The following is a 144,179-nucleotide window of genomic DNA, read 5'->3' on the forward strand; positions in this document are numbered from 1 at the left end:
CTTGCACACCAGGAAATGCAAGTGCACGCTGGACAGGAGCATCAGATAAGGCTTATCTCCTACTTCACTGCTTCCTAAGAGATGGCCCATGGCTGACCCAGATTTTTTTAGGGGACTGGGGGTGGAGGCACTGACTACACCAGGTCCCTAAGCCTAACCTAACTCCTTTGTCAAACAACCCTAAGTCATGCTTGGTCTGAGAATATCAAAATCCTAAGTGAGCTCTTGGGTCACATTATTGTCTCACAGATCTCACTGAACAATCTATCAAACACTTCACCCAAATCTTCCCAACCTGGTACCTTTATAATAAGGCAGTGTAGACCCTTTCAAAATGTTTACAATTGACTTCGTTAGACAAGGGCAAACTGAACAAAATGGTAGCCAAGAAGGAGGTCACATCCAGCCTGAAGATACACATGAAGAAGAAAGTCTGAAACTTTTCATCTGAGTATAGGGGTGATGGGGGTATACACACAGACTACCTTTAGGTATGCTACTTACACCAAAGTAGTTCACACCAAAAACACTCCTAATGTTGTTTACTAAAGGCTCAGATGACAATTCTAAGCTATCTATCAACTATGCATCTTGAATACAGGTAAGGAGGTGAGGTAGGATGTCCTAAGAAACGGCATTGATCAGTCTGCAGCCCAAAATACTAGATTTCCTTAAATTGGTTGTGTGAAAATAGCCATAAGATGTTCATGTGCGCGCGCTCTCTCTCTCTCTCTCTCTCTCTCTCTCTCTCTCTCTCTCTCTCTCTGTGTGTGTGTGTGTGTACTGACTGTGTGCACATGTGCATGCCCATGGGTATGGGTGCCTAATACCAACACCTGATGTTTTGATCTCTCCCCCCCACCCCCTCCACCTTTATTATTTGAGACAAGGTTTCTCTATGAACCAGAAGCTCTACTCAACCAGGCTGGCCCAGTCACTGAGTTCCAGGGATCCGCCTATCCACATTCTCCCCTAGTGCTGGGGTTAAAGGAATGTGTTGGACTGCACCTCCCCCACCCATGCCTTTTTACACCAGTTCTGGTGATCTGAAGGCAGGTCCTCATGCCTGCTTAGCAGGCACTTTACCAGCTGAGCCATCTCCCCACCCTGCAGTTCTCTGATCTGTCACCTTGATACTATATATACCTTGTGAAATCCATGGGACACGAACACACTAGAAACGAAACACTGAAGAAGGGTGTGACCATTATCTACCTCTAGAACTTCAGCAATATACACACCAATCTATCCCCACTTTTCTCAGGGAGGATTTGGACTATCCTACCCAAGAACGTCTGCTCCTCTCAGGTGGACTGTTCAGCTGCCTGTGGATCTCTAACTGCAGATGGAGGCCCCCAAAGAGCAGTTCTGAATTTGATGGCACATCTCCAGGCACACCTACGGGCAACTATCAAGTTCTCCCCAGGGTATCTCAGTGTGGTAAAAAGGAATGGTGACGTCAGCATCCCCCCGAACTGCCATCAGTCCATTTCTGTGACTTCAGCACCTGCTAATGTTTCTGACACTTCTCAGCCCTCACGTTACAAAGCCCACGTGTCAGTTTCAGGAAACAGAAGAGCATCTCCTTACAAGGATCCCAGGGCTCAGCCAGCCTTGATTACACCAGCTAAAAGAAGGGCCGAGAAATTGGTGGAGGTGGTGGTGGGGTGGGTATTCTCAATTTATAGATGCTTCCTTGTCAGTCAGTCACATGACCTGAGCTGTAAGATGAGCAACCAGAAAATAAACTGTCTAGGGTGGAAACAAGTGTAATACTTTAGCCCTGGTTAAACTAAAAATATTTCCAGGAAATTAATGGTTGATTTCTGGGCAGCGGGACTGCCTAAACCACAGAAACCAAGTTGTGTTTTTTTTAATCTGCAGACCCAAATTTCACTTGGAGTGATATTTTGACCAAACGGTTCACAGACCCTTTGCTATGGATCCAGTCCAAAGCAGAAGCTAAGGAACTAGAAACAGCTCAACCCTAGATCTCTACTCCAACAGTGCACGATGTCATCCCACAACACAATCCACGTCTACAAATCAGCAGGGCTTCAACAGTGTCCAGTATCAATTCACAGATAAACATAAAGTAGTAAAAATCTGGAAAACCAGATTAGTAGGGGGGAGAAATTTTAGTTCATTTGGCTTCCCAAACATTATGTACATGCAAATATTAAGTGTAAGAAAGCTAAATTGTGAAGTTTACACCCTAAGAAAGTAACTTAAGAGACTGGGAACAGACTCACGAAACATCTATTGCTCTGGTGTGATTTCTCAGGTTTTAATACTTAAAAATGTCTGAATTCCAAGGACGACATCAGGGAATTTAAAAGTAACATTTAACATGCTGGCTCCTGGGGTTTTAATAAAATTCCAAATCCTTGAAGGGGGGGGAGGTAACATCAAGAACCGAAGTGGGGGAATCCAAAAGAAGCTAATAGGATCCATATTTAAGAAGGAAGGTTTATATTCTGTTGAATAAAGAGCAGTATCAGCCATTCGAACACGATAGAATTTTCAACATATAAAATATCTGTTACTGTCAGGGATTATTTGGTAGACTGATTCCATTCTGAGGATAAAATAATCTGAATTGAAAAAAAAGTTTTTAACAAAAGTTAACAATAAACTCTACAGATTCGCGTGCCATACAGCGAAAAGGGGTGGTCGTCTAAATGAGTTGGGGGGGGGGGATAAATCTAATATCAAACGATCATTTTAAAGACTTAAGGATAGGAATGACAATCAAAGCGGCCTGTCTCTGAGTAAGATTCTGTACTCATCAGTATGGCTCTCACAAGAGTAACAAATGCACGCGAAAGAATTAAGTGGGTTAAGTGAGGACTGGATGACTGTGTTTTGAGACCTGCTCACAGGAAGCCACTACATCCTGCCCGAAGTCCCCGTCAGTCACGCCGTCTCTCGATTCAAGTCCCCGCCGCAGCAAGGTGGGGCGGGCACAGGTGTCCGGCCCGAGCCTCTCGGGAGCCCCGCTCGCCCGCGCGTCCCGCCGGGCCTCGCCCACCCGAGCTCCCGCCGCCCGCACCCGCATCCCCCTGAGCCAGCCTCAACTTTACACGGGCTGAGGAGCCCCAGGGAGCTCACACCCCCTCCTCAGCCCGCCGCCCGGCCGGGCCCGGCCCCGCCCCGCCCCAGCCGGCCTCCCTCCTCCTGCCGCGCCTCCCTTGTAATTACCACGGGGCTCCCACCTCGGGCCGCTCCCGTCCTCCGCGGCCGCCCGCAGGCCTGCGTCGGAGGGAGGCCGGAAACTCCGCGCGCCCCCGGCCGCGCCCCGGGCTCCCGCGTCCAGGCCGCGCTCCAGGCAGCGCCCCTCACGCCGGTGCGCGCGTGCAGGTCCCCACCCCGCTCGCACCGAGGGGAGCCCCGACCCGCGCCGGGCAGCCGGTCGACGCGGCGCCTCCCCCAACACACCCCCATCCAGTCCCACCAGTCCCGGGCGGCCGCCAGTGCCGCCACCCCCGCGCGTGCCGGCCGCCCACCCTCCGCCGCGCCGCCCCGGGGTCCCCTCAGCCCCGGCCCCGCTTACAGATCCTGCCGCGCAGGCTCTGCAGCACTCGGACCTCACGACTGTCCTCGTCTCCCGTCTCGGGTTCTGCGGTGCCCGGGACGGCCGGCGCCTCGGTTAAAGCCGCCGCAGCAGGCGCTGCCGCCGCCATGGTGCCGCCCGGCCCCTACCGCAGCCCTACCGCCTGCGTAGCCCGTCAAGGCGGAGCCGGAGCGAGGCCCAGGCCGGATCGAGCCTCGCTCTAGCCCCGCCTCGGCCTCGGGCTGGCTCGCCACGCCCCTCGCGCTGTGCCCGCCCTGCATCCGCCTCGCCCAACCTCCCCGCGACCGGTCTCTGGCTCTCCTCCCTGGGCAAGTCGAGAAAGCCACTCTGAAACCCCCACGGGAGGAAAACCTGGCCCTACTGTGATTCCCCAGAACCCTGGGTATTGAACGTTCCCCACAGACGGACCTTCAGGTTCCCTAATGCTCAAGGAAAATAGGAGTCCCCAGTCAGAACGACTCCAGGTTCAAAGGAAAGTTTGGCATTTTGGCAAACACTAAGAGATGTATTAGACTCTTCCAACAGTGTCTAGATGCTCCCTCACGTGGGGACAAACCACTCCCGCAACCTTTGCTCTGGGAACATTGCTTCGCAAAAGTTGGGTCAAGAAAAGGACCACAGACACTGTCCAATCCTGTCTGAGATCCAGAGGAATTCTGAACTTATCACCAGTTGTGTATTTCAGAATTAGAACGGTGCTGACCTGTTTCCCACTCCCAGAAGTAGGCTTTTTAGAAAGTAGATTGGCCCTGGGAAGTTTGTAAATCTTCAACTAGTTGTTGCCACTATCTTAAGGGAACTATTTACAGTGAGTAAACTGTGTGAATAATACCCTGGTATGTGATGAGAGGGCTGATTTCCTGGTCCTGAGGTTAACTGCACTGCCCTAAGAAGGAAGAAACTGATTCAGTAGAGCGGGGTTGTTCTTTGCCAGGTACCTACTGGAGTCGACCTGTCAAGCAATGTTTTTTAAGGGTCAGACATATAGGGATGGCCTTGGGGCAAAAGACAGTGCAAAAGGTGCCCGAATCTTGAACGCCTGGGTCTGGAAGGGCGCACAGATAGAGGCAAGGTGTGAAAACAGGGAGTAAAGAAGAGACTTCCTGGGAAAGAACCCTTCCTGGGACGAGTGAACCAAGACAAGCAAGCCCACGCACCTTTTATGCAAAGGCCAGTCAGACAGTGACCTAAGCTTGCTAGGTGTCCTAGGCTACAGAACAATACTTCTAATCCAGCTTGTGATGTATGATGATGATGATGCCCCTCTTCCTGTACGATGCAGCCTTAGAGAGAGTGAGCATACCTCCTCTTGCAGGCATTTTGTGGTGTTTCAAGCAATAAGTCCAATTTATTTCCCTTTCTTCCCAAATCAAAGCTCACGTCATGGGCGGGAGACTGGCTTTTTCTATTTTAAAACTTTGAATGCTTTATTGGTATGTCTTACTTACACACTGTCATGGTGTGATGCTGTTTTCACACACATGTATAATGTATGTACCGTATTCACCTGGTCAATACCCTCTTCATCACCTCCCACTTCCTCTGCATTCTTCCCTTCTTCCCAGCTTTCTTCCACTGGAAAATCATGGATGATTGTTGGGAGTTGGTTCTCCTCCCACCGTGGGTTTCCTAGGGATTAACTCAGCTGTCTGGTTTGGTATTAAGAACCTTTAATCACTGAGTCATCACACCAGTAAGACTTTTTTTTTTTTAAGTTTAACAAGTTTTTGAGAGTTGTTTCCAGAAGCATAGGCGAGAGATTAATTTCAGGAGCATAGGAAACTTATCAATGACTGCACCACTGAAGAAAATGTCTCTTCCAGCAACCATTAACTGCCCCAAATTCTTGTAAGTCCCTCCCCATCCTACAACGGGATGATGGCCCAGTCTTGCACAGATCTTGTGCAGCACAGACAACCACAGCTGCTATCAGGTAAAGAGTATAACAGCTCAAGAGATGGCTGAGGGGTTTAGAGCACTTACACTTCTTACAGAGGAGGTCCCAGCACCCAAGTAGTGGCTCACAATGATGTGTAACTCTAGTTCCAGGGACACTAAGCACCCAAATGGTATACATACATGCATGTAAACAAACACTCAGACACGTAAGAGTAGAAATATCTTTGTAAAAAGAATGTGACGGCCATGTCATCTCATGTCATACCAAGAAAATTCCACAACACGCCACTTCTTTTTTTTTTGTTGTTCTTTTTTTTTCCGGAGCTGGGACCGAACCCAGGGCCTTGCGCTTCCTAGGTAAGCGCTCTACCACTGAGCTAAATCCCCAGCCCTGTGAATTCCCTCTTAAGGAGCAGGCTTCCATTACAGTCAGGAAGTCGTTGGTAACCCCCATAGCAGACTTCCCACTGGTGCATCAGTAGGTACCCTTTGCCTGCAAGTAGGGACGTCAGCTGAGTAAGACTACTGGTGACAATCCTCTACCAGCAGGCTGCATAGCACCTTCTGGCACTATGAGGGGTGAGCTGGCTGGGGTTTGGGGAGAGCTTCCCTCTGTGTCATCTTGATTTCTGTATGTCCTGTGGCCTCTTCAGCACATGTCTCTTCAGCTTCACAAGTCTAGTTCTGGTGGGCAACCAAACACAGCGGTGGTTGCCTATATCGTTCGGGAACTTGATGGACCTGTCTGAGCAATGACAGCTCCTAGGGAGATGGCCCACTCCCAGCATGGGGTTTGCATTTGATGACCTATGGCTTCTCAGAGCAAGTTTTATCTACTTAGACATTTTTATTTAATTCAATATTTTAATTATCATATCAAGTATCTGGTTTGCTTGTGGCTTTTTCGTAATCCTTACTTTCTGTTGGCTCTTCCCTCCTCCACTCTCCCTCATCTAGAGACTAATTTTCCTATCCCTTCTCTTCACAGTGCCTCCGGTTGTCACATCCCTGTGATGGACAGAACCTCTTTTCCTCTCTCTCCTCCTTTCTATTCCATCATGGCACTTCTTTAAAGACAAAAACAAGGCCTCATCTGAAGAATGTCCATAGTTCAAATTTTTTTCCAAGACATGACGTTTTAGATCATATATGGAACCTGATCCTTTTACAGCTGTGACATTTGAGAGTGACGTTCAAACTTTGTAAAAGGACTTTCTCCCCCTTGGGGTTGGAGAGATGGCTTTGTGGTTAAACTGGCTCTTCCTGAGTTCAATTCCTAGCACCCACATGGCTGCTCTTAGCTATCTATGATAGGATTGATGCCCTCTGCTGATGTACAGACACATACATGCAAAGTACCCACATACATATGATACATAATAAATAAATCTTTAAAAATGTACTCTCTGATAACTTCACGCACACACACATACACACTCACATGCACACACACATACATACATATACACACACATATATACACACACACTCACACATACATTCACACACACACTCGCACACATATACACACATGCACACACACATACACATAAACACACACACTCACACACACATGCACACACACACTCACACACATGCACAGACACATATACACACACTCACTCATACACACATGCACACACACACACTCTCACACACACATATACACACACTCACACACTCACACACTCACACACATGCACACACATATACACACACTCACACACACATGCACACACACACTCATACACACACACACACTCACTCACTCACTGTATTTTGATCCTATTCACCCCCTTATCCCTCTCCCACTCCTACTAAGACTCTTCCTTTTCCCCCCAAAAGTCCTCATCCTTGTGTGTGTGTAGAGGGAGAATTGTCTTCGACTGTGTATGTATTTGTGCACACGCACAAGTGCCCAGGCATACCACAGAGTCTAATTAGGGCTGTGGATCAAGGCTTATTTATTAGAGCAATTTAGCAGTGGCTGCACTCCTGAAGAAAATGATCCCCCTTACCCCAGCAGCCATTCATTAACTGCCTATATAGCTCCTCAGAGAGGGGAGGGTGCTTGTGAGCCCCTCCCCCATCGGTGCTGGAATGTTGACCTGGTTATTCTTGTGTAGGTAAGCACAGCTGCTTGGAGTTCACGAGCACAAAGGCCATGTCACATCCAGAGGCAGCATTTCATAGCTCTCCTTCCCATCCTCGGGCTCTTACGGTCTTCCTGCCCATCCTCCTTGATGTTCTCTGGACCTCAGAGATGGTTGGTATGGATGCCTCATCTGGGGCTGAACATTCCTCAGTCCCAGATAGGGAGGCTTCCGACTAATGTCTAAGAGCAGCACTAACCTATGGGTTTAAACATCTATGTGTGCTTCTCTGATGCAGAATGGAAACATTACACGGATTCTTCCTTCTCGGAAGGATTATCATTAGTACTAAATAATTGTTGAGATCTTGTCTGTGACGTATCTAGCAGGATTAGTTCAGTAAATGCCATGTCCTGCTCTTGATGTGAACGCTTGTAATAAGTCTCCCACCTCTCTTGTTCCCGTTCTGTGCCCATTAGTCTTAATCTAAAGCAAAAACCTAGGAAGCTTGTTTGGTTTATGGAAAACAAAGTTAAACAACAACAACAACAACAACAACAACAACAACAACAACAGTAATAAAAACCCAATGAATGGCTTCATTGTATCAGTCACCAAGCATGCATACAGTGCAAGGTCATGAAGCCTGTTAAAGATGACTAATGAACCAATTACACATTCCTCGGCCACGCATTCAGGGTTTAGATTGGACCCAGCCTACCTCGAACCCTTCTTACCTCAGTTGCTTTGAGCCACTTTCCCCAACAACTTGTGTGCCACCCTGTGGTTGCTGGGAATTAAACTCAGGACCTCTGGAAGAGCACTCAGTGACCTTAACCACTGAGCCATCTCACCAGCCCTCCACAACTTGCTAAGAATGGCTTCCTAAGCCAAGCATGGAGACACATGCTTTTAATCCCAGCACTTAGGAGGTTGTTGCAGGTCAATGTCTGTGAGTTTGAGGCCAGCCTGGTGTATATATCAACTTCATTCCAGCCAGGGCTACCCTGTCTCAATAAAAAGAAAAAGGAAAAAATAAACAAAAGCCTAGCTGAGGGTTGCCTCATCTTCCTCTCCCTTCTCTTCTGGGCAGTAGTTCTCACGTGAGCCATTGTATAGTACTGACTACCTTCTGCTTGATATTATAGGAAACCCTCCCAGCACAAGGAGAGAGTAACGGAGGGGTGGTTGACTAGGGGTTTTATCTCCTGCACTCAATGTTCTTAACCGATCTCAGTGTGTTCACCGCATGAATGAGTGATGCATTAACTCACTTCCTCTGTTCTGCAGACTTAGAGCTTCCCTATTTTGAATTTTCTCACTTGTAATTTGTTATCATAGCTGTCCAAATGGCAGGCGTCTGACTTGAAAACCTTAGTGACATCCTCCAGTTAGACATCCAAAGCTAGCTTTTTTTTTTTTCCTTTGAAAAATACTGGTGCTCATACCAGGTTTCTCTAATCTCCCTTCTTTTTCATGAACCCCATTACTAAATTGTTACTAAAGATATAAAAGAATTTTACTTGAAGCGACATTCGTTTTTCCTCCCAAGACTCTTCCTGTGGTAGAGTTCAAAATTACCATATTGTTCCCCTCCAGCTCCCTTTCTTTGCTATAGGAAGTCACTTCTAATTACTCCACTTTCTGAATGAGTGCTTTAGAATGAATTTTTTTTTCAACTGGTGCTGAAGGAATCTTGACTGGTCATTGTTTCCTTGCTATAAAGCATTCAGGAAACCGAGTTTAAGGTTTGCCTCTGAGCTGCAAGACTACTTTCCCGTCTCACTTTGTCTATGGCTCGTGTGCTGGGTTTTGAATTCGTCTAGAGTTCCTCTCCTCTCCTCACTGTGTTTGGTAACGGGAACAATATTACAGCAGACACGATCTTGCAGTTCACTTCCTTCCCCATATTATTGATGGATGTGTTTAAAAACCTATCTTTCCCCATCTCTTCTCTCTTCTGACAAGCAGTCACACACTGCTTTGTCTTTTCTGATTTCTTTGCTAGTTGTAAGCCCATTCATTTGTTTGAAACCACAAGTCAGCTCATTCATGGTGCGCTGTGTAGGAAAATCACCGTTTCTGTGAATGAGAAGACTACATTCTGGTGCTAGAAGCTATTTCTAAAGCTGGTCGGTCCCATCCGATTTCTGAATCACCAACTAGACTGTAACTGACCTATGAGAACTATCTCTTGGGCCTCAATTTTTAATTTTATTATTTTTTAATATTTATTTTAATTTAAAAATTTTTTATGTGTTTAATGGGTGTTTTGCTATTTTCGCACATCTGTGCGCTAACAAGGCAGAATCGTTTCCCCTAGACTGGCTGGGAGGCAAACTGCTTTCATCAGTGATGATCTGGTCCCCCCTTAATACTTTGGTAAATTAAAGTTATTCACTCGCCCTCTAAGTCCAGACAGCAGTTTTTTTCTTCTTAGCAAAGCTGGACTTGGGGAAGGCGATGAAAGATTCAGAGAACCTTTAAGTTTTTACTTCAGAACCAAACAAGGCCATGACAAAACTTGGTCAAAACTATGGACATTTTTTTTTTTTAATCCGGAAGGCTCCAGCTCATCTATTTAAAATACCTTGCAATAAGTTTAGCTCCTGCAGGAAGCGGTTAAAGGCCCGGCTGTCTGTCGGAGTATAAGGCAGCATATGCCCTTTGGCCAGAGTGACTTCAGGTGTCTCGAGGCTCCCTTCCTTTTCAATTGTGATGGCGCACTCACCCCTCCTCCAGTCCACTCTTCTTGTCACTTTCAGTGATAAAACAGCAGCCATGGAAGGCTAGAACCATTGAGCAACTCTGCACTTGGTTCATCTACTCATTTGTCTGGGCAGATCTATCCATTCACCCAGAATCCCAGAGGCACTCTTCAGTAATTCAGTAGGGAAGAGTCAGGCTACGGTGCCTCAGGTCCGCAGCCCCTGCCAACCCAGCAGCCATGTGATCTTCAGAACTCGATCTAGCTGGGTCCCACACTCATAAGATACAGCTAGGGCTTCCCAATGACCCTGTCACTAATCTGGCTTGTACAAATCTACATGGGTACCTCCAGGAGTCAAGGAAATGTGGACCCACTTGGCTCTGCTCATGGAAAGTTCCGGTTGCCCTTCTCCCCTCCTCAGTGCCTGGAGAAAACATTAGAGCGGTAGTTGGTTAAATGATACCTTCAAAATCTTCTGAAGTCTCAGCAAAGAGAAAGTATAGCTCCATGAAGAGCTGCCTAATGAGGCTAGAGAGTTGGTTCAGTGGTTAAGAGCCACTGGCTGCTCTTTTGGAGGCCTCGGGTTCAATTCCCCGCACCCACACGACAACTCACAACTGTCTGTAACTCCAGTTCTAGGGGATCCAGGGGATCCGGTGCCTTCTTCTGACCTCTTTGGCCTCCAGGCACAAACATGCATGCAAGCGAATAAAACGTAATCGGGATGGGGGGTGTTGCTAAAGAGCTGACCCAAAGTCTCTCTTGCAACCTAGAGCGGAAGATATTTCAATCGGCAATGAGGACTAAGAATCAAGAATTCAGGCACAAGGGGAATTCTTTGCAGAGTCTCTTTTTCTCTCTACAAAGCACAGGAAGTGTGCTGTCTGTTAGATACTGAACCAGGCTCCTCAAATGGGCCTCTTTGCAGGTCGATGTTTACATGCTACACTTTATGGCTAACATCAGCATTTGCTGCTGTTTTTCTCAGGCTGTCTCTGAGCAAAGTTGATCCACAGACTCTCTAGGATTTGAGCCAATGCACCCTGACCACAGAGCACAGTCCCCAGTCAGTCCTCTTTGTTAGCATCTTCAGAAGCCCCGTGGCCCACTGGGAAGTTTTCCAGTGGTGAGGACTGGGGGAGGTCAGCTCTGGGAAACAGTCATGTTGGATGGAGTATGCGACTTCTGAGCCGCTTCCACGGCTTTTTTTTTTTTTTTTTTTGATGTGAAAGGGCTGAATGGGGGTTTAGCCCCAGAGCAGCAGAAAGAGAAGCATTTGAGTAGAGTAGACACGCCGATCCTGAGACTGAACAGGCCTCCAGGAAAGAGGACCTACTGGGAGGGGGGGGGGGTGGGACAGACTCTTGCATGAAGAACCAGCAACTCTGTAGTACCAAGGGCAAGCAGGGCTCCATACAGGCAGAAAAACAATTTTATTTGTCGTCTTCTCCCAACACCACTTCTTTCTAGCTCTAAGTGCATGGTACTCTGGTGCCATTCCCACCACCCTTTCAGCCTCTTTTAATGATTCCCAAAGTTTCATTTCAAGAATTTAAGCCCATCGGATTGGGGATTTAGCTCAGTGGTAGAGCGCTTGCCTAGCAAGCGCAAGGCCCTAGGTTCGGTCCCCAGCTCTGAAAAAAAGAAAAAAGAAAAAGAAAAAGAAAAAGAAAGAATTTAAGCCCATAAGAAAAAAAATGCCAACCAACCAGAGCTCCCAGGGACTAAACCACTACCCAAAGACTATACATGGACAGACCCATGACTGTAACTACATATGTAGCAGAAGATGGCCTTGTTGGGCACCAATGGAAGGAGAAGCCCTTGGTCCTGCCAAGGTTGGACCAGTGTAGGGGAATGTCGGGGGTGTGGGGGGCGGGAGGGGTGGATGGGGAGAGGAACACCCTTATAGAAGAAGGGGAGGGGGATGGGATAGGGAACTTATGTCTGGGAAACTGGGAAAGGGAATAACATTTAAAATGTAAATAAAAAATATCCAATAAAAAGATATGGATATGGATGATAAAAAAAAATAAAGAGGGGCTGGGGATTTAGCTCAGTGGTAGAGCGCTTACCTAGGAAGCGCAAGGCCCTGGGTTCGGTCCCCAGCTCCGAAAAAAAAAGAACCAAAAAAAAAAAAAAGAATTTAAGCATCATGTTGAGGATAACAGCCAAAGCTCTGGCTTCTCCTCTCCTTTGAATCAGACCTGTCACCATCTGGGAGTCTCAAAGCAGAGTTGAAGCAGGATACTGCTGACTTTCTGGCCTCTTTTTGTACTCACTGAGGTTCCATTTTCTCTGGAGGCAGGTCTAGGGGAAGAGAGGAGAATGGCTCAGTCATAGATGGCAGGACATTGCTGCTTAGACTCTACCAGTGCTCAGAGCAGCATCCCCCCCATGTACCAGTGATGCTGGTTGCCACCCTATCCCCCTCCCATGTACCAGTGATGCTGGTTGCCTGGACATTGTTCTGAACTGCAATTCTATCCCTGTCTCCTCCAGTTACCAGCTAACAGTTGCAAACATGCATCTCCCACATTTCCTCAGTTTACCCTTCAGCTCCTGTACATCCTTAGCCCACCATCTCAGTCCTTGGGGGAAGCTCTCCCCAGGGCATCTCCCCTTTCTGCACTCTCGTCTACTTTTTCTGTTACCTGGAGCGGGCACCTCAGCCTGTCACCCCAGGGCTCCTTCAGTCTTTCACACTCCAGAGACATCTCTTATGTTTTCACAAGGGACTAGCAACATGTCTAACACTAGCCCCAGAGCAGGCCTCAGATCCCTACAAATCATGAGCAGGGATCCTCTGTGCACACTGAGAAGTGAGGAGGCAGCTACAGCATGGTTCTGTTGCAGGCAAGTGGAGAGGGGAGGGTCACCTTGCCATTTACCACCCCAGACAACAGAAGAAAGCACAGCACCACCAAAGGGGGTCTTTGAGGACCCTCAGAGCACAGTGGTGGGTAGTTCAGAGACACTATCTGACTTCTTACTAGTTGAGAAATCTAGAAAAGTTGAGACACAAGAAGTCGATTAGGCTGAAACCCAGTGACTCAGGAAGGCACAGTATATACTACAGCAAATCAAGGCCGTTCCTGTAGACCTTTAGATTGCACAGAGGGACACTCCCTCCAGAAGGTGCTAGGTTCAGGGAACTCTCTCATTCCTGGGGACCATTAGAGCCTGGAATCTGAATAACTTACTGTTCCTGGGGAAGACAGACAAAAGGTCAAGCTTTCAGGGGTATTCCAGGAGGCTTGATGTCACTCCGTTGAGAAAAGTAGGTGTTAGATACCCTGAACTCAGGACAGAGGACTTTTGCCCCCAAGTCAGTACAAAATGTTACCGAGTCTTGACAACCACAGATACCTGCATCTCATTTGTTGGGTCCAAAGGTGTATTGTTGTAGCTGTGTGCGTCTGTGTGGAGGTTAGTGGGTTACAGGTGTCTCTGTCTACTGTTCTTCACTTAAGTTACTGAGGCAACTGAGATCTTGCTGAAACTGGAGCTTGCCAATTCAGCTAGTCTAGTTAGCAAGCTTGTCTCTCGGATTCCCCTGTCTCTGTCGTCAAACATCGGGGCCTACAGATGCACTTCTGTAGCTACCTGGCCTTCATATGGGCGCTCAGCATTGCACCTCCAGACCCCATTCCTAGGAAGCCATCTCTGCAGCCCCGGGAAATGCATTGTTTTAAGGCGTTTTCCCTCCAGGTGTAATTCCAGGCCTATATATAATGCCTTTGACTCAGTGATACTAACACTTTCTTCCTGGCTTTGCCACTATCTTTCCTTCTGTGTTCCAGAACCCTTCGGGAATAGTGGCTTTCCACCTCTAAATAGTGTATGTTTCTTAAACCAAAGAGCTCTCTTCCTACACACAGTATACTTACAAAGTATGAAGATCAATATGGCTAAAACACCCTAGCTAATCTACAGGCTTTAATTCACTTTTCTATTAACTCAATAATCTTCATAGAAGCAGAAAGAACATCCTGGATCTGAATGGCATTCACCCGGTGTCTTTGCTTTCCTCTAATCTGGAACAATTCTTCAATTTTTCCATGTCTTTCTCAGCCTTCATATTTTTTAATTGTAAAAAAAAAATGGTTTTCCAGACAATACATTCTGATTACAGTTTCCCCTCCCCCAATCACTTCCAGATCCTCCCCACAAAAAACACACACATACGCACGCACGCACCACAAGAACACAAAAATGAAAATAAAAGTATACAAACAAAAGACCACTAAGACCAAAAATTGTCCAAGAAGCATGGTGCCTACACTGATGTAGTCAATATGCCCAGTGAGACTCCAGTGAGAAAAACTAACTTTTCCTTTGAAGGTAGGTATCAATTACAGACAGTTTCTTGGTTCGGAGTGGGAAGCCGTGCCCACTTCCCCCTCTCAGTGTTGAGACCTCGTCTGGCTTAAACCTATGCACAGCCTATGTCTGCCTCCATAGTTCACAAATGCATCAGTCCTGCTGTGTCCGGAGGACACTGCTTCCTTGGAGCCATCCATCACCTCTAGCTCTTACAATTGTTCTGCCTCCTCTTCAGAGTAGATGTTGAGCCCTGAGGGGAGGGATTGGTTGACATCCCATTTAGGGTCCAAAGTCTCTTACCTTCTGCATAGCGTCCAGTTAGCGGTTTCTATCGTCAGCTCTTCTCTACTGCAAGAAGAAGCCTCTCTGGTGATGGCTGAGTGGGACGCTTATCTATAGTTACAGCAGAATATCATAGACGCCATTTTATTGCCGTGTTCCTTTAATAGAGCAATGGTGTTTGGTTTCCCCTTAGGCATTTCCTCTACCCAGTCTCAGGTTTTTGCCACCCAAGCAGTGGCAGGAAAGGGTCCCATCTCATGAAGTTGGCCTTAAATCCAACCAGGGAGTGATTGGTTACTCCCACCACATTTGAGCCACTATCGTACCAGCATATCTTGGAGCCAGGTACACTGTGGTAGGTCACAGGGTTTGGTGGCTAGGTTGATGGCTACCCTTCTATGTACTATGCAGAGTACCTTCCAGTACCATAAATGCAAGCCAGCAGGAGGGAAACATTTAGTTAGGCAAGGCTTGATATTCTTAATGGATTCATGTCCATTGTTTTGTGGAATATCCCTGAATTTCTGTCCCATTTTTTTTTCTGGCTTGGGAGAGGCTATGTCAAGGTTAAAGTCTTGCTGACAGATGGGAAGCACTGATGCTTCTAGTCACAGAAAGGCAGGGCTGGAGAAGGCTGCACGGAAGCCGATGTTGGTACGGTGTCTCGGGAAGACCTCAGCCAGTAGAAGTGAAGCCCTGAGGCTTCCACACTTCCACAGTGTCTGCACCCTGTTCATGAAAACTGGTTCTTGTTCTTGGCTGGAACATTTGCAGTTTGACTCTTAGATTCTCCAAGGGATTCTTAGTCACCTAACACATTTAAAGAAGTCACTTCTTACTTGAACTAAGCAGAAGTTTCCATTGCTTCAAGCAAAGCGAGATACATCTCTATGCTATCTGTGTTGATGTACTAAGCTGACTGCAAGCCCCTAAATGAGTCCAGTGTCTCTCTTTATACAGGGCACTCCGTGTCTACACCACTCCCTCTATACAACTCTCCCTCCCTCATGGGCACAGTTAGGAGACCTGGGCTGTAACTAACAGAAAAGTGTCCAGAAACATCTTAAACAATTATACTCTTTTTTTTTCCATAGAGAAGAAATGTTTACTGTTATTCTGAAAATTAGAAAAAGAACTATGGTACGTTTCAACACATCTGGGTAAGAGCTTTTTTGAAAAGTCACTTGTTCATTAATTTCCTCAGCAGCATCATTCACTGTGGTCAAAAGTGGAAGCAACCAAGCCCTCACTAAAAGATGAATGGAAAAACAAACTATAGTGTAGACACACAAGGGACTGTTACTCAATTGTTTTAAAAAAGGGAAGTTTTGACACATGCTACCATACAGCTGAACTTCAAAGACAACGTGTCAAGTGAAATAAGCCAGTCGCAAAGCATATTCTACCTATATGTGGTACCTAAGGGGTCCAAGTTCAACAGAGAGTAGCGGAATGGGATTTCTAGGCACTGGGGGAGGGGAGGAACGGGGAGTTGGTGTCTGATGGGTGAAGTTTGGGTTTCGTACATGGAACGAGCGCTGGAGATGGATGGTGGGAAAAGCTATTCAACAATGAACTACGTGCTTAATAATGCTAAGGTGACGATCTTAAAAACAATTCTATTTAATTTTATTTTATACGTGTGAATGTTTTGCCTGTGCATACGTAAGTGCATACGGTGCCCACCAAAGCCAGAGGAGGGCATAGAGTTGGAATTACAGTGGCTGTGAGCTACCATATGGTTTCTGAAAACCAAACCCGGGTCCCACAAGAGCAGAATAAACCATCTCTCTAGTCCCAAGGTGACACATTTTATGTGATATGCATTTATCATAGTGGAAAAAATGAAAAAAAAGTCACTGATGTTAAAGGTGGCCCTGGGGAGTTAGTGCCTCTGTAATATTCTTGGCTTTTGTTTCATAATCATGAGGTGGTTGTTGTAGCTGGGAACAGCAACCTCTGGTGGTGGGGTACGCTGACCAGGATTTTTCCTTAAGACTCACTTACAATCATTCTGAATGTGTAAACTACCTTAATCTAATTATTGTTAATATCCCGAGACCTGAAGACAGGCCCTTCATCACGAGATAACGTGCCTTGCTTGTTAGCAGGTAGTTGGAGCAAATCAATGTTTTATGATGAGAGAGGGGATCAATAGTCACGAAGCCAGAGAGTTCTGTCCTCCCATCATGGCTTCCAGTGATAGTGCCTGTGTTCAACTAAAAATATCTTGACACACTTACTGCCCAAGGCTCCTCCTGAATCTGCCCCATAGACTTGCCTCTTCTTCCTTTGGTCTAGTGTGATGCCCCGTGGATACAGACATTGCCTGTAACGCTCATAGCAAAGGAGTCCTCTCTGTTCAGCTGTGTGTGCAGCTCTTGAAAGCTGGACCATACTGTGCCCTTGACTCGTACGTACATGGAAAATGAAGCAGACACAGGAGGCATCAACCGAATGATTTAAGAATGAACAAAGGCATAAGATGGGATGCTCAGAGAAGTGGCTAACCAGTGTGCCACAACTCTGCACCTTAAGCTGGGAAGAGAAACCAGAGCTCACCACAGAGCCAGAGGGCTTAAGCAAGAGCTTTGGTAAAAGTTTAGGGCCAGAGGCATGCAGGATGTCAGAAGTCAGGTGAGGAAGAAGAAAGGGAAAGAGGCAAGGCATGTGGTTTGAAGTCTTCACCATGGGCTGGGCTGTGTGTCACAAGCAGCTCATATATGGCAGAGAGGGCAGAGGACAGAAGCTCGCTGGTCATACTCTGTTCTTAGTAGTGGCTTAGAGGTAAACGTCTTCCTTTTTTTTTTTTTTCTTTTTTCTTTTTGCGGGTTGTTGCAGAATGTAGGAAAAGTGAATACAATGTTGTAAGCTGTTTTTGGACTTAAGAAATCTCCAGGTATCCTATCACTCTGTGGCTACAAATTGAGTTCAAAGGTTTCCATCTTGAGGCTGCTTGCCACCTGCCTGCCCAAACACTTCAGTCTTTCCCTAGTTGTTGATTTCCAGGAGGACCCATTGGGTTGCCCATTGGCATCTTGGGGGTTGGCTGTATGGTGTGAGGAGGATGGAGTGGTTATGGTTTTTATTCTGTCCTATAATGGGACTCTCACTGCTTTGGGATGCCTGCTAAGAGAAGGTCAAGACCCAAGCCAAGGGCATTATGTTTCAGAACCCATGGGGCAAAGCTGGCAAGAATGGTCACTCTTCTATTTCTAGATCCAAAGTAGCACTGTTTGGGCTGAAAGACTTGAAAAAAATCAGTTCCCAGCTTTGGGGTTTCCCCTCTTTCACTATCAGGACTACACTAGTCTAAGATGCCAGGCTACATGTGTGATGTTTTGTGTCATGCTTAAAGCAACGGACATCCCCAAACGTCTCCCTTACGTGTTCCAGGATCCTTGGTAGCTTGTGCTGGTTCTATGACTGGGTGAGACTTGAGAGGGAGTCCCCTTTGATCTTCCAAAAGACTCTGTGTTCCCCATCAGGAAGGATACTGAAGACTGTCGCCATGTTCTCCCATAGCCCCACCATCTCCTTTTGTTAAACGAGGACAGATGCCTGGAAATTCAGCAGCACCCATTTTGTGATCACAACAAAAAGCTTAAAAGAGCTCTGGTTCTGAAACCTTGAGTTTCTATGCCAGTTGTGAACTGTATTCCTCTAGTCCTTTCTTTTGTAATGAGAGAGAGAGAGAGAGAGAGAGAGAGAGAGAGAGAGAGAGAGAGAGAGGTCTAAGCCACCATATGCCAGTTATTGAAGCCCAAAGCAGCTCCTCTTGCTCGGATCTTTTGCACAGTATGTGCTGATGCTGCACCTCTACCTCATAAGGGCTAAGTTGTTCATTCACAAATCACCTGATGGACAGTGGTCTGGAGTCGTTGAGGGGTAGCCTTGCCTGCTGTCTGTTGTTACTGAAGGGACGAGGTAGGTCTCCCTAAAGGGCAGGAGAGATTTTGGCAGCCTCAGTGCTAGGACCGAGACTTCTGGCAAGTGCTCTGCCTCTGGATACTTGACTTGACATGTGCTTCTGGAGAAATGTAGGGGTTTGGAGCACGCCAGGCCAACATCTTGGACCACATCGATGAGGTGTTGATATTAACTTCCAAAACATAGGAGCACATTTCAGAGAAAAGACAAGGGTATATAGCTAGAAGAGAAATAGAAGTTTGGCTAAATTTGTAGCCTCTTGGAATAAGTAGACCAGCGATCACCCAGAACTTAAGCATTCTAGTTTGTCTTTAAAGCTATATAGCATAGATTCCTAAGACTGAAGCCTGGGGATATCTTCACAGAGACAGAAAGGGCTGATAGGAACCCAGCCAGGGAGATTATAATAAAAATTACAATTAACTATGCAATTGTTCCCTACCACCTTATCCCAGTAGTCCTTCTTGGTGAGTATTTTACCTGCAAAAAGCAAGACAAAGCTCTTCGTCCCCGTGAGAAGGAGCTGGGAAAGATTCAGATTCTGGGACTTCACTTTGGAGAGCAAAGGGTGCAGAGAAGCCATAATTGTCTATCGTGATCATGTCTTACTCATGATAGCTGTTCCATCCAGTGTGTTTGTTTTATACTGTGGACAGCCAGGGAGATGTCTTAGTAGTGTTTGGATCCCCAGAACCCTTGAAAATGCTGGGCAGCCGTGGCAGCCTGCCTATAATTTCAGCTCTGGGAAGGTGGAAGGCTGAGGTAGAATATCCCTGGAGCAAGCTGAATAGCTAGACCCGTGGAAATGGAGTAATGTGAGAGCAGATGAGGGAGACTCCTGAGTTAAACCTTGGGTGTATGTATGTGTATACACACATATACACTCACACTCACACACACTCACACACACTCACACACACTCACACACACACTCACTCATACACACACACACACTCACACACAAGCATATAGACATGCAAAGAGATATTCTATAACTTTCTTTATTCAAATCTCTTTTTGCCCTTAGAGGGTCTTAGATTTTTCTCTTCTTTTGTTTTTCAAAACAGAGTTTCTCTGTGTAGTCCTGGCTGTCATGGAACTTGCTTTGTAGACCAGGCTGGCCTCAAACTCCTGCCTCTGCCTCCTGAGTGCTGGGATTAAAGGCCTGTGCCACCATGCCCAGCTGAGCCTTGAAATTTTTAAACAGGAATTCTTTCACTTTAGTGTTTTTGTTTGTTTGTTTGTTTTTTGTTTTTTTTGTTTTTTTTTTAACAAAATCAGTTTCTATTCAGATTACCAGATAAGAACTGATATGAGGGGTTGGGGATTTAGCTCAGTGGTAGAGGGCTTGCCTAGCAAGCGCAAGACCCTGGGTTCAGTCCCCAGCTCCGAAAAAAAGAAAAGAAAAAAAAAAGAACTGATATGAAGGACTAGTGAGATGGCACAGAAGGTAAAGTCAGCTGCCACCAAGACTGACATGAGTTTGCTCCAGGACCCACTTGGGTAGAAGGAAAGAAACCGCTTCCCAAAGTACTTGACCTCCACAAGTACCACGTACCTGGGACTGTGTGATCTCCCCCCTCTCCAGCCCCATCCCCTGTGCTTTCTCTCATGCATTCACACACCAATAAATAAATAATATAAATAATAAATTTTAAATAATAAAATATAATAAACGGTTTTTAAGAGAATATCATAAATGCGGAGGAATGCTTAAAAGGAGAAAAGCTGTCTTTTACTTTTTACTTTACTTTTGTCATTAGAACGGGATGACGTAAGGAAACAAGCATTTCTTGGTCATGTTTCTACTTGGGACGCCTCGCTGTGAAGGACTGTCCAGCATACTGGAAAGTGCTTAGCGGTGTCCTTGGCCTCTGTCCGCATGCCACTCCAATATCTCAGTCATGACAACTAAAAATGTCTGCAGGGGCTGGAGAGGTGCCCAGTTGTCATACACACTGTAATCTCTGCAGTCCAGAAGCACGGGTAGGAGGTTCAAACTAAATCATGAGTTCGAAGCCAGCCTAGGATACATCTGACCCTATCTTAAATGTCCTCTGGAAGACAAAAAGAAAACCACCCCCAGTTGGGAACCTTTGCTCTATATTAGCCATTTCCTACACAGCATGAGGGTCACTGTGGTCATCCACCTGCCTAGGCTGAGAACTCTGTTCAGGGATGACTGGGTGAGGGTCAAACAATAGTCTTGACAGGAACTCCCTTAGATCTCCAGGAATAGCAAAGATACCAGAATGGAATCCACAGCAGCTCCTATTCAAAGCCATCTTGTATCTCCTCTAATGTACAACAGTATCCGGGCTTCTGGCTGTCTGTCCCCAGAATACCATGCTCTGTCCTCTCTATGTGTCTGTCTTCTTTTCCCCTTTGATACCTTTGGACACATTCAAGTCCTGGGCTCTCTGGAGGATCTTTCAAGACAAACTGGTTATTCGGTTTCTCTTCAGAATCCACCCATTGTCTTATCCATTTCTTGCCTCCTTCTTAGTCCCTTAATTTGGTGCCCTGAAGCCCAGAGATCTGGTCCGGGCCCTCGAAGCTCTTCAGCACAGTTGCGTGTGGGTGGATGGGAGGAACTGAGTAGCCCAAGTAGCACCAGATTTAGCAGTGGGGAGGAGGCTGGCAATGATTCTCTGTGAGGAGGGCTGCAGACTCTCGTCACCCCACTCACAGATGTGCCGGGATGGCAGACTAGCTTTGTTTCTCTAAAACTGCTTTCTCCTTTCCACACAATAGAGGCGGGTATTCAAATGAAATTATTTAAATAAACACAACAAATAAATAGTCCATCTCGTCTGGTCAAAAACATAAAAATACTTAGTCTTTGGTTATCTGCTTTCTCTTTTTAAAAATCTTTTAGAGATGGTGTTTGGATCTGGGACAGAGTCGTGGCTAGCAGATTCTTTGGAGAGAGAGAAGATGGGCTCCCTGGGTCCACTCCCGCTGAATTTCGCTAGGTGCCTGCCTGGTCTGGATGCTGCCCTTGTTTCACCTGTAAGGGAGAAACTGAATCTGCTCCTAGGCTATTTGTGTGCCCTTGCTGCTGTGCAGTGATTCTAGTGCCTGTGGTCTGGTCCTTCCTGGCTTGGAAGGACCTGCGTGTGTTCCCTGATGACTCAGTGCTGCTCTGGCTAGGACTCTGACCCCACATCCTCCATCTGGCTCGGCCCCAGAGTGTCTGCCCCCACCTTACTAGTGACTCACCTTTCTCTCGTGATGCTTGGCACACGGAGGCCTGTTGGCTCTCAGCTCAGTCAGCCTAGCTACTTTTCTACTGTAGTCCTGGGTGCAGCCCAGGACAGTGTATTCAACCCTTCTCCCTAAATAACCTTGCAGCCACTCCTGGGGGCTAGACAACATGGCAGGTGAACCCCTCCTTCCCAGGGTCCCAAAGATGGGATCTCCAGGTGCCCTCCACCTTCCCCCACCAACCCTATGTATGCAGGGTCAGGAGAAGGGAGACAATACTTAAATCAGATGGTGACCTCCCTCATCTTTCTGTCCTTTCCTATGGAGTTTATGGGGCCCAGCAGGATGGGCTTTTTTTCTCTTCCTGCCTGTTCCAGCACTCCTGACCTAAAACTCCATGATTAACTGGCTCTGGTGCCAACAAGCAAGGCAAAGCAATCTGTGACTCTGCGCAGATGTTCTCTCCTACACAGCTTGGCCTAATTGGTTAAAAAAAAAAATCTGAAAATTCTATTTAGTGGCATTTCTTCTGTAAAATTCTAAGCCTAGCCAAGACAACTGGAAACCTCTTGAAGGGTGATAGAGGGTCAGTATATGGTAAATGAGAAAGGGGGCCACATATTTGATTTTTTTTTTTTTTGGTTCTTTTTTTTCGGAGCTGGGGACTGAACCCAGGGCCTTGCGCTTCCTAGGCAAGCGCTCTACCACTGAGCTAAATCCCCAACCCATATTTGATATTTTAAAAGCTGTTTGCCACCATGTGTATGTTTATAATTTACTTACCACATGCCATGCTCTAACGTAGATGGTCCACTGAGGCCTGCCTTCAGGCTCAGACCACAGCCCTGTGAATAGACCGTATCTGCCCAGGCAGTGGCCGGAAGAAGTACAGGACCCCCAGACAGGAAATTAGAGCACTCAGAGCACTGCTGGCAGACAGGAGAAGGGGCGCTTTGCTGTCCCCAGGTCTGGACTATAAGGATGAGGAGTCTCTCTCGTGTGAGCAAATTTCATCACAAGTCCTGATAGGCCAGGTTCTTTGAAGAGAGACTTCTTTAGGTCCAGTTTCAGAAGATTAGTCAACCAAAATCTCCATATGGAAGGAATAAAATAGAGATACCAATCTTTTATTTTGCAGGTATGTTTGTTTAAAAAGAATCACTATTTGTGGTTTTATTTCATCGGCGGTTCTGTTGTTTTAAAAAAAAAGAGCTTTGGGGCTGGAGAGATGGCTCAGGGGTTTTAAGAATACTGGCTGCTCTTCTGAGGACCCAGGCTTGACTCCTAACTCTCCCATGGCAGCTCACAACTGTCTGTGACTCCAGTTCCAGGGAATCCAACATCCCCCACAAACATACCTGCAGGAAAAACACCAATGCACATAAAATAAAAAAATAAAGAAGTCTTTTAGAAAAAATAAAAAGGTGGAAATGGTTTGGCAGTTACAGCTCTTACAAGCAAGAATTTGAATAGTCAGCACCCATGGAAATGTCATGTAAATACCAGGAGGGTGAGGGCACCCACCTGTAACTCCAGCCTGGAAAGGTGAAGACAGGATCCTTGGAGCAAGGCACGACTAGCTCTGGGTTTGACTGAGAGACCCTGCCTCAAAGAATAAGGTGGAAGAATGATGAGAAAGATTCCTGAGATCAACCTTGCACACACACTCACACACACACACACACACACGCAACATGCACATAGGCACAGGCACATATACATGCATTCACACATATTTGAATATGTATGTATAGCGGCATACTACACACGATCACATGTATTTGAATATGTAGGTACACATACATACTACATACACATACACTTGAAAAGAAGAAAAAGAATAATTTTTAAAGGGACTTTTAACATCTAAAAAATAAAAAGGTGATTTTGACAGGACATTGCTAACAGATGGACAAGTGCAGAATCCACTTCAGAAAGCCAGAATGCACGGAGCAAAGGACAGGAGAGGGATGGCTGATGTTTCTCCAGCGGTGGCAGGTGTCGGTCTCTGACCACAGGGCTTGTGAGAGACAGGACTGGAAGGCAGTTGGAACAGGCTCTGGAGATCTGAGTAACAGGATAAGAAAGTAGCAGGTCAGCTTTGAGACGGTTCAAGTTGAAAGGACCCAGCAAGTAGAAGAAAATCAAGTTCAGGAAATTTGTTCAGGTTAACATGTAGCTTCTGGTTGACTTCCTGCATTTTGAGGCAGAAAGGCTAGAGGGGAAGCAAAGCCAGTTAGGAGAGAAATTTGGAAACCAAGCTAGCCTCAGATGAAGTGTAATGCAGTGTCTATAAGAATGGAGAGAGGTGATTTTTTTCAGAGGGTCACAGGCATATCCTAATAAACAAACAAACAGACTTCTGAACATTCTACACAAATTCTCTCTCACCTGCATAGAACTTAGGCTGGATTTGCACAGCTCTTTGTCCTTGATTTACCCCATCTTGATATTTGTAGTGTGTTTTGCCTTGTGCTTTTCATTTGATTCACTCAACCCCATTTGTGATGACTTCATTAACAGGATCCTTCAGTAGCTTGTGTTTTTCCCACTAAAACACGTCACATATAGACGCAGTTATCAACTTCCTCACTGTTGTCACTCCAGTGCCACACCCGGGTCTCTGATGAGTTATGAGTGGTTGAATAAGTGGATGTGGTGTGTGGGGACAGGGAGTGATAAACACAGCTCATGCTTTATAAGTGCCTTCTTGTCAGGGGACTGTGGGTTTTGTGGTTTGATTGTTTGTTTGTTTTTTAAGTAAATAGAACAAGCTTAAAAACTGGTGTTCTATTCTGGACCAGAAGCGCTGGCTTCCCCCAGCCTCCAGCTCTCCTTCCCAGAGAAAAAGCAGAGTGTAGCTTAGTGCCCCCTGTTGGATCAAACAGAAAATCCAGCTTTTTAATACAACCATATTTTCCCGTTATGAAGAAATATGTAATCTCACTTGAAAATTTTATCCAGACTCTTCTTTGGCCCTTACATTTTTTTTACCATCTAAAGATAAGCGTTCTCTGCTTAATTTACTGTTTTGTTTTTGTTTTTTTTTTTTTTCGGAGCTGGGGACCGAACCCAGGACCTTGCGCTTGCTAGGCAAGTGCTCTACCACTGAGTCAAATCCCCAACCCCTTAATTTACTGTTTTAACTACTATCTTTGCTTTACCTCACAGTTCCCTTGTTAGATACATCCTATTAAATTGTGAAATATCTCTTACACAAAAGTAGTCAGGGAGTGAAGTATTGCTAAGATTACTTTATATGCCATGTATTAATTACTCGATATTTGTGGTAGAAACACACACTACAGCAAAGGCATGTCCACACCACCCTTGATCCAAGACTGCTGAGCAGTGACTTCAGAGGCACACAATTGCTACTCTAAACTTTGCCGTACTTGAAAAACTATGACAACAATAGTTGGTAGAACCATGACTAGTGATTATTCTTTATAGTTAATTCATTTCTAAACATTATCTCAGCCATCTGGTCTACCTTAGGAGAAACGCTCATTGACTCAAATGATGTTATCACTGTCTCATGCTGTGACTTATCATGGGACCTAAAAATAGAGCTGCTGGCTTGTTTGTCTTTATTTTGGACTGACTATTAAACATTTTAAAAGTCTATGGCTTGCTATGTGTTTTGTTTTTCTCTTCTTTTTCTGGTTACTGGTTCCATATTGGCAGTGAGATCTCCCTGTGGTCATGTTTTTGGTTATCTCTCTTAGTGGTACTGGGAGAAATTTCTGTATAGTTCTAGAGATTGAACCTTGAACCTATGCACACACTAGGCAAATGCTCTACCACTGAGTTATATCCCCAGCCCTTAGAAAACTCTCTCTCTCTCTCTCTCTCTCTCTCTCTCTCTCTCTCTCTCTCTCTCTCTCTCTCACACACACACACACACACACACACACACACACACACACACACATCTTATTGTGGTATTTTAAAAACAAAGATAGCCAGTGTTTATGTATCCATAATCAAACTTTCCCTTTGTGATAATTTATTTCCTGGCTGTTCAGGAAATAGATCTGTAGACCAGGTTACTCTTGAACTCAGAACACCCCCTGCTACCTCCCAAGAACTAGGATTAAAGGTGTGTGCCACCACATCTGGCTCATTCTTTTTTCTTGTCTTTTCTTTTTTTTAAGATTTATTTACTTATTATATATAAGTACACTGTAGCTGTCTTCAGTCACACCAGAAGAGGTCATCAGATCTCATTACAGATGGTTATGAACTATCATGTGGTTGCTGGGATTTGAACTCAAGACCTTTGGAAGAACAATCTGTGCTTTTAACCACTGAGCCAGCTCTCCAGCTCCACCTGGCTTGGTCTTTGTGGTAATTTCTATCTTTTCCTTTCCCGTCTAGCTATTTGGTACTTATGTGTTTGGTTTTATTTTGCTTTTTATGATTTATTTATTTATTTCCTAGCAATTTAATTCATTTGAAATTTACTTCTGTATATTACTGAAACCAGTGCCAAGGATTCTTCTCCAAGTACAACCTCCCCTTTTGCTTAGTAGACTGCTTTTTCATGGTCTTGTAGATAGTGTCAGCTGTCAATGTGACTCAGCCTGGAGTTATCTGAGAGAGCCCCAATTGGGGGATTGACTGAATCAGATTGGCCTGTAGGTAAGCCTGTGGCATATCTTCTTGACTGCTAATGACTAGGAGGGCTCAGTCCACAGTGGGCGGTGCCATCCCTAGGCTGGGAAGACTGGGCTGTGTAAGAAAGCCAGCTAAGCACAACCAGAGAGCCAGCCAGTTAACAGCTTTGCTTTGGGGTACTTGCCTGTTCTCTTTCTTGAGTTCCTGTCCCGACTTCCTTCATCGCTGGACTGTGATTTTGTGTAAACCCTTTCCTCCTATTTCGGTCACGGTCACAGTGCCAGAAATCAAACTAGAACACATGGTTTGTGCTCTTTCCTTTATTAGAAACAAAGCTGATACACGAATAAGAAATTACTCACGTTATTCCCTGAAGCCCTCTATTAATTATTGCACCAATATCACGCAGTTCTAACCCTGATAATTAGTCCATGCATTTGTTGTTGTCATTGCTGTTTTGGATTTTTCTGAGACAGGGTCTCCCTACAGAACCCTGGCTGTTCTGAAACTCACATGTAGACTAGGCTGGCCTCAAACTAACAGAGATCTGCCTGCCTCTGCCTCCAGAGTGCTGGAATCAAAGGCTTGCACCACCATACCCTGCTTACTTCATATCTTTTAATATACACATCTTCCTCACTATGGTTTCCTTTAGAATCCATTCTTCCAGGCAAACCATTAGAATCACTTTGCATTTTCCTAAAGCACAATTATCAGGATTTTGATTCGCTGCCTTTACACCCATTCAGCAAGGTTTGTGTTTGTGTTTGTTTTAAAGCACACACAGAAGAAGCTGCAGAATGTTGACACAAATGATGGCACTGGATTTATAAACACTTATGTACACTTTACATATGCAAAGCACGAGGAAGGCTCAATGTAAATCATTCCTGCATGCTTGAACACAAGAAAATGAAGACTGATTCACACAGGGGAAATCTCCTCAAAATACACAAGGAAGGGGAGCAGGCTCACTGAGTTCAGATAGAATTCAAAGCCTCGTTAATCTATGCCAGAAAATTAGATGCTATATAAGATAAATGTAAAGGCAGAAATTGGGGATGACAACACATGGTCTAAAAATAGCTGGTTGGGTAGTGGTGGTGCATGCCTTTAGTCCCAGCACCAGGGAGACAGAGGCAGGTGGATCTCTGTGAGTTAGAGACCAACCTTTTGGGAAAACCTTTTGAACAACGTGTAAAGGTTGTTTCTGTCTGTTCAATTGTTGGTTGCCAAACCAGCCAGAGCGCTGAGTACTGACCAGGTCTTGGTATTGTTATTCCTGTGGACCATCACCAGGTACTTTGTAAACCTTTATCCTTCCTTACTTGCTGACTGGCTTAATAAAGAAAGAGCTGATGGCCAGTAGCCAAATAGGAAATGGAAGGTAGGACTTCAATGTAGAGAGAGGGTCTCCGAGAGAAGAGATCAGAAAGGGGATTCAGCCAGTGGACGCAGAGGTGTATGGAGGATTCAGATCGAGCAGAGAGGTAGAACCTGGCAGGTGGCAGGATGTAGGCAAGAATCAGTTAGGTTAGAGTAGCCAGAGGGAGTCTGAGCTAAAAGCCTAAGTTTTTAAAATATATGAGATTCTCCATGTCTTTATTTAAACTGATGGTGGATCTGCGAAAGTCCCCTCATACTAGCGTGGTCTACAGGAGCTAGCTCCAGGACAGCCACAGAAACCAAACAAACAAAAAACAAAACAAAAGCCAACAAACAAATGGCTCCTTAGATAGGCCCATAGTCTGCAATGAATTGCAGCATCTTGACGGTTGTTAGAGAGATGCACATCCTAGTCCTTGTTCCAGGGCTGAGAAAGAGGGTCTAGGTTGGACCAACCGCCTTTACAGCTGTGAGAAAGTCAAGAAAAAAAATGTCTCCCAACACTCAGGAGTCAGAGGCAGTGAATCTGTGGGGACATATTCTTCATTGCCAATTATGTAGAAGAGCCCAGCCCACTGTAGTCTTCAAGTTCCGGGCTAGTCAGAACTACATGATGAAACTCTATCTCAAAACAAAAGAACAAACAAACAAACAAATAAAAAAGGAAGTTCGGGCATGGTAAAATAAACAGACCCTTATTATTAAAAATTAGGGTTCACATGAGTTCTATAATCATCACAATAATCTGTGATTGTTATTTATGTTGTTGGAGAAATTAAAAAAGTTTTAAAAACCCTTTTAATGATTTTTTTTGTGAGTTTCACATCGTGCACCCCAGTTCCACTCATCTCCCTGCCCCTTCATATCTACCCTTGTAACCTAACTCCCAAAAGAAAAAGAAAAATTAAAAACAAACAAAACCACTACCGATGGGAGGAAAAAAATCTCACCATGGAAGCTGCAGTGTGTCACACAGTGCACCCTTTTGTCCAAACAGCTTTACTTGCAAATGTTCATTGCAACGAATCATTGGTCTGGTTCTGCTACTCTTATCAATACTGGATCCTCACTGGGACTCCTCTCCGATAACTGGTTGTTGCCCTGGGTCATGGAGAGCCTGCGGTTTTCTATCTGCAGGACTAGCCCTTCACATGCTCCAGTAGATAGGGTGGGCCAACTCAGAGCCCTGGATCTGGGCCTGGGTGGAGCTGAGCTGGTCAGCCCACCAGCTCTCCTGCACCTATACCACCGGGGTCAGCTCTACTGTGCTGCCCAGGCAAGGTGTGGGGTCTGCTCTCCCAACTGCTGCAGTGGGTGAGGGGCAGGGCCAGTTCTTCCACCTTCATGCCTTCAAGGCCAGCTCACCTACCTGCCACAGGTGGCAGGGGCATCTCTCCAGTGCCACACCACTACACAGCAGATGAAGAGCAGGGTCTGCTCTTCAGTGGCCATGCCACCAGAGACAACTCTTCCAAGCTACCCAGATAAGAGGTGGGGCCAGCTCCCTCCATGCATGGCTAGGGGCGGGGCCAACTCTCCGACTGCAGGTGAGGGGTGGGGTCAGCTCAGCAAAGCTTTCTGGCGTCAGCATGGCCTTAGGCCCATGGCCGAGACCAGGGACATCCTCATGGCTTTTGGGTGGTAACATGGGCCTCGGACATCACGGAACCACACATGGCCCCTGACAACAGCATGGGCCAGATGTCTCCATGGCCTCAGATGGTAGCGCAGGCCACTCAGATTAGCATGTTCCAGTACTACAGCACAGCCCTCAGGCATCCGCACGGATTCAGGTTGCACCCCAGACTGCAGACAGCTGCCTGGCCTCTGGTGGTATCTTAGGCTATGGACATCAACACAGACCACAGTTTCAGCAGGACCATGGACCTAGACATGGCCCTAAGTGGCAGCCTGGGCCAGGATGTCATCCTGGTCTCAGGAGGTAACATAGGCCACTCAAATCAGTTTGTCCCCCACATTAGCATGACTCCCAGACATCACCACGGTCTTAGGCAGCAGCTCCGACTACTGATATCCAGATAGCCTTTGGTGGCAACACGGGCCACAGACATTCTGGTTTCTGTAGGGCCAGGGCCTCAGCTGATAGGTGCAGGCTCCTCATGGCTGTCCGCTCCCCTCTGCTGTTGCGTCTCTGGACCTCTCACAGCGCACGAATTGCTTGGCTCCACTTCCTCTCCCATTTCTCCGCTGCGTACGCCATCTTTCCCAGTTCGGCATTACATAGTCATTCGCTGTAGTGGTGCCTGTGGGAGCCGAGGCAGGGGCTTGAGTATCTTTCTTTCAGTTGCCCCACAAAATTAAGTAATTTTAACGAAAAGCTATGCCGTCAAGTTTGATTCCTTATGTTTCCTTTTTAAAGTATGTGTTTGTGTGTGCAGATTTGTACGTTACATGCATGCCATAGAGCACCTAGTAGAGGTTTGAGGTTGGCTTTCGGGAGTGGATTCTCTCTACCACATGGAAATCAGGTGGGTTACTTTGGTCTTTATAAGATGGGTAGAAATTCAAGTGAGGATGTCTAAGACATGGATCGCTGTCCATTCTTGTAGTTTTTTTTTTTTTTTTTTTTTTTTCGGAGCTGGGGACCGACCCCAGGGCCTTGCGCTTGCTAGGCAAACGCTCTACCACTGAGCTAAATCCCCAATCCCATTCTTGTAGTTTTACTGAATAATTTAAAATATATTCTTGTTGGTATGAGTGCGGTATCTGTGTAGAGATCTGACACTGAGTTACCTGCTTACCACTTGTGTACCGAGGCAGGCTCTTTCTTTTGAGATTAGAATTCCTGGATTCATCTAGCCTAGCTAGTCAGCTTGCTCTTGGGGTCCTGTCTCCCCGATGTTTCTAGGTAGGAAGCCATGGGATTCTGGGTATCTGACCTCTGTTCTTTAGGATCTCACAGCAACTACTTTCTCTGCTGAATCATCTCCCCAGCTCCACACTTCACTATTTATAGCATATAATGATATTTTTAAACCATTTATTTAGAATACAGACATCACCGACATTTTGTATTTTCTTCACCTCCAAAAGAAATCCCATAGTCAGCAGAAATCACATTCCATTTTCTCCATCTCTCTTTCTCTCTCCCTGCACAACTTCAGACCTAAGGGTTGACGATTGACTATAGCTATACATTTGGTTGTTGCTACTGCCCCATGTTTTGGCACCATGTGCACGTCACACATTTGGTTTGCCTTTCCACTGACTGATGAACACTCAGATTATTCACATTCCTGGGCCATTATGAATAATGCTGTCAATTTTCCCTTCCAAGTGTCGACACAGATACACTTCCAGACATAGACCTGGGAGTAGAATTTCGGGGCCATGTGATAACTTTATGCTTTATCTTCTGAGGAACTGCTAGGCTATCTCCAGGGCAGATCTATCCTTTTATATCCTATAAGCAATGCACAGAGGTTTAAACTTCTCTGTACTCTCTCTGGCTCTTGACACTGTTCTTCAAAAATAAAAAAATTCTAAGGTCATAAGGCAGTATCATAGTTTTGATCTGCATTTATATTCAAGGATATTAATCATCACATGCTGATTATCAATGTATAAACCTTTTTGAGAAGGTAAAACTTAATTTCGGTGTTGGAGGCACTCACATGAAAAATCTGGGGCTGGGGATTTAGCTCAGTGGGGCTGGGGATTTAGCTTAGTGGTAGAGCGCTTACCTAGGAAGCGCAAGGCCCTGGGTTCAGTCCCCAGCTCCGAAAAAAAGAACCAAAAAAAGAAAAATCTGAGCATACATTTGCCTCCTAGTGCTGGGATAGCAGAAACAGGAGGGTCTTACCCAGCTAGACTACCTCAATCAGTGAGGAGGATCTTACCCAGCAAGACTACCTCAATCAATGAGGAGGGTCTTACCCAGCAAGACTACCTCAATCAGTGAGGAGGGTCTTACCCAACAAGACTACCTCAATCAGTGAGGAGGATCTTACCCAGCTAGACTACCTCAATCAGTGAGGAGGATCTTACCCAGCAAGACTACCTCAATCAGTGAGGAGGGTCTTACCCAGAGAGACTACCTCAATCAGTTAGGAGGATCTTACCCAGCTAGATTACCTCAATCAGTGAGGAGGATCTTACCCAGCAAGACTACCTCAATCAGTGAGGAGGATCTTACCCAGCTAGATTACCTCAATCAGTGAGGAGGATCTTACCCAGCTAGATTACCTCAATCAGTGAGGAGGGTCTTACCCAGCTAGACTACCTCAATCAGTGAGGAGGATCTTACCCAGCTAGACTACCTCAATCAGTGAGGAGGGTCTTACCCAGCAAGACTACCTCAATCAGTTAGGAGGGTCTTACCCAGCAAGACTACCTCAATCAGTGAGGAGGGTCTTACCCAGCAAGACTACCTCAATCAGTGAGGAGGGTCTTACCCAGCAAGACTACCTTCATCAGTGAGCTCTGGGTTGAACGAGAGAGACTCTATTTCAAAAATATAACACAGAGGACAATAGAAGACACCTGATGTCCATCACATGTCCTGCACATATGGGTTTTTGTGTGTACATATGATCATATACACACACTGTACACACATAACGATACCTCATTTAAATAATGCTTCCATTTTAATTGCGTGGTCTTTTTTGTTATTGACTTGTAACGGATAGGTCTAGATGTCTTTCTCATAGTTAGCAACTGTGTCTTCATTTTCTGTCGTAGGATATTTGATCACGTTGTGAACCCCAAGATTGTGCTATTGACCAGAACAACCTGTTTCTAGTTGTGGTGTGACTCAGCCTTAGCCCACACCTTTAATCCCAGATCTTTCTGCTTGAATATTGTAAACATGATTAAATAAAGTCAACCACGGGTCAAGAGGCAGAACAAGCAGCCAGTTGACAGGAGGTCAACATATGATTATTAAGGAAAAACCGTAGAGAGGGAGTCAGGAGGACAGACAGAGAGACACACAGAAAGTAGAAGAACATTCAGTGTGAAGAGGTTTTTTTTGAGATGGCATAAGGGAGGAGATGCCTTCTGGGGTGTTGGCTGAGGAGGAAGGTCAGCTGGGTGTTTTCTCTGCCGCTGTGAGCTAGCAGGCTTTCACTCCAGCATCTGACTCCCGAGTCTTCACTGGTAAAAAATCAAACAATTAAGATTTCATTAAAAAAAAAAACAACAACAACAACTTTTTTTTTCTTTTTTCTTTTTTTCGGAGCTGGGGACCGAACCCAAGGCCTTGCGCTTGCTAGGCAAGTGCTCTACCACTGAGCTAAATCCCCAACCCCAACAGCAACTTTCCATATGGAAATAAACATGCCTCAGTCTGAAGTGTGGGGGGGGGCGGGGGCAGTTGATTCCGTGGGAGGAAGCAGAAAGAGAGACAGGCTGTGGACACAGAGCGATCCTTAGGGTTGGTTACTTGTAACAGGTACAATTCATCTGGCCCTGTCACTCCCTCCTACTCATACCCAGATACAGACCTCCCCCTCCCATTCAGAGTAAACTCAGTGTTACAGCCCAATCTTTGGTAGAAGAGCCTCTTAGGTGACATTTTTCATACTTCCTGGGAAATCACCCTTTGCCCGTCCCTTGGCCACTTTCATTGCCCATCCCCCTACCCCAACTCTGCTCTTCACAGTAATTTATTGAGCTCATGTGGGTGAGCTTTTGAGGTGGGGGCAGCAAGAGAGGCTGTGGAGGATCCTCAGTTCTGCTTCCAAGCTGTGGCATTTCATTGAGAAGGAACAAACGGCGACTGTTCTGCTAAGCTACACAACGAGCTGCTTTCTCCTGCCCCTGACCTTTACCCAGGAAGAGGCCAAGCACACTTGTCAAGTCTCTTCATTTGCTGCAAAGAATATGAGGTAAACAGAGCAAGAAGGCTCTCATTGTCATCACGTTTATAGAAGCTGCTGGAACTTTTCACACGGGGCTCTTGGTAGCTTAGTCGATGGCTGGGATACAATCTTTTTTTTTCTCCTGTGGAAATGGGTCACTTGAACAATTTATTTGGATGGATTTGGGTTGTCCTGGACGATGGCCAAGACCTTGGTAATGTGGTGATTCCACAGCAAACTTGTTGATTCGTCCACCATCTGTGCCTTTTCCTACAGCACTCGCCCACAGAGCCCTGGTTTCTTACAGTTATTTTCAAGGGTAGCCTTTGAAGGGCTCATCTACTTCTGCCTTTCCAGGACTGGTCTGTGGTGGACTACCGAGAGCTTTTGAAGAAGGCAGAACACACTGGCATGCTGTCTTTTCTTCTCATTGATCTCAGTGAGGTCCTGATGTTTTGAGTGTTTGGTCATTGTCTTGATTAGGGTTTTACTGCTGTGATGAGACACCATGACCAAGGCAACTTTTATAAAAGAGAACATTTGATTTGGGTGGTTTACAGTTTCAGAGGTTCAGTCCATTATCGTCATGGCAGGACGCTCGGTAGCATGCAGGCAGATGTGGTGCTGGAGAAGCTGGGAGTTCTACTTCTTAATCAGAAGGCAGTCAGGAAGAGTCTCTCTTCTGCAGGGAAGTAGGAGGAGCATCTCTTCCACCCTAGGTGGAGGTTAAGCAAAGGACTTCCAAGTACACCCCCAGAGTGACACACTTCCTCCAACAAGGCCACACTTCCTAATAGCATTACTCCCTATGGGCCAAGCATATACAAACCACCACAGCCATCTTCTGTCTGCAAGTACAGACATGAAGGACAGAGTTGAGAGGTGAATAAGTCCTCTCATCATGCCTGAGTCCTTACTGGCATAACTGAGCTCCAGAAAAGCATCCTTCGGGATTCTTTGTGGACTTTTCTCTGCCACTGTCCAGGGCATTTCTTGCTGATATACAAGGGTCAGGAAAAAGACTCTTCAGCAAACACTCAATGAATACACTGGCTTTGTTAGGGTCTCAAGCAAGATGCTGCAGTCCAGAGGACCCCTGGGGCCTTTGTTGTTCCAGCCTCAAGGAACTGGAAATGGATTTGAATGATAGGCATCCAACTAAAGGACCAGAGAATCCCCCTCTCTTCCAAGTCGACAGCTTCTTACCCAGAAACGGCGTCTTGTATTTAATTATTTATTTTCTGGTCCTGAAGGATTTAGAACTGAGCTCATGCTCTTCTGTGGATTGATGTCTATATGCAGGTGAGGGCAGGCACAAGATAAGGCAAGGCCTGTGACTGGGCAGTGAAAAAGTGAGGCGGGCACAGAGTTTTGGAGAGGGGAGAGAGAGGAGAAAAGAAGAACCAGGATGGAGGAGGGGAAGGACAAACCAGATCTGTGTGGCCTTAAAGGGTCACAGGTAGTTATGAGCATTTCATAAGGGATGGATAATTACAGGACAATTTGTCTTGTCCAGGTGGGCAGTTATCTCAATATTAATTGGCTCTGAGTTTATTGTGTGGATGTTTTGTGGGGTGAGAATTTATGGATATAAATCTGATTGATAAATTACAAGCTTACTGAGTTTTGATTTTACTGGGTTGCTGGGAATGTGAGCAGAGTCCCCAACAAGAGAGCCATGAGATAGGCGGTCTCTGTATGGGACTGGTGTGACAGCTACCTGCTAGATGGATGGCCACTGATGTGGCTGGCCATGGCAGCGAGATCGCCTCAGGGCCCAGACAGTAGCCAGTGGCAGTGTGAGAGTTATAGAGTTGGGTTGAGAGGTTTTCACTGACTGAGATGAAAATACCCCACAGATGCCATATGGCCCTACAGGGCCGGTAATAGTGCGGGTTGGCTCATTTTGTTTTAATATTTACCACAACTCTCTTCCTTTTTCCTTTCTCCTTCTCTCCCCTCCTTCCCTCTATCCCTTCCACACACTAAAGTCGATCAACATTCTCCATGTGTCGCTCATGTTTCTCACATTTCTCAGTGATGGGATCTCTGGGTCCCCTCAGCTGGGTATGGGCTGTGGGCTGTGGACTGGGACCTCTTTGGTTCACAACCTCCTCTTTCTCTTCCACCCAAAGCTGGGATCCTTTGGAGATGGGGCCAGAAGACCTTTAGAGTCTAAGAATGATTTATTCAGTGTCAACTCCGCCAGTCCCACTGCTTTAGGCAGGCAGTAAAAGCCATCCTGCAACTGAGATTTAAGAGCATCTATACCAAAATATGGGAAATGGATATCACTGGCTTGGAAGACAGTTTCTGGAAAAAAACCAAAAATATACCTCACTATTATTTACTCAACAATGAGGTCAAATCTTTCATTTTATATGTGTTAAAATTTATCAAGCGATACACAAGATTTTTACTCTACTGTGAACATGTTTTACTTTATTTAAAAAGTAAAAAATAAAATGCCTAAGTGGCTTATTTTTACTATTTTATTTTATGTGTATGAGTGTTTTGCCTGCATACGAACACCATGTATGGTCCTGGTATCTGCAGAGGTCAGAAGAAGATATCAGACCACCTGGAACTCCAGTTAGGGTTCTGGGAGCTAAGTTCAGGTCTTCTGCAAAATCAATAAGTACTTTTAACCACTGTAATGGTTTGAACAAGGATCCCCCTCCCCATAGTAATCTACGAGTGGCTTGGTCCTCAGTTGGTGGAACTGTTTGGGAAGGATTAGGAGGTGTGGCCTTACTGTTGGAGGTGTGTCACTGGGGATGGGCTTTGAGGTTTCACAAGCCCATGTCATTCCCAGTTAGCTCCTTCTGCTCCATGGTTGAGGACTCACCACGTAAATTCTCAGCTATTACTACAGCACTGTGCCTGCCTGTCTGCCGCCGTGCTCCCTGGTGTGATGCTCATGGACTAACCTTCTAAAACTTAAGCAAGGCTACAAATAAGCTACTTAAGTTGCCTTGGTCATAGTATATCCTCACAGCAATAGAAGAGTAACTAAGAACCTTTGAGCCATCTCTCCATCCCCACCCCCTTTTGAGACAGGATCTCACTATATACTCCTGGCTGGCTTGGACTTGCTACGTAGGCTGGCCTTGAACTCACAGAGATCCATCTGCCTCTGACTCCTGATTGCTGGTATTAAAGTTGTATGCTATCAAACCTAGATATAAACAAATCTTTAAAAAAAAGAAAGGAACGAATGAACAGGAATCTTGAAAGTAGTAACATCAAAACATCTATCTTGTCTCTCCTACCCAAAAGGACCTGGAATGAAATTCTAATCAGTAAAGGAAAAATTTACCTGCCCACTGAAAAGTCCAGGTGTAACATAAACATCGTTTATGGCTTGATTTGGTGCTCACAGAATGCTACTGGGACTCAATTTTCAGGTACTTCAGGGCTCTTCCTTGTTAGTTATATCTCAGGACTTGTATTAGTCAGGGTTCTCTACAGTAGTGGTTCTTAACATGTGGGCTGAGACCTCTTTTGGAGTCAAATGACCCTTTCACAGGGGTTATGTATCAGAGTTCCTGCATATCAGATATTTACATTATAATTCACAACAGTAGCAAAATTACATTTATGAAGCAGCAATGAAAATAATTTTATGGCTGGGGGGTCACCCTAACATGAGGAACTGTATTAAAAGGTCATAGCATCAGGAAGGTTGAGGACTACTGCTCTAAAGGAACATACACTGCATAGCCTAAATCACATTTTATTTTCCTCAGCATTCTTTCTAGGCAAGCAGACAATGTCTTTTTCTTCCCAAGAAGTTCCCTGAAACCATCCTGCCCTCACACATCCCTCTGGCACTACAGGGTCATCACCATCTTTTGCCCAGTGCCTGTGAGTTGCATTTACCTGGCTGCCCCATCACCCAGTTGCTTGCACCTCCTCTTGGTGTCTGTACCAGTCCATGTTACATCATGACATTCATTCCTACTCAGTAGTGGCTTTGTATGCAATACTCAAGCCACTCGAATGTGTGTGTGTGTGTGTGTGTGTGTGTGTGTGTGTGTGTGTGTGTTCGAGTATGTATACACACACAGGCATGCATGTGTTGAGGAAGGTAGTGCCTGCCTCCCTTAAGTTCCAGATAAGAAGCACATACAACTACTTTTTGGGCCAGTTAAAGTTGATGATGTACAATCCAAGGCTGCTTTGGTATCCTTTTGAATATTAAAGCAATGCTAAAATAAACAGCCTTAGGTTGATGGTACCAAAGGTGGGCCTCCCTAAGAAATTCTGCCAGCAGCATGCACACACTTCCCACTGATTCCCTTCAAAGTGCTGAGAGAGAGCAGGGCAAGCTCAAGTGTGAGAAGAGCTGCTGTGGCTTCCTGCTGGTACACCAGTGACCTCTGCTGGTAGGCTTTCCCTCTCCCTGTGCACAGAAGTTAAGTGTTCCCTCCTGGACAGTGGTTCTGTGGCCTTCTGATGCAACACTGCAGAACTGGTGACCTTCCCTGCTAACACTTTTATTGGGAGCCAGGACGGCAGCTGCCAGAAGTCTCAGTAAGGCTCCTGCCTTTGCCCCCACTGCCTTCCTCTCAAAGCATGCTCACTTTTAGATACAATTATATTTATTTAAAAATTCTCAAAGAGGGTGCTGGAGAGATGGCTCTTGGAGTTGAGAGATTGGTCCCCAGGGTCCACATCAACCACTACCAAATGCTTGTAACTCCAGCTCCAGAGGAATCCAACACCTCTGACTTCTGCAGGCATCTGCACACATATGAACATGCCTGCACACACATGCACATGCCTGCACACACATGCACATGCCTGCACACACATGCACATGCCTGCACACAGACATGCAGAATTGAAAATTTAAAAAAAAGAATATTAAAACAAAATTCTCCGAAAGGCAACCAGCCAAATGGCTCAGCCTGGATATGGAATTCACTCTCTGAGACCCAAAAGGTTTGAAGGAGAGAACCGACTCCCTCTGACCTCCATGTGTGTGAATGGCATGTATTCTTGAATATGCACACACATACTTGTGCGAACGCACACATATGCACAAATTACATTTTAAGTCTCAAAAAGAACATGTCTAAACCCCAATTCTACCAGCTAAACAAATCTGAATATATGTAGCTCTGGCTGTTCTGGAACTCGGTATATAGGCCAGGCTGGCCTCGAACTCACAGAGGTCTACCTGCCTTGACCTTGCTGAGATTAAAGGCTTGTGTCACCATACCAGCCCAAACTTCCTTAAAACAAAATATTTAACAACACAGCAAAGTAAAATAGATGCTGTCAGAATAAGGTTACTCTTTGAGTCCACGGTGGGCGGCTGCTGAGGCACCCTTTATAGATATACAAATTCACATCTTTTAATGCTGCAGTTCATCTAACTCACAACGCAAAATGCTGTTGTCGCTCACGCATTAGACTACATCTAAGTCAAGCAGATTTTTGATTAACTGTCCAGGCACATCTGTCCTGGGAACTCAAGCCCAGGAAGCTAGGCAGTCAACTGAAGTCGTGGTGACAGATCTTCCAGCTGCCTGCAGGGTTTTGTTTTTAACAGCTTTTTCACAAACCTCTTGTCTTCGTAGGGCCACGGGGTGGCACTAGCGAGTCTTTTCTAGCGTGACGTTCATCTGTGGGTGGGGCCTCTGCAGCCATCTTCCCTGCGGGGCTCTGACTCTACAGTGAAGGCTCATTGGACCAGGGGCAAACTCCTGACCATGGAGGAACCAATCCTCACGTGCTGGGCATGGCGGGTCGGAAACATTCCTATGCCTGGGAAGTGGGGAGACCGCATCTTCCACCCACAGCCTGGAAGAGCAGAGGCGGCTCCTCAGCTTAGAGAGCAGAGGTGACTGGAGAGCGAGATGCAGCCAGATGAGATGTCACTGGCAGAGGTTTCTGCTTCTAGTTCAACTTTGGACCAGCCTCCTTGTATAAGATTCTTTCCTTCCACCGTGGCATTTGTTCAAACAAAGAAAGTTCGCGAAGACATGAGCTTTTGTTTATCCGGCATTCAAAACAAAATGCAGAATTACGAATAGCATTGAGAACTCAGAATTTGAACTCATGCAAACAACCAAGAAACCTCATAATGGGATGGGGTTTTGTCTATCAGTACTTGATGTTTAAAAGAGAGTGAGACGCAGAAAGCCTCCCCCCCCCCGATTTGTTTCTATATTTGCTATAAAAATATATCCAAAATGTGTAAACAAAAGCAAAAGATTGAAAACATTTTCCATTAGGAAAGTTGTTACACGTTCATCATAGAGTTACACATCAGGGAGCCATTGAAAGAACCCGACCGGTAGGCTATTCCCACATTCTATTTTAAAGAAACAGTATAGAGTGGTGTGTGTAGTGTACTTTGTATACGGAGAAAGGACAAGAATGTACACGTTCACACATACACACACACACACACACACACACACACACACACACACACTGTGCAGGGTGGGGAGAGGGGTCTCTGACATCTACGGAATGATTGTACCATGTGAAAAAAAAATGTTCCCATATACATGTATTAGCTCTTTCAATACACGGCGGATACGTATGTACACACAGCTATACTAGGCTGCTTTTCACCTTAATTGAGGTTAGGTTTAACATACTTAATAGGGGATACTTCTCTTAACTTTGAAAGATCCCGGAAATTGGGTAGATCTTCACAACTGTCCGTCCTGCTTGGGTCGTGCATCCCGCCGCCCTCCTACATGCTGATTGTTCAATCAGGAAGAGGCGGGATGCGGAAGTTCACCGATGCTTGCTCTAGTTCCACACACAGTGAGATGTGAAGGGTGTCGTTTGTGGACTGGCAAGTTGATATCTGAAGTTGAGGAATTGCCCAGTAAATAAACAGGCGTCTCATCTCCATTCTAAGACATTCTCAACACCTCGACCAGTGGAGCCAGCCGCTGGCTTGGGCCTGCAGGCTCTGCATCTAGTAATTAGTGAACGTAATACCCTTTCCCCCAGATTCTTTTAAATAAAGATTAAAGCATCTGGCGCAGAGCCTGGCTGGGTCTTGGCTGATGTTGAATGTTTGGTGCCGTTTTAATCAGTCTTTCCTCAACGTATCCTGAAAGGCGGTTGTACCACTTACGTTAGAAGAGACTGAGTATTAGCTGTGAGCCAGCGCTGGGCTGTGTTTGAACTCGGTTTCAGAGGACATTGTCAGAGGTAGCTCTCTGAATTTTGTTGCTGTTGACAGGCTGGCCTCCCAGTTATTGTTATTGTTATAGGTCTGTTTTTGTGTATGTGAGTGAGATTATAATTCAATGACCTCACTTCTCCCTTCCTCTCCTCCCTCTCCTCCCTCTAAACCCTCCGATATACCCCTCCATGCTCCCTTTTAGACTTGTCGCCTCTTTCCCCCACATTGATCATTGTTTCTTTATTTTTTCTTTCTTTTTTTCGGAGCTGGGGACCGAACCCAGGGCCTTGTGCTTGCTAGGCAAGCGCTCTACCACTGAGCTAAATCCCCAACCCCCATTGATTATTGTTATGTGCTGTATATATTTCTAAATGTAAGCTGCTGGGTCTGTATAATGTTGCTCGTATGTATGTTTTCAGGCTGAGCACCTGGTAGTGGTGGACGGTTGGTGTCCTCTTCCCTGGGGAAGGCCACGCCCCCAAGCCCCCACCCTCTGCGCGGACTCTCAGCACTCCTTACTTGTCTGTAGCTCTTTGTGAAGGGTTGAGGCTTTGTGGTGTTTTGCCCTTCAACTTTGGCGTGTCTTTTGGTGTCCATGTCCAGCTCACACACAGACAGTCATGTTGGTGAGACTTCGGGTGTAGCTTCTGACAGTATTCAGAGACACAGTCTCACAGCAAACTCCCGCATCCTCTTGACAGTGACTCTTGATCTCCCTGCCTCAGGCCACTGAGTGGTAGGACGCATATGCTACCACACTAGGCTTTGGTTTTTCTTTTTCTTTTTAAAAAGAAGATTTTTTATTTTTGAGACAGGATCTCAGTATGTACCTCTGGCTAACCTAGAGGTCACTTTGTAGGTCAGGCTGGCCTGTATTCAAAGGGATCCATTTGCTTCTGCCTCCCAAGTGCCACCACATACATCATCGTCATCGTCATCATCACTATTTAACATGTTCGTGTGGGGTGATGGCAGTACATGACCCAAAGCACCTTAGGGAAGGAAAGGGTTTATTTCAGCTGATGTCATTGAGGGAAGTCAGGGGAGGAACTCAAGAGTGGATGCAAGAACTATGGAGGAATGCAGCTACTGTCTTGCTTTCTATCTCAGGCTCACCTGGCTTTCTTTTACAGAACAGAGTCATCTGCCCGGGGATAGTGCCTCTGACAGTGTGCCAGGCCCTCCTGTGTCAATCACCAGCCAGGACAATCTCCCAAAGGCGTGCCCACAGCCCAGTCTGATTCTAGGCAATTCTTTCTTGTGATGGCTCTCTCCATGTGACCTTAGCTAGTATTGACAATAAAAACTCACCAGCACAGAGCACGCACGAGTCATAGCACACATGTGGGGGGCAGAGGACAACGATACAGTCAGGCTCCCTTCTCTGTGGGTCCTGGGGGTGGCGTTCAGGTATTCCAGCTTTCAAGTTCATTATCCACTGTGGCAATTTTCCAGCCCCTACTTTCTCCTTTGAAAGATGTTTTCCTTGGTCTGGAGAGCTTTATTGTGCTAAGAATAAACATCTTTGCCATAAACTGGGATAAGCCAACCCCGAGGGAAGTAAGCAGGAATGGGGGCAGGAGGCAGAGAAGGAGAGAGTATATTAAGGCGTGAGTTCTTGGATCCAGCTTTGCTCAAAGCCTATGATGGTCTGAATCATTTAACCATGGAGTAAGTAAGCTCTGAGCTGTGTCACTAGACAAACTTGTTATTGTGGGAACCTCAGACTTGCACAGACTTAGATAGTACAGGTTAATTGCTGGATGTGGCCTCTTGATGCACTGGGGGAAAATGGTGACCATGAGAAATATGAGGCCGTTGCTGGTCTTACAGCAAACTTTAACAAACACAAACACACTCTAAAAATCACCGCAAAAAGTACAGTATACTAGACACCCAGCAACACAGATGTTACACTTTGAGTCTGAAATGCCCTCCATAAGCTTCCGGTCCCTAGATGGTGGTGCCATTCCAGGAGATTGTAAGCCCTAGAGGTGTGCTCCTGGGCTTGGGCCTTTGAGGACTGCTTTTAGTTGGGACTTTTCTGCTTCCTGATCCACCAGATATGGACAGACCACACCCCTGACTCTGTCAAGTAGTCCCCGTATTTGGCCATGTGATGAGAAAAAGTGACCCAGTCAGTAGTTTATGGTAATCATCAACTATTGTGCATCACAGAGAATTGTGTTACCCTGTTTTTTTATGTAAGTGTGTATACAGCATGTGTGTGTGTGTGTGTGTGTGTGTGTGTGTGTGTATGTAGTATAGTCAGTGATGTAGGAGTGCTCATGCCAGTGTGACCATAAGACCTGAGTGACACTGGTCTTGACATTCTGATGGCAACTGGGTCACTAGATGCTGAGAAATCTTCAGCTCCATTAAGGTCCTCATGGGACCTTCCATCTACATTCAGGGTGTCACTGATCATATCACACAAGGCCAGACATATAATCCTTTCCTTATGCTGAACAACGGCTTCTGTCTCTGGCATCCGAGAAGCTCTCGGTAAGGTCCCACTCAAGCCCCGGTCACCTGACTCTGATTTCAGATCTGCTTGGAAAGCAGGGCTGTTGAAGAAGAGGGTCAGGGTGGCTTGTGAAGGAACTTTAGGGGGCTTTCCTCATAGCAAAATAAGAAAGAGCTCATCAGGAAAACCCACAGAAGAAGACTTGGAAAGGCCAGCACTTTTGCTTAAAGTGGACTCTTAAAAATTCTGGGGGAAATGCCTTATGTGGGCAGCCAGGAGCCACTCAGCTCTTCAGAGAATTGGGAGTGGATGGAGCTATGTGAATTGACTGAAGGATTCCAGTAGGGTCTGCAAGTGGGGCCCGTGGGGATCCCCTCTATTCTCCCAGCTCAGACGTGTACAGACAGGATGCATTCTGTGTGGCCCAGTTGCTTTTCATTCACTTAAGTTCCGGGTGACTTCTCCTTCCTTTAATGACTGCTAGTTCCTCTCCCTGAGCCACACCTTTCTAGAGAAACTTCCCATTACCACAGCCAAACATCCATCCCCATTTGTCAGTTTTCGTGCTGAAAGTTTTGCATGCTGGAAGCAGCCTCAGTCTTGGGCAAACTGGGTTGTTGGTCAGGCTGAATGGCAGATCCGGTGTTCAGTGGGCATCTCATTGTGATGTCACTGAACAGGTACTTGGAGGACGGTACTGGGGAAACTGGGCCTGGGCTTCACTCTTCTTGAGGCTCCTGCGTGTTGGCAGAGGTTGAGTTGAGGATGGATTTCCCCAGAGAGCACACCAAGACCTGAATGGCTGTGGGGTTGACCCAATTGGAGCAACGAGGGAATCTTTGAAGAAAGAGCAGACACACAGACATGCATACAGAAAATCTGAGATCAGGTGGGCTGTATGCTTTCATGGAGCAGCAGCCCAGAAACAGTACATTCATTTTATACATCTGAATTGAGGAAATGGATGTCTATCTATCTATCTATCTATCTATCTATCTATCTATCTATCTATCTATCTATCTATCTATCTACCTACCTACCTATCCATCCATCCATCCATCTATCTATCTATCTATCTATCTATCTATCTATCTATCTATCTATCTATCTATCCATCTATCCATCTATCTATCTTAATGAGGAAGCAGATTTAGCTTATCCTGGTAGGAGCTCGTCTATGGGGGAGCTGTCTCAGGCCATAAACATTGGGGAGGAGGAAACCGTAGTCCATGGTTTACTGCTCATACTATCAATACCTGCACCAGGATAAAGGGAAGGCTTCATCATTTCCGTGCGTGTGAGGCATTGAGGTCCATGACAACAATGACAATTATGGTCATGTCAACAGCACATACTCGACGTCATCCCACAGAGTAGCAGTGAGACCCCACACAAAGAGAAGCAGAGGTCTGAGACTCTGTTTCTCAACAGCACTGGATGCAGAAACCATCGTATTAAGTGTTGAGAAATGACGCTTTGGCCAGAAGAGACCATTTTAATATGGTCAGCAGCTTCTATACAGACATACAGTGGAGAAAGGGCTAGCTCGCTTTTGCGGAAGTGGTGACAGCCTGTTCCTCCCTAAACCCAAATTTACAGGACAAGAATACAGATGGAGTCCTGTATATTATACGTCTGGATATTTGAAAGTTCTAAACAGGGCTAAAAGGTCTTAATTAGATATGTTCTATCCTCCTGTTGTACGTGGTCTCAGGTTGGTTGACTGGCTTCTCTCTGGCAATGTCTGGTTGCTCCTGTGAGGTAATCTTTTCTAGGACATGTCATTTCCTTGTCCTACCACTAGGGGGACCAGGGGCTATAGTTGATTGCTAGACTTCGGGATTTTGCTATATCCTACCGCATAGGGCACGGAGAGAACTCTGCAGATACTGGTTTGTCCTGCAGATTCTGACGCGCTTCTAAGCGCGGGCCTTTCTCATATGCCACTCCGCTGAGTGGGACATTTCTCTGACTCATCTTTCAAATACTGGAGTTCTCTAGAACTCTGGCTTCTTTTTCTTATAAGTTTCATGGGAGACGTCTTTCATTTCCGGTTTGAATCCTTCTAAAACCAAAAGATGATCCCTGATCCCTCCTTAACCCTAGCGTCTCAAATCCAACTCAACACCAAGTCCCGCCGATTCTACCTCCTAAGTATCTCTCAGCTCTTCTCCATTCTTCCCACTGTCTCTGCAGTGACATACAATCTAAGTCACTATCGCCTTTAGCTCAGTCACTTCCTAACGGCTGTTTCTAGCCACCGTCCCCAAGGCAATTTCTACATTCAGCCACTGTGGCTTTTTTTTTTTTTCTTTTTTTTGAGACAGGGTTTCACTATGTAGTCCTGGCTGGCCTAAAACTCAATGTGTAGACCACGCTGGGCTTGAACTCAGGGTCCTACTCTTTCTTCTATTTCTCCACCCTCCCCTCCATCTCTCCCTTCTTTTTTCTTCTTTCCACCCTTTGGATTGAATGCAGGGGCTCACACCTGCCAGGCAAGCACTGAGACACATGTCTAACCTAAGTGCCTCCGTGTTGCTCTTCACAGATCCAGATCCAGAGCTACAGCACAAAGGCCCTGTCATCCCGAGATTGATCTCAGGCCCCGAATTCTCGTCAGGATGACCTCTCATGCACTGTGACCTCTCCAGAGGCGGACCTCAGCACACAACCATTGCCTGGGCCCAGAACTCCTCTCCTTGTTAGCTGTCACTCATCTTTCAAATATCAGCTCAAATGTTACTTCTTCAAGGTCGGTTTTCCTCGAGGTTTAAACTAGGGCTTTCAGCCTTCCTGATTCTGTGACCCTTTAATACAGCCCCTCATGTTGTGGTGATCCCCAACCATAAATTTATTTCCATTGCTACTTTCTAACTATAATGTTGTGACTGTTATGAATTGTAATGCAAATATATAATATGCAGGGTATCTCATGAGCAGCCCCTGTGAAGGGATATTTGACTCCCAAAGGATCACAACCCGTAGGTTGAGAACCACTGAACCAGGGCATACTGCCCCATTAGCTGTCTTCCTAGCACCAAGCACCTCTTCCTCATAGCACTTTACAGTGGTAGCGTCACTCCTATTTTTAGTATGTTTCCCTGTGGATCGTGAAAACTGCTTTCTGCTTCTCCTGGATTTTCAGTACCTAACTCAGCCGTGCTTCAGTAACTTGACGCCAGTCTCATTTGACTCTGACCACGTAACTAGCGTGGTCCGTAAGCGACCCCATTCTTCCAATTGCTGAAGTTGAAAACTGAGAGAGTTAGCCTTGCTCTGTTTTTCTTACCTTCTGGTACCTAAATGCCACCAACTATTAAATTCATCTTCAAAAATATACTCAATGTCTTCACTGTGTGCTTCCTAATGGAAGAATGTGGCTCCAGGGAGGACGTTTTCTTCCTCATTCCTACATTGTGAGCAGCCTCATTTCCTTACGACTAAATTTAAAAGGGGGAGAAATGGTGAGGACAATCTACTGATCAGAAAGTTATGCCGCAGACCTCAATGGAGTCTCATTCAAATTATTAAAAGTGGCAGTTATGAGAATAGGCTATTTTAAGATTTATTTATATTATTTTTAACCGTGTGTGTGTGCGTGTGTGCGTGTGTGCGTGTGTGTTCTGCCACAGCTTCTGTGGAGGTCAGAGGACATCCTCCAGTCCTCTCCTTCTACCATGTGGGTCTCGGGGATCAAATCCAGTGGTCAGAGTTGACTGCAGGTGCTTTTACTAAGCCATCTCCTTGGCACACAAAAACATTTAAAAGAATTGACAGCTTTGCTATTGCTAATGAATACATATAGCAATTCTATTATGACTAGGCTATGACTATTTCGCCCACTGTCTATAATTGGAGAGATTACTGCATGCCACCATACCTGCTCAGTGACCATATTGCAGGGAGCAACTGGGGTCAAAGGGTGTAAACTAGGGAGGGAAAAAGAATTCCTATCAGAAAGTAAAGTCATTAGATGGCCAGAGTTTGATGTGAGAGAAGGTAAAATGTTCTCAGATATAGACAAAAATCAAAGTGGAAACATTCTTGTCACTGTGGAGAGTGAGGATAATGAAGCTACACCAACAAGGTGATGACTAAGACATGTTTAAAAATATGGAGCAATGGTGTTGCCTCACCTGACCTGTTTTAAATGCTTTTAATGTGGATACTTTCTTAATCATTACCAGCTCTAGCTTTTTGGGACAGGGTCTCTCTGAATAGCCTTGGCTGTCCTGAAACTCACTGTGTAGATCAGACTGGTCTCAATCAAAGGTATGAGCCACCACACCCGGCAACAAACTGTTTATTGAAAATGTTTATACAACTAAATAATGCATTTTCTTAAAAGCAGTAATAATAGTGACCAATTTGGGGGTAAATCTGGTTTGTTTGCCCTTCAAATAGAAAAGTGATGATACAAGTAGCCACTAGCAAGTGTAAAAAAGAAAATCTGAATTTGTGTTGGTGGACTGTTATTTGCTGAGTTTGGAACCCTCTTTCCACATTTCCCTTCATGACTGCCTGCGTTTGGCACAGGATAATCAGCTAAGGTTAGTCTGTGGCAATGGGACTCTTCTCATGTGGCATATTGCCAGCTGATAGCGGCATGAAATCATAACGTCACACCATTGTCTTCGAAGCAGGTTTTATGGGGCTACTCAGCACTCAGGACACATGACACCAATCTGGAAACAGCCTCCTTCAAGCCCATTTCACCACCATCTACAAAACAGTGGTTCTCAACTGCCGTGAAACCTTTGAGGGTCGACGGACCCTTTCCGTCTGATGGTCACCCAAGACCATCAGAAAACACATATTTATATTGCAATTCATAGGAGTAGCGAAATTACAGTTATGCAGTAGCAGTGAAAATAATGGTATGGCTGGGGATCACTACGGCATGAGGAACTGTATTAAAGGGTCCCGCATTAGGAAGGTTGAGAACCACTGCTCTAGAACAGCCCAAAGCTGCACGACTTTGTCTTGTCCCCTCCCTCTCTGGTGTATTATTAGCATTTTCCTTGAAACAGCCAAGAAAGTTCAAATCCCCTGCCTAGCTGTGGGAATGTCTCAAAGTCACTACAAGACAGGGAAGGGGGTTCCCTTCAGAGCTGGGGGTTAATAATGAATGCCTAGATCCAAAGACAGTGCTAAGGTCGGGGTTCAGTAAATATGTTCTCTGTAATACTTCCAAGTGAGAATTTTGCTTTGAGGTACCGCAACACCAGGCTCATCCCCAACACTCATTTACTAGAAGCATTTCATGTCTTAGTCAGGGGTGTGTGTGTGTGCGTGTGTGTCTATATGTGTGTCTGTATGTGTATGTGTGTGTGTGTGTCTGTCTGTGTGTATCTGTGAGTGTGTGTGAGTCTGTGTGTGTCTGTGTGTGTGTCTGTATGTGTGTGTGTTGTGTGTGTGTGTCTGTGAGTGTGTGTGAGTCTGTGTGTGTGTCTGTATGTGTGTATGTGTGTGTGTTGTGTGTGTGTGTGTGTGAGTGTGTGTGTGTGTGGTTGACTTGTTTTTGTTTTGGTGGCTCTGGCTGGCCTGGAATTCATTATGTAGACCAGCTGGCTTCATACTCAGTTCTGCCTGCCTCTGCCTTCTGAGTGCTGGGATTAAACAAATCTGCCACCATGTCTGGCCCCTATTTTGATATCAGTTTATGAGTCCTAAGCATGTAAGTCCCATGACACGTAAGCAAGGAAACAATTACACTGACAGAGTACTGTATGTAACAGAGCCATGACTCACAAAGAAGAAATAGCTACACAAAACAATTAACAGCAAGTCATAAAAAAAGAGACTTAATATAGGAATGAGCTATTTTAATCAAGCAAAACAAATTTATATTCATTATTTCTAAAAATAAAATTAGACCTTTCCAACCCTTAACATCTGCATTTAATCATATTTCCTAACCAAAATACAGATGCTAAAAACAGCAAGTTACAATATATCTTTACAGCATACAGTATGTTCACTGTTTACACTTTAATTCTACTTGGTCATTATGTACTTGATGCATACTTAAACACCACTCATAACATTTACACAATCAACAAAAAAATGTAACCAGTTGTCTTAAAATGGCTCTGCTATAAATTGTATAGAATATACAGAATTACAAAGTCAAGTATTTTATCAAAATATACACCCCCTCCCTGAAACTAACACAAGCTATCAACATTTTAAATGAATAATACAATTATAGAAAATATTTGCAAAATTATTTGTATGTATAAATATTCTGCCATATTTACTTTGGTCTAGAATTATCAGCATACAAGTCCACTTAAAAAATATCCACATATTGATGGGAGACATCAATACATATAACTTTATTTGTAGTTAAATCAAAACAACTTAAATCCATAATTGTTTTATAATCATAACTGAGATAAAACATATTAGTGGATCACAGGATTGCTTGTCATCTGGTTATTAATTCAAAAGTGATTTTCATAAGCCCTTTGTGACTACTTCAATAAAACTCAAATGGTGTGGGTGCACATATATACAATGGACAAAACAAAGTTCAATTGCTTGCGTTTCCCCATGTCCTCTATATAATACTGTATGTAGGTAAAGGGAGATGAACAAATGACAAATGCAGATACATATTGGGGGTAACAGCAAAGTGCTACAGTATAAAGGTCACCTTGAATCATGTCCTTTTTTCTGGGTGTTTAAATGTTGCCTACCCCAAACCATGCTAAGCCTTCTTCGTGGAGGCAACACAACACTGGGTGGGAGAAACCAGAGTCCTCTGATAACCTTCCAGCCTTGGCTTTCCACCTACTCAATCCAACGAGCGGGAACGACTACTTAACCTGTTCTGAGTTTTGCCCATTCTGGTGCTGGAAGGGTAGGCTGTGTTCTCCCTCCCTCCTATTCTGCCAGTGTTAACAGTAAGAATCTTTTGAGTTCCAGCTTTCCAGGACCCTAGTTCCCATGAAAAAATACCTGTAGGGCAAGGAGACTTTTGAGGGCAATGTTGACAGTCTGAGTCAATATTTAGAAGGATTTAGAAGTAAAAGTGGGGCTTTAACAGAGAGCTAATGTCTGCGAACACGAAGGAGGGGCATCTGGCTTTGTGGGTGTTTCGAGTCATGTTTGTAAGGGGCAGAACACTGTCATTCCACATTCTATCTCCCCATCCCTCAAAAACAATGCTGCTGTTGGAGGCATCAGGTCCCCCTGTCCTCATGTTATCAGTGGGGGTAAGGAGTCTGTGGCCCTTTTCACTACTATGTACCTGTGTGCTGCATTAGCTCCAAGGAGATGTAAACCTGAGGAATCAGGCTTTCGGCCTTTCCAAGGGACTGAGATTGATTACCACAGAGGTGTGTCTCTCCCTCAGCCTCCAGCTGCTGCTTCAGTGGAATGGGAGGGACCAGGATTATTTGACCACAGAAGTTGGGTGGGATAGCCCCCCAACATCCATGGCCTTGGGATGACTGGAAGACTGCAGAGTTCTGAAGAATGTGATCATTCTTCATTCTGAGGTGAGGCCACTGCAGAGGACTGTGTGGCATAGGTAATCTCAGGTAAGTCTAGGAAGGTTTTCTCATAGATAAGGCATGACCTATGTTCTGTGTGACTTGAGTGGACCAGTTCAACTAACAGCTCAGCCATACTTCAGGAGAACAGCACAGCACTCCATCGAGAAGCACACACATGCTCGTCAGCCAGATTCCAAATGTTCTACTGATTTCTACAGCAGTCCGTGTTATCTGAGGTCTATTGCTCTTGTGGTTCTCTACTAGGGACAGACAGACAGCTAAACGTTATAGTGATTCATATACGTACTTTACAAGGTTTATGCTGCAGAAAAGTGTCTCTAGGTGATATGAGAATGTCCTACTTTAGGTTACCCATTACATATGTTCAGTTATATTGTTAGATATTTTGTAAATACCCATCAGTTTACCAAAGATTAATAGTGCAGAAACTCAATGGCAATAAATACTGTCATAGCTCGTTTAGCATGTCTCAAAGATGCCATCTGCACGATCCTGACCCTTACTCTCTCCAGTGACTAACAACAGTTCAGCAGACCTCATTAGTGCGCGAGAGAAAGGCTTAAATTAGGCTAAAATCCAGCTGCTCTTTCCACTGTTCAAAATCCCACAGCTCAGAACTTCATTAGCCTTCACAAAATACTCGGTCGTTAGAGGATTCAGCTAGTTTGTTTTTATGCATTCTGTGTAGAGTGAATGATAAAACCCAAAATAGTTGTTAGGATCCTTTTTGGGGGGAGTTTACACAAAGGAAAATTAACAACCCCCCATCCTTTGAGAATATTATGTGAACAAAACTAAGCTTAAAAAAACTTAAAAAACTAAAAATAAAAAAAATCACAAACAATTTTGAAGACCTTTCTAACTGTTGTCACTCAAAGGACATTTTCAGCAAAGGTTTTTTTATGTCATCCTTTTGGTCGCTGTCTTCCGAATCAGTGCAAGGTTGACTCTCCAAGAGATCGGAGTTTTCGTGGCAAAGGTCATCTGTTTCCTCTTGCTTAGTCAAGGTCTTGAATAAGTGCTTCTTTTGGTGCATTCTGAGGGCAGCAGCTGTTTTGCATATTTTGGGGCACTGGAAGCAAGCAAAGCCTTTCCCGTCATGCTCCCGGACATGCCTCCGCTCGTGGTTCCTTTTTGTGGAGAGATATAAGAAACCCTGAAAGCAGAACTGACAGTGGTAACGCTTCTCCCCTGTGTGGATTCTTTCGTGGATCTTGAGTGTCTCGTTCAGCGTGAAAGCCTTGTTACAATACTGACAGATGAACTCCTTCACGCCCAGGTGAATGCGCTCGTGCTTCTGTAGGTTGCCCTGCACTGAGAAGCGCCGCCCACAGGTCTTGCACTGGTAGGGCTTCTCGCCAGTGTGGCATCTCATGTGCATCTTGAGCGTGGAGGAGCTCTGGAACTGCTTCGCACAGAGCTCGCAGATGTAAGGCTTCAGAGTGAGATGCTGGTGGGGCTTGCCTTCGGCTCCCGCCCCTGCTGCTTTGTCACCGTCACAGAGCTCGCACTGCAGCTTGGGCATCTCTTTATTCTCCTCTTCTTCAGAGGCCTTATCTGGGGGCAATTTCACCTCTGCGCAGCGATCTAGTTCAGCTGGGTACCTGCGCCGACCCATCTCTGCGCGATCCAGCTCAGCTGGATACCTGCGCCGACCCACGGGGCTTCTGCTCCCTCGTTCCTTCCTCCACTTGACTTTCCTTATTTTTCTTAACTGTTTGGATTTCTTCTTGGGCTTGTAGTTGTAGTATGGGCGCCACGGCTTATCGGTGGAGTCCTGGTCACTCACTTCATCAAATGCTTCACTCATCTCCACACAGTCAGCTTGGCAGAGCCCAAGAGGGCTGTCTCCACGGGTTTCGGGGTCACTCTCCCGAGGCAATGTCTCTTCCTGCATTTGATACTTGGGTTTTCTCCCTCTTTTGTAAAACAGCTTAGACCCAAGGATATGCCTTTTCACGATGGCTTCGTTCCCAATTTTCACTGTTATTTGGCAAAGGGGTGCAACATTGCTATTTGTGGAGGTGCCGGGCAGAGCGGGTTTTGCTATATAAGTTTCAATCTTACTGGTTTCTTCGACGACATTTGTGGTTTTGCCCGAAGATCCTCCGAGATCAGCAACATATTTTGCCTCCTCTGTTATTTCTCCCCTGTTACATGGAACGGTTTTCTTTTTCTCCTTAGAGTTTTTGGGTCTGCTTGCGAGTTTACTGGCTTTATCTGCCTCAGGCTTGCTATCCTTGATCAGGGACGGACTCGCCACAGGCTGTGAAGGGGACTGGTGGTTGCTGTTGGCCAGGCAGGCAATGGCATTGCTGTGCTTGATCACCGACGAGAACTGGCTGCTGTGCACAATGACAGAGGGCACCGAGCCGCTGTAGCTGATCACGGAGGCCGAGTGCTCCCCACTCGAAACACACACGGGCTCTGCCTGCAGGGTGGTGCTGACAGAGTTTCCAATGGAAGAAATCGACACCTCAGCCGAATCGACGAGATCGGTTTTCAGTGCCTGCTTCCTCCATTTGAGGCCTTCTGCATTTTTTACTTTGGCAGAAGTGGGTGTACCCTGCCATGAAGGTGTTTCCACTGGGATGGCAGGGCTGCTGGTCAACGAGTTTCTGCCATCTTGGAAGTTCAGTGTGGGCATTTCAGAGCTTGGCAGATTCGGAATGACGAAGGTGTCAGGTGGGGATTCATTCCTTTGACGGTTTCCTTGAGCACTTTCATAGGAAGAATTCCGGTAGCTCTTATAAGGTGCCCGCTTGCATCTCATAGGCAAGAGCCTGTAAAGTTTGTATGGGTAGACGGTGGGCTTCAAGCCTCCATTTGCTGTTTTTTTACTGATGGAGAGTCTGTGATCTATGGCATGAAAAGACTTCTGATGGTTTTTCAGTATGTAGTAGGTCATAAACGTTTCAAGACAGAAAATGCACTGGTACCGCCTCTCTCCAGTGTGCCAGATCTCATGTCGTGTCCTGTACTCAGCCAGTGCGAAGACCTTGTTGCAGTAATGACAAGGGTACGTTCTTCTCCACGAGTGGACATTTGCGTGCCTCCGGAGGCTGGACAAAGTCACATAGCTACGTTTGCACACAACGCAGCTGTAAAGCATCTGCCCATTCACAAATTTCACCATGTGGTCCGCGTCTGACAAGGCACTCCCAGCGCTGGATAGTTCACCAATCCTACTTTCTGGCACCAATGAATCTGGGCTTGTGAATGAACCTCCATCTTGTCCAATGGTGGGGTAGTTTTCTAAGAAGGGTTGGTTTCCTCCTGGCATGGGCATGTGGCTCGACCTCATGCAGATCTGCTCGTGCCGGTCCAGCCTGTTGAGGGTGGTGAACTGCTTGTTGCAGTACTTGCACACAAAGGGGTCCTGCGTCGGCTTGTGCAGCTGCATGTGGGCCCCGAGCAGTGTGCTGCTGTCGAAGGATTTGGAGCAGCAGCTACAATTATAAACGAGGGGCGGGACCTCTGCTGCTGGGGGACCAGGAGTCTCAGAGGGCTGGTTTTCATCTTCTCTGGGAAAATGGACATCTCCTTCACTGCTGGGAGGTTCTGAGTGTGACAGAATTGGAGCTGGCTGTGGGCTTCTTTCTTGATTCACCTCTGGGCAGGTTACTAGAGGGAGTGGCATGTTCTCTGTGGTTGAGTCAGAATCCTGGGTTTGGGTCTTTGGCTTTCGGCATGGCTTTGCTTTTGTGGTGAGAGCTTCGCCATTTTCTTTTCCCGTTTTACCAGATGAACTGCTGCTGTCATGTTCCCTCAGAGGCTGACTCCTGTAGGCCTCAGTGATGGAAGAAACGGCATATGAGTGTTCGGCAAGCGTGCGGACAGGCTCTGCCTCGGGGCAGACACTGGCTCTCTCCTGGCAAAGGCTAGTGGTTCTCATGGCATCTGACACTTTTTTGAAGCTTGCCCTCAAGTCCAGGGGAGAAAACATGCTATTGCTATTTTCCGTCTCAATGATGGAAAATGCGTTTGTGATCCTGGGCCCATTAGTGACAGCTGGCTCTTCGTGCCTTTTTTCATTTTTTTCTTCTTTAACCACGCCCTTTTCAGTGATGCAAACTACGTAAGGACCTGGGGAATTTGAGAAGTTGCGGTCACTAAGGTCCTCTAAGAATGATATTCCCAGCCTTTTCCCTGCAGCTGCAAGGTCAGTGACGGTTTCCTGTCTCCTGACCACCACGGTGGAGCTGTAGATGTAATTAAGAATCTCTGTAAACACTTCGGCTTTCAGATCATCCAGCTCTAGGACATGACTGGAAATACAGATCGTATGGCTCCAAAAGATGTTTTTGAAATAAAGGCTTGAGGCGGCCAGGACATTGCTGTGGGCTTTAAACTTGGTGTCCTCCACAATGATGGTGACATCACATAAGATGCCCCGAATGCGCTGCTCATTTAGGATGGAGAGCACCGTGTCACTGTGAAAGTCGTCCTTGAGGTCCCTGGAGAGGGACATGACTGTCATCTGAAACAAGAAACAAATGGTCAGGGGCCTCCCATCAGCGACTTAGTCATTTCTAGGCTATGTGCTACTTCTGGAAAACTGTTTTGTTTTTTTTTTTCTTCACTTAAGAACTCAGGCATTTATCTTATCCTGTTGTTATTCCTAAGACTTGGAAGTCAACAGAAGGCCAGCCTTCTTCTTGCCCCAGACTGTTTCTCATGCCATTGCAAATAGCTGTAGTTGGAAATCCTCCCAGGATTCCTTCCCCTGCCTTCTGCAAAGCCTTGGCTATGTGTATGTGTCCAAATATGGGGAGGGCAAGTTTCTGTATGTCCACCCAGAAAGGGTGTCTCCACTTGCAGCTGCTGCACGGAGACTCTAGAGCAGAGCGACATCATGGTCTTTTAGAAGCAGCCACATTTCATCAGACTTTCTCCCCTGAATACAAGGTCTTACTATTTTGCCTCAACTAGCTTGCAACTTGTTATCTAGCCAAAGCTGGCCTTGAACTCAGAGACCCACCTACCTCTGTCTTCTTCCAAGTGTCCTCCCTTGATACTCTATGATGTAAAGATTAAAGCCAGGCTATCACACGTGCGAGGTGAGTCACAGCTCAAGCTCTTCTGGCCTGGAACTAGTTTATGTAGGCTAGGCTGGCATTGAGTTCACAAAGATCAGCCTGCCTCTGCTTCCTGTGTAGTAGGTGTAAAGCCATGTGTCAACACACCTGGCTTCATTTGGTATATGTGCCTGTGTGTGCCTGTGTGTATGTGTGTGCCTGTGTGTATGTGTGTGCCTGTGTGCCTGTGTGTGCCTGTGTGTATGTGTGTGCTGCTGAGGACTGAATCTCTGAGCTCTACATGCTGGTCAAAGAGGGTCCACTATTGAGACATAACCTCAACCTCTTCTATATGTTTTTTTTTTTTTTTTGGTTCTTTTTTTCGGAGCTGGGGACCGAACCCAGGGCCTTGCGCTTCCTAGGTAAGCACTCTACCACTGAGCTAAATCCCCAGCCCCTTCTATATGTTTTGAAAGATAACCCTGATAATCTGATTCAACCATAATTCATAAAGCAGAAACAATTTATTAATTTATTTTTAAAAGTTTCCCATAAGCGAATGGTACCTTTATGTGAGGGTTATTCGCTCAGAGAAGCAGCAAGAATGGAAGAAGCCATTCTAACTGATTTCTCTGAGGTGTTTCTCTTCTGAGTGGCAATGTCTGTAACTGAGTTTGACCACCAGGGACACCCTCCCTCCTTTCCACACACTGCCTGGGGAGAATCAGCCTATTCTTTATTTGATTTCCCTTTTATTATAACCAGACTAGACTAGTGTTTTTAAAAACAAATCCTGTGGAATACTAAAGGCAAACAAAGAGAAGACAAAGCAGTAGGCCAGGGAAGTATGTTTCCATGTCTATGACAATGAGTCCCATCACAGTTTCCAAAGTTAGACAGCTGAAAGGCCCCGGCAGGTCTTGGATGGTTTAAAAATGTTATGCATGTAGCATGCACAAGTTACTCTCTTTAGACTTGTCACTGTTGTGAAATGTGCAAGAAACAATGGTTCCAAGGCTTTAGTTGATTGTAGAAGAGAGGGTGGCAGTTCAGGGCAACTCCCAGATGGTGGTGGGAGGAAGAAGGAAGAGAGGGAGGAGAGGGAAGGGAGAGAGAGAGGGGAGGAGAGGGGAAGGGAGAGAGAGAGGGGAGGAGGAGAGGGGAAGGGAGAGAGGGAGAGGAAGAGGAGAGGGGAAGGGAGAGAGGGAGAGTTAGAGGAGAGAGGAGGGGAGAGAAGGAGAGTTAGAGGAGAGGGGAGGGGAGGGGAGGGGAGGGGAGAGAGAAAGAGAGAGAGAGAGAGAGAGAGAGAGAGAGAGAGAACCTGGGTAGTGGGCTTTCCTCTAGTCGAGCTCCCACACTGGCCTGCCCACATTCAGGTGCGGTCCCCCCCTTCTCCTTTCTCAGGCATCTCCAGCCTTACAAATTTCCTACATACTTCTCAATCCAATCAGGCTGACAATTAAGACTGACCACACTCTTAAACTGCTGTGGGTATGGGTGGTGTGGGCTGAATGATCTTGTCAGTCTAACATAGAGAGAACTGTTTGTCACAAGAGCAGCAAAGGAAGCAGGACATAGGTAAACATCTGTATTCTCTGATATTACAGATGCAAGCACTTCATGGCAAACCCTCCACATTTCTCACAGAGTAGCGGAAATCACAGGGGCCTCTGCTGATAAAAGGCCCACAATAGATTTTAGAACAGTGTAAGTCAGAAAGAAGATTTGATTTATGTGTAATTGCTAAAATGTTTTCTAAAAAGAGCTTCATGCAACGTTTGTCATTCTCAGCAGTGTTACTATGATGGAAACTTGAAGAGCCTGGGGGTGGGGGTGGGGCTGGGGGTGGGGCTGGGGCTGGGGCTGGGGGTGGGGCTGGGGCTGGGGCTGGCTCAGCAGTTAACTTCGCTGGCTGCTCTTCCAGAGAACCCATGTTTGATTCCCAGCACCCACACGGCAGCCCACAACTGTTCTTAACGCCAGTTCTGGGGAATATGATGCCCTCTTCTGGCCTCTGTGGGCACTAGACACACATACAGTAGACAGACATACATGTAGACAAAGCATCCATACACATAAAATAAAAATATTTTAAGAGGCTAATAAAAATATTCTAGATATAAACATTTTAGTGAGCCAATATAAAAACAATCTGTTAACTAGAGAACAGTCACCACTCCTCCTGTGCTGCTGTTCTCCTGAGTCTATTGTTTTTTACTTTACTGTGTGTGTGTGTGTATGTGTGTATGTATGTGTATGTGTGTGTGTATGTGTGTATGTGTCTGTGTGTATGTGTGTATTTGTATGTGTGTGTGCATGTGTGTCTATGTGTGTGTCTATGTGTGTGTCTATGTGTGTGTATGTCTGTGTGTATATGTGTGTATGTGTGTGTATTTGTGTGTGTATGTGTGTGTATATGTGTGTATGTGTATGTATGTGTGTATATGTGTGTGTATGTGTGTGTATATGTGTGTGCGTATGTGTGTGTTTGTGTGTGAGCGTGCGCATGTTCACATGTGCGCATTTGTGGCATTGTTCCTTCTCTTCATTCTTGTGTGGACGCCCAGGGATGGAACTCAGGTTGTCAGCCTTGCCTGACAAGGGCCTTGATATTTGTTCAGCCATTTATCAGCCCCAAGTTTGTATTTTATCCAGAATAACTTTTAAAGGCACCTTTTACTGGGCAGTGGTGGTGCACGCCTTTAATCCCAGTGCTACAGAGATAGAGGCAGGTGAATCTCTCTAAGTTGGAGGCCAGCCTGGTCTACACAGCAAGTTTTAGGACAGCTAGGGCTACACAGAAACCCTGTCTTGGAAAACCATAAATAAATAAAAATAAAGTCACCTGTAAAATATATAAATACATATATATAGAGAGAGAAATGTATGCATATATATGAACACTTAAATGAATATATACATATATCATATATTATACTTCTATTTTATAAGTACAAATATAGAAATAGGGTGAATTATTCAGCACCGAAAACAGGACATGAGAGAAAGAAAGAAGTGTAATTAATGATGTCAGGGAAATAGCACACACTGGGCCTCAATTCCAAAAAGATGAACGGTCACCCTATATTTACATGCCTTAATATGTAAACAGAATATATAGTACTATAAACTTCAATATAAAAATTTTGGGTGTGTTAACATAAAATATCTCTTATTTGAGTATGCAGTTGTCACAGGGAAATTCTGGTTGATCAGCGTATTTGGACTCTTCTGCTGGCTTGCCTCCTGCCACACTGCAGATCTACAGAACCAACACACACAGGCAGTATAAGCATGGCACCTAGGCTCAAGCTTCCCACCACAACAGGACTGTGCAGGACCAGGTGCCTTGCTACACACTTAGCTGGTACTTAGGACGCTGAGGAGCTATGTGGGAGAGAACCTGTCTAAAACAGATAAATCTAACAAATTAACTACCTTGTGTATGTGTGTTCATGTGTGTGTGCACAGATGGACATATTAGGGGTTTCCTGGCATGTGTGTGTATGTCCGTGTGGAGCTCGAGGTCAATCTCCAGTGTTGTCTCTAAGGAGCCATCTACCTTATGTTTTGAGACAAGGTCCCTCATTGTTTTAGGCTACGCAAGTTCCAGGGTACCTGAGTCTGTCCTCAGTCTGGGAATGCAAGCATGCCCAATGTTCTTACATGGGTAATGGGGTCAAACTTGGATCCCACAGACTGACTGACCCACAGTCACAGCTCCAGCATTGTCTATCTTATAAGAAAACTAAACAGATTCCTGTCCGTGGTGGATTCCAATGGACGGGGCAGCAGTCCCTTCTCCACCTTGGCTTTCCTGTCTCACACCCAGATGTCCGATCATCGTATCTCCCCTTTCATGGACTGCCTCGGTCACAAGCTTTGGGAGACCTCTACTTTCTGTGTACATCTTGCTTCCTTTCTCTTCAAGGTCTTCCTTCTCCAGCCTGGAGCTCTCCTTGGCAGTCTTTAGACTCACCCATCTCAAGGAATAGCTCATCTGAGCAGCCTCTGGCCTCTAGGATTTCTGGTTGTGTGTTCATACCCACGTCAGAGCATCTGAGACAGAAGCAGTTATGTTTGTTCACATGTATTTTCCTTGGCAAGTCCCCAAAGTGCAGGAACAATTTTGCCGTCTTCGTACTCTCCGTAGCTATAACATGATGCATGCTGACTATGTTGATGGTGTGGCGAGCAGAGCGCAATTTAAGCAAATGTCTTAATATACATTCTGTGCAAACAGAACCTCCCAGAGTAAAGCCTTGAAAATCAGAGCAAAGTGAGCCCGGTTCTGCTCAACTGGGAGCATAATTCAGAGGAAAATAAAAATTAGTTCTTGCCAACTTTATTCCTCTAACCTGGCCATTTTAAAAGCATGTTTGAAGGGCTTCTGGGTTTCCTAAGACATTTTCCAAGTTTGTGAGACCAAAACTACTCTGTAATGATATGGAAAATTATTTATGCTTTTGAATATGTTGAAAAAGAGTAATCTGGGGCAAGCAATGACAGGTAGGTGCTGGTACCTCAGCAGACACTAAACCAGAGATATTCAAGGGAAGGAATAAAAACTATTTTATTAACTTTTACTCTTGAGATGTGTGTGTGTGTGTGTGTGTGTGTGTGTGTGTGTGTGTGTGTGTGTGTAAGCATCCTGTGTGATAAAACAAAGTGGTATATGTAGAACATTTAAGAGTGCATACTGAGGGCTGGAGAGATGGCTCAGCGGTTAAGAGCACTGACTGTTCCTCCAGAGGTCCTGAGATCAGTTCCCAACAACCACATGGTGGCTCACAACCATCTGTAATGAGATCTGATGCCCTCTCCTGGTGTGTCTGAAGAGAATGACAGTGTGCGCATATACATAAATAAATCTTAAAAACAAAATAATGCACGTGTAAAAGAGGTACACAGGATACTAGGAGACTTAACTGTACCAAAGGCTCAGCATCCCTGTTGTAACTAACTTGTAAGAAATCATGTCATCAAAGAATATCTGCAGGCAACCAAAACACCAATTTTTTTAGAAGTCTTTTCCAGCTTTTTATTTGTGCAAAGATGAATTCCTTTATATACCTCATAGCTGTAATGCTGTATTACAACTGGATATAGGAATAGATGTGAAAATCAAGTTGTCTTTCTATTAAGCCCAAATTAAAGATATTTGACAAAATATAATACCATGCTCCATACTGGTTGGTTTTTTTCCCATACGATTGCCATTTTAAATGAAATGTTACTTTATTGTATAATTAGGGTGACCACAGTCATGTGCATGAATATTTAAATACACATTTGAATTTTTGAATATGGTAAATGACAGACCTTGGATAAACAAACCCTCTTTGACTCTTCAATGATAAATAAGTCCAGGGAGTGGCTTCAGGACAGCTCACAACCATCTGTAACTCTAGGTCCAGGGGACCTGGCACCTTTTTCTGGCCTCTATGGGCACTGGGCATGCAACTGGCACACAGACAAACATGCAGATAAAACACTCACACACATAAATAAAAGGATAAATATACCTTAAAACTTTTAAAATTACTGTGCTAATCTTTAAGGCAACATTCATAATAGTTTGAAATAATTTCTGCCTCCAGGAAATTATTTTACTAAAGAAAAAAATCACGTGTATGCTTAAAAGAACCAAATACAAAATGACTGAAAGTACACTGCAAAGCAGATATGCCAGTCAGACGGGGGCGGGGGGTGGGAGAGACTAAGGGATGCAGACGCGTGTGCAGCTACACGGATGCAGGCTGTTGCCCACCTTGACTGGGGTGGGAGGTGGGGGAGGAGACACCACAGAGCCGTTCCCGACTATTCCCAGTGAAAACTGTTCTTTGATCGGCATGGCTGCCATTCTAGTCTACATAATTTGCTATTTGCTTGCACCTTGTTTTCTAAGTGTCAAGAACTACTTTGGTCACAACAACCTTCCTGTTCAAATGACTCCATCCACTCATTCATTTATGAACCAGGCCTCCCCGTCCTAAGGTGGGGATGGGCAGGGAAGGTGAGCTGCTCTTAGGCCTTTGTTCTCAGAAAACACAACACACTTGTGTTAATGCGACCTCCATTTCCCCACATTTCCAGCTTAATTAACACCTCTTTCCCTCTAACCAGTTAAAACAATTTTACCAAAATACACAGAGGTAAAACGTTAGAACTATAAATCATATAAACTATATGATTTATCATATACCTCTTCATAGGGCTTGCTACTAAAATCTGGCGTTTGGTGTGCACGTGTACATGTATGTGCACATGTGCAAGAACATGGGTGCCTGTGTGTACGTGTGAAGAGACCAGAAGTTGTCAGGTGTCCTCATCTACTGCTTTCCACTTGTTTTGCTTTAAGAGACAGGGCCTCTCACTGAGCATGGAGGTTACCAGTCAGATGACAGTGAGCCCTCCATATTCCCGTTCATCCCCAAGCACTGCAGTCACAGGCTCCGAGTCACCTGAGTGTTGCCCAAACTCAGGTCCTCAAGCTTTTGAAATAAACATTTTATCCCGTGAGCCATCTACCCAACTCCTGAAGACTGTTGCGTTTTATCGGTAAATCTCTAGGACATGACAGAGGAGAGGAAACAGCTCTTTCCAGGGCAAGGCTGCTCTCCAGAGCCAGTCTGGAACTCAGCTTTCTAAATCTTCCGATCAAAGAAGGCCGAGCCTTCCAGCCAGCACTCCGGCAGCTCAGTTCCTAACGTAAATAAAATAATAGAGTTGAACCGACAAACAACTTTCTCCCCTCTCTACTGCAAGTCGAGTTCTATAAAAAGAAACTTAGAAATCAACCCTAACTAAAAAAAGAATGCTCTGTGTGAGGATACTGACCTGGAATCCTGCAAAAGTCAAACTCCCATTCCATATCCGGCTAGCGCAGGCCTATGGAAGGAGGGTCCACTGTGTGGGGCTGCGAGGCCCTGTGGAAATTTTCTGACAAAGGACGGTTTGCTGCAGGGAGCTGGCTCCGCCATCCCACACACATCCTTGCAGTACATTTGCTCATAGTCATGGTGAGGTCTACGTCAGACCACACGTGATGGGGTGTTAGAAACACAAGCAGCAGATCACAAAAACAGATTACAAAACAGAAGCCCTTTATAGCGCAGAGCTGCGTCTAGGAAGAGGAGCACCCCTTTGATTTTGTCTTCAAAATGGGGCCTAGCAGGGGCCTGGATGCTGCGCATGAAAGAAACCAGAATGGAGGTAACATGGTGTGACAAGGGGAGTTCACTTTCTTACCTGAAACTCAAGAGTGACACTGTGAGCTACTGAACGAACGCACTCCACATAGGGGTGGCTGGCTAGGGCAACCTCACCCATTATGGTGTGTGGTAAACAACGGGCCTCCAGACCTGTAGTTGCGTGCACAGACTGTAAGAACGGGTGTTGTCAGATTCGTGAATGATGCAATGGGCTCAGCTAAACACTTTGCATCGCTTGTTTGCAAACATGAAAGGGGAGCAGGTCCATGAGTTCTTTTTCTTCTGTTGAAACGGAGCAGTGTTTCGGATGGCCTGCCTGCCTGCCTGCCTGCGTGCTGTGGGTTCATCTCAGGATCAAGCTTGCCTAAACACCTGCTGGCTTGAGAAACCCAGCAAACAGGCTCAGAGCCTGTCTCCTAAGCCCTCCGAGTGTCGGGTCCAGATTTCAGCAAATTCCACCAGCACTCAAGAGTCCCAAGTGTTGAAAACATTTTCAATCTGAATACTGTTCCTTAGGACAGATTCCTGTTCTCTGAAATTCTCACTGCAGGGATGAGCTGTCTATTAAGATAGTTGGTTTTTAAAGGGCAAATACCGCTTTCCTATGAATTCAAAGGGTGGGTGGGTGGGCTGAGAGGAGGAGGACTCTTCTTCCCTTCTCATGTGACAGCTACCCCTGGAATATTTACAGGGAAGAGCTGTCGCACATTCAACTAGCAGCAAGGACAGGTCATCCTAAAATGGACAGAGTACCAACTGCTGCTTAGCTCTGAATCTACTGCCTTGGTCCCCAACCTTCCTGGTGGACTCAACACAAGACATGAAGTCACAGTTCATGCTGACTCTTCCTGGAGGTTGGTAGATGAAATGAAATCTCTCTCTCTCTCTCTCTCTCTCTCTCTCTCTCTCTCTCTCTCTCTCTCACACACACACACACACACACACACACACACACACACACACACACCATCATCATCATCATCAAGCACGTTACGGAATGCACAGTAGGGGTTCTGGGAATGTGTCACATGTAACCTAGCAAGTATATCACTTAGCACAGAGTAGAGGCTCAACACAATCTAGCAAGTGAAGTACGTAGCACATAGTAGGGGTTCAGCGAATGCTAGCAAACAGCTAGGAACTAAACTGACTGTGACCCACCCATAGACTATGGGTAGAACTGCTCACAAAACCAACCTTCGATTAGAGTATAAATACAGAGAGATCTGGCCAATCCACGCTACAAGCCTTCAGAGGCCTTTCCCCATCCTGGGACAAAAGCCAGGCGTCTCTGCAGCCTGCAGGGCACTGTGTTATCCATGAGGTAACTGGCTGTCCCCTGCCTCACTGTTCCTTCCTGCTCCACACAGAGGCTCCCTTTGCTTCTCTGCCTGACAGCCCTGGAACCTTGAATGTGCTCAGGCATGGCCTAGGGCGGGCTTCCTCTCACTTCAGGCCCAGCCCTGAATCCTGCGGCATGGCTTCTATATGGCCGTATCTTATTTCCCTCTGCTCTGACCTGGACATGAAATGTCTGCCACAGGCCCATCTCTGCCTCAGCTGGCTGTGCCTCCCCGAAGGGAGTAGGCTGCTGGTGGCAAGCCCTGCCTTGTTTCCTGATTCAAGGCAATATGAAAGCAAGCAGCCTCGTGCTCCTGACCACCCCGAGCTATCATTAACTCTTTGTGCCTTCCTTGCACACCCTTTCTCCCTTACATTACGTCTTTTAGACATTTTGTCTAAAGCAACACTAATTTGTACCAGAAAAATAAATGTGTTTGTAAGTCAATACTCCCATCACTACTGCCTTTACACCGCTGTCCTCCACCTACAATGACCACACATGTCCCAGTCCCTAGTTATCTGCAGGGCCCTGAGAGTTCCACCCTCACCACAGACAAACACAGTTTTCCCTGTGCATACATCTATGATAAAGTTTGACTTACAGATTAGGCACAATTAGACATTAGCAGTAATTAAAATTTAACAATTACACAGACTTTAGTAAGAGCTACTTAGTACTCATGAGTTACTTCTAGAATTTTCCATTACATATGATCAGAGTAGACCTGAACTTAGATAACTAAAGTGGAAAGTCAACCTGTAGATAAAGGGGTCTACTGCTTCCTCTTCACTGCCTTCCCAGGAAGTGGAATGAGCCATGGGAGGGACGAGCCTTCTACTCTTGCTGCTCATGATACACAGAAGCCACTGGGTTTTGTGGAGTGAGAAAAGAGGAAGCTCATGAAGCAAAGATGGCTCAGCCTGGTGGGAAATCCAGCCTGCAGTGCCTGGTGTGGGGCTCACGCCTGCAATTTCAACTCTGGAGATGCTGAGAGGAAGGTTGGGAGTCTGAGGCAGCCTGGTTACATAACAAGTAACAGGCAACAGAGGTTTGAGGCCAACCTGGGCTACACAGGAGGCCCAGCAGTCCAGGCTCTGACAGCAGCTGTACCAGGGGCACTTTCCCGGTGTAGCCTGCTATGCAATCAGTGTTCACCCCACAGCCCAGAAAACACCCACATAGCCCAGATTTGCTGGCCTGAAGGAAGGTGAGCTATGGTGCTCTCCCTCACAAGAACGAGAGTACACATTAACCCTTTTGTTACAGGCCAGTGAAGAAGAGGACTCAGGTTCTAGCCAGGCTGCAGCATGAGATCAACTGTGGGAAGCCTCAGAAGATGCTGGAGGGAGAGATTCTGGACAGGGAGAACAGCTTCCAGCGTGAACCTCCTTCATGAGACATGGAAGATTCTCTTGGCCAGTGAGGAGTTAGAATCTTGTATCTGGATGCGAATATCCTTACAAAGGTTTATGAGGTCCCTTCTATCCAATCCCCTTTTCTGCTACTCTAACATGTCTCTTTCATGTGTTGCTTCTAGAGCCTGGAATACCTTCTAGCCCAGACTCCTGGTCTCTGACACTTCCTCCCTCTTCTCACAAACCACTCAACTGCTACACTCTTGGCATGCAGCCCCCCCTCCCCCACCGTGTTCAGTATACTGCTGGTTAAAAGTTACTTAGCAGTGTATGCCTTACTACAGAGTAAAGATTCTAGGAGGGCCAAGACTATTTACCAGTTTCCCAGACTGTTCAGTTCTGTAATTGCCACTATTGTTTTCTTTATTATGGCACCAGCACTACGCAAAGATACCTGGTGCTGTTCCCAGATTTAAGGGCACAGAACTGGCAGCATGGACATCTCTGCTGTCTCCTACTGTGCTTCTGGGGGGGGGGGAAACACGCAAGTTCGAGAAAGGCAAGGCTGCCTGACTTGAAAAGGGAAAAAGAAAACCACTCCGACAAATGACCATTTTGGGGGATCTGCCTGCCAGGGTACACCATGTGAGCTGGCTGCATAGGACAAGCCAGGGCTATCCATCATCCACAAAGATATTCTGCCCACACAGGTCAAAAACACCCATGTTTGTAATGATGAACATGATACTGTGTTAGTTTTTAGAGAGGATTTGTTTTGGCGCACAGTTTCATGTCTGTTCATGTTGGGTGAGGGAGACATCACGGAGGAAGAGCACAGAGGAGAAAGGCTGCTCACCACATGGCAGCCCAGGAGCAGAATGAGTGAACAGTGCTGGGCATGAGCAGGGTGACCTTGAACTTGTCCCATCTCCTTGTTCCCACACACTCCCAGCAATGCCATCAAATTATGGATTCATAATATGAATATGGAGTCATCTGTGGAGTAAGCCACTGGGGAGGTCAGAGCCCACAGGATCCGATTACTTCCCCACAGCCCATTGGCTGGCAACCATGGCTGTTTCTGTCCCCAGCTAACACTACCACTTCTTTGACTCGAAGGAAGGCAAGGAAAAAACAGTCCTTCAAGTCTATGGTAACATTTTGCTTAAAGCCCATGGCCTAGGCCTTTCTCTCACATACCTAGAACGAATTGGCAACAGTTTTAAAATTTCCAGGCTAGGTATGGCACTGCACACCTTTAATTTCAGCACCCAGGAAGCAGAGGCAGGAAGATCTCTATGAGGTCCAGGCCAGACGGAGCCACAAAGTAAGACTCAAATCCCAAAGGTTTCAAGAATTTCCTTAGCACTAAAAATGTAAAGTTGGCCCCGCATATGTGTAAGCTGATGTTAGGGGTATGCAAAGGTATGTAAAGGGCTGTGTGAGTTTCCGAGTGGCCTCCTCCCTCTGGCACTCACACAGCTCCCTGCAATCACTTTTAATGGCTTCTGACCACAGTTCCTGCCTTCCTGACTGAGGAGTAGCTCACCTGGAGCCGGTGCTGGGCCTGTGACCTACTTCTGGGTTATAGGACTATGGATGCCTGTGCATGCCAGTGCCCGGCACACTGGCTTCTGGGCAGTTCTCCTGTCCCCACCCTCACCTCACTGTGACAGATGTGTGCCACTGCATTCAGCTTTTAATGGGGTTTGGGGGCTTGAACTCAGGTATGAGATTTGTGTAGCCAGCACTTTTACCTGCTGTGCCACCTCGCTGGTCCCAATGGTGACCACACTTTACAGCGGTAAGAGTGACTTGGAGAGGCTGTGGAGCTTGGATGACATCATTTAGGCTGATCTGGGATTTAAATCACAGACTGACGCAAAAACTGAGATTTTCACTTCAAGTTCAGGGACATGAAGACAGAATGAGAACTTAGGTTTGAGGCTGGAGAGATGACTCCGCAGTTAGGAGCACTTGCTTCTTCTGTAGAGGACGTACCTTTATTCCCAGCTCACAACCATCTACAGCTTCAGTTCTGGGCATCTGCCCTGCTCTTCTGACCAGTGTAGACACAGGCATGTATGTGGCACATGTGAATGCATGTAGGCAAACATGCATACTCATAAAATAAGTGAATCTCAGAAAAGAAAGAACTTAAACTTCCTTGTCTTGTGCAGTGGGAACTGAGGTCCCCGAGGCTTGTGTGGTATCGGCCTTCTTTCCACTGCATGCTTTACAAACTGTATCCTAGACTGAGGCAGGGTTACCAGGCTACTAGACTGTGCCCTAGGTATAGTTTACAACCAGTGGTAGCTGGGAACCCATGTTCTGCTCGCTCAGCTACGTGCCTCAGGTGACCTGTACCCCATTAGAAAGGGACCGTTTCTCTTATATGCTCAAAGGTACCATATGTTTCACAGGTGCCCCGGGTGGGAACATTCAAGGGAACTCAGTATTTCCTATAACACTTTAATTCGTTTTCTTAAAGTACACAAACCAGAAAGTAATATACAGCAGTTGAATATCACTTTAGCTTTTATTTTTATTTTATCTACTTTTGTTTCAAGGCTGACCACCCATGGCCTATTGCATCTAACACAGGGGCTATCACAAGATGGGGTAATAGAGAAGGAAGCGTTGGGGGTGAAGGTCACTGATCTATAAGATCACAGTGCACCTCAGTGCCTAGAAGTAGTCCACTCATGAGATATGGTTCTACCGAAGGAGAAGTTAGGGTGAGGCCGGCTGACCCTGGGGACTCTGACCTTGGTGTAAGGTCGTCCTGGTTCTGCTATTACTGAAAACTCTTGATGCCCTCTTCAGAGGGCAAACAGCACTGGTAGCAGAACGTGGGCACTGCTCATGCTTCTTCTAGGCCGGTGCAAAAGGGCATTAGCAGTTTAACAGGAGCCTTTTAAGGTAACTACTTATTGGCTGGTAGGAAGCAGGCCAAACGAGACTGCTTATATGGCCAGTGCGTTTCTGTGACCTGCATTTCCCCTCTTCCGTGAGAAAGCTTGCTCATGCAAACCTGCTATAGATTTGGGAATAAACATTCACAAGACCAATAGTACCTGTTTTGGGCTTCTATATTTATTTCCCTTCCCCTGCGCTGTGTCTTATCTTAACTACCTAGCTTTCTACTCTCTGCAGACCATCTCCGCTCCTCCGTCTGCATGCAGGAGGGATTTTTAAGAGTGCGGTCTTGGGACCTCCTAGCTAGTTCTTGCTTAAATACAGGAACCTAAGATCATAGCTGTTTGGCTACAATTTAGTTTACAATATATACAGCATGTATACTGTATTCTATAGATCTACAGTATATGTACTAGTCTGCTAACTTACTTGCTGTCTGACAATGTCACTAACGTAGTTCGGTAGTTCCTTGGGCCTTTCCCTGGTGGAAGCTTTGTCAGGGCTGTGACTTGGGTTGGTTTGCAGATGATAACTAAAGCCCACTTCCGGTTCACAGTGCAATGCCTAGAAGATGATGTAACGTCCCCAAAGAAACCCTCACCAAGCTGGCAAATCCACTCCCACCAAAATGTCTCTCAAAACCAGAAGGATAAATTTGCAAAAAAAAAAAATTTAAAAAAAGCTTCAACAAGACAGAACAGTTTTACTTAGACACTCGAAAGCACAGAGGAGTCCGCTGGGGCTCATTCTTCAGGTGCCACAGATTCCAGAGCTGGTTCTGAGGCTGCCCCATTCTGTGTGAAACCATTATCCAGAGAGGCCTTCACCCCAAGGGACCCCCAAGTGCAACCCCTGTCCCACTACGGCCTTTTGAGGTCTTTCCTTTCCTGACTGGAATCTAATTCCTTCAGCCATCCCCTTGTAAAGAGAATGTTATGGAGAAGCCGAGGGAAACAGGTCTCCAGACTCCTGGTTTCACAGGCCTTCCGGCACCAGGCTCCATAAACCACTGTGCCAGAACTGTACCCTCTGACCTTGGAGACTGCCTGACATCACTAAGCCTGCTTCAGCCTGTGAAAGGGAGCTGGGGCTGCTTCCGGAGTGCTGGGTCAGACAGGAGCTAAGCATGCAGGAGCAGCCAAGAAACACAAGCACAGTTGTCTGCTTTACTTCGATTATGCACTTTTAGAGGAAGGCATGTGGGCTTCTCTTTCCTTGTTTTCTGCCATCTCCGATTTCCAAACATCCAGGACTGAATTTGCAGTCAAAACTCAAAATTCCATGTTTATTTTTACTCTCTTTAAATGTGTTCCTTTGGTCCGATCCCATTCTACCTGCTGATATGTTGAAAGCACTAATGGCATCTGAAAAGACACTGACGTTCCTTAAATGTGCTACGCTGCTTCCTGCTTCCGCTATGGATGGTGCTGACTAAAAGGCGTGAGGGGAAATGTTCTTGCACGTACCTGAATCATTTCAGAATTTTTCCATCTTTCAAAATAGGAATGATAAAGTCTTAGTCTCCTTTTGAAAGAGGATCACCAAAGCTACACCACCAGCATGCGACTCTGGACCCCAGTGCACAGTCAAGGCACTAAGAACATGGGGTAAGTGGGTTCTTAACTTCAGATCCAGAAAGCTTCAGAGCTGCAAGGAACGGCCTCCGAAAGAGAGAACAAGATCTCACAATTCCTGGCGCTAGTGACCTGGCTCCAGGCTTCAGCTGATCTTTATAGGGGACATGGTGCAAAGCCATATCAGGCAACATTCTCTGTGCTCTCTGTTTCAACAAATACTGGACTAAAATTTCCTTTCGCCTCCATTCTCTCAAACCCAATCCCAGCGCCTTGTGATCCCAGCATTCCTGTGCTCTGCCTAGCTATGGAATTCAGACAGCCTGTAATTGTCTCAGCTCCTATATCCGCTTACCAAGCAGAATGCCTCCTTCCCCATCCTGACTCCTTCCAAAGGCCGACTTTGTGGACTCCAACACAGAACAAAGGAAAGAGCACCCGGCTGTAATCCACCCTGCTTGGCCCTATCTCATTCACAAACACTCTCATACACACAAACTCACTCTCCTTCATGGTGCCCATGCAGCTTTGGAGTGATTCCAAAAGACGCTGAGGCTCAGGAGAGTTAGGCTGGAGCCCTAACACCAGATAGCATATAGCAAGGATGGAGTCTAATCTTGGTTGTGTGGCCCTGGGTTTCAAAAACGTGTGTGTGTGTGTGTGTGTGTGTGTGTGTGTGTGTGTGTGTGTGTGATCTCAATGTTAGTAACACTAACCCCCCATCTCCTTTTGTGTTTGACTTCTGGACTTCTGTGTGTTTCCGCTGGCCAGCCTGCATGTAATCACCATGCTACAGAGCATGTGGTGTTTTCCTTATCTGCTTTGCTGTCCTTCATTACCTGATCATTGCGTTTTGTTTAATATGTTCTGTAAAATGACAGCAATGTCCAAGATGATTGTGGTAATTATGTTAAAAAATAGATCTTGGCAAGAAAATGTTCAGTCAGTGGTATGACATATGACTTATGTATTTTAAATACATCCCCTAAAATTACTTAGATTTTTATTTTACTAAAAGTGTCTGAGCCAATACTGACTTAAAGAAACAGAACTATTTTCCTGTTGACCTTTTGGACTCCTTCCCTTCTTCACTCTCACTCCTCCTGGAGGTGCTGTCTCACAGAACAGATAAGGTAGGCTTAGATCTTCCACAGCTACTTATTTACGGTTCTTGACTGCTTTAACGTCTCTTCTAGTCCACGGACCAACAGTAGGGTTCGAGAAAGATGGTTAATAGGACAAGGAGGTTGTGGGCCTGTTTAGATCCAATCTTGTCAGAATACCAGCAGTCTAGCCCGACAGTTAACACCAAACACCAGTCGATGGCAGTGGTACGATCCAGCAAGAACTATGAGGCTCTGCCTGCCTGAGTGGAAGAGACCAGAATCAGCTGGAATACCATGAGCAAGTCTCTGGCATGGTTCTCTCTATGAAGTGAAGCCTAGCAAAGCGTTGCATGGCCAACAAAGACCAGTGAAGTGTCACACAGTGTCACAATGCAAGAGGGACCTTTCGCTGTCTGGAGGGCCCTACCCGCACTCTTCCAAACATCACACTCCCTCTCAAGCGTCTGCTCCGGCAAAACATCACATGTCCTTTCACAAGACAGCTTCCACAGAAATATCATATGACACAACTGAATTTCCAAAGAAACCAGAAATTTCCACTTCATAAATGGGCTAGCAGAAGCTCCTATATCTGGTCCCGGGCCTGAGGAAGAGGGAGCTTTAAGCTTAGTGTGGGGAAAGTTGGGGAAAGGGGAAGGAGCTGAGTCCTGGGGACCCAGGAGGGGACATAGCAGTCAACTCCAGAGCCAGGAAATGGAGTGGCACATCGGGAGAAGGATAGGCAGAGGGATGGCTGCTTCCCAGGGCCTGATGGGAGATGCAAAGGTAGAGAATGGCAGGGCCCCAGACAGGAGTGACACACCATGAGGACCTGGACTTTTCCTCTAGTCCCAATGTCCTTAGCCCTAACTACATGGTGGAAAGAAGAACAAGGCTTCCAAGTCATATGGGTGGGAGAATCTCCCGATGAGACATTAAAGGAGAGAGAAAAGGATGGCTGCCTAGCCATTAACAGGTAGGAATCCAAGATCTAGCGTGGGAAGAGGATAATGAAGCCTGGGTCCCTCTAAGTAGCCTTGGGAAGGCAGGTGGCTCTTGGCCACTGGAGGAAGCTGTACAGGGCACTGACGTGGGGTCGGGGGCTGCAAGTGAGATCATGCATTTTGTCCAACTGAATGAAAACAACAGGCTCAAGGAGCCTGAGAGGAACAGGCAAGCTACCACAACTACCACCAGAACCCTTAATAAAAATGTTTCTAGCTGTCGCCCTGAACTGGAATAGCCCAGAATAAGTCTGAGTTTAACAAGTGCCCAGGTGTTTTTAGATCAAAGGTGGTTTGGGGCACTAAACTAGTTTCCTAAGGGTGCTGTAACAATCAACACACTTGACAGATTTATTCCCTACAACACAGGACAGAAGCCCAGCAGGTGTTTACAGGTCCAGGCTCTCTCTGATCACAGGGCATGTGCAGAGTCCTTCCTTGCTGCTTTAGCTCTGGCTTATGACTACAGGACTCTCACTTTTATCTTTCTCTTCTCATCCTTAAGAAGAATGGGAAGGTGTGGTGGCTGGGTCATCTTGGACAACCTCATTCCACCATGATGATAATCTATGAGATCATTTTTCCAAATGGAGACCCCACTTGCAGGTTCTGAGTCGTAGGCATACCTTTAGGGAGGCCTCATCAGTCAGCCCAGTAAAACCATCATGGCGATAACTCATAGATGAATGGGAGGAGAGCATGGATCCAGACACTGCAAGCAGAGTTCCCTGGCAGCTGACAGAGAAGGAAGAATAGGACCATTGCAAAGACCATTTATATACACAGTGGCACTCCCAAGCACTCCCTGGTACTGGGAGACTCCACGGGGCTAAGAATCAGGGGAAAGGCCACCTGAGAGTACTACATGTTAGGAGACAAACACCCACAAGTTAATAGAGTTAAAATGACTATGCCACCTTCTAAACAGAGGCAAGCACTTTGAAGGGCTGAAAAGACTTAGTCCATTTTCCGAATTGGATTAATTTGCTATGAAGCTCTGATTTCCTCTCTAAAATACAGTGACATGTTCTTACCCCTATCCTTTACTTAAAGTTTGGACAAGCCACCATGGCAGAATTATTTCTAAGTTGTTTCTTTAGGATCAGTCGGCCGTCCTGCTAGTCCCCAACACTGGCGTTAGCTCCAAGTCCCTTCCCACCACCTACTGCCATCCTGGACACCTTCACTGGGAGCAGTTCTCCCATTATTTGTATAGTGACACACTCCCCCTGCTGTAATCCTTCTACTTCCCAGACACACAGTAAGGTTTTCTGTGCCTTCAGACAGAAATTTCTCTTCTTACAAACTATTTTAACAGTCTTCAGAATTTGAGTCTGAAGAGACCTCATTGAGGTCTGTTACTCCAGCATGCGTTTTTTTTTTCTTTTTTTCTTTTTTTTTTTCCGGAGCTGGGGACCGAACCCAGGGCCTTGCGCTTGCTAGGCAAGCGCTCTACCACTGAGCTAAATCCCCAACCCCAAATGCGTTTCTTTCTAAACAGAATCCAGCCCACACCCTCGGAGACCGGCCTTAAAACATGTTCCAGTTAGCAAGCTGGCAAACTCGTCTGCATAAGTTTGTCTCTGTGTTTCGCTACGTGTATAGCAACGTTCCCCAAAGGACAAACTCACACGAGTCAGGGAAATCCTAGGTGCATTCTTCCACATAGCAGGACTGAGGTGGCAGGGGAGGCAAGATCTCAGGTTAGGTCCCCACTGCCAGTCCAAGGATCAAGCAGGACTTCCCCACAGCACTCTGATGGCTTCTCATCTGTCAACACTCCTTGGAGCAAATCCTTGGAACAACTGCATCCTGGCTCCCTCCTAGTGACCCCGCATGACACCAAACCCTACAGCCTTATTTATGTAATGGCAGAAACAGGCCTTAAGTGCTCAAGAGTTTCAAAACAAGACTGACAACTGTAGTGAAAGAGGGTGAGGGAAACTGAATGAATTCTACAGCACTGCCTTACGTGTGTGTTCCGTCTCCATTCAGGTCTAATAGATGCTGGCTGTTCACCTTCACAGGTGGGTTACGTGGCGTCTACGGAAGCTAAGGTGCCCTGCCCCTGCTGAAGGGGTAACAGCTATGAGGAGAGCATGGCGAAGCCAGGAATCTCAAAAGCTAACATCTGTCGAGCATTTCTGCGTGTGAGGCCCTGTGCTGAGTGCTGCACACACAACCAAGAGCGAGGAGTCTCTAAAAGATGCTGAGAAGGGAGAGCATTTCATCCTCCACGGTGACACTCATAGAAGGGGAGAGAGCCATGCCCACAATCCCAGACAACTCAGAAAGCCGCTGCTTGACAGCGCAGTGAGCATCCTTGCTAAGTCAACACCTTAAGTCACACCTGTCGGGGGTAGGGGGCTGCCTGCTGTCCTTCTTTGTTGGTACCTGCCACCTGATGCTTGGCTCCATCCTGCTGCCTTTGGAGTGACAGACCAGATAAGGAAGGACTTCTGCTGATGGCTTCCTCCAGTTTTACCCAGTACTGGGCAGCCTGACACATGTTGCCATGTGTACCTGATACCTCTCCAGAGAGCACAACCATAGGTCGCTTTCTGTTACAGACCTTACGATTTTGCTCACATGAAATGGGCATAGCTATATATATGAAGGGGGTGATCTATGCAGTGACATAGAGAAGGGAAGGTCAGCGGTTATTACCTTTCCTCGGCTTGGGCCCAGGACTCTATAGGAAAAGACTGTACGGGCTGCCACTGTGGTGATCCTGATGGGCGGACTCAGACTGTATATAGCATAATCCACAACTGACAGCGGCCTGTGTACAGTAAGTCTCTAAGCATCCACAGTGGTCTTCGAAAGTCTTGTGGCTGGAGAGCTGGAGAAGGGCCCAAGCTTGGTTGCTAGCACAACCTCTGGTGGCTCACGACCTCCTATAACTGTAGCTCCAGAGGATTAGACTCCTCCAATCCAAGTGGGTACCTGCGCTCACACACACCTCCCGTCCACATTCAGATACTTAAGAAGCAAAATAAATCTTAAATAAAAGGCATGCTGTATTAGAACTACTTCTATCCTCTTGTTATTAGCCTGTGTTTAATGCTCATATTACCTACCTGAACTTGTACAGACTTGAGTTTTAGACCTTAATCTAGAAAATGTAAGTTTAAGGTACTTCAATTTTTGTAGCTGGTCTTGTAGCTTTTTCTTCTTCCCTCCCCTCCCCCTCCCCTGGTCCTGACCCCCAAACACAGATAGGAGAGAAACAAGGACAGAAGGGCAAGAGATCCCCAAATCTAATGTCTTTCTATTTGTTTCTTCTTTGACCATGGCTACTAACAAACCACACACAGGCCCCCTAAGTGACCACCAACCCTGCCTCTTGGGGCCCTCACATTTATATACCCTCTGAAAAGTCCCCAGAATTCCAAACACCACACAGTCACAGAAACTATCTGCAGCTGGCAAAACCATGCCTTTGCTAGAGCATGAGGTAAATCATGGTCAGCTGCCACATCCCCACACCTGGGATTAAAACAAAAGCACATTCTTATAATATTTTTGGTGGTTTTTTTTTTTAAGAAACCAAAATTCTAAAATGTCACTACAAATTTTACTGTTTCTAAAATTTCATCTGTCCAGTGACGTACCGTCCTAAAATTGAAATCATGCCATGTCAGTACCCAAGGTTTCCATGACGCCCTCACGTGCACAGTATCTGGGAGGCACTCGTTCTCCAGCCTATTTGCTCCTATAGGGAAACTCCTAACATGAATCCTGGAGGCAGAGCACAAATTCTTCCCTTCCGTCTGTCTGTGTGTTTTCAGGATGGGGTTTCCCAATGCTTCAGGAGCTGACTGAACCATCAGATCACCACATCCTGCCTTTAAAAGGAAGAGGCCCATCTTCACCTTGAGCAGGTGCTGTGACAGGGGACGGTAATGGCTGGGTAACACCCAGGACTTTATTTAGCTCTAACTGTGTTAGAGGACTCTGAGTTGACATCATCCCACTGCTTCGCTGTGCCCTCCCTAATATGACAAGGACAAAATGACAGCCAGAGAAGCCTGGCAGTCAGAGCTTCAAGACAACGCGACAGCACAAGAAGACACATCTACCAAGACACAAAGCAAACCTGCTCCTTTCTTCTCTAGAGGTGTCATGGAGACACAGAGCTGACCCTCTTGGTCTGGAGAATAGTCCAAGTGGTCACTGTACATCAGGAATTCCTGGGAGACAACTCTGGTGCTTTTGCCTGAGTCTGCTCTCACCTCTCTACCTTCAACTGACAACCTCACATCTGCTATGATTTCCCACAGAGTTCTAGACACAGGATGTCAAGGTGCAGAATCATCGGTTCGGGACCAAGCCTTAGATGTTTGTACTTCCCCTAGTCATCCATTTCCATCTCCTACATTTCCCATAATCCCTCCTCTATGTTTCCAGTGTGAAGCCACCGTTAGCAGCAGTAATCCCTGAAAGAGGCCAGGTAAGGTGGCATAGGCCTCTGAGGCCTCTGGGGCTGGGGAAGCCACTTCCTCCTAGAACTTGGCAACCCTGAGTAATCTGCAGAGTTGTTGAACAAGCACACCAGAAGGCCTGAGGAGACAAGCGCATGGCTTTTTTGACTATGGAAAGGCCACAGAAACTCTGGCCAGCGTACAAATGGATGTGTAATAGTCTAGACTGAGGAAAACAAGAAGGAAAAAAAATGGCTGGTAGTGGGAAAAAAATATAAAGAACTACATTTTGGCATGTTTTTGCCAATTCCGCTCAGGAATTACTTTCATTAAAGCAGAATGTATCAGAAGTGATGTTGGAAGCCTGTAACTCCAGCACTGGGGAGGCTGAGGTGGGAAAATGAGTTGGAGGCTAGCCTGGGCTACACTGAGAGGTAATCTCTGTACAACAACAAAACTCAGAATGTGTTTTTCGGGCACTATTTGGGTATTTAAACGTTCACATGTTCGAGAGAGAGTTTATCTACATGGTAAAAAAGTAAAAAAACAAAACAAAACAAAAAAAAACCCCTCCCCCGACAAAAGCCCACAGTCTGCTGTTTAGAACCACTGTGCTGTAAGTATACTTATTTAAAAATAACCTAAATACAGGTTATGCTACGTGAATGCTCCAGTCTCTGCCTGTGCTTTCGTTTTAGAAAACACGCTCACAGGCTGCACAATGGGCGGGGCTTCACTGTGTACACTCAGTGCAGAAAATGGCTACCGGGTTGGGCCTGCACACTACAAACAAGCAGGGTACCTTCTGGAGACACTCTCCCTCCTGGCCGAGAACCTTCTTTTCCCACCAATACTGGGTTTCTTTGCTGAATACCCTGGTAAGTAACCACCAGAGCGTTTACTATCTCCCGAGCAAGGGAGCCTCGTGGGGAAAAACACATTATTTTTAAAGCAAGACGGCCGTTAGGATCAAAAGGAAGACTCCTATTTATAAAAGAAGACAACCACGTCGACAGGTATTTCTTCAACAGAAGTGGAAAGCATTTTGCCAGAAATTAATAAATGGAAAAAAGTCTTAAAAACAAACAGAAAGCCTTTTAATCAGTTTCCTGGTAAAATGTAAAACCAACGCTTGCCTAGGAAGCGCAAGGCCCTGGGTTCGGTCCCCAGCTCCGAAAAAAAGAAAAAGGAAAAAAAAAAAAAAAAAAAAACCAAAAGGACGAACGCTGACAAATTAAATGGAGGCCAAAGCAGGGTAAGAATTCACTCCGAAGTTATTTCTGTTTAGGAAGGGATGTGTCCTTCCAGGTGACTGACCGCACATCTGTGCAAAAAGTCAACTCATGGTGAAGGGGGCTGAGACACCCTAATCACTGGACCTTGGTAGGAAAAAAGAAATTGAAGGTCAGGGTTGTTTTCTTCACCCCAGTTAGCACAGGCCCCAAGGGTAGCAGGCGCTAAGGCCCAGCCCTGGGACAACTCCGCTCAGTCACCCGCGTTAGCAGATTCTTCTCCTGTCATTTCCCACGAAAGCAAAGGTGAAACCCCATTATGCCAGAGGAAGGGGACACAAACGGGAGGTGTGATTCAGCAAGCACGCAGAGCATGTGACGGTGACACGTCCATCAAACAGATGTGTGATTCAGCGCTGAGGCAGTGGAGAAAATGGCTGAGTCATGTCAGGGACCGCAGGACCAGGGGATATATGTTTCAGCAGAAAGCGAGATCTATTTGTAAGAAAGGAAACCCTCACTTACATTCAGGAACCAATCACGATCCTGACAGAGCTGACGAAAGGCTTGTGGGGTCACACGAACACACAGAGCAGTGAAGGCCGCTGTGGTTACACCGCAGGGAGCAATGGAAGGTGGGGTGATGCCATTCCTGATCACCTGGCATGCGTGTGGAGGCCAGGGAGGGCACCGGAGCCCTGGAAATGGAGGCACAGCCCATTGTGAGGTGCCATATTGGATGCTGGGAAGAAGGCCTCTGTAAGAATGGCAAGTGTTTTTAACTACTACAGCCATCTCCTAAGACCACCCTGGTAAAGCCTTGGCCCATACTAAACTCCTGGTCACTTCAACACACACACACACACACACACACACACACACACACACACACACACGCGCGCGCGCTACAACAGTGTAATGGTTGGAATAAATACATTAAAATGAGGCTGGGAGACCAGGCTTCGGGCAGCAGCATCTTAGCAGAAATGGACAGATTGTGAGAGGAAGGGAAGCATCATTTATCAGTTGCCTGCCACACTGTAGCTACTGATCAAATTATCACTCAAAGTTTCAAAACAGGGGTTGGGGATTTAGCTCAGTGGTAGAGCGCTTGCCTAGCAAGCGCAAGGCCCTGGGTTCAGTCCCCAGCTCCGAAAAAAAGAAAAAAAAAGTTTCAAAACAGACCAATTTGAGCTTAGAAAGGAAAAACTCAGCTTAGCAGGACTTTGTGCACTTCACAAGCCTGGAAAATGGCCCAGCTGGTTTGAGAGACTGGGTTTATCTGCCTCTAGCATCCTCATCCCAGTGTACCAAGCTCATATGCTCAAAAAATAGACCCAGTATTTAATAGATATACACTCAAAGGCAATGGAATTGAGTTACTTTTAGAAACTTTTTGCAACAACAGAAAGGGTTTTTGTTTGTTTGGTTGGTTGTTTTTAATCTATCCTTTGAAGAAAGATTCTCTGGGGCTGGAGAGATGGCTCAGTGGTTAAGAGCACTGACTGTTCTTCCAGAGGTCCTGAGTTCAAATCCTAGCAACCACATGGTGGCTCACAACCATCTGTAATGAGATCGGATGCCTCTTCTGGTGTGTCTGAAGACAGCTACAGTGTACTTACATATAATAAATAAATATTAAAAAGAAATAAAGAAAGAGTCTGATTTATCTGTTGTTGACACTGATACAATGTTAATACCACTATCAAAACCACATTTAGCAGCCTGAATTTTAGTAATGAGACGTGTGTTTGGGAGTATGCTAAGGTCAGGGATTTGTACAAGATTTATTCTCGATTTATGCAAGCTAGAAACTTATGCAAACGAATCCACTTAATATTCATTGTGCATATCACATTACCTTGCAAAGGAAAATGCCCCCCAAACACATAATGCACCCCTTGTCAGTCTCGTGTTCTTGGACCCATCCCTCCTATCAGAGGAAAGCTTTGTTCTAGAGGCTTCTGGAAGCATACTCCTCTGAGGCTTTTTGCTCTCCTTACAGGGTTCTTTCTGTCTCCCTGGTCATTTCTTTTCTTAAAAGGCTCAATACTCAACCACATTCTTCCTATACTCTAATGGGAAACCTCTTCATCTTTTCCGTATACCCATAGCTCCCGATCTGGCCTTCCCCTTCCTAAGGGGTCCAGATGAAAGATGGCGGCTTCAGTGCTTTACCCTCAGTGCCCCAGGGTCCCCAAGGCACCAGGGCTCTGAGAATGCTATGCTAGCAGCATCCCGTACTCTTTCTCCAGCAAGACAGCTGCCTGCCATTTTTCTCATTTCCCCACTTGCTACCCCGTGAGAGCACCATCTCTGGGCCTGCCCCTTTCCTTAGAGGACTGCGCAGCCTTCTTTCTTATTGCCTCTCCTCCTAACCTCCTCTAAGCTATGCACACGGACAGGCTCCTCAGGCAGGGCCATGACATTTCCTTGTTCAGAGAGCCTTAATGACACCATTGATTAACACATTCCAATTTCCTAGTTGGCATTCAAGACCATTATTGTTCAGCAACAAATATTCTCCAGTTCCATTTCACCCTGGACGCCTGTATAGACCAGTTCTAACTCAATTGGACTTGATGCTTTTCATGGATCACACGCTGAGCTTTCTGTCTTTCTCTACTCCTACTGCAAAAGCCTCCTCCAATTACCAAAGACTTCTTTTTACATTTACTGCCTGGACACACACACACACACACACACACACACACACACAGGAGGACAGGAGGGCGGGGTCTCTCTCTCTCTCTCTCTCTCTCTCTCTCTCTTGCTCTCTGTCTCTGTCTGTCTCTGGCTCTCTCTCTCTGCCTCTCTCTCTCTCTCTCTCTCTCTCTGCGTGTGTGTGTGTGTGTGTGTGTGTGTGTGTGTGTGTGTGTGTGTGTTTCTTGTTCGCCTTTTCAAGCTCTATCGACCGTCTGAGGAGGAAGTTCCCGTTGTTTTTCGGTTGAATTCTCTAGCCCCTTTAGTGGGGTCATACTTGTGATGGCCACTTGATAAACATTTGCCGCCTAACATTTACAGAACTTCACAAAGTTCCCAAGCCCGTGTGCAGGTCCGTGTCTCTTTTGTTTTCCTATGAGACTTATGTTGTAACAAGTGGCAGCCAGGTCCCGTAATCTGATTTCTAGCCTTTAACGCAATTCCCAGGTTTACCATTTGGCTTTCCATCCCATAAATCACGAAGAAGTGCTTGTGTTTCTTCAACTGCTCTATTTTAGAAGGCCAAAGTCAGCTGGACTAAAAGCTAAGAAATTGCTTTGAATCAAAAACTTCTCTTGTCAAACTGCTTCCTCTCCCACCCCCAGCTATGGGTTATGTACATACATTTTTTTTTAAAAAGGTCTCAATTGCAAGTGACAGGAATGGAAAAATGGCCAATTTAAAGTTAGATTTCATTTTGAAAACGAAAATGACGTAAGTCGGTCTCCAGCATCCTTCTGTTGATTACCAACAGCAAATCGCTGACAGCTGAACAAATAATTCCCCCCTTAAAGACGCGACATGACTAATACAATTATAAAAGCATAAACATCTTGAATACCCGAGAACCTCAGAGAAGTCCAATAACATGATATATGAATCCAGAGGCCTCGTGATCGTGTATCAACTGAAATTATACGATTAGTAGATGTTAGAAGTGGACAAGAATTAAAGTTCGAATTGCAAAGCAAGAACTTGGAAACGTCGCTGGCTGTGGCCTGACCCCGTGGCAGGCAGCACTGCGGGGCTGCTGGGGTGGCAGTTAGGGAGAGCGGTGACTGTGGGCTTGCCCACCAACTCTGCCTTTTGACTTTAGGTAGAATTTAGACTGCAGGCTTCTGGAGGACATGCATTTAACTGAGAGCGGTGTGGCTCTAGCAAAGCACTCTGAAAGACTGAGCCCATGAAGGAAGAGCTAGCCACAAAGCCTTCTACGACCTGCCACGGTTTGCACATTTCAATCCTCCTCTTTCTTGACTCTTCAGAGTACCGTAGAGGAGGAAACTGACACACCAGAAGAGGGCATCGGATCCCATTACAGATGGCTGTGACTCACCATGTGGTTGTGGGAATTGAACTCAGGACCTCTAGAAGAGCAGTCAGTGCTCCTAACCACTCCCTCCAGCCCTCAGAGGAGTAAATTATTAACACACTGCCCCACACATAGAGACACACAACCGTTTGGCAAACCGTAGCTGTTTCTGTCACTGCCTTGTACTGTGTTACCACCTTAGAGTGCTGGGCTGTCCAGACATCTGCATGAGAACCGAAAATGTCTCTTCATGATTGCACACTCTACAGCAAGTAGAGAGGCTGGCGGCCCGTCTGCCCTGACCTCAACCCACTGCGAGTGACAACAAAACTCAGTGGAATGCTCTGGGGTTCCATCTTGCTTAGGGTCCTTACGACTTGAGGAAGCCACAGAGCTATCAAGACACACACACACACACACAAGTTCTCATCAGCACATCTACCAGCGGAACTAACATGCCAAGCCTGCTGCCTTGAAGCTCTGTTTGCTAGTTCTCCCTCGGCACAGAGGCCTGGCACACCACGTGTCCTTAATAACAGACTGCTTGGGAGTCATGGAAATTTTGTAGTACCCAAACCTGGCCAGGTCGAGCTCAGGATTCAGACACCTTGAGGAGTCTTTCAGAAACTGCCATTTCTTTTCTCACGCAGACTAAGGAAAGACAGACCCCTCAGTTACCTCAGTTAGAACATGCCAGCCTTAACAGAGTTAGCTTCTGTGCTTTGGCAGAAATCACTTGGAAATCCTTGGTTCTGGGCCCTCCATGTCTTCCACAGCAAGATCTAAGAAAAGATGAAAACGCAGTGATTCAGGATTCAGGACTTCAGCCGCAAGAGTCATTGCGGGAAGTAAATGAGAGAGATGCCTTCGGTAAATCGGGGACTGCACCGAGTGCTCTCAGTGGATGGGTAAATCTCTGTAACACCCCTCAGCTGTAGGGAACAGTTCCCCATTTTACAGCTGTGAACCTGTTGCTGGAGGTCACACTGAGTGAGTGCTGGGACTCAAACCCAGGTTAACATCAGCACAAAGATTGATTTGAGCAAAAAATCTGCATCCCAGAACATGAAATTGGAGTCTTAAAGGCTTTTTTTGACAGTGACCCATTTTATTACAAATTATGTTACATAAGCCAAAGGCGCCATTAAACTTCGCAACGATTACTTTTTCTAGTCCTTCCTATCGTACTACATATTCTAATCTTTTAAAAATTTTCAGCAGTGACCCATCAACGGAATTCTACTAATGAATGCTTGGTCTCGGAAAAACACTGGTAGAAGGCCTATGATTCTCGAAGTCAGCCGACCGCTGCAAGTTGCAAGTTCGAAACCAGCCTGGGCTGCTAGCATATTAAACGTTCTAGGCTCCTTAGCCAGACCCTGTTACAAAACACAAACTCTGCTCTTTGATCTTAGCTACAGCGAGCCGCTATAAGTTTCTCTGAAACCACAACAAAACTATTCTTTCCAGCCGTGAGAACCAGAGCAAGCACTTTAGCTCCCCAATTAGGAGAATGGCCTTTAACCTTTCAAATAGGCATATACTACACAAACGTTTATCATTTAGAATAAATCATTACATGGGTTTTTCAATCAGGCCCAACATCCAGAATAGGAATCAGGCACTTACCCACCGCAAAGCAGGAGTTAATAAAGTGGAAGCGCAGATAGATTAAAATCTCAGGTTATTTATCAGCTGACCTGCAAAGAAGTGTCTAAAGGCTGACTGTTGAATTGTCCCAACAGACAGACCGCTGCAGTAGGAGCTGGAGGCCGAGGCTGCAACCCCTGGGGGCAGGGCCCTGCCTTTGAACGTCCGGTTCAATTCCAGGGGCTTGGTGTCGCACTAGAATCTCAACGCGATCCGGTAGGGTCAGGAAGCAGCTCGGGTTTGTGCTTCAGGGGAGGGGAGGTACGACAGTCCCGAGCCCCAGGTACGCGTCACTCCCCGCTGCCCCCCTGCAGCCGAGCCTGGTGGGGCGGGACGCGGGCACCTGCGGGCGCTGACTGCTCCGTAAGCTCCGCTGCGCGTCCGGGGAAGGCTGCAGCGCTGCCCACCGGCTCCTGCCTCCCCACCCCCACGCTTTGGAGACGCGCAGGCCCCGGCGCACTTACGGGGCTCCGCTCCGCCGCCCGCGCGCTTCCCGCGGGGTCCATGGCGCTTCCGGACCTGCGAGTCCGGCCGCAGCGCCGCCCAGAAAATGGACGCCGGCGGCTGGGCCCGGACGCCCTGGTCCGCCACTGGTGCAGTGCAGGCCCGACGGTCGCTAGACCTCGGGCGCCCGCCGACGCGCAGGCTTCAGGGGCGCTGCGGGCCGCAAAGCTTCAGCACAGCCGGCGCCACCGCTGCAGAGCCAGGCTCGCACAGGGCTGCGCAGCCACAGAACAGGCCCTGCACCCAGCGCGGGCCTCGTACATTCGAGCCCTATGCAGTTTTAAGGGCATCAAGTTCTCAGGATCAGGGTGTCACCTGTGCTTTCCCATGGCTGTCAGGGGACGCCTGGATTATTTCCCACCATGGTATAAGAACTAACTGTCTCATGCAATAAAATAAAATAAAAAGCCACCGACTGTCCGCTGGCATCCTTCCTACACAGATTCGCAATGTGGCACCTACTGCCTCATGCACACCTAAATGCAGGTGTTTGTTTTGAGCCATCCAGCATTGAGTCTTCGATTTTTAAATTTTTTTTTTTAATTTTTTGTCCTTTGGAAAAGACTCGCTCCCAGGCGAAACATTAAGGTTTTGAAAAGGGGTATTTTCCTGGAATATGGTTGCTTGCCATTTATGCACTCCAGTTCCTGACCAAGCATTAAGAATATGATCATTTTTTGGTGAGTTGAGTAGATTTTAATACTATATGCAAAGTAGAGTCCCTTAAACGATGCAGGAAAAAATGGTGTCATTTAAAAATGCAGACACCATTTGTGAAGGCTGACAGGTTGGGCAACGTGCATACACATGTAAAGAGCAGTTCCCGACCTTCTCAATGCCAAGCACGCTTTTATTCTCTCGCTCCATAGGCCAGTGTTCACAGATTACCTCCACTAAACTGCATTTATTAAGTAATGATTCATTTTCCCCTTTAAAAAAAAAAAGGAGCGTGAACTGTTTTTGTCTACATAACTGCCAGGGAGAACTTCCACAAAGCCTGAGCTAACTTGCTGGCAATGGCGGATACCAACCTTAAAAAACAAAACCAAAGAAGCTCCTGGTCTAATTGCATGTTTGTATGTTTCCATTGAGGCTGGGAATGATTTTAAAACTAGTGCCCATAGATCGGGAAGTCTGTAAGCTGTATTGCTGTCGCTGATTCCCTGGGACTGCTGGGGAGGTGGCGGGCAAGGCTGGTTGGCCTTTTGGATTCTGCAGTCCTGTGCTGACAGCCTGGGTTTGCCGTTATATAAGGCCACTTCTCTGACCTTCAGCTCTGGTGTCTAACGTGCAGTATGTTTTAGTATTAATGTCTACCTCCTAGGTGGTTTTTAAATTGAATTAAATAATACATGTGAAACACTTGCTCTCTAATTTCACGCAGGTGTGAGGATTGAAGGTCAACTATTCTGAGTTAGGGCCTCTCTTGTTTATAGTGGTTTTCCATGGGTGATCACCTAGGGTCACTTGGGACCTATGACCTAAGTCTGACTCCAGGGTGTTCCAGGAGGTGTCCTGATCAGATCCTGTCAACAACTTGTGACTAGTGAAATTTGGCTCTGGCTTTAAGAGTCTTAGCATGTGGAATGCCCTCACCGCCAGCAGGGCATTCACAAACAGTTGCATTTTTTTTGTTGTTTGTTTGTTTGCTTTGTTTTGCTTTTTCTTATTGGAGCCAAATATTTCTCTGGAAGCAAGCAGTATTTCCTCACATTGTTTTAATAACTAAACTATCATAGCAATGGCCTGAATCTTATGTAATAAACCAGTCCTTCAAAAATTTCCACCCTTCCTCATAACTGGACTCTCTCAGTCATCCTTCTGAGGATGGGGGAGCTATCTGGAAATTTCCAGAAACATCCCGTCTTATCATAAGTATGCTCTTTTTTCTGTAAAGGTTTCCTTCACGATTTTCTTTTCCGAAACAACTACGTGTGGTGTCTTCTTTGTAATAATTTCCATTTCAATTCATTAAAAAAGGACAAAAAGAGAGTCTAAGACTTCAAATCTCCTTAAAAGTCTGTCTCCTTGCTCATCTTTGATCCACAGCTCCTAGGCCCTGCCCAGGAAGCTGTCTTTGTTTTGTGTCTCATTTCGTTTCATTCCCACGTTTCTGTTATACTGCATGTGCTTTCTGATTAAGATTAGGGGGCAGCTTAACACTGACAGTTCCCCTTTCTTCACAGGACACCAAGATAGCAGCTAAAAAGACTAAAACGTTGCCCTTTCAAACCCACACAAGGTGTCCTCTACAAGGCAGCAGGGATCAAAGACAAGGGGAGTGTGTGGAGTGCATGAAATTCAGTGTCCTATGAGATGGTCTATGTGATACTTAGAGTTGTGCTGGTTTAATAACCTAATTGGACAAATTCATATGTTGCCCATGAGACTCGATGGCATTTGGCACTCGGGTTTGGCCCCGAGGCTATATATAGTTTCAATAATCTACAGTTTAAAGCCTTTAAAAAAAAAAAAGAAATATTTCAAGCTTGGAGAAGAACTAAAAGGGTGGTGGTGGGCCTTTCCCTGCTTCTCTCCCTCTCCACATTTCCCCTTCCTGAACTTTCCAAAGTTGCAGACATTATCCTTTTAGCCCTGTGTAGTTCAGTATTTCTTTTCTAAGACCTTTTTTTTTTCTCTTAGAGTCTATCTCTTTTAGAGAACTGGGCTCAAGAGTCAGAGATTAAAAAAAAAAAAAAATTGAGGCATGAAAGCCGGGCTTAGTGGTGCAGGCCTTTAGTTTCAGGACTTCGGAGGCAGCGGCAGGCAGATCTCTGAGTTCGAAGCCAGGATGGTCTACAGAGAGAGTTCCAGGACAGCCTGAGCTAGCTGTGGGATTTCCTTTGAAATAACAAAAGAACTGGAGTGGAGGAAGGGGGATGTGCATGAAGCCTTTTTGCTTCTACATACGTTCAAGATTTTCCTAGTAAAGTTTGAAAAGGTTAAGCTTGTGAAGGACTTTCAAATGGTATAAAATGTTTGTGCTGTGATATCAAATAGGGAAACATACAGTGTGTCTACAAACATTAAATTGTACTAAAAGGTTCGCTGCGTGTAGATAAGAGATTAAAATGGTTGGTGTAAAACAGTAAGGCTCTAGCTATTTCACAGTCTGCAGATCTTAGCTTTCTAAGAAAAAGGAATAAAATTAGAAGACAACACTAAATAGAAAATATTTCCTGAAACAGGGCCAGTGGAATGGCTCGGTGGGTGACGATATGTACTGCCAAGTCTGATGGTCTTCATCTGATTCCCAGACCCCTACAGCTTATCCTCTGATCTCCACATGCATGCCATGCATATACATGCACACACACACACACACACACACACACACACACACACGCACGCACACAGTTTTTAAAAATATTATTAGAAATTAAACAAAACCTATTGACTCAATCTGGCCAATGGGTTCCCAGAACAGATTATAATTTACAAAATAGAATCGTCATCTATGCCTGTCATCCCAGTACTCTGTTAACTACGGCAGGAGGACCATGAGTTTAAATCCAGCCTGGGCTTCAAAGGGAGACCCTGTTTCAATAAGAGAGGAAGGGAAGAAAGGAAGGAAGGAAGGAAGAAAGGAAGGAAGAAAGGAAGGATCAATCTTCAAATATAAATCTAACCTGTGACCTACTTTTATATGGCCTAAAAATAGCTTTATATTTTTCAGCTTAAAATAGTTTTAAACTTATGTGTATTCATAATATGTGTCTGTGTGGGGTGTGTGCACACAGCACAGGTGCCTGAGGAGGCCAGAGGCATTGGATCCTCTGGACTTAGAGCGACAGACAGCTGTGAGCAAGATGGATTCTGAGAATCCAACTTGGGTCCTTTGCAAAAGCATTGTTTTCTCTTAATCTGCTGAGCCGTCTCTCCAGCCCAAGGTTTGCATTTTTAAGTGACTGGGTGGAGTGTCAAAAGGAAGAACATTATATGATAAGAAACCATATGAAATTCAAATGCCATTGCCCATAATGGTGAAGGGCACAGTCACAGCCGTACCTATTGTAGTTATTATAGTTAACATTGCATTTCATATTTTCTTTCATTGATACAAAAATCTGTGGAAACCCACAAGACCCTCAGCTTTGCTTCCACTCGCTGGTTTTGTTGTTTTATATTTCTGAGACAGGGTCACTAGAGCCCTGCTGGCCTGCAACGCACTGTGTAGACTAGACTGGCCTTGAACTTCCAGAGCTCTGACTTTGGCTGCCTCTGGAGTGTTGGCATTAAAGGTGTATCGTGCCATGCCCAGCTTAGATAAAAGCTCTGGGACACTTCCGATCCCAATAGGTGAACCACAACGGAGTCCCTCTCACTAAGGTCCCAAATACTAAACCGGAATTAAGGTTAGTGCTTGACCTTCTGAGAAATCAGTAGATCGTCCTGAAGTAGGCCAGCTCTGGTGGCCAGATAAGGAAGTCCCTCTGCTTTAACCCTCACAAGGGAAGAAACCTGAAGAAGCCCAACGTGAACCTCTCTGTTCTCGCTCAAGCTGCCCTGTACAATCTGGCTCCTCTTCCAGGTCCAACGCAGCCCATGGTTTTTATAGATCAGGGGCTGCCTGAGTCACAGATCTTTAGTGAACGCCAGCAAAGTCAACACCATCTTTAAACTCAGTTTGTTGAAGTTTTATTTTCTTATTTTGGCATTGCTGAGGTCTGAACCCAAGGCCTTACGTATGCTAGGCAAACACCCTACCCCATATTCCTACTAAAATTTTTTTATTTTGCATTAAAAGAAAAAAGGCCTCAGCCACTTTCTGTCTGATCTTTTATTTCTAAAAGCCAGCTAAGTTTCCCTGCAACTGAAAGCAGTTGGTTTGGTGGAAGGGAACTAAACCAGGAATTAAGCATGAGTCTGCAGTTGACTCCCCAGATGACCTCCAGAAGGAACAACTTCTCAGGCCAGGTCCTTCAGTGAGAGAAAAAGAGCCATGCCTGGGGCAAGTGAGTCTGGTTTGAATTTCTGTAAGAGGCAAGCAAGAAAGAACATATTAAGTGTTACCATGCCCCCCTGTCCTGGTTCTTCTGCAGACTGAGCAATTCAGGCAGAATATCCTCTGGGGATGGTCAAGGAGTACAAACCACACAGAAGAGGGAGGGAGGCAGAGAGGAAGGAGAGAGGAAGAGGAGGGGGAAGGGGGGAGGAGGAGGCAGGCTTTGAGGGAACCAAGTGCAGAGAAGCATGGATTTAGGAGAGAGAATTTCTTGGACCTGCAGCTTACAGCAGGCATTTTGGGCTACTATTAGCCATGGTTACACCATTTTATAAAGACCCTACTTTGGTTAAAAAATCAACAATTCTTAGAACTAAAGTAACTCGTATCTCTAGATTCTTGCCCTCCCTAACCTACCACCCCTTAGTAAAGGCTTGTGGAAAAGTTTATTTATTGCTCATAGACATTCTTTTAAAATTTATTTATTTTATGTTTATAGGTACACTGTAGCTGTCCTCAGACACACCAGAAGAGGGCATCAGATCTCATTACAGATGGTTGTGAGCCACCATGTGGTTGCTGGGATTTGAACTCAGGACCTCTGGAAGAACAGTCAGTGCTCTTAACCGCTGAGCCATCTCTCCAGCCTGCTCATAGACATTCTTTAACCCATTGTTCACCTTATTCCTTTGGCTACCTTAAGCACTGTCCGGCCCCTGGGGCCAGAAAAGGGACATTTTCCATCCCCTTCCCCTTTTCTGTCCTAGGATTATATCCTTCCACATCTTTTCCCAAATAAAGTCTATGCTGCCCTTGGGTCACTGGTCCCTTTGTCTGTCCTTCTCCCAAACCTTACAGGTAAACCTCCAGTCTCTGCCCTGTAGCTCCAACAGTACTTGGGCACAGCACAAACTAAACACTTTTGCATCTTGTTTAAACACTGGTGGAGATCTAATAGGACAGTGGGGGAGGTCTTCTCTGGCATTCTTAGCATGAAGAATCGAGCCTTTGTTTTTTGAAACAGGGTCTCTATAACCCTGCTGGCCTGCAATGCACTATGTAGACTAGACTGGCCTTGAACTTTCAGAGCTCTGTCTTCATCTCTGGAGTGTGGCGATTAAAGGTGTATGGTACCATGCCCAGCTTAAATAAACTTTCCAGGACACCTCAGATACAAAGTTCCTCATGGATCCCAATAGGGAGATGTTATAAGGCTCCTGAGAAGATCCATCAATGGTTGCTGCCCAATAGGCAATGTGGATCAAGCGAACACTGTCAAAAATCTCAAGACCACCAGAGTGGCTTAGGACTCTCTCTTTGCAGCTGGCCTACACTTGAGGGCTCTCCAAGACTTCTCTACAGCAAGCCCTCTCCACTTTTCCCTTGTACCCTGTACCCCCGGCTTCAAAGGCAAGCAGCCTCTCCATTTGCTCTTCGCTGACTGCTGACTGCTCCCTTTCTTCCCATTTTCTGATTCTCTGCACTCCAACCTGCCTTTGTATTGTCCTCTCTGTCTGCCTCCACCCCATTTCACTTCCCAGATGACACTCCTGTTCTCTGCATGTGAATTTTCCAATACCCTGCATGCTCTGAAGTTACTCCCTGTCCCTACTTAAAGAAAAAAAACAAAAAACAAAAAACAAAAAAACCCCAAACCCTCCTTTCCCCTTTCTCAGTCATAGAAATAAAGAAAAAGGGGGTGGGGTGAGGATTACGAGGGCAGGGCCCTTCTCGGATTTAACCACGTTCTCGGCTGGTGGCTTTTGTTCTCTCATCTCACTGGCTTGTAAGGCCCTCAGGCAGGCACTCCTCGGCCAGCTCAGTGGTGGGGAGAAGGGCGGCACAGTGAGGCCTTAATTAGAGCGAGGCCTCAGACCTGGTGAGGGATTTTACTGTGCAGAAGGAAAAGAAATTTCCAAATATCCATTTGGTAGCACTGAGCAAGGGTAAAGAAGATACCGTTTTCTTATGTAAAGCACATGACGGAAGTCCCCCCCCCCCTACATACATACACACCCAAAGTATTTATACTGGCATTTTGTAAAAACAAAGCAGTTCTAGAAAACAAACTCCCTCTGCAGGCCTAGCACAGTGAGAGTGGACACAAATCCCAATCTCCAACCCTGAGCGGAAAGAGCAGCAGCAGCAGAAAAGTAGCCATTAAATGAAAAAATGCAGAAAGATGCGCAAGACCCAAACAGTTTCGTGGTCACTGAGATGTTTTAGGCCACAGCAGTGACATGTGGGGATCACCTAACAAAGGTAAGTGATTTAGCAACTGGGTTCAACTTACCTGCTGCCCTGAGAGCTTTCTACAGACCTGTCAGGAGCCAGGCCTTCCCCCAATGTCCCCACCCCCGCCCCCACTGTCAGCTATGCACCCTGAGAAGTCAAGAGCATTTGCCTGCACCACAAATTCAAATTTTTGCATTCAGGGGCTTCTCAACCTAACATCTGCTCGTGAATTTAAACGTGGCAGGCATTATTAAGGTCACTTGGCAATGTAGGCAGACCAGCTTGGAAAAGGGCAGACAGGCATACGGTGGCTTATTAAGAGCCAACTCTTCTTAGCAAGGTGGTGAGAGAAAGGACGGAGCCCAAGCAAAGGCCTCTCCTTGACATTGGCTGAGCTGCCTGCAAACAGAAGAGTGGACTTCAGTAACAAAGAATTTCCTTCTGTACCAGGAATGATACACACAGTTGTGCCTGTTCATGTCATTATCTAGCCTTCCGTGGGAACCTGAACTGAGCCTCAGGGGGACCCTGTCATCCTCCATTCTGCCTGGCTGAAAACTGTTAGTTCTCTAGAGAATGCTCAACAAATATACCGAGATGGGAACCGAATGGCCGAAGCACCTCTTCCTGCCACCCGTGACAGGCAATCTCTACGACCAACAACTAGAACAAGGTTGTCCTGTGGTAGGCTGCTCCACAAAACCAGTGAGGCATGAGAAACCAGTCAGACCACCTCTGTTGTACTAAATGACCTGCTGAGTTAAGGCTCTGTTCAAGAACGTGCTTCTAGAAAGTTCAGAAGGCGTTTAAGAACCATGTGGTGTTTAACTCGTACAGCAGTTCATCTCTGCTCTCTGATCCTCATCACCACACTAACCCTGCAGGGATGGAAGCACGCTGGCTCGTAAGACCTTTCTCAGCCTATTAGTATAACAGAGAAAACAGTTACATCCATAAAGCCACGACAGAGCCCACGACGTGCTTTAGGTATTTCAAGACAAAGATTGTTTTTTTTTTTTTTTTTTTTGGTTCTTTTTTTCGGAGCTGGGGACCGAACCCAGGGCCTTGCGCTTCCTAGGTAAGCGCTCTACCACTGAGCTAAATCCCCAGCCCCAAGACAAAGATTGTTTATTGACCAGTTGACATGTAGACCTTTCCTCCATTTTGTCTTTTGGGGGGTGAAAATGAAATGGAAGTCTCAGGGGTTTGGTATGAGTTTAAATCCCAGAGTCCTTATGAAAAGCAAAACAAGATACTTTCTAGAACATTCCTTGCTCCAAGAGGCCATTACTGAGTTGATGTTGGGTCTCTGCCAGGATTGCGCCATTCCTGGGGATGCAATGCCAAGAGTGTCATTCACCCTCCCAGATAGATTCAAGGCGCTTCTGGGGTCAGAGGCACCCATATCTAGTGTCTGACAGGTTGAAACCAGCCACAGGGCCCTGGGTGGCCTTCTCACAGCATGAGCTTTTCTAAGGCAGGGGCAACCATGAAGCTACGAAGCCTGGCTTCAACAGGCAGAAGGGTCCACAGAGAAAGATGGGGCTACAACTTGTGTTTACACACTCGCTGCACACGACCCCACCAGGTCCTTGCGTGGCTTGGTCGTTTGTTACCTTGCAGGTCTTTGCTCCAAAGCCACAGCCCCAGGAAGATCTTCCTAACCAGCCATTGCAAGGGGGGCACTCCCTACAGACATCACCCTGGCTTTTTAACTGTTAGCTTTTCTTCTTTGTGTGTTTTTGAGACAGGGTTACTTGCTCAGGCTAGCCTGGAACTCACAGTCTGTCACCAGTGCTGGAACTAAGAGCACGTACCAGTGTGCCCAGCTGCTCTTCCTTCTTGTGTTTGTTAGTTGTTCGCACATTTGTTTTTGCCCCTCCCCTACTGACTACCCTGCCCTAGTAAAGATGGGATCATGAGACACAGGCTCTGCTCCGCCTTGATGATTGTGTTTCTAGCTCGTGGAATAAGGCTGGTAGATAGTGGGTACTCAGTAAATGCCAAGTGTTTATTTAACCTGGGGAAGTTAGCTGTTAGAACAAGCTATGTGGGACCAGAAACTGAAGGCTGACTCAGCACGATTTAGTAATAAAGAGAAAGGTGCTAGGTTATTTTTTAGATTTTTTTTTCTCCTCACATATAAAGAGGCTATTAGTCTAAGCTGTGGCCTGGTCACCAGACTAGCTACAGGGGACCCTCAGAAAAGGCCGAGTTAGAGTCACATCAGTGTAGTAGCTGGAGATGAAGCCTTGCAGTCCGGCTGAATTAAAGCTTGGGAAAAAACATTTTTCTATTCCCCAAAGACAACCATGAGTTGAGAATTTTATACTATAAATCATTCAGGCAGAGAAACCACACGCTCCCCCATTTCGTTCGTTCGTTCGTTCGTTCGTTCGTTCGGTATGAGAACAAAGCAGCCGTTTGCACATTCTTCCTCTCACGCCTGCTCTGGCCTGCCCAATGCAAGCACCTCAGCCAAAATGTGTAAATGAGTTAAGCCTACCTCGTCGGTTAAACACGGAGGGGTAAGCACCATTTTCCCTCATTTCAGCTAATCTAGGAAATCCAATAATAATTGTAAATGGGTAAGTTTAGAAAAGCTTTATGCCTTGGCAAACATCGCACTAAGCGACACACAACAACGCAATAAATAATAATTCTCCCATTCAGTCGCCTGTTTATTAGGGTGATAATGGTTCTGTGTATTTCCCAATAGTTTTGTTTGGTTTTCTGGCTCTGTGGATTATATTTGAAATTCTGTTAGGCATGACTAAGAGCAACACAAATGAATAATGTCATTAAAAAAAAAACCATTAGCTATGAAAAGCTACAAGATGACGGTAGCCATGCTTAGGTTGAAAACAAAAGGATGGAGAGTCTACGATACGAGCATGAGATCTATCAGGCATCCATTCATGCTAGAACAACTGCAGTTCATCCATCGGGTCTTGCAGTTAAGATGCAACTTCACTGGAAATGATTGATCTGTGCTGGCCTATCAAGATGGAAGGCATTCTGTTCGGATCTTTCTGCACAGCAAGTGTTTTAACTCTAAACGGTGAGCTCACTATTTGTCCAAGAGCGAGTGACAATGGGTCCCATGCTTCTGCAATCGTTAATGATGCTGGTCTGAAAATAAATGTCCACACTGAATCAGGTTTCTGACATTTCCCTGTGGTCTGCAATCTCATAGATATGTTCAAAAGGCACTCAGTCATTTCAAGACCTGGGCAAGAAGCAAAATGGCTTCCAAGCAGATTGGGGGTGGGGGGTGGGAGTGGGGGTGGGGTGGGGGGCAGGAAAGGTGTTGCAGAAAGAGAACTAGTCTATGGCAAGCCCAGGGACAGAATCACTAGATGAATCATGTTCTAATATAACTGAGCCACAGAATGATTCCAAAGACGATGATTTATTTGGCCTCAAAACACAACAACAATGAACAACAGCCACTCTTTAACCCATAAGAGATTTGACCATGCAGATCATGCTGTAGGAAATGAAAAAGACTTGCTAGAAACAAACAACTATTTACATATCCAGCTCCGAATCTCAAATTTCTTCACCTGGGAGCAGTCCCCCAGAGGCTTCAGGTCTGGCAACAGCTACAGAGACACTCCCATGAGGGCTCCGGGTGCACATGTCAAGGGGAAGGAAGGCTTGGGTTTGGGTCCAGCCCTACCCTGAGCTGGGAGGTTACCATGGAGGGCTGAGGGAGTTAGAAGCAGGAGAATTTCTGAAACAGCTTTTGTTTCAGAGGCACAGGTGAGGAGCACAGGAGAATGAAAGTATACCTCTCTCCACAAACCTTGCCATGCATTCTAGAGCGCATTGTAGCGAGACCTTAATTTAGAACGAACTGAGCACAAAGGGAAGAGAAGGGCTGTCTTGAGCAAGCCTCAGTATGCTTGCAAATGGAGCTGATATGGAGCTAGAAGACCACATTTAAAAAAAAAAATAACAAAACATCTAAAGCCAGTTCAAGTTCTGTGGGAGAGGGCACAAAACTACAGGGTTCCCACTTGGCATGCGTCTCCCTCTCTAAGACATTCTTGTGTATATCTATTACTGCATTTAAAAATATGAGTCGGTTGCCAAGGAAACAGGTTCCGGCCCAGTATTAATTTCAAACTAAAATATTTTTGAGGGGTTAGGCTCAAAGAAAAGAGCACACGAAATGATTTTTGAAAGATGCCAGGATTTGGCACTTGGAGAGCCACAACTGTTTTTCTGCAATGAGCCATTCTAGGGGTTTAGCTTCATTTAATGGGGCTCAGTTTCTGTTAAGAGGGCCACGGAAACTTAGCCTTTTTCCCTTAAAAAAAAAAAAAAAGATAACTCCCCGCCCAGCCCCCTGCTACAGGCACAAACAGTGGCTTTATCCCTGTATATGACAAAATATGACTTTGAAAGGTTTACATTTTCATCGTTTGTATAACACAGTTAAAGTCCGCGTCTTGGAGATTAACATTTTTGATGGTTCCTTTTGAGGTTATTTACGTTCTTTGAAATTGTCTCCAGAAACCCACTTGATTTTTAGTTTCAAACTAAAATTGAGCCAAATCACCAGACTCTTCAAATTCTTCTTTTGTCTAAGTGGCGCCACACCTACCCCACTTTCACAGCAGAATCACTTTGCAAGTCTATGCTTATCTCTATGCAGGATTTGATAGGAGAAGCTATTCGGTTTAGTGCCATCCCCAAATATTACAAGCATCTTAGTTAATTTTTAAAAGTCACATTTTTAATGCATCGGATGCTGCATGGTTCCAAAAAAAAAAAAAAAAAAAAAAAAAAAGTCTGTAAAGCATGCAAATGCCAACGTACCTGTACGCACCACTCAGAGAGCTGCTAGCATGACAAGACCCTCGGCCATCTTTAGGCAAGGCGATGGAGACCGACTGATTTCTCCGTCTTCTTGCTCACAAGTTTTAGAGATGCGGTTGTCACACACACCAAAAATTGTACGCTGAACAGCTTGAAAGCCTGTGATCACGAGGACTGAATTTATCAACGGCAAAACAGGGACTGAAAAAACTAAGTTCCTTATCCAAGGATTCTCTGAGGCTGCCACCAAGGAGGTGCTGGGCTGAATTTTTTTTTCTCTCTCCCTTACTCCTCTGAGAGTTCAAAGCTCAGAGCTGACCACTGCAAAGGCCACTGTCACATTTGCTGAAAATCAAACCACTGAGACCGGCTCTGCGAATACGAACGTGAGAACCGGAGTTGCTTGCACAGGGCGCAGTGCCTGTGAGTTAAAAATAGAGTCCACCTTGCCTCCTACCTGCATAATAAACATGTAAGTTTCGGGTGTTTAATTTGATATTCACATTAATTAACAATACAACATACATTATTTAAAAGACAGCAAATGCAAGAAGAAAGGGGAGACACCATCTGGTAACAGGGTTTTGTTGTTCTTGTTTGGGTTTTAGGGGTTTGTGGGATTTATTTGGCTTTGTTTAAAAAAAAAGAAAAAAAGAAAAAAGACATAATCTTATTTTGAATGGGATGAAAAGCAAATGAATCCTGAAAGGAAGATCATGTCGACATAACGAAGGTTGTAATGAGGCAAAACAAGTCCTCCCAACCAGATGATGTGGCAGAAAGAGCATTAACATACTCACATCTGAAATACTAGGCAACGTGTAATGAATTCTACACAGCATGCACACACAGCACAGCACGGCTAATCCTGCCTGCCATCGTAGGCTCACACAGGCAAGACACGAACTGCATGCAGCCAGCACACGAGCGTGAGGGAAGGAGGAGGCGGCGGCAAGGGATAGCTCACCTTAAATGCAGTATCTGATTAATGTTGTAAGTGACATTGCATATCAGCCTCAGAGTCTTGGTTCAACTGGGTAGGAGGGAACAAAGAAAAATGTCATCAACTGGTGATGCAAGATGAGCCCAATCACTAACCACTGCTTAGCAAACTCCAAATTCTTCAACCAGGCAGTCGAAGGCATTCCATGCACTTAGGCAGTGCGGCTGCACGGTGAATGAATCGTCGAATAAATCGTCTGCTTCTGCAAATCAAACAGTCCTTGTGCTAAGGAAGGAAGTCAGCTGGAGTGAATACAGTCATATCCTCTTCTTGGAGAGAGCTTGCAATGCAGTAGGTATCTGCTCGGGGATGCATTTTATAGACTGTTAATTTCATGGAATCGCTAGCAGCAGCAAGAAAAATAAAAGTAATAATTAAAAAAAAAAAACAGACCTATTAAGCTACTGCCAAGTGAAGACAGATTCTGATAAAGAAAATAGCATTTGTAGATTTTTTTTTTCTTCCAAAACCCTAAGGTGCCGGCAGCCTTGTAGAAGAATGCATGATCAGTTGTCTGTATCCGTTCTATAACCTTTAACCACAGGCAGCGTAAATGTAGCCAGCTAAATGTATCTGCAGTACAGAATGGCAGATACCGCTGCAGACAGGATGGTATGAAGATGCACGTGAAACCAAATAAAATCAGTACAGAAAAGAAACCGATGCCGGCTTCCTTCAGATGTACAGCTGGCCTTCATAAAGAATTAGAGCTATCTTTAGGATATTAACCTAAATAATCGTCAGATGTACAGCAGCATACCGTACATGTTCCAAACATAGAGTGATTTGTCTTCCCCCTCCCCCTCCAGAGCGAGCGAGCCCGTTGTAGGAATAGCGAAAGGCTGGGGATAGTATATACTGGCAAGAAGGGATGTGTGCTGAGAGGCGATGTCCCTTTGTCTGACTTAGAGGCTTATTTTAGCTTCACACTTGCTCCATGGCATTGACATTAGGAGGTCAGGGCTGATGCAGGGCTGTTATCCATTTTATGGGTGGAATGTTTCCTGAAAATTAAGTCTCATCTACTCAGACACCAAATCTGATGTCTTCCTCATGCCACTCCCCCACTGCTCAGGATTGATGGGACCTAGTGTGGCTGTAGGTAATAAATGTGATCGCTTTCTATAGACTCCAGTTCCTAAGTATGAAGGATAATTTTTTAAAAAAGCCTTCAAGAATTCTTGTGCACAGACCCGTCCTCTCTCAGACATAGACGCATGCATACACACACATATGCATATGAGCACACGAGCACACACATACATACACATATTCGAGTTCAAACTGCAACAAAACATTTAACGCGGGGAACAAAATAACTATTAAATGTCTGCTTATTCAGGATTTATAAGAAGTACCTCATAAGCAAATACTATTTTGCTATAAAACCAAAGTGAAATAAGAGTAGGTTGGTAGATTTTTTTTTAAAGATCCTATCAGCAGATTAAAACAGAAGAAAAAAAAATAGCATGCTGTATACCAAGTAGTCTTTTAAGAAAACAAAAGAGATTCTTTCCTACAAAGAGACCATACACACCCCAGAGCTGTCATTATAAGCCAGCCTTTCTATGAAATGCTAGGGCCTGATTTTAAATACATAATATCTTTACATTTTTCATCTCATCTCTCACACAGTCTTTAATTGCCTATTGCATCACCAAACATGCTAATGTTAATTAATTTTAACAATGCAACCATGAATTAATATTTTCTGGGTTTGTCAGTTTTTTAGCGACTCTAGCTTCTGCGAGGACTGCCTGGAAATAACGAGGTCAGCAAAATATTCATGTGTCCTAAAAACTGCTTACAGGCGAAAATACATTTGAAAAATCTCAGCCTGGGCACTAGGCTTCACAACTGGGTTGTTTCTAGTTTGAATTCTATCTTCTTCCTCGGGTCAGAAGTGGTTTCTAGATGTGTGGAAAGCATACATGCCCATCTTTAGCCCACAGGCTTTATCTGTCAGGTTGTCGGGAAGCAGGGATTTGGGGGGGGTCTTATCTGATCCACGCAAGCCTTCTTGTTGAAGCTCACTTCTCTCTCACAAGAACCCCAGAAATGAAAGGGGCTTTAAGGAAAACAGTAGTTCCTGGTCTAACAGCAACGGTGGCGCCATCTTTCTGACCCTCATATCACTACTCTCTAAGCTCTGGCTAATATGGACAGTGACGGAATATTAGAATGGAGTCTCCTTGTGCTAATTCCTTCTTTACTGAGGGGGTCTAGAATTAGACAGTTATGAGGAGTTACAGGCACCAAGGTAACTACCACGGTCATCTACAAAGCGGGATCCTGTGCCTGGTCTTTGCTACTTTGTGGCTTCTTTTTCCCAGCCTTTATCCCTGCCCCTTCCTCCCCGCCCCCAACACCAGATAGGAAAGAAACAAGGATAGAAGGGAAAGAGGTCACTGAATCTAATTTCTTTCCTTTTGTTTCTTCTTTGACTAGTCTAGTAACAAACTGGAAACAACCTCCCTAAACTAATAACAACCACCCACCATGCCTCTCCGGGGCCCTAGCACTAATATACCCTCTAAAAAGTCCCCAGAATCCCAAAGTCAGCAGCCAGCAAAATCATGCTTCTGCTAAAGCACGAGGCAAATCATAGTAAGCTGCTTCGGACAGTCCAGAAGCAGCAGCAGTACATCCTCATACCTGGGGTTAAAACAAAAACACATTCTTCTAATATTTCTGTGTTTTGTTTTGTTTTTTTAAAGATCATTACAGGATCCCTTCAAGATGAGTAGAAAGTTAAAGGAAATAGCTTGGCATGGGACACACACAGCCTGTTGAGATAGTCCCATGAATGACATCTGAAGGCTGGACATTCACGTTACAGGTTCACAACCTACTATCAAGATACAGAATCAGTGGTGACTACTGAGCCCAGTGAGTGCCTCCTCAGTCTGGGATAATAAATGACAGTGACAGCAGCGGTCATCCATCCCAGGTTCCCTGGAGACGAGTGAGTGAACAGTGTACATTCCTTTATAGCCTCGGCTCTCAGCCTTCCTGATGCCGTGTGCGACCCTTTTAATTCAGTTCCTCGTGTAGTGGTGACCCTCAACCGTAAATTACTTTTGTTGCTACTTCACAACTGTAATTTTGTTACTGTTATGAATCATAATGTAAATGTCTGCTATGCAGGATATCTGATATGCAGCAGGTTGAGAACCATGGCTTTATAGGGAAGGGTGGAAGCTGTGGTTGGGTCCCACACTTATACTCCTTACAACGAGGTGCCAGGTCTAAGAGTTTCCACACCTCTCTCTTGGGCATCCTTGTTTACTCTTTGTCAAAATGAACAAAAAGACAGATATTGGATGTTATTTTGTGATGTCTCAAACAGTGAGCAAATGATATATTTACCAAGCCTACATGGTTTGAACGAACATGAATTCTAGCTGTAAATATTCTAGGGAATGAGTCTGGGTAGATGCTGTCCACTAATAAATCTTGTTTTATACTGGGCATAGCAAAAGCCATGCTCATGCCTGAATTATTTAAGCTTTATCACGATTACAAGTGGTAAAGATATACATTTGCTTAGGATTTTAAAAGAATGGCAGGCCCCTCACTCATCCTCGGGGAATATGCACAGACATCAGCTTAAATGAGAATCCCTTTTCCTCCGATGAAAACTGTAGGCTCTGACAAGTCAAACACAAGGTTCCCAAAACAATTCGGCAAGGACAAGCTAGAGACCAGAGCAGGGCTGCAGACGTCTTTCTCTGACTTATGCTCTTGCTTGCCCATGGCCTCTGTATTCTGCAGGAGGAGCTAATTTTATCTCCAGGCCTGTGGGTTAAAGTTAAATGGCATGGCTTATGCAAAGTGCATAATTCAAGTCTGAACAGAGCTTGACTCTTCTCATTTAAAAAAAAAAAAAAAACATCAAGTCAGGGCACTGGGTCCCACAGGAATCCTCGGTTTATAAACAGTTGAATTGGTTTGCATGATATTTCTTGATGCCATTCATGGCTTTAAAACATCGCAGCTGGTTTCATTTTATACCTAATCAAATACAAGTAGGGGGACTCATGATCAGGTTAGCTAGTCGACTGATTTTAAGAATCAATGTTCACCATGCTTAATATTGTTGTTTAAAATTTTTAAATGTAAGAGGCAGAAATTTTTTTTATAAGGTTGATGAAATTCAGACCTGAAAACAGTATGGGAGTTCTTTTTCTTTCTTTCCGTCTTTAATTATTAATTAGTATCTATGTTCTTGAGACAGAATCTCACTGTCTAGCTATGACTGGCCAGGAGCTCACTATGTAAATGAGTCCAGCATCAGACTCACAGATACCTGTCTGCCTCTGCCTCCTGAATGCTGGGATTAAAGGTTTGTGCTGCCTCACCCTCAATAAAGTCATTTATAACAGACTTTAAGTAATTTGGGAGGGGGGCTGGAGACATGGCTCAGCAGTTGAAAACACTGGCTTTTCTTTTAGGGGATCTGGGTTTGATTCCCAGCACCCACATGGGGGCTCAAAACCATCTATAATTCCAGTTCCAGAGAATCCAACGGCCTCTTCTGAACTCTCTGAGCACCAGGCACACTTGTGATACCCAGACATATATGTGGCCAAAACGCTCATACATTAAAAAAAAAAAGACTCTTAGAAAATAATGGGATGATATTTTAGCTGACATTTTTGATAAAGTCCATCACGGTTCTGATGACTGTATCTTGCCCAGAGATCTGGGCGGGAACTTCTGTATACTGACCAAAGCTGAAAACCATCCTTATTTTAACTATGGTATATCAATAAATTCTAATTTAACAATACTAATTGTATCCTACAGTGTTATTATCATCAGTTTTAAAGATCACTGTTATACTGAGACTAGGATTGGAATCTGAGATTAGACGATGGAAAGCATGATGGAAGGCGTGAAACTGCTTACTGCAAATAACTCCAAAATAATTCTCTCCAAACAACTCCGGAAGTCTTCCCACTGGGATGACATACTGGGGAGAAAGAGTTCTCCTGGAGCACTCTGGTTCCCTGTAGCTGTGGCTACCTCTGTTTAATGTGAACCAGGCTCAGGGAATTGTGGGTACCTAAACTGTCACCAGCCAGAGGCAGCCAGAACCCAGCCATTTGAAAAGAGAATGAAACAAAAACAAAACAAAACAAATCTTAAATAGGCCGTGTTGGGAAATTAGGAATAGAACGCAGAGTAACCATTTTGGAGGTAAGTTTGTTGCACTTTGTAAATGTTTCATGATGCAGAGTGGGTGGGAAAAGCTCCCAATTCAACATCTCATTGAGGAAAGCTCAGTTTCTCCGAGTTACACCTCAGGTTTGGGGTGTAACTCAGTATACATACGGTTCCGAGTTTCCTCCCTAGCACCACATACATACAGAGTTGACCCAGATGACACCCTTAATAATTTAGTTCACCCATTCATTGCATTAAAAATAAGAGCTGACTTCCTTCATCCTACTATGTTTAGCATTTATGAACAGGATTGTTATAGATTATCTGGCTTTTAATCTAAATTAGCAATGAAAGAAAATGGAGGGAGTGGTCTGGTACTGCTATGTATTCAAATGCTAAATACTAGCCCCCCAAGATCTGGTTCCCTCCACCCATGAGGAGATAGTCACAGACACTATGTGATGCTATGTAACTTTGCTCCCCAAGTTAATTGGTCAATAAAGGGATAAAGCCTATGATTGGGCAATAGAGTGAGGTAGGTGGGTATTCAGTTGCAGGAAGAGAGGGAGGAGGAAGAAAGGACTCAGAGAGTGGAGGAGACCGTCATCAGAGGACAGGGACCATGAACCCATGGCCAGGAAAACCAGCAAGTAACAAGGGACACATGGCTGGGAAATGAGTTAGAATAGCTCCAATCAAGGCTTTACGACTTGTAAATAAAACACCTGAACTGTGTGTCTTGTATATCGTCTAGCCAGAATTTAATTCCAGTTACAAAAAAGAAGTCCATGCACCTATCAAGGATGGCTTAGTTTCAACTTCAAACAGTATTCTTATCTTGAACAGAAAATCAAGTACATACTATGAGGCCTTTTCCCCAACATGTATTTTTCCTGTATTTTATTTTTATTGTGTGTTTGTGTAGGTATGTCTGTGTTGGGGGGTAGATGCCCATGTGTACACACGCATGTAGACAGCAGATTCAGTCTTGAGGGTGGTAGCTATTTCTCAGGATAGATGTCCACCATTTTTTGTTGTGTTCATTTTTATTTTCTTTCACACTGAGACCTGGGGCTACCTCCCTGGCCCTTTCCGGCTCCTATATGGTTTTTAGTGGACTTTTTTTTTTAAATTTACTTTATTGTAATGAACTCACAAATAAAAACACCACATAGCTAGACTAAGGAAGCCACTCTAACAAAGACTTTTTCAGTCACAAATGCTATACACCACAATGAAAACCGCACAGTTACAATGGCCATTCTGAAGCCAAGGAGTTCCACTCAGGATTTACCCTTTCTCTCTCAACTACATTTTAATGCACCTTTCCACCATAAACAAGAGAAAACTATGACAGAGTTGAATGTAGAAAAACATTTAAGTTACTTAAGTCCTCTTTCATGACCTAATGTGTGCTTTTGAGAGTCTAATTTTTTTGTAAGACAGTAAGACGTTTTTCTCTTCTTGTTTTTTTTCCTGTTTTGTTTTGTTTTGTTTTGTTTTGTTTTGTTTTGTTTTGTTTTCGGAGCTGGGGACCGAACCCAGGGCCTTGTGCTTGCTAGGCAAGCGCTCTACCACTGAGCCAAATCCCCAACCAAGACGTTTTTCTCAAGTACCTGTTTAAATGTGTCATTTTAATGAATGAATGTTCAATAGCTGCTCACTTTTCTTCCTTCCTTCTTTCCCTCCCTCCCTCCCTCCCTCCTTCCTTCCTTCCCTTCCTTCTTTGAAACAGGTTTTCTACCTAGTTCTGGCTGTCTGAAAGATCGCTATAGACCAGAGTCCCCTCAAGCTCAAGAGATCTGCTTACTTTTGCCTCCTGAGTGTTGGGATTTCAACTGTTCATTTACTCCTAACTAAAATCCATTCTGTACGTATGGATAGAAGTTCCATTTTGTATGTGATCCTAAAAGAACCCACCCTGGCTTGCTTTCTCAGCTGGGTAGACCCAGAGCTAGATTCCAACCCCTGCCTCCCGTGTCTGTGGCAGGTTATTTTGTAAGCCAGTGAGATGGCTCTGTCTAAGGGGTTTCCTTATCAACCTGCTCCACCCTGCCTGGGAACAGGGAAGGACGGCCTCACTGTGTGTAGTGAGGTGGGAAGTGGGCGGGTGTCTGCACAGTTGGAGCACTGAGAACCTCCAGGTCTTAGACACCAGCTTTCTACTTCCAGACGTTAGCGTGTGGTCAAGACCTGATGCTGAGAGTCAGGCATCGAGCCTCGAGGACCACACAGAGGTGGTTACCCCAAGAAAGAGCTGGAAGAGGGGGAAAACTGAGACACGAGGTTTTCAACAAAGAAAAGGGGAAAACTGGTGAGATGGAAGGGAGACTGCCCCTTGACCCAAGCAAGTCCACTAGACATCCTCAGTTGGAGCACCCTCAACACAGGCTACCTTCGCAATGGGCATTGCTACGTCAGCCTCAGCAACTGCGTGGTCTTTGCTTTTGCTCCCCCCACCCCACCCCAGTGCATTTGAAGGGTGGAATCTGATGACCTGGAGTCCATGTGGGTCACTGGCATTCCCATAACAGACCCATTTGCTACCGGGACTGTTTGCCACTGACTAAACAGACAGACATGATGATAGGCTAGTCTAGCTAAGTTTCTTTTCTCTAGAGAGAATGATAATCAGGTAGAAAATGAAAGGTGGGACTATAAACAGGATTTCCTGTGGATGGACAGCATGTACCTCCTGTGAAAGAATCACACCCTGCCCCCAGCTTTATGGAGGTATACCTGTACCTCATGTAAGAGGATCCTCCCTTCCTATATGGACCTCCCCTTGACAACAGATGTTCCCAGGCTGAACCCAGGTCTTCTCTTTTGTCAGATAAATGTATCTGCAGCTCAGAGTCTTAGCTGTGTACCTCACCTCAGCCAAGGCAGCTCAACCAGCATTCCTTAGTGATTCAATTTTCTTTGGACAGAACGGAAAGCACAGAAAGAATTTGTGTAGTGAAGTAGCCATCTTTATCTGGGTCTCTGGGCTTGCCTCCTGTGGGGTCTTTGTGTCTCCCAGGCTTTGCCTCATGCAGTGGAATGGCCTATTAGAGTGTGCTGTTGACTCCTAACTCAAGGATGGGACTCTTTCACTAGTTCCCTCACCACCAAGGGCACCTTCCATTTTGGGGTTAGCAAGACACTTTCTAGCAGTGCAGAATTTGGCCCATGTGGAAAGTAATGGCCCTGGAGGTCCCTTCGAAGACCTTTTTAAAGGTTTTACCACTCATTCCTCAAGGAAAAACCCTGAGTTGACTGAGAAGTTGTGAAACCTACCCTTCCCGGGACAGGAAAGGGGAAATGGAAATGGTGGTGAGCTAACAGATCACCTCTGCCTCCAAAGAGGACCTAGTCATCCCCAAAGGCCCTTTTCTTTTCTTTTTTTTTTTTTTTTTGGTTCTTTTTTTCGGAGCTGGGGACGAACCCAGGGCCTTGCGCTTCTTGGGCAAGCGCTCTACCACTGAGCTAAATCCCCAACCCCCCCCAAAGGCCCTTGGGGCCAGCACGTGCTTCAGAGAATTGTAAAACAGGGAAGACGGTTTAAAAAAATGTCTTCTACACTTCCTCAAGTTCAAAGATAGTGCTGGCATGCCTAACGACCCTGGCAGAGGGAAAGAAACAACACCCCCCACTTTGCAGGGCTCTGCTCTCTGTGATTTTATAGACTGGCTCCTTTTAGAAGAAATTCCAGACTGTCGCTTACTTATGAAGCTGTTGTAGATTACACAAAAATGATCAGATGCCAGAAGACGAGCGCTTATAATGTGTTTTCTTCTCCAAAGCAAATACACTCACGTCTTTAAAAAGCTGAACTAAAAATCATTTTAAACAAAATCGTAAGTATAGCTTGCACGATCCCTAGGCCCCAGGGCCTCTGATACGTGGGTAGTATCAGACGGCCAGGCTTAATTGCTGGAAGCCAATCATTCTAAATTTAGCTGGTTGAAGTCACCTTTCTTCTATCTGGTTTGCAAAGAAACATCTCATGAGTTAGCATGAGCGGCTAAAAATAAGCTGCGAGTTTCATTTTCTGTTGTTCAGCATGGCTTCGAAACCAATCGGCACAAACCTGACAGAAAAAATCAGCAACTCAAACTGCCTTCGTTCCTGTCCTGATGAACAGCTCCCTCCCAGGCCTGACAAACCTTTGTCCTCCTCAAGGTCTTGTAGAAATGGGGACGGTGAGCTAACGTATGCAGATGTATCACTCCTGCACAGGGTGTCACCTACACTTCAGGGATGCCGGAGACCCTTCTGCAGGGCCAGGGAATAAATAAACCCTGGGCTCCAGACAGCAGGTTCTGAGGTGTTGAGTTCAGTCTCCCTTGACCCAGATGCCCAGGTTCTTACGCAATTCCATGCTGCAGACCCAGGCAACTCACAACAAGTTCAGTTTCAAAACCGTCTTTTCAGGGCCAAGTCGGGCAAGAAGGTGTTTAACTGCCGTTTCTGTGCTTCAAAGGAAAGGCTCCATCTCGCCATGGAGCATTCAGCTGTGCTGTCGCCCAGTGAGCAGCTCTGTGAGAAGCAAGCTCTCAGCGAAATGAGATTGAAAGGGGGCAAAGAAGGGTTAATCTCCCTCCATTAGGGCGGGGCCGCTTGGCGGAGGTGAAGAGAATAATCGGTATGAAGGGCAGACCAGACAAAGCACATTCTGGAAATGGAATTACGGAGCAGGCTGAGAAGGATGATTGTCCCGATTTTCACCGTGTGACTATTTCTTAGATCTTGGGGTCTTTACCTAGCTTTGAAGTTACAGCCTCAGGGAGGAGGAAGAGGGCATGTTCACACTGAGTGTAGGGATATCTAAGCTGTCATTCCATAGAGCTGGGATGTCTGGGAGCAGAGGGCGAGGTCACAGCTGCCAGAACACTGAACAGACCTAACCAACCCCAAATTAGACACTGCACGGCCAAGTAGACAACAGGAGCGTGGCTTCCCTAGGATGGAGCATGTCCTTTGCTTCTTATTTCATTTTGAAAACCATTTTAAAAAAATGTTTATTATTTAAATTTATTATTTGTGTGTACGTAGTGCATGAATGTGTGCGTGTGTGTGTGTGTGTGCATGCATGCGCGAGCACACACAGGCGCACACACACACACACACACACACACACACACAGAGGCGCACACACACACACACACACACACACACAGGTCCCAAGAGCTCAGCAACATGGTGGATCTCTTGGAGTTGAACTTCGTAGGCTGCCTGATGCAGGTGCAAGGACTCAGCTTGGGTCCTGTGCAAGAACAATACACGTCCCTTAGCACTGAGCTGTCTCTCCAGACCCTATTTTGTTTTAAATTATGCATGTGCGTCTGCATATGATATGTGCATGAGGAGGCTAGAGGCATTGATCTCCTGGAGCTGTAGCGCTCTCTCTCTCTCTCTCTCTCTCTCTCTCTCTCTATATATATATATATATATATATATATATATATATATACATACATATACATATACATATATATATATATATTCAAGCATATATATGTTTGAGAGCAGCCTGCTATGGTTGCGAGGAAGCCAACTTTAGTCCCCTGGAAGAACAGCAAGTGCGTTTACCTGCCACGGTCCTCTATTTTGAAAACAAAAATTAAGAAATTTAAAAAAAAATAACATTTTGTTTCTTTTTTATGGGCAATGTGGTGGGGAGGAGTCACGAGAAGTTACAAAAAAGAGTTTAGGAAGCTGATGCACACCTGTGATCCCAGCAGAGGTAGGAGAACGAAGAACTGAAGGCCAGCCTGGGCTCAGGGTGAGACCCTGTTGCAAGTACGGGGATGGGTAGTAAGTATAGCACTCTAGCGGTAACTCACAAGGCACAAGGCATCCAGTGTTCCCACGCCCCGGCCTATACTTGCTGACAGTTGTATTTTCTATCTGAGTCATTCCTGTAGATGTATAGCACTTCCTTTTGCTCACCTACAATAAAATGAAAATAAAGTTGGGGCTCCTGACCCTGGGTAGGATGGTCCCTAAAAGACCACCCACTGTTCCAGCTTTCCTGATAACTGTCTACGTGACCATTCATGCTGCCTGGCATTTAGGTAATGGGAAATAGCTGGTCTCTTCTGCATGGGTGAAGGTTTGCCAAGTAGTGCCTGGCTACAGTGATGGGATGTCCCATCAGGGACTGCTGAACCTCTTTGAGCCAAGGACCCCTTGGACTAGTGGCAGCTATTTCTACAGGACAAGGGAGGTGATCCAGATTCATGGGGAAGGGACAGAGTTATCTTGTGCTAGACTCTCCCTGCAGCTCTGGTTGTAAACTGGGTAGATGCAGCTCTCATAGTGGAGATGGGGCGTGGAGTCAATACAGACAGGTAGGAGTCGGGACACCAGCAGTACCTGGCAATCAGGAGACCTACTGAGCACCTTTTACTTTTTTGTTTATGTGTGCTGGGGTCACTGTGGGATGCAGACACCCTGTCTAGGTGTCACAGAACTCTGATTTCTCTGGTTAGGTGCAGTTCCCTAGCCCAAGGACCCAGTCCTCTGAATGACCAGAGGTCATGTATCAGAAGACTGCATCAGCTGAGAAGGCTTGAAGGAGACATGACCTAGTGGTTAAGAGCATTGCAGCGGACCTGGGTTTGGTTCTCAGCACCCACATGGTAGCTCACAACCATTCTACCTCTAGTATCCAGAGGATCTGACCTGCTCTTCTGGCTTCTGTGAGCAGCAGGTGCATGGCGCACATACATACGTAGGTACATACATACATACATACATACATACATACATACATACATGCATGCCAACAGACACTCATGCACATAAAATATGAATCTAAAAATTTTTGTTTGTTTTGAGACAAGGTTTCACTATATAGCTTTGGCTGTCCTAGAACTCAGTATGTAGACTAGGCTGGCCTCAAACTCAGAGAGATTCACCTGCCTCTACCTTTGGCTGGGATTAAAGATGTGCACCACTACTTCTAGGACTAAAAACATTTTTTTTGTTTTAAGAAAAATTTGTAGGGCGACAAGACTGTGAATCTCGCGTGGAGCAAACACAGCAAGGACATGGATTGTCCCAGTCATTCCTGAAATGTCAGCCGCCATCAGCCGAGCCCCAGCTTGAGGGAGGTCGTAAACACCATTAGAATCTTTGCTGATCTAAGCTTGCATCCATAACTTTGGACCAGAAAGCCAAGAATCGAGAGAGTTACCAATGGGACTGAGGGCAGCCATGGAGGACTGTTCATAACAGCAGCTTCTCTGGTGTCCTGGGCATGGAGAAGTGCTATCATAGGGTGTTGTTCCTCACCAGCTGACAGTGTGGCCATGGGTAGGCACAGATGAATTACGTGCAGGGTTATGGTATCTGAATGTGAACAGGGGGACTGTAGACAGTGGAGCAGACTGTAGAGGCAGAAATTGAAAGGCAAATAAATGACAGCGGTGCAAGCTTTTAATCCCAGTGCTCCAGAGGCAGAGGCCTGAGCTCTCTGAGTTCAAGGCCAGCCTGGTCTACAGAGCAAGGTAGGACAATGTAGCCAAGGCTACACTGAGAAACTTGGTCTTGAAAACACACACACACACACACAGAGAGGCAAAGAGGGAAAGACAGAGAGAGAGAGAGGCACATGACAGGATGTGCCCCTTTGACAGACAAGTTAGGAGAATGAGAAGAAGTGGGGAGCTGTCAGACCATCACATGACAGGTGGGCATGGTTGATGTTTTCTGCAGTGTTGTACAGAGGCAATAGACCATCATGCATCCTCTTAAATGATAGTTTTTAAGTTTGATTGGATTCGTTCAACAGGTTTTCCACTGTGACTACCACTTCACCTGTTTCTAAGTCTCCACACTCAGGTCCCTGCTGTCTGGCCCACTGTTCCCACTTCTTTGGTGAGAAGGTCTGGTCACGGCACCTTTCAAACTTCATGGGCACCTCCCCTGGCTTGGAATTTCATCATGTTCTTCCTCAGGGTGGGATCCACGGGAGCTCCACACCAAACCCTTGCTTTGTCTACTTCGCAGTTCATGTCTCCTGGCCCGAGTTCTGCCTAATAACTTAACCTTGGCTCTTGCCCTGATGCTGACCTAGTTTCTTTCCCTAGACCCACTATGGCTCAGTTTTGAAGGAAGGTATCTTATAGATGACTGCTCTCTGCCCTCCTAAGTCCATTTCAGGTTTCAGAGATCACAGGGCGCTGGCATTACTCAGAGGATGGCCTGGGTCCCTAACCCCAAGGTCTAAACTATACATGTGAGTCCTGAGATATAACCTACCTATCAGAGAGCAGATACAATTTCCCTGGCTGAGGCAGGAGGCTGCTTCAGGAGTCAGTCTTATTGTTGGTGCCTTCTGTCTGCTTCTAGAAGGTTGGGCATCTTTGGGTCCTGTGTCTAGTTCACTCTCTGCCCCTGAATCTATGGGCAATCATGGGAAGCAATGATCTGTGTTTACTGCACTGCTCTCATATTTACAATAGTTTCCTGGCTCCCTGTCTAATAACATCTTTGTGCTGTAACATACCAGCTAAAGCAAAAGTTCAAAGCCAAAAAGAAAAGTTAATTTCTCATTTGGACGTGTGCTATGGATTTGGTAGTTTTCCCTCCAGAGTCTATGTGCTGGAGGCTTGGTGGTGTTGAGGCAGTGAGATCTTTAGGAAGTGGAGGTTCATTGGAAGGTAATTAGGTCATGGGGGCATTGCTATAGGTCTTGTGTGGTGGGATCAGTTCCCCCAAGAATGGTTGCTATACATAAACCTGACACTTCTCTGAATCCCTCCTCTCTGTGTAGCAGGTGTTCCCACTGCTGTGATGTCATTTGTCCAGAGACTCTCATTGGAGCAGAGATGTCTGTGTCGTATTTGTCGACCTCCAGAACTATATGCTAAATAAATATCTTATTTAATGATGTCTCTACTTATCAGATGTTATTTATAGCAATACAGAATATGACCATATACTAGCTCAGGGTTCCCTAACTATTTCCTGTGTAATAAACACCAATGGAATGAATATGTATCAAACTAGACACGTGTTTGCATGTGTAACATATAAGCAGGCCTCAGGTCCTGTATGGCATGTATATGAATATGAAGGGCACGTTAAAATGTATATTTCTGATATCTGAAAGACAGCAGGTGAAACCTAGACATGGTTAGCCCAAGTCTCCACAGAGTGATATGGATAAATCTGAAATGCCTGAGATTGTGATCAGAACTTCTGACGTCACTGAGACCCATGAGCATGCATTTTCGTCTGAGGAACCCAAAGGGGCTGGGTTCTGGAATAGACACAGATGCCCTTCTGGATCAGATTTTACCAATTGGTAACTTTAAAAATCAGATTATTCAACTTCTGGGAATTTTTCTTAAATTGTCCACAAGGTGTTCATCAACATTCACAGGAGTGTTTATATATTTGTAACAGTGGGGCATCAGAGACAATCAAAATTGCCATTTTTAAAAATGGCTAAAAATGGTTAAATTAAAATATGCCTGTGCAAAGATAATAGTCATTAAAAAAATCATGTTTTCAAAGAGTACTCCTTGAATTACAAAGATGTTTACAATATAACAGTAAGAGGGGACAGAAGCAACAAAACCAATAAAAACCCAACACACAACAAAAGCCAAGAGTAAAACAACAAACTACAAAGGAATTTGTCTTATATAGAATGGAAAAAGGAAGAGAAGTGTTGTAATAGTTGAAAGTCTAGCCAAGCATGGTCTAGCTGCAGATGGAGGACGCAGTCTATCCCTGGGGGAATCCTAAGCTACTTCTTTTGCAAGGCAACCTTGGGAGAGCAGATGACAAAGAACTTAATTCAATGAGAAAGGCCTTCTCACAGGCTGCTTCCTTCCTTCTGTGATTCGGGATGATATCCTGTGATGAGATCCTGGACAGATGTGTAACCCCATCACATCAGTCAGACTGACTCCACTGCTGTATGCTTGGGAAGTACAGCCCAAGGTCAATGCCTCTAGGATGGTCAGTGTTCAGTGTCAACTTGACAGGTTCAACCATCACTTAGCACTCTAGCCTCTCAGTATACCGGTGAGAAACTGTCATTTAAAAGTCAGTCTCTGAGAATGTCTGATACAATGTATCTTGACTAAGTTCATTCTTGTGGGAAAGCCCATCTTAATTGTGGGCAGGACCATTCCCTGAGCGGGGATCAGGTACTGTAGGAAATGGAGAAGACAAGCTGAGGGTGAGCATTCATTGCTCTCTGCTTCCTGCTTGTGGATGTGCTCTGCACGGCTGCTTCGAGCTCTTGCTGCAGCGACTTTCCCACCATATTGGACTATCCCAGACTGTGAACCTTGCTGCAGCGACTTTCCCACCATATTGGACTATCCCAGACTGTGAACCAAAATAAACCCTTTCTTTCTGAAGTTGTGTTTGCCAGGGTATTTTATTATAGCAACAAAAAAGTAACTAAGCTTGTGTCCATGGTAGATAGTAAGCCTCTTTGTTCCAGTGTGTTAGGGCCCTCAGGAAAATCCCAGGCACAGAGAGAACTCAACCACTTCTCTCAAGGATTTTACTGAAGCCGGCAGCCTTTTGGGCCTCTGGTCCTGTCGGACCTTATCAAGAGACTTTGAAAGAGTCATAGCTCATTGGTTAGGCATGTTGCTAAGGAAAGGTGATTCAAAAACAATTTTCTCTCTTTTCAAAACAGTGCTACTTCACAGCGGTCTCCAAAACAGAGACACCAACACTGACCATAAGGGAGGCAACTGTTCTCACAGAGTGTTGACTTAGCTTTCACGTTCCTGTGTTGCCCAAACCATTTTGCACATAGAACCTCACTCACTCTGTCTCACCATTGCAGAAAAAACAAACAAACAAACAAACACAACAACAAAAACCACTATTTTGGAGGAGGGAAAGAACTTTAAAATTTTGGTAAAAGCCAGAGGCTTCTTGAGTTAAAAACAAAACCCCAAACTCTTTTGTGTGGTGATTTCCAAATTGGCTCTTGACGAGAACTAGGGGATTTCAGTGTGAGAAACGACAAAGCCAATTACTATGAATCCTTAGCTTTCGTAAATGTGACGTGAGCATGTTGCAAAATTCTCTAAAAGAGGTAACAGGGCCTTCATAATCCTGAGCCAGGAAGAAGAGAGCTAACACTTCTGTACTTTGCGAACTATAAAACCCCCAAGGTCAAAATAACCAACTGGGCCGGCTGCTGCCTGTGTGAAACTGCTGTATTCAACTTGTTAGCGTTCCTCAGGACAAACAAGGTCAGACAGACATCTTCAGGTGACCTAACTCTGCACAGACTGTGGTGTCTCCAATGTGGGTTACACAACTCACGTATAATTGAAGTGGAAAAATAATAAACCATGAGATCAAAGCGAAACTAACTTACGAAAGCCCCCTTTTCCACTGAGATCTATTTTGACGCCATTTTCAAAATGTCAAATACTAAAAATGTGAAGTGTAGGCTTATACACAACCCTGGCTTGTTGGTGACATCTCTGGGGCCACCACATCTGCCATCCAAACAATGTCAGTGGCCACAGGACCTGTGGCTTTTTCCCAGACACTGCAAGTTTCCTTTCGTGAAATCCTGATTACTTGACTTGATCATCATACACCTCTCCTTGTCACATAATGTAGCTAGAAATGTCAGAAGCCACTCCTGTGTCAATCTGGTATACTGTGTGCATGGAGGGAATCATATTAGATGGCAGCGGAAATTAACAAGTCATGACTAGTCAGTATTATGGTTGGAATACGGAATGTTCCCCCAGAGGTTGTAAGCGTGGACCTCAGTTGGTGATAGCATTGGGAGGTTCTGGAAACTTTGGCAGATGGGACCTAGCTGGAAAAAGTAGTCGGCGATGCCATATCATCATAGCTCTATTTGATCCTGGTCCCTTCATAGGTCTCCTCCATAGATGTCTTTCTGCTTTGCATCTACGATGAGAATCTCCTCCACCACCCATTGCTGTTGCTAGGATGTGACGTTCCGCTCGGGAGCACAAACCACAATAACCATGGAGTGAATCTGCTGGAACTGTGAGCCAAAATAAATGCACGCTCCTCTGGTCACACTGCCAGGGGTTTTCTTACAACACAGCCAGTCTCCTACGTGAGTGGACCATGACACCATTCTTCCTGACTGTGACCTTTGGCTTCCTGAAAATCTGTTAAGCCGAGACTTTTGAAACCTTGTGCTTACTCTCAACTTACTCCTTCAGATGCCTGCTTCCAGCAAGCAGTACACCCCCGACACTCAGCATATTTTACTCTTGACTCTAACTCAGCCCCCTACTCAGTGAACACTTAGTCCTCGATAACCCCGGAAGGCGAACTTTCAGGGGTAGAAGCATGTTTTTGAAAAAGAAAAATCATTATTTATTCAGTCCACTCCTGAGGTGAAGGTACAAACAGCAAACTAAGAGGCCGTCACACTGGCCAGTGACAGACCCTCCCACACAATGGACAATGCTCATTCTTCAGGGTGAGAATATGGAAGCCAGGAATATCAAGGCCAGTGACAAGATTGAATCTGTTTAGGCAGATTTTGACCACAAAACTAGAGAACTATGCACCATGCAGCCCAGGCTTTCCTGGAGCTCTTTCCTGACATCTACCAGTGAGATGAGGATTGTACAAAGACCTACAGCGACTGAAAACCTACACAAAGTAAAAACTCAGCTAAGCGTCTCCAAGTAGGGATCACACCTTGACCTCTCACTGTTTGGGCAAATGAAACTTTTCCTGAAGAAAAAATATATATATCAGGTATATTTTTTTATATTTTGATGGGGGTAGCATTAATGTTCTTGCCCAAGTCTTTTAGTCTATATTAAAATGTTTTTCCAATACATTTATTTGAAGGTCTTGTCTTAGAGGACCCCTCTTATTAGTTTAGCACCACAGGGCCTGGTACAGATTGGGTAGAATTGTCGCCCAAAGTCCCCAGGGCTAGGCAGAACCATGAGCTCAGAACTCCAGGGATGTTTGATAAATTACTGTAGCTCATGGTTGTGGGAGCAGAGTCCCATTGAGAAATTTAATCCAGTTTTCTGGACACAAGAGGACATCAGGAACAAAGCAAGAAAGGCCTTGAACAAATGAATGGATAAAGGAAAATAAGGCAGGGGAGGGGATGCCCTTACTGCCTCACTGGCCACTGGCAGCAGGGAGATGTTTACCTTGTCTTAAGATCAGAATGAGCAGAGGCACCTTGGGAAATTTCTTTCATTGTTTTTTATCCACATGACCAGATAAAACCTATGAGTATCCATTAGGGAATTCAACATATCCCATAATTTGTTGCCGCTGGCTTGAGATAGGGTCTTGTTTTATATCCCTATTTGGCTTGGAACTCACTACGTAGACCAGTTGGTCTTGAACTCGTGAGTAACCTCTTTGCCTCTGTCTCCTACCTAGGCTTACAGGTGGGCAGCTATATGTCTGGCATTCTAATATCTTTTTAAAGATTTATTTATTTTTGTTATGTGTAGGCACTTATTTACCTGGAAGTATTTCGTGTGCTATGTGCACACCTGGAGCCCAAGGAGGCCAGAAGAAGGTATTGGATCCTTTTGACCTTGAGTTACAAAGAGTTGTGAGTCCCTATGTGTGTGCTGGGAACTGAACCTGGGTCCTTGGGAGGGCAGCAAATGAGGCCTTTCTCCAGCTCATCTTCTAACATCCACCCACCCCATCCCTAACCACTCTACTCTACAGCTTTATATGTGAGCATTTCCAAGGTTTTACACTCAATGCCAAAGAAAATCGCCATTGTCCCAGAAGATCTCCCTGGCTGTCTCTGAGAAGCGGCTGCCCTGTAGTTAGCTGTAGTCATGTGCCTTGGTTTCAGCCAATGGAACGTGAGGGAAGGTGCCGTGTACCACTTCTGCCCATAAGGACCTCCTCAGACACTCCTTGCTCCTTCTACAGAGGAAAGCACATATACACCCATGACGTTTGGAAGCCACATGCTGCAGACAGCCGAGCCGCCTTCAAACTTTGATTTTCTTGTTTCTGTTAGTGTTTAATGAGGATCAAACCAAGGAACTTGGGCACATTGGGCAAGGAGTCTCACAATGAACTGCATCCCCAGCCTTGAATCTGAATGAATACGTGAAAGATAGTTACCCCCAGCTAACCTGCACCGTCACATGACCAAGAGGTAAACACCGCAGTGTTTGAGCCCATCTATACTTGGGGTCGATGATAGCAATGAGCCTGTCAGGACACGTGCCCTCTTGACACAATCGTTGTCATTGTGTGCAGAAGTCTCTGGGACTTCTACCACCCTTTATTTTCCTAAAACAACAACAACAACAACAGCAACAACAAAAGCAGAATTAGAGACTTAAATGTACAGACTCACCAGGGACAAATGGCACTCACCAAAGTATTTGTCACACGGCACTCAGATCTTTCAGCCAGAGGAACAGTAGGACGGTATAGCCTTGCTTCAAGAAGGCCCGGTCTGTAAAATTATATTTAAAAAGTAAAACACACGACCTACAAACCATATATCAAAGTGTGATAGTTAATCTCAAAGGGCACTTGCTCACAATAAATTTGTCTTTTCCACTAAATGACATTTTATTTTTACAGTGCCCAAAACTACATTCACGTATGAAGAACAGACTTAGTGTGCCGAGGAAAACACGCAGAAAATCAACGCTTACTCGGGAGGTGACTTGAGAAGCCAGAAGGACAGAGATATAGCTGTCTGTATGCCTGTCTGCTCCACAGCTCTCATGGGTGTGAATAAAATGCTTTTCACAGAAACTGAAATTTCCTGAGTAGAAACTTCCAGAACATAAAAAGGACAGGTTATGCAAAGACCTAGGAGTTTTGAGACGAAATTAAAACAGACGACCTAGGTTTCACCTTTGTGCTTGACGTCCCTGTGGCAGCGTAAGAGGAAATGAAGAACCGTAACCAAGACAGCCCTAAGATGTTGACGGTGCGTCAGCCCGTACTGAACAAGCGAGGCCCCTTCCTACTGGCTTGCCCTTCTCCCCCAGGCCCCTTCCTACTGGCTTGCCCTTCTCCCCCAGACCCCCAAAGTGTGAAAATACTACTTGACAGACAGAGCATATGTTTGCCTAGAATGGGGCTTGTTTTAAGTCTGATCACCCCATAGAAGGTCCAGGAAGCAAACAGCCCAGATCCCCAAACAAATATTTTCGCCTTCTTGAAATAGCGCTCAGATTGGGAGAGAAACAAGAAGCCTGATCCACCACCATCCCCACCCCCCAGGTAGCTTTTGCTTTTGTATCCTTGTTTGGCCCTGTGGGGAGAGAGAGTAGGCCCCTCTGAGGTTGTATTTGGAAAGTGTCCCAAGGGCCATCCCCACGCCCCCTCTGGGTCATAGCCCGCCAGGCCCAGCTCTCAGGAGCAAGATGGCGCCCATCGTGTTGGGCCATGATTGAGGGGCTAAGGGCGGGCCTTCACTTACTCGGAGGTTCTGGCTCCTTGGAAGCCCACACTCTTGCCAACTCCCTGGGCTCAGGAGTTACCACTGCATTCTTCCTCTGGGATTCCTCAACTTCTGGTTGAGATCTGCTCCACATAATTTTCTCATGATGTCACTCATTCTGACTGCTTTTGGGAAGCTGATCTACAGGAAAAGGCCTCCATCAGGCTTTAAAAAAAAAAAAGAAGAAAAAACTGAGGTGGGTTGTGGGGAGATGAAGAGAGCACAGCAGTGAGCTCCCCGTTTTGAGACTCGCTGCCCCTATGAGAACCACTCCCTGGCCAGGTTCCTGGCTGCAAACCGAGGCCAGTGACAGGCCGTGGGTGACGTCAGGGCCAGGCCTGAGTCATAGCCAGTGGCCCGGCTGCCCTGCCACTCGGAAAGGGACAAAAGGAACCTTTGATGTCCAGAGGCCCTCCTCTCTTGCAGACTGACTGCACTGAGCAGCAGGCCAGAACATTCCAGCTGTCTCCCCGCCCCACCCGCCGCCCTTCCTCCTTCCGGAACAGTCCCAGACAGATTCAACAAGGCCTCCCTGAAGGGCATCGCCCTCCTATGCAGCCACGGCATGACCACTCTCTGTAACGGAGAAGCCCGGTAGAGCAGGGGGTTTCCCCAGGACCCTCTCACTTCCCCTGTCATGTGTCTTCCTTCTTGTGGCCTTCACCTTAGCAGAGTCCTAATGGTATTTAAAGAGGAGGAAAGATGGACTCATATCACCGTCACTGGGCAGCCCCCTAGTGCTCCGGGTGTGTTTGCTTCTCCATGTGCTAAGGAGGCAGGCCTCAGCTCTCTGTTCTGTTCAGCCTGGGTCTCCATGGCTTTCATCTTAGAAGACCTAGTCATACCCCAGTACACGCCATGAAGTTTACTAAGTACACCATGGATGGATGAATGAATGAATGAATGAATGAATGATTGGATAGATGAATGGGTGAACGAAAACTCTAAAATAAATGTGGAGGGCATATACCGAAAACTGACGGTGAATGTTTAAGTCTCCACGGTAAGAACTTTATGTCAGTATTGCACTTATTACCGGGACAAAGCTGGGCTTCCTTCGCCTATGGATGAGGAAACGGGTTCTCACATGCTTCTCTCAAGTCTCACAGCTAATCAGTGGCAGAACCTGGGCTGTCGGACCTCAAATTCTCTTTTAGCGTCCGTGTTGAGAAGCTGGGGTGAATGAAGGACTGCTGACTGATGCCTACACACACACACACACACACACACACACACACACACAGACACAGACACACACACACACACACACACACACACACACACACACACACACACACGGGAGGAAAGACAAGAATAAACCCTGACCCTACAAGAGCACTGCAGAACAATCATCCATGTTCTGTCAAGGTGAGTGAGGTAGGCCTCCTGTACTCCTCTTGATGGGCCGAGACTTGAGAAGCGACCCGAGAAGGTGGTGCCAGGAGACAAAGCAAGGGAGGGCTGGCGGCAGAAGCTCTGGCGTGTCGTAGAAGAGCTACAGCAGGCAGAGCACCTCAGAGGAAGCCATGACCACCTCGTCATTGTCTTCCTGGACTCCACGTGCAGCGGCGAGATGAAAGGGATGGGTCTGGGCAGATAGGAAAGCTCAGGGGGAAAGGACACCAGAATGTTCTCGAGAACTGGAAGGACCAGATGCAGAGGTGAAACAAATGTGTTTTCTGAGGATGAGAAGGGGCCTCAGCCTCTTTCTTGGGCTACTTCTGTCCCACTGGGAATATCGACATGGCTAGGGTACACAGAGAACCCCTGCTGTGCTCTATGTGCCAAGGCAGGGGTGCCAGGAAGAAAGTCTGCTCAAGAGTTGGGCCCCCATCAGGATGAGCTCCTTGGCACCTTCTCCACGGTGGCATGTGATTCTGTCTTGTACTTTTCCCCAACTCTCAAATGCCTCATTTCAAGAAGAAGACAAAAGCCAGCAATTTCCAGCCCCTTGGGAAAGGCACTAGAGACGTTGGTCTCGGTGACGTAGTTTCACAGCATTTCCTCTCTCTCTGGAGGCAGGGCAGGTTCTGGTCATGGAGACTTCTCTCCATGGCTCACAGAGTCTGTCTCGTCTCAGATGGCCAGGGGACACTGTGATTACCTTCCCTGAGAGTTCTGTGGTTCTGTGATTCTCAGGAATCTCTTCTTTAGTGGAGTTTGGGTCCTAAGGCAGGTGGAATTAGCAGAGAATCTCAGAGGAGAAACCTACCTGCTCTTCATCAAAGGAGAAGCGGTCAGCTTCCCTGTCTACAGAAATGCCACTGGATGCCTCCCTGCTCTGTTTCCCTGGGGGGGGGGGTGTCTAGCCTACTCCACAGACACCAGTCTTTATTTCTTTAATAAGAAGTCGAGTGACCCACTATACTGAGTGACAGGGCAAACAGAAAAGGGAAAGAAGAGAAAAAGCAGAAATGACCAGTAAACTAAAGCAAGCCGCAGATCCTTGGGCTCCAGGTGCTGTGGTTGATGCTGACAGGGGAGAAGGAAAGGAGAGGAGGGAGAGGAGAGAGAGGAGAGAGAGAGAGAGAGAGAGAGAGAGAGAGAGAGAGAGAGAGAGAGAGAGAAAGAGAAGAGAAGAGAAGAGAAGAGATACAGAAGGAGATACTTAGTCTTGGCTACAGTATATAACTGTATACTGCTAATTTTCTGGAAAACCTTTAAGGAATTCTTCAGACCTGTCTATACTTGCCACCTCCAATTCCTCTCACTTCCTTCAGTCTTAAAAAATACAGTTAAGATATGGTTTCCTTAGCAGAAAGTCCACCCACGTAAAAGTTAATTTGATGGTTTTTAGTATATTTACATATATTTAGCATATTTGCATAGTCACAATCTACTTTTACAACATTTTTGTCACACATTCCTCCCCAAGAGAAACATTGTACATTTTAGCCATAGGCCACCACTAATGTCCTTTCCAGCTTCAGGGATTTCCCTTCTCTGGTGGTCCACACAGATGGGATTATGCAGTACATGGCCCTGTCCTGATTGGCTTCTTTCGCTTAGCGTGGTGCCTTCAAAGCATGTCCATGTTGTAGAATATTTCCATGATTGTTCCTTTTAAATCTGAATAATATTCTACTGCACTAGTATAAGACATTTTGTTTATTATCTTTGAATCAGTTGGTGAAAGTTAGAATTCTCCCACTCGTTTGTGCAATACTGAAGGTTGAACCTAGAGTCTTACCCAAGCCAGGCAAATATTTTACTTCTGAGCTATGGCCCCAGCATTAAAAAAAAAAGTCCTGGGCTGGAGAGATGGCTCAGTGGTTAAGAGCACTGACTGTTCTTCCAGAGGTCCTGAGTTCAATTCCCAGCAACCACATGGTGGCCCACAAGCATCTGTAATGAGATCTGATGCTCTCTTCTGGTGTGAACGAAGACAGCTACAGTGTACTCATATACATAAAATGAATAAATAATTTTTAAAAAAGTCCTTTCTTTTATTTCAAGCTGGTTTTGAATTCACTCTCTGTCCTAGGCTGACTTTGAACTGAGAGCTCTCCAACATCAGCCTCCTTGAGTAGCTGAGACAACAAGTCTGCAACACAGGTACAACTCACTTTAAATGCTCATGAATAATATCGCCATGGACTCTGGTGTTCAAGGTTATTGTTAGGAGGTGTGTGTGTGTGAGTGTGTAAGTGTGTGTATGTGTGTGAGTGTGTGTGAGTGTGTGAGTGTGTGTGAGTGAGTATGTGTATGTGTGTGAATGTGTGTGAGTGTGTGTGTGAGTGTGAGTGTGTGTGTGAGTATGTGTGTGTGTGAGTGTGAGTGTGTGTGTGAGTGAGTATGTGTGTGTGTGAGTGTGAGTGTGTGTGAGTGAGTATGTGTGTGTGTGTGTGTGTGTGTGGGCGCGCGCGCGTGTGCACATGCACATGAGAGCAAGCACGTACTTAAGCTTTTGTTTCTCTTGGACAGATACCAAGGAGCATGATTGCTGGGCTGTGTTAGCTACTTTAATCGTTGCTATGAATATATGATAGAAAAAAATAAGAAAAGATCCATTGTGGCTCATAGTTTCAAAGGGCTTGGTCCGTGGTTACTTGGGTCCATGGACTTGTGTAACATTCGGGTGCCAAGAGCACGTGACAGGCAGAAAGCAGAGGGAAGGGAGAGCCTGGAGAGGTGGGCAACTGTTTGCTATGCACACACAAGAAACAGAGTTTGGATTCCTAAAACCTATGTTAAAGCAAAACAGAGCAGAGCAGAAGCCAGACAAGCATGGCAGCCATCTGTAATTCCAGTGCTTGGGAGGGAGACAGAGGACTCTTTGGGGCTGGTTAGTTGATATTGGCAAGCTGTAGGTTCAATGAATCAGTAAATGAAGTGGAAAGTGATTGAGGAAGACAATGTCAACTTCAACTTTCATGTACCCATGTGCACATGGGCACATGACCCCCCCACTTGTGTTCATATACACACACACACACACACAGAGAGAGAGAGAGAGAGAGAGAGAGAGAGAGAGAGACTACTGCTATGTAGATATACATGCAAAAACTAAACCAAAGATAAATAAATAATAAGTAAAAAATTTTTAAACAATCAGAATGAGAGAAGTGCAACAACAAAATATCCCCAGGGCTCACCTCACTGACTTGCTTCCTCCTACCTCCTCAAGTTCCCAGAACCTCCCAAAAGAGTGCTACCCACTGGGGACCTAAACCTGGAACATCTGAGCCTGTAGGGACATCTCATTCTCAAACCATGACATGGCTGGTGTAGAAACTTTGTGCTTAATGTTTCTGAGGAACTGTTCAACTGTTTTGCAAAATGCCACCTCCTTTGATGCCCCACCAGTCACCTGTGACGTTTCTGATTTCCCATATCCACAGCACCAGTCTCACCGTCTCCCCCAACCCCTTCCCCGCCACCCATCACCGTCTCTTTTTATTACAGTCATCCTAGTAGGATGAGCTATGCCGTCCCATTGTGGCTTCTACCCAATGACTAATGCCGTAGTGTATCTTTTCTCGAGCTAGGCGGTCATTTGTAGATCTTCTCTAGAGAAATGTCTAAGTCCTTTGTCTGCCCTTCAATTGTACCTTCTTATCTTTGAATGTAGAAGCTCTTTCTATTTTAAGTTCATTCTGGATCTAAATCCTTCATAGTCCACGTTATCTCCTCGTGTGTGGGTTGTTTCATCACGTGCCTTCAAAATATTTATTATCATTTTTATTCGTGTGTATGTGTGTCTGTACGAGTAAATCTCATGTATCTACAGATGCTCTCAGAAGCCAAAAGAGGCTGTTGGGGCTGAAATTACAGATGGTTGTGAGCCACCTGATAGATGTACTAGAAATTAAACTCACGTCTCCCAAAAGAGCTAAAAGTGTCCTTAACTCCTGAGTCATCTCTCTAACCCTTCACATGTTTTTATAATTTTCAAAGAGATTTAATGTTTTTATTATTTATGTGTATGTATGCATATCTGTGTAAGCGCATGTGCACATTTGTGTGCAGGGCCCACAGAGGCTGAAAGAGGGTATAGGATCCTCTAGCATTGGAGTTACACACTGTTAGCTTCCCAATATGGTGCCATGCAGTGACCACTCTGTGAGATCAGCAAGGCTCGTAACTGGTGGACGATCACTCCAGCCCCATGTTTCTCCACATTCTTGATGTTACCCGAAGCACAAGAGCTTCACGTTGTGAGGAAGTGCAAATTCTTGCTCTCTTTTGTCCCTGGTGCTTTTCACGTCATGGTTGAGAAAACTTTGTTTAGCTCAAGGACATGAAGACGCCCACCTCAGTTTCCTACAGCACCCTTAGCGGTAGACGCTTAGCTCTGTGAATGGCTTTAGGTGGTGTGAAGTAGAATTCCATGTTCAGTGCTTTCAGTGTGGATGCCCAGCTTGTCCCAGTATCACTTATTGAAAAGACTGTCCTCAAACTGGCCTAAAATGGGGTTTATTTAAAAAGTGTTCTAGTCTCTCCCCTACTGATGTGTCTTTGCTTCTTTGTAAGAAATTGATTGATTGTAGCATTAGTGATTTTATTTCTGGTCTCCTAATCTTTCCACATCAATCCTTATACTGGTACCACACTATTCTGTTTACAGCCGATGACCCTGCATGCACAATGCCTTATATTTGATTGTCCAAGCTGAGAGAAAGAAGTGAGGTGGACAGACAGAAAGGGAGGGGAGGGAAAGGAAAGAGAAAAAGACAAAGATGGGTGTGTTGGAATAGATCTTTTTCTTCTATTGAGTCATTTAAGAAAGTCCTTAGAGGCAGAGGACACCTGCCATTTTTATCATGAAGGGGGAAAAACACATGTTTCAGGGATAGGGCCCATCGAAGGACCAGGAGCCACATCTGTCCTCTCTGTTCTCCTCGAAGTGGTCTCCCGGTTCCCACAAAGTGCGCACAAGCACAACGTTATGCTGAACTCCTGTGGGACTTTCTATCTTCTGAGACTCTCACACACCCAATCACATTTTATGCTCTCGACTTTCCCAAGAAGTAAATGGATCAGATTCAAATCCCTGTTTGATCATATAGCTTACCAAGTGAACCTGGACAACTTTCTAAATGTATTACCCTCGGTCTCCTCGGCTCTGTTATATGTAAAACCAGAGAGGCCGAGGAACTTGACCAACCTCACACAGCCTGGAATTGGCAGGATCAAGGAGAGAATTAGGGTCTTTGCCTCCTATCTTAGATATTCCACAGGCTTCCCTCGTGGAAATTCTTTTTTTAGAAGGATGATTCATCTGGCTGCCTTAGGAAGAATGTTTTTAAAAGCCAAGGCCATTATGTTCTTCCCGCTATGTCTGAAAACACCCAGGAAAGCACAAGACCAACGACTTCGTGCCTCAAGGTGATAGGCTATCAGTCCCAACATCAAAGACTGTTAAAGCCATGGCGTCTGAAGCAGATACCAGTCAACGTGGAGGGAGACTCAGTCCCCGCCTGCTCCTGCTGCTCTGTGTTTCGTACGTCAGAGTTCCCTCTAGTGGCTTTGGTGAAAATAGCTCTTCTAAACAGATTTACAGCCTCAGCATCAAAGGGGGCAGAGAGCCGAGGGCTCTGGGTTTCTCTTCACTGATGAGAAAATGAGATTCGCGAGCAGCGGTGACTTTCGTCCCCTGCGGAATGTTTTAACAAACATTCAGGGGCGAAACACCACTGCACTGCTGCATAGGGGCCAGGAATGGTCCTGCCCAGCAAAGATTCACGTGACCCAGCACGTCAGCGGTGCCGATGTGGAGGAACACCCTTCCCCCTCCTCCCAATCCCTCTCACCCTAACCCCTCCCCCGCAAAACCTCTCCCACCCCACCCCCAGGAGGTGATCTGCCCTGAACCAGACTGGTGCCTTCTTCGTAGCTTAGTAAGGTTCAGGCTGAACTTGGAATTTCTTTTTATGAACTTTTACAAATAGCTAGGCAGTGGTGGCGCACACCCTTAATCCCAGCGCTTGGGAGACAGAAGCAGGTGCGTCTCTGAGTTCGAGGACTCCAGAGTGTGTTCCAGGACAGCCAGGGCTACACAGAGAAACCTTGCCTCGAAAAAACAAAACCAACTAGCAAACAAGTAAACAACAACAACAAAACCTCTTACAAATTTGTATTAGAATTGTTAAAAATCCAAAAGCAATAATCTATACTCCCAATTAAAAGCAATACAAGAACTTCATTTCCTTATCCCTGTCCATAATTCATGTTGGCGTCCTTGAGAGTTTGCTTCATTGAACTATATTAAAATGCCAACTGAAGACCACTTAGACCAACATGGCCACGTTCTTTGGCTAAGATATCCTCCTTGTCGGTGCACATGCAAGGGGGTCTTTGTTAGAGTCAACAACACTTCCCAACAGTTTTACATTTTACCGAGTGACTGACTATCCCTTCAGCTTAAAGATGAACAATTTTCATGTTTCCAGAGCACTGGGATGCTCAGCCCTGTGGAGTTAAGACATCCACATCAGGCATTGAAGACACAAAATCAAATGGTACCTGCCTGGGATGTCATTGCTATGCAGGTAACTTTCTGTAGGCAGTGCTAGCTAGAAATTAATACATTATTTCATTGTCATGTTTATTATTTTGTGCCAACATCTGGGTGACTAGTGGCTCATACACTTGGAAGGCAGAAGGATTGTCACAATTGCAAGGCCAGTCTGATCTACACAGTGAGTTCCAGGACAGCTTGGGCTACAGAGTGAAAGCTTGTCTTGGAAAGAAAAAACTTAAGAAAAAAAAAAGAACAGAAAAAAAACCCTCTGTTTATAAGAAACAATGCAATATTATCTTTCTGTTGACTGGAGAGATAAAATTTATTGCAAATTTAAATAAAAACAATTTTTTAATTTTTATTTATTTTATATGTATGGGTATTTTGTTTGCATGTACATATATGTACACACTCACAAGGAAGCTAGGATTTCTGTGTGAGGATTACATGCTGAGAGGAGGGCCGGAAGGACACCAAGAAGCTCTCATGGGAGACACCAAGTGTGAGCAGTTCTGTGGGTTAGGAATGATTTCTTGGCCATAGTGTTATGGTATATTCTGAAAAGTTGACTTTGAGCTATAAGCTATATTGTGTGTATATTGGCGCCTGCTGAGATCAGAAGAGATCGTCAGAGCCCCCTGTAACTGGAGTTCAGATGTTTGTGAGCTGCGCGTGTGTGCTGGAAATCGAGTCAGTATCCTGTGGAAGAGCAGCCACTGCTCTTAACCTCTAAGCCTCCTCTCCAACCCATAAAAATGTTGTGATGGACCGAGGCTGATTGATATTGAGAGCACTAAATCTTGGTTTGACCAATCACTTGTAAAAATAAACAAATGAAAAAATAGGTTTATTTCTAGGAGCTGAAAAAGGTTATTCTGTCAAAACAATCGTGTTTTGTTTCTATTTTCATGATTTAATTTCTATTGAATACACTGTCCAAAGTGAGGCTGATAATTTTCTATTTCACATATCTTAAATTTTAAATAATTTTAAATTTAAAATAATTTTCCCCCTTAAAAATTAAATAATTTAAATTATTTAAATAATTTAAATAGTCACAGTCCACCTGGCAGTGTGAGTCATCTTGCTCTAGGTGTCACTAGTGGATATTGTCATTCTTTGAGTTTTACAAATCTGATGAGCGAATGGGACATTTTCCTGGCTGGACTCACGTCTAGCACTTTAGACCATGGGCTCTGAAGCCAAACTCACCGAGGTTGAGCCTGTCGCCTGCTGACTAATGTCTTGGCTATGCTTTCGTGACCGAGAGTTTTGCTAATTTTCACAGCCATCAAGTGAAGATAATAAAGCCCCGCCCATTAGTTGCCGTGGAATTAAGTGAGCTCATATGCAGGTAAGAGCCTGAATCCGGAAGCCCTCGCTATATGTTAATGTTAAAGGAGAGTTTGAATGGGAAGCTCTAACCGAGTCAGCACAGGTGAATGTGAACAGGTTTTGTTAATTGTTTTGGGTTTTGTTTTTGTTTTTGTTTTTTTGTTTGTTTGTTGTTGTTGTTATTGTTGTTGTGGTTGTGGTTATTGTTGTTAGTTTAGAGAGCATTTGTGTGTCTTCTTTGAGAGCTTTCTCTCCTTATCTTTTCACACTATTTTTTCTGTGGCCTTGTTTGCCTCTTTTCAGTTTGTACGTTCTTTTCAATGTTAAGAATATTTGGGCACGCATAAGATATCTATTGCAAACATAGCTTTGCACACTCTGACATTGGTCTTTGGACTTTAAGTGTAATCCATGCATTTAAATGAGCCATATATTAACTTTGCTTGTCATCACTTTTCTTAATGGAGTCCAGCCTTCACCTCTTTGACCTTTCACGTCAAGCAAATGTATTCATGAGTTGGAAATGAATTTTCATTGTTGTATTTATCTTGCTCCACTTTTCACACTTTGCCATTTATAGCAGTGTTAGTGAGAACAAAATCCATGTGCGAGTGTCTAACTTACTTCCTGTAGAGAGTCTCTCATCTGATCATCTGATCACCGTGCCAAGCTGCTCTCCTGTACCTGGCTCGAAGAGTTCCCATATTCCATCCCCCGCCTTCTCCATCTGTGATTTAACCGTATCTTCTTCTGTGCAACTAGAACACAGCAGTTGAAGGCCTCTGGTGATCTTGTAAAACACACAGGATCACCTTTTTCTTGGCCTTTGTTCTCTTGTGTCCCCCAAGTCACTTGACTCCATTAGAAATGCCCATCTCCAGGAAAGACTTCCTTTGCAGGGCTGAAGAAGGGATTTTGTGGGTTTTCTTTGTCCCCTTGCCACACACCCGGCCTTCTTTCTTTCTTGCTCACAAAGTCATGCTGCCGACAGTGGCAAAGATGTTCTCTCTCATCCTGCCTTGCAGCCAAGGCAGAGAAATGCACTGTGGTCCAGGACGGGGTGGGGGTGGGGGCACAATAGAAGGTCTATTACATAGGTTATGCAGAAAAAAAATCCTTCTCTTGAGTTGCAGGTCTCTAGAACCAATTATATTGAGGTGGTGCCTTGGAGAGCATCAGAATCTTGCAACAAACATAGGTGAAGTCTACACATAAAAGTCAATACACGGAGTTAATGGAGAGAAATAGATTGAAGTCCTGAGTCACATGGGTAAGACATGGTCCAATGTCAGACCAACCTAGATTTCCCGTCAACAAGACAGCGTGCTTTTGTCATTCAAGCCACTGTAGCTCAGCGTTCTTATTTTCAGCCGAGAGGTTCATCATTAAGCATGGGTGTGGCCTCATGACAGGTACTGACTGTGCTCCTCTCGGTTCACATGCGCCTCCCACCATCCCCCCACGAGCTTCACTCTCTCTGCAGAGCTGGTTGGGAGAATTCTAGCTTGAGCGGTTAGTGGTAATACCACGCCACACACGAGATTCCAGAACCGGGAAATTAGAGAGGAGAAACTAGACTGACTGCTTAGGCCTAGAATGGGGTGGGAACTTGGGAAGGCGACAGCAAAAGGTTGGGGGCTTCTTTTTGAGGTGGTAAAAACGTTCTAAAATTGACTGTGGTTATGGTCTAAACGCCACTGAATTATATAGAATTACATGCTTGAAACATGTGCTTTATGTGGCTGATTCTGTCTCAGTGCTGATGTGGGGTTTTTCTTTGTTTTGTTTTGTTTTGTTTTTTATCTTTTCTGTTTTGGTACTAGTCCATTTTTTTGTTGCCATGATAAATTCCAGAAGGTTAAGAGGCCATCACCATCACGGTGGGGAAACATGACAGGAGGCAGGGGCAGGGTGCTGGGCCATCTGAGAGCTCACATCTTAAACAGAAAGCTTGAAGCATAGATTACTAACTCGAATGGCAAAAATCTTTAAATTCTCAAAGTTATAGCGACAAACTTTCCAGCAAGGCCACACCTCCTAAGCCTTCCTAAAAGTGACAGTAACTGGGAACCAAGTACTCAAATCTATGAGCCTATGGGAGATATTCTCATTCAAACCATACCATTTCACACTGTGGCCCCTATAGCCTTGTAGCATTTAGCCTAACTTCAAAAGTCTCCTGCAGAATCTCTTGTGTACTGTATGGACGCATCACCTGTCAATAAAAAGCTGATGGCCTATTAGCTGAGGCAGGAAATAGGAGGTGGTAGTTCCTTTATAGAGGAACTCTGGGAGAGAGTCAGGTGTAGGAAAAGACTCGCCTGGAACCCTGAGGAAATAGGCACATGAATCTAAGGAGAAGTAACCAGCCATGTGGCACTCATAGAATAGAATAAATGGGTTAACTAAGTTATGAGCTAGTTGAGGAACAAGCCCAAGCTTGTGGCCTAGACATTTATTCATAAATAATGAGTCTCAGAGTTGTTATTTCAGGAACTGGGGTGCAGGTGGAAAAGCCCGTGGTTACATTCTCCATATGAGGGGATGCTACAGGAAAGGACAAACGGATAGAGTGAGAGTGGCTACTGTTGACTGTAAGGCTGCCCGTAGATGACAGAAATGATGGAGAATTATGGAGTTGGATCTGGGGCATGAAGTGGATTTTAGTATTTGTAAGAGGGGTTCACTCACAAGGAAGCTAGGATTTCTGTGTGAGGATTACATGCTGAAAGGAGTGCTGGAAGGAAACCAGGAAGCTCCCATGGGAGACACCAAGTGTGAGCAGTTCTGTGGGTTAGGAATGATTTCTTGGCCATAGTGTTATGGCATATTCTGAAAAGTTGACTTTGAGCTATAAGCTATATTGTGTGTATTATGAATGGAACTTCTAAAATGATTTATACCTTGATATAACTTAATTTATATTATCAGCAAAAGGGAATGAAGGAAATATTAACTTATGATACCAACAAGTCCAGCCAGGAGGGTGTGGGTTAAAGAAATCTGGAATAAGGGGTTGGGGATTTAGCTCAGTGGTAGAGCGCTTGCCTAGGAAGCGCAAGGCCCTGGGTTCGGTCCCTAGCTCCAAAAAAAAAGAACCAAAAAAAAAAAAAAAAAAGAAATCTGGAATAAGCTCAGACACAGTGTTGACTTCATAAGGAGGCTACAGAGTGTCGCAGATGCTGGGTGATGAGCATGTCGTTCTGTGTGCTCACATTTGTAGGAGGAGCAACAGGGGTGTCCGTAAGACTAGTGGAGTCCATGACAGTTTCCAAGAAAGCACCAGAGCTGCCGGAGACAACAGCGAGCCAGGACTGTCACATGACACCTCTGAACAGGACTGTCATATGACACCTCTGGACGCCTCATGACCACGGTGACATATGTTCACATATTCAATAACACACTTATGTCTGCTAAGGCACTTTGACAGCTTATGGCTTCAACGATGTATGTCATGGTCTCTATAACCCAGTGGTAAAGGCAGATTGAGACAGATATACACAGACAGCAGTAACTCCAACATGGGTTTTCTTCTTTCCTTCCCCTGCTTTCCCTCCCCATGACCTCTGCTTTTAGGAAAACAGATACTGGTTGTTTTGGGAGGTGACCTTTTATTTTTGCAGATTTCTTACAGTGTTAACTTTAGCATTTTGGTTAGTAACAAGACGGACGGTCATCTTAGCAAGACATTTCTAGAACTCTTTATCTTTCTGTTTCTTCCGGAGTACGTGGGTTGGGGGAGGTTCTCTGGTTTGGCTGAGATAGAGATGCGAATTGGAACAGGGTGGAGGTCAACCCTAAAGCAAAGGGGTTAGCATCCCCTGAAAAGAGAGAGGTTGAGAATTGGGTTGGCGGTCAAAGGTTGACTTGGATGGGAAGAAAAAGGGAGAGGAAGGAAAGGAAAAGGCAACTGAGAACAGAGTGATGGAGGCAGGAAGAGAGATCTAAGCATCCTCAGGAAGCAAAGGGAGTTGGGGGAAGGGACTCTGGCCTATCTGAAGGAAGCTTTGCTGTGTGTTGTGTTATGGGACCCTTTCACCATGGCCTATAAAATGCTACTTTCCAAGGCGCTCTGGTCTGAGTGTGTCATTCAAAGTTCATAGTTCTTAGTTGGAATCTTAATCCCCCATGCAACAGTGTTGCAACAGTGTTGGGAAGCGGGGCCTTTTGGAAGGTGCTTGTGTAATGTGGGATCAGCCTTCAGGAATGGATTAGTGCTGTCATAAGAGAACATGAGAGGGGTTGGGGATTTGGCTCAGTGGTAAAGCACTTGCCTAGCAAGCACAAGGCCCTGGGTTCGGTCCCCAGCTCCGAAAAAAAAAAGAAGAAGAAGAAAAAAAAAAGAACATGAGAAAGGGAATTAGCTCTCTTGTTCCCCTGTCTTCTGCCACATGAAGATACAGAGGTCTCTCCTCTTTAAAGAAATTTGGGGTTCAAGCTACCATCTTGGAAGCAGAAAACAGCCCTAACTGGTCAGCACCTTGATCTTAGACTCTATAGCCATCAGAACTGTGAGAATTACATTTCTAGAAAGCATGTCTGGGATATTCATTTTTTTAAAATGAAAGTTGTTAGTAAGACTGAAGACAGTTCAGGCTTGGAGGTGTTACGTCCCCTTCTGTTTTGCAGTCAAATTATATGTCTGTGCATGTTTGATATCTGAGTTCATTGACCTGATTGTGTCATAGTTAGCTTCACTTGTTGTTACCTTGACACATGGGAAGAGGGAACCTCAACTGGAGAGTTACCTCCACTAGAGTAGTCTGTGGCCAAGTCTGTGGAGCATTTTCCTTGTTTGTTGATTGATGTCAGATGGCCTGGTCCACTGTGGGCGGTGTCAACACTAAGCAGGTGAGCATGGACTGTGTAAGAAACAGAGCTGAACAGCCCAGAGCGCAAGCCAGTAAGCAACATTCCCCATGCAGACCAGCAAGCAACATCCGCTGTGGTCGGACCCTGCTTCAGTTCCTGCCTCCAGGCTCCTGCCTTGAGCTCCTAATCTGGCTTTCCTCAAGGATGGGCTGTAACCTGTGAGCTGAGATAGACCATTTCTTCCCAAAGTTGCTTTTGTTATGGTATTGATCACAGAAATAGAAAGAGAACAAGGACCATCTGGGGTATGATTTTAAGGAGTGCAGCAGTGGATGAGCCTGTTGGGTGTGGCCATTCTCTTCCACCTAAAGAATGCAGGCTTCCTTCATCTACTTTGTTCTTGCAGACCTTTGAGGTAAAGTTAGTAACTTTTGTTTATTCTCTGGTCTCCCTAGTTCACATCCTGCCTGGAATCCTTCGACTTTAAGCTCCTCCCCAGCTTTTCTTACCCTTGAGCACCTACCTTCCCCTCCCTCTCTCCATGGCTATTCCTCTGCCAGTCTAGGTAAAATTCTTCTTTTAGGGGACTGTTCTTGTCATTCTCACTTTTTTCTAAAAATATATTTTTGTTTGAGCTTGAAATCCTATCATTTACCTCTTCTTCTATATAGATTTACCTAGACATGCGGACTATTTTTTTAAAAGATTTATTACATATAAGTACACTGTAGCTGTCTTCAGACACACCAGAAGAGGGCATCAGATCTCATTACAGATGGTTGTGAGCCACCATGTGCTTGCTGGGATTTGAACTCAGGACCTCTGGGAAGAGCAGTCAGTGTTCTTAACCATGGAGCCATCTCTCCAGCCCAACATGGTGACTCTTATCCATTCTATAGAGTTTGGTTCTGAGATTTCCAGTTATTAACTGGTTCTTTCATAATTTACATATATATTCGTTCCTGTATCTCCAAAAGGAGTGGGGTGGTATATATACTAGATCTCTGAATGAAACGACAAGAGAGATATCAATTAAATATAATGAGAGACTCTCGGGTCAAAGATAATTTGCCTACATTTTCTTCCTTCCTTCCTTCCTTCCTTCCTTCCTTCCTTCTTTCCTCCCTTCCTTCCTTCTTTTTTTTCTTTCTTTCTTCCCTGAAGTTTTCCGAGGACCTACATCAGCAAATAATAGAAATAAAACTAGAAAGAACAACATGTAGGCTCATGGAAGCAGTCAGGTCTAGGAAAGACTCTGGGTCTTAAGAGCAGTTTGCCCAAAGTGAGCAGGGGAAGTCTCAGACACACGGAGGACTTACTTGGCACAATGCCTCATATATAAACTCGAGTCATGGTACAGGTTCTCAGAATGACAAATACAGACTTCAGGGAAGAAAAAGTCTAAAGAGTCTATGGAAGGTAAGTCGGAATAATTACTAATACTACACTAACAGCAGTTTTTCATAGTCACAATATCCTCTTTGCGTGTGTGTGCTTGTATGTATGTGCATGTGTGTATGTGTGTGTGCATCTGTGAGTGTATGTGTGTATGTATGCAATCGTGTGTGTGTGTGCGTGTTTGTGTGCATGCACACACTCTTATGGAGGCTAGAAAAGGACCAAAGATGTCTCTACCTTTCCACATTATCCCCAGTATCCCTCACAGAACCTGGAGTCTGTTTTTGTCCAGACTGGTGCCAGCAAGCCCCTGTAACCCTTCCATCTACATCTCTCTCCCACCCTGGGGCCCATGCTGGGGTTACAGGTCTGGTAGACATACAGGTAAGCTCTGCTTTACAGGGCTACCGGGGATCCAAACTCAGGGCTTCATGCTTGTTCAGCAAGCTCCTTTACCTACTGAGCCACCTCCCAAACTCCACAAATGTGCTATTCATCCCCGAGGAAGCTTCAGTTCCCTAACTATTCCTTTTTGGATCCCATCCTGTTCTTTCATGATACCAATGCCTTCTTAACATTCTCTGAGGATGTTGTTGGAAATGTCTTCTCTTTTCTTCCTATTTGTACTTTTTCATTGTGTTTGTGGTTATATATTTATTCTTACCCATTTTAGGTTGTCACCCTTCTTCAAATACATGGTCATTTCTGTTACTTTTTAAAAAAAAATATTTGTTCAGGGCTAGAGAGATGGCTCAGTGGTTAAGAGCACTGACTGCTCTTCCAGAGGTCCTGAGTTCAATTCCCAGCAACCACATGGTGGCTCACAACCATCTGTAATGGGATCCGATGTCCTCTTCTGGTGTGAACGAAGACAGCTACAGTGTACTCATATACATAAAATAAATAAAAATATAATCTTTTTAGAAAAAGATTTTTTCTTATTTCACATGTTTGAATGTTTTGCCTGCTTGTAAGTATATCACATGTACACAGTGCTCTTCAGATCCCCTAGACCTGGAGTTACAGATGGCTTTGAGCTACCATGTGGGTGCTGCGAATTGAATGCTCTTAACCATTGAGCTGTCACTCCAGCCCAGTGCTTCTCAACCTCCCTAATGCTGAGACCCTTTAATACAATTTCTCATGGTGTGGGGACCCCCAACCATAAAATTATTTCACTGCTACTTCACAGTTACAACTTTGCAACTGTTATGAATTGTACTGTAAATATCTGTGTCTTCCAGAGATCTGAGACGACCCCTGTGAAAGGACCCTTGTGAAGGGGTCATGGCCCACGGGCTGAGGACCGCTGTTCCAGCCCCTTCAGATGTTTTATCCCAGGCAGGGAACGAGGTGATGTGGTTCCACTTCAGCTAAAGTTCCTTTGTGCTTGGATGGGACCGGTTCTTTGACAGCTTTTCTACAGGATGACTTACTGTCACCTCTTCCTTGCTGTATGAGTCAGACTAACAATAACAGGTTCTGCTTTTGCTAAAAATGCACCTGCCTCCTTGCTGAAGCCTACGAGGTGACTGAAAAGGCCATAAAGCCTGTTTTCTATCGCCTCAACTTTGGGACAGATGTCAGACTCCTACTCCACTTTGCACGTAAGCATGTCAGTCATTCAAGGAGTGTCTAAAAACAAGGGGCAAAAGGAGGTTTGGCCCTAATTTATCTAACCTTCTTCAGGCAGAAGACACAAAGATAAAGCTAAGGTATTTTACTATCAGGCCTGTATAGCATCATTCCAGGTCCCAGAAAGGCACCTGAGAATCTCCGGTCTCTGTCCCAAACCTGAGTCACCTGGGATTCCTGGAATGTGAAGCCTCACAGATCACCTCAGGGTGAGATTGCCCTTAAGTGAGAGCCATTTGCTTATGCTAGGAACCGAGGAACAACCATCTCATGGGAACTGGCTTACCCTCTCAAGGGATACAGACTTCTGGAGAGTCACCTAGCAAAGTAGAGCTGGATAGACCACAGGCTGATGGAGACTGCTGAATTATGCGTGTGCCCCACGCCTTCTCCTCACCTAAGCCCACAGCTCCTGCCAGGTCCCAAAGCACAGCATGCTTCATGCACTCTTCCCAACATCGCCACACCTGGTCAAATGCTCCCCTGATTTCCCATCATTACCTTCCCACCGACTTACGGACCTGATTTGTTGGGACTGCTAGAGTCCAGCTGCTGGCCACTCTGGACTTCAGTAAGTGAGCCAATGCATAGGTACCTCTTACAATGTGATATAACTGCTGCTTGGACTTTTGCTTTGATAACTAAAGACCCAGTTATTAAACTTCCAGTATCGGCATGTGGAGTCTTATGTCTGAGAGGAAAGAGAGCTGTCTGAGGTCCCCCTCTCCATTGGCTGGGTACATAGAAGTAGAATGAGTCCTGTCTGGCTGCCGAGTGGCTGTCAAGAAGTCATCTTCTTATCTATGGAGTGTTATTAGTGGATCCAGCTGTGCTGTTCACTCAGCTGATGCTTACAGACAATTTTTGGGGTGAAGGTTCTCCCTCTGGGTTTTAGCCTCCAACCTTCACTCATACAATTCAGGGTTGCCATCCCTTGCTTCCTTCTACCTCCACTCCTCTGCCCACCATCCATCGCCAGAAATTCTTTGAACTCACATCTCTGCTATAAGTGCCCTTATCATTGCCGAATGGCCATTGTCTCTCAAGTGCCTTTACTGCTGTTTTAGTATCATCATGGTTAGGAGAAAGCAAGCATGTTCAATCCGCTGTCCTTCCCTGAATAGTTATTTACTCCCTGGGTAGGTTCTATTCCAGTGTTCCATGTTTCAAGTCCTAGCTCTTTTATGTGTTTTTCCTGAAATTGTAGGTCCTTGACATTTTCATAAGATGAGGCAAGGTGGTCCTAGTCCAGGCGACTTGCTGTAGTTGAGAGTCCCTCCGAGATTGTCTACAAATGCAACCCCCACTAGATACAGTCTTTCCGAACTTGCAATTAGCAGCAGAAAGGTTTTTAGGCAAAGGTTCAGGAAGGATGTTGCAAGGAATGATGGAAAGGAACCATTTGTGAGGAAGACCGCATCACTGCCAAGCTCTGAAGTCCTTGTGAGCATCCTTTTACCGTAACTATTATCGGATCACCCCTCTGCGCCGTTGCAGGAGGTCAGCATGCATACCGGCTCCAGAATGAGGGTGGGTTCTTCTTTTCACCCCTCTGCGCCGTTGCAGGAGGTCAGCATGCATACCGGCTCCAGAATGAGGGTGGGTTCTTCCTTTAAAATGTAGAACTAATTCCATTCTGAATATAAGTCATTCACTGGTTTCTAATTCACTCTCACCGTCACATTTACAGAAGGAACATGCCACATGAAAAATTGTGGAATTAATGAGTATCTAGGCATTTCAAATTTTTACTGGCAGTTGACTCTGATTTCAACAGATGAAGACCTACTCTTCAGTCAGCTAGCCAGAAATATTAGTAATTGGTAACCACATCCCTAAGATTGTAGCTGTCCCGGTCTATGGCCATTCTGCCCTGAATGTGCTGGATCTCGTCCAATAATAGCTGTCCATGCCTTTTTTTTTTAAAGCCATATTATAAAAAATAAAACATCGTGGACAATTTTCAGTATTCGGTATGCTTAGAGCTCAGCAAAGAGTCACAGGTAAGCAGAGGTGCTATACCCCTCCCCCCAGCTGGCAGCTGGCACCTGAGTTTCTCCAAATTCTTAAAGAGCTACAAAGTTGCCTGCTGTCTGCTCCCCGACAGAGCCCGTGATCAGACAATCCAGCCCCAGGACGTCCGTCCATCAGATCAAATGGGGGAGGGGTTGGAAGGAGGGGGAGGGGTTAGAAGAGTGTAAGAATTGTAACTCCCTAGAGTCCTGAGGAAGAAGGCAGGGATCTCTTGTGCCTTCTTCTCTCACAAAATCAACAGGCCAGCCAACCTCACCCTGTCTATGTTGCCTCTTTCTACATCACCCTGTATTAAAAACAGCTGCACTTTCGCGGGGTCCCCTCAGTCACGCCTGTGTTAATCACCACAAAGGACATGAGGAAGACTGAGAGGCAGCCGAGATCAGCATTCGTATAGTCAAGATGGGATTTAAAGTGGGAAATTGATTCCACAGATGACAGAGACTCAGAGAAGCTCAGGCTAGTGGCGGCAGGGAGTCACGCCTAGTCTGTGTGACAGGAATAATCAGAGGGACTTACAGGAGTCACAGACAGTGGTCACACTGGATAGATTTTTCTGGCCGGAGCCATCCTGAGGCTATGATCAGTAACACCATTCAGGGCCCACAAGCTTAGCAAGATACCTGGCCTTTCCCTCCATCCTGTCCTACAGTGGTTTTCTCTTGGGCTGAGTCCAAGCTAGAGCCTCCCTCACCTGCATTAAGCCTAGGAAACCTGTCTGTAGAGGTCAGTACCTGCAATCCAGAGCCATGAGGAGAAGCATGAAGAGTGGATCTGAAAGCAGATAAACTATGCCCTGTGTGTTGTATTGTGCACATTGTGGACACAGCATGGGTTAAATATATAGTAAGACACTCTGCATCTTATAAATACATGTATGCTTCTGCAGCTCTCTGTATTCAGTGAAATGAGCCATAACCCATTGCTATTATGGCTGTCAATTACATGATATTTAAAAATTTACCAGCTAGGAAGTTTATTGACCATCCATCTTTGAACAGAAAATTATTTCCATCTTCTGGATTTATTTCCAGTCATAACACTAGAAGTATCTGGTTCCAAATGCACAGCTACCAATCCTGGAAATGGACAACTGCCATGCCACCCACACACACATAGCCTCATCTGTGTAGCCTTTAAACCAAGGCTGTCTAAGCCTAATGGCATTTTTGGGTAATTTTTACAAGGCAATGGAATAACATTTTGAAACCTGGGCTTTAGGAAGGACTGCTCTTTGGCTCTCTCTCTCTCTCTCTCTCTCTCTCTCTCTCTCTCTCTCTCTCTCTCTCTCTCCCTTCCTCCCTCCCTCCCTCTCTAAATCTAAAGGAGAAGTGCTGTGCTGGCCATTTTCTCTCCCCCTTTCCATGGGGCAGAAGGCAGAATAAAGCATTAGTCACAGACAGCACCTGCTTAGGCTCTGAAACCTGTAAGGCATGTGGAGAATGCTGGAGTCTGGCGGAGTCTGGCTTTCTTTAGCTGAGAGCATCAAGCTACAAAGGAACCCAGAAGGCTGAGAGGCAGCCGATCCTCTATCAGCCTGTGCCAACCTCAAAGTCTGATGGTCCTGCGGGCAGAGAGTCAGGCTGCACCCCACTGCCCGGTGAGTACCGACTCACTTCTGACTTTTCCGAGTCCAAGAGTCTCCTTTGAATCAAGAAGACTTTAAAAAAAAATAAGAAAATGGAACCCTTCTGCTATTAGGTTGTGGTGGCTATGCCGTTCAGCCTTTGTCTGCAAGCAGGTTGGTTACAAGTTGAAACAACAAAAAGAAACCACACACTGATCCTAAACAAAACAATAGGAGGGAGAAAAGGAAACTATGTAAAAGGAGAGGGAATAACAAGGATACACCCTCCAGGCCAATGACCAGTGCTTATTCCAATGTTGTTAGGCTCCACCTTGTTTCAGGGATAGGCGTAGAGGAAAATCTCGGGCTATGGTGCTAATACCTAGGACTGTACAAACCGCCATCGCTCAGAACAGTTAAAGCATCTCTAGGACCGCCTGACCAGTCAAGTGTTTTGAAGGGCCCTGTTAATTTCAGCATGCAGCAGTTTCCTGAAGCTCCAGTGAACCCTGAGCACAATGTAGCAAGGAAGACAACAGGAGTTCCTAGAGAAGGATGGCTTTCCCAGCTAAGAAATCTCAGCATTGTTCAGTAGAGTGGAACCCAGCAGAGGGGAGACTAGACTTGGGGGCTAGGGGTGAGAGGACTCTAAATCGTACTTACACAGGAGCTTTTACTTGGGCATATATATATTTTTTAATTTTCTCTTGTATGTATAATTAGGAGAGGAATTGCTGGGTTGTATGGAAACTTTAATACTCTCAAGACCTGCCACACTCTTTCCCCAACTGACTGTGCTGTCTTAAAAATCCCACCAGCAGTATGTGAATTTTCATATTTCTTCATCCTCATCAATGTTGGTTACCGTTTGCCCTTTTTATTGTTGCCACTCTAGAAGGATGTGATATGTCATTGTGATTTTGAGTGGCATTTCCCTGGAGATTAATAACTTGAGCATCTTTTCTCATGTTTGCTAAGCGCACTAAAATTTTATTTATTTTATGTGTTTGTGTGTATTCATAGGTGCATGTGGGGATGGATAGGAAGAAGGGTAGTGGTGACATGTGTCATGATATTTGTGGTGTGGTGTGTGTGTGTGTGTGTGTGTGTGAATCAGAGGACAACTCGAAGGTTCAGGTTCTCTCCTTCTGCCTGTGGGCTGGGTCCTGAGACTAGAACCCAGTCATCAGGTGCCTTTATCCAATATCATCGCCATCTCGCCAACTCAAACCACTTGCATATTTTCTTTAAAGAAATGTCTATTTTGGGTTATCAATCATTTAATTATTGAGCTGTAAAAGTGAGTCTTTATATATTCTTGATACAAGTCCCTGTTAGGAAATAATTTGCAAATATTTTTTCCTATTCCATGGACTATTTTAGGATCTCTCTCTCTCTCTCTCTCTCTCTCTCTCTCTCTCTCTCTCTCTCTCTCTGTGTGTGTGTGTGTGTGTGTGTGTGTGTGTGTGTTGTCCCACCAGCATCATCCACCTTAGTCTTTTGGTTTGGTTTGGTTTTCTGAGATGGGCTTTCTTACTGCCCTAGGGTTCACCAAGTAAGTGAGGCTAGCTAGCCCGTGAATCCCAGGAATGTGCCTACCCTGGTCTTCCCCTTGCTGGCATTAGCACATTACCACACCCCCTGCTATTTTGAGATCTAAGAACCAAGACAAGCACTTTACCCACTGTGCCCCTGCAGAATCCTGGAGGGTATTTCTTCCGCTGGGGCCTAGAGGCTGTTTCTCAATCTTATTTTTAACTATGGTTTCCTGGATTCAGCTGAACCCTCCCTCATAGGTCTTTATGGCGAAGTCTTTAATCATCTCTTCTACTCTCCACTCAACTCCGACTTCCCTAGAACAAGTAAGAGCTTCAACTTGCTTGTTGTATGAAAACAGGGATTGGACATGATGTGTTATAAACTTCTGTGACTATAGCAAACGCCTCACTAACCAACTCTCCTACAGGAAGCTCTGGGGATTCCAGGCACTGCCAGTTTGGCCCTGCTGCTTCTGGCCTGTGGTGAAGCTCCACATTATGGTGGGAAGTGTATGTCAAAACAAAACTGCTCACTTCACAGTGGGCAAGTGAGCCAAAAGGCGTAGGGTGTTCTATCCCCTTCAACTACATAGCCACGATGACCGGAAGACCTCCCCACCAAGAAGGCCATGCCTCCTAAGGTCCACCCCACAGTGCTAAGGTAGACATTAAACCCTCAACCCATGGGTCTTTGTGGGACATTCAACATTCAACTTACAGCAGCTTAAGACTCTAAAGTACAAATGCCTCTTATTTTCCATGAATCCTGTGTGTGGTGTGCACATATGCGTATTCCCAGGTATATGGTCACATGTGAAAGTCTGTACATGGTTGTACATGTGCATGAAGGCCTGAAGCTAATATGGAGAGTCTTCCTCAACTGGCCTCCACCTTATTAATTGCAAGCAAATATGGCGCTGGAGAATTAGCTGAGAGTTCTACATCCAGATCTGCAGGCAGCAGGAAGAGAGATGCTAGGCTTGGCTTGAGCATTTGAAACCTCAAAGCCCACCCCCAGTGACACACCTACTCCAACAAGGCCACACCTCCTAATAGTGCCAATCCCTGGTGACCAAGCTTTCAAATATTTGAACCTATGGGGACCGTTCCTAGTCAAACCATAATATCATCAAGATGTTATGATTCAAATGTATATCCCTAGGTTCTTTTGATAGTGAGTCCATTAGCTGGTTTAGTGCTTCCAGCTATAGATCTAACAAGTATGACAATCATGATGAACACAACCCTTGGTTCCTAAATTTATTCCTCCATTTTCTGTACCATACTAGGCCCTTTAATGTTAATAGGTGGCCCTTCCTCCAATAAGATGCTCAGGCAAAAACCTAGGAATCAATCACAACTGCTCTTCTTCCTTGAAGGTTATCCAATCCCAACTTCTCAAAAAGCCTTATCCTGGGATTGGGGAGATGACTCAGTGGGTAAGAGCACTTCCCATGCAAGCAAGAGGACCTGAGTTTAAGTCCTCAGCACCCATGAAAGAAGTCATCGTGGACTGCACATGCTTGGAACCACAGTATTGTGGGGCAGAGACACATACATCCCAGCTCAATGTCCAGACATCTCAGCTGAATGGTGACCTTCTGTTTTCGTGAATGATCCTATCTTGAATGAATATGGTGGAAAAAGAGAGCAAGATGCCCAGTATCTTCCTCTGGCCTTTGCATTCATGCATGGGTACATGACCTGCAAATCCATGATCTGCACATGCATGTGACCTTCCTTCCCAGAGAGAGGGGGAGAGACAGAGAGACAGAGACAGAGAGAGAACCTTGTCCATACCCTCTGAACACACCCAAGTCTGTTATCTTCTTATCCTCTCCAGAGCCAACACTCTTCCTGGGCTCTGTTCTCCTCCCTGAGTTCCTCTGGTAGCATCTTTCTGATGTACTTGATTCTACTCGATCGTATAAATTGGACACATGTAGACTCACCTGGGAGGTGGACCTCTGGTACACCTGTGCTAAGGAACACCTTGATTATGTCCGTGGATGTGGGAAGACTGTGGGTGACAACATGGGGCAGGTCTTAGATTGAATGGGAAAGGGAGGGGGACGTGAGCACACACAGCCATTGCTCTCTGCTTCTCAATCACAGATGTGATGTGTTCTGCTCCCTCAGTCTGCTGCCTCTGTGATTGTACAGCTGTGAGGGACTAGAATCAAGAAATGAGAACAAAATAAACCCTTTCTAAAGTTGCTGTTATCAGGGCATCCCCCCTCCCCCTCTGGCCACAAGAAAAGAAACTAAAAGACCTGCCTACAATCTTATCTCCACACCAGATCCAGGATGACAAAAGCTCAAATCAGATCACACCACTCTGTGGCTCAAATTCTCCTGAGACCCCCCCCCCATCACACCTAACACAAATCCAATCCTAACCCTAACCTTGAGACTTCAAGAGACTGTGCCTGACCCCATCCTGGTTTCTTTCCCACAAGGACTCCAGTGTGGTCTTCCTGAATCCTTGTATATTCCATTAGGTTCCTCTGTGGATCTCTGTTCATCTGCTACCCTGCCTGCGTGATGACGGTTCTTGATTGTCAACTTGACTACACCTGGAATTAACTGGAACCCAAGCTTCTGAGCACACCTGTCAGGGGCTTTGCTTAATTAAGTCACTTTTAACCCAGATCTTCTGAGGTGGGAAGGTCTACTTGTTGTTGTTTTGTTTCAAGCCAAGGTTTCTTTGTGTAGCCCTGGCTGTCCTAGAACTAGCTACAGACCAGGCTGGTCTCAAACTCACAAAGATCTGCCTGCCTCTGTCTCCTGAGTGCTGTGGTTAAAGGTGTGCGACACCACTGCCCAGCTAGAGAAGATCCACCTTTAATCTAGGCCACACGTTCTGGTGGCAGCCTGAATAAAGGACGTAGAAGAAGGCAGCTTGCTCTCTTTGCCTGCTTTCTCCTGCTCTTGCTGGCAACCCATTCCTTCATTGGCACTAGAGTCTACTTCTTCAGGATTCCAGCTTATACTGAAGACCAACTGAGACATCCAACCTCATGGACTGCACAAGTACTGCATTCTTGGAAGTTTCATTGGTAGACAGCCATTTTTGGACTAGCTGGACTACAGCCTGACAGCCTATAAGCCACTCTAATAACTTCTATACATAGTTATTCCTGTATAATATATGTTCATTACATCAGTTCTGCTCTTCTAAAGGACCCTGACTAATAGACTAATAAAGCCTGTAACACTAGCTCATATGAAACCCCTCTCTCTCTCTCTCTCTCTCTCTCTCTCTCTCTCTCTTTCTTGTCACTCAGGTCTCTGCTTCAATGTCATGATACCAGATAGATTCAAAGTCCCTTCTACCCCCCCCCATTAACTCTTAATTTTCTTTTGTGTTCACTTATAGAACTTAATGTTCCCCCAAATAATAAGCTGTGTGTGTTTATTTCGACCCCTGCTTCCACCCCTCATTAACATGCCCAGTCTATGCTGGGAGAAGTCTGTCCTTTGTTTAACACTGTATTCCTAGTGTTCAGCACTGTCCCAAGCACTTTACAGAAATTCACCTTATACTACTGAATTACAGATGGCATCATAATTATCATCAGAAAGCACGCACTGTCTTCGTACCACTTACTAACTGACTTGCCTCAGGCGAACCACATAATTCTTCCAGGTCAATTGTCTCACCTACCAGGCAGTCTAGCAGTACTGTGGATGAACTGAAAACAGGAGATGAAGCTGCTGGATATTAGGTGCTCAATTTACAGATCTAGAATTGCACACAAAAGAGAATAATTGCCTTTATGCCTTAACTGAAGAAAAAAGGGAGAATCATTGCTATGATTTGAATGTTCATTTTAAAACCACTTTGAATGACTCACTGCTGGGACAGGCTGGGAGCTGGGACCTTTAGGAGATGGTTAGGTGGAGAATGAGTTAGTG

General features: G+C 45.5%; 2 protein-coding genes and 2 long non-coding RNA genes across 33 annotated transcripts in view; 2 read left to right on the top strand and 2 right to left on the bottom strand.

Annotated features, from left to right (window-relative positions):
• Rasa2 (RAS p21 protein activator 2) overlaps positions 1–3,772 on the bottom strand; it is a 119,489-nt gene extending 115,717 nt beyond the window's left edge. For 2 of the 5 annotated variants that reach the window (XR_010053933.1, XM_063264952.1), the window contains exon 1: positions 3,554–3,771. Coding sequence is in view for 3 of the 5 variants with exons in the window: in XM_063264952.1 (XP_063121022.1) it covers positions 3,554–3,683 (130 nt within the window). In the remaining 2 variants the exon portion in view is untranslated. Of the gene's footprint in view, positions 1–3,553 lie in introns of all 5 variants that reach the window. The other 3 variants (XM_039080892.2, NM_001105724.1, XM_063264951.1) reach the window with 3 other exon arrangements.
• A 7,895-nt stretch (positions 3,773–11,667) lies between these two features.
• On the bottom strand, positions 11,668–118,702 carry Zbtb38 (zinc finger and BTB domain containing 38). Of its 17 annotated transcripts, XR_010053976.1 has the most exons (9): positions 117,956–118,701; positions 116,893–116,974; positions 97,336–97,401; positions 96,369–96,527; positions 84,322–94,673; positions 82,886–82,989; positions 23,951–24,088; positions 23,546–23,623; positions 11,668–23,379 (listed from the first exon to the last, which is right to left on the bottom strand). XR_010053976.1 is itself a non-coding variant. In XM_063265578.1 (5 exons), the coding sequence occupies exon 5, from the start codon at positions 55,479–55,481 to the stop codon at positions 51,870–51,872; it is 3,612 nt and encodes a 1,203-aa protein (XP_063121648.1). In that variant the 5' UTR covers positions 96,369–96,527; positions 97,336–97,401; positions 116,893–116,974; positions 117,956–118,378; the 3' UTR covers positions 49,289–51,869. The 17 variants fall into 17 exon arrangements, 11 of the variants coding, with proteins under 11 accessions (XP_063121648.1, XP_063121649.1, XP_063121651.1 ...); XR_010053975.1 differs by having other exon boundaries at positions 23,546–24,088; positions 117,956–118,702; XR_010053974.1 differs by having other exon boundaries at positions 11,668–24,088.
• LOC100909637 (uncharacterized) lies at positions 63,099–90,123 on the top strand. Of its 10 annotated transcripts, XR_005488402.2 has the most exons (5): positions 63,099–63,234; positions 63,925–64,087; positions 65,845–66,043; positions 70,356–70,459; positions 74,532–78,178. It is a non-coding gene; the product is annotated as an uncharacterized LOC100909637 (long non-coding RNA). The 10 variants fall into 10 exon arrangements; XR_010054244.1 differs by adding an exon at positions 89,806–90,123 and having other exon boundaries at positions 65,845–89,316; XR_010054246.1 differs by adding an exon at positions 89,806–90,123 and having other exon boundaries at positions 65,845–84,140.
• On the top strand, positions 97,526–112,049 carry LOC134480088 (uncharacterized). The gene is made up of 2 exons (XR_010054247.1): positions 97,526–97,662; positions 100,099–112,049. It is a non-coding gene; the product is annotated as an uncharacterized LOC134480088 (long non-coding RNA).
• Positions 118,703–144,179: the final 25,477 nt, after the last annotated feature.

The sequence above is a fragment of the Rattus norvegicus genome, chromosome 8, assembly GCF_036323735.1.
Source record: "Rattus norvegicus strain BN/NHsdMcwi chromosome 8, GRCr8, whole genome shotgun sequence".
Taxonomy (NCBI): domain Eukaryota; kingdom Metazoa; phylum Chordata; class Mammalia; order Rodentia; family Muridae; genus Rattus; species Rattus norvegicus.

Bases quoted from the DNA above. Each gene is read 5' to 3' on its own strand.
- Zbtb38 (XM_063265575.1), bottom strand. From the start codon at position 84,363: ATGGACCCCGCGGGAAGCGCGCGGGCGGCGGAGCGGAGCCCC. The intron at 55,482-84,321 runs GTAAGTGCGCCG...TTCTTGTTTCAG, and splicing joins GGGCGGCGGAGCGGAGCCCC to ATGACAGTCATGTCCCTCTC.